At 37.3% G+C, this 118950-nt stretch overlaps 7 protein-coding genes across 17 annotated transcripts in view; 3 read left to right on the top strand and 4 right to left on the bottom strand.

Annotated features, from left to right (window-relative positions):
* Positions 1-16669: 16669 nt before the first annotated feature.
* Positions 16670-40607, bottom strand: trpv4 (transient receptor potential cation channel, subfamily V, member 4). Of its 2 annotated transcripts, XM_079873153.1 has the most exons (17): positions 40412-40607; positions 36927-37032; positions 34822-35261; positions 33399-33574; positions 31212-31364; positions 29232-29372; positions 24247-24545; positions 23968-24147; positions 23506-23664; positions 22458-22550; positions 22155-22228; positions 21493-21658; positions 20342-20408; positions 19946-20250; positions 19393-19520; positions 19183-19295; positions 16670-18910 (listed from the first exon to the last, which is right to left on the bottom strand). In XM_079873153.1, the coding sequence occupies exons 2-17, from the start codon at positions 36933-36935 to the stop codon at positions 18810-18812; spliced, it is 2604 nt and encodes an 867-aa protein (XP_079729279.1). In that variant the 5' UTR covers positions 36936-37032; positions 40412-40607; the 3' UTR covers positions 16670-18809. The 2 variants fall into 2 exon arrangements, with proteins under 2 accessions (XP_079729279.1, XP_079729280.1); XM_079873154.1 differs by lacking the exons at positions 21493-21658; positions 22155-22228; positions 22458-22550.
* A 2160-nt stretch (positions 40608-42767) lies between these two features.
* On the bottom strand, positions 42768-49362 carry gltpa (glycolipid transfer protein a). Its single transcript, XM_079873179.1, has 5 exons — positions 49071-49362; positions 45491-45549; positions 45263-45396; positions 44223-44373; positions 42768-44064 (listed from the first exon to the last, which is right to left on the bottom strand). The coding sequence occupies exons 1-5, from the start codon at positions 49171-49173 to the stop codon at positions 43882-43884; spliced, it is 630 nt and encodes a 209-aa protein (XP_079729305.1). The 5' UTR covers positions 49174-49362; the 3' UTR covers positions 42768-43881.
* Positions 49363-51414: 2052 nt separating this feature from the next.
* tchp (trichoplein, keratin filament binding) lies at positions 51415-61815 on the top strand. The gene is made up of 12 exons (XM_079873176.1): positions 51415-51846; positions 53761-53971; positions 54063-54119; positions 56579-56647; positions 56831-57004; positions 58093-58205; positions 59412-59478; positions 59579-59751; positions 59843-59924; positions 60958-61143; positions 61220-61363; positions 61452-61815. The coding sequence occupies exons 1-12, from the start codon at positions 51656-51658 to the stop codon at positions 61482-61484; spliced, it is 1500 nt and encodes a 499-aa protein (XP_079729302.1). The 5' UTR covers positions 51415-51655; the 3' UTR covers positions 61485-61815.
* A 490-nt stretch (positions 61816-62305) lies between these two features.
* Positions 62306-86713, bottom strand: git2a (G protein-coupled receptor kinase interacting ArfGAP 2a). Of its 7 annotated transcripts, XM_079873155.1 has the most exons (21): positions 86181-86581; positions 82832-82965; positions 81131-81243; positions 80405-80510; positions 79935-80021; positions 79719-79849; positions 78647-78741; positions 78347-78392; positions 77916-77967; positions 77030-77102; positions 76830-76927; positions 75234-75345; positions 75002-75144; positions 74407-74556; positions 71903-72175; positions 70180-70269; positions 67236-67318; positions 66820-67011; positions 65903-66058; positions 65105-65168; positions 62306-63731 (listed from the first exon to the last, which is right to left on the bottom strand). In XM_079873155.1, the coding sequence occupies exons 1-21, from the start codon at positions 86260-86262 to the stop codon at positions 63519-63521; spliced, it is 2493 nt and encodes an 830-aa protein (XP_079729281.1). In that variant the 5' UTR covers positions 86263-86581; the 3' UTR covers positions 62306-63518. The 7 variants fall into 7 exon arrangements, with proteins under 7 accessions (XP_079729281.1, XP_079729282.1, XP_079729283.1 ...); XM_079873156.1 differs by lacking the exon at positions 70180-70269 and having other exon boundaries at positions 78344-78392; XM_079873157.1 differs by lacking the exon at positions 70180-70269.
* Positions 86714-87361: 648 nt separating this feature from the next.
* On the top strand, positions 87362-99607 carry ankrd13a (ankyrin repeat domain 13A). 3 transcript variants are annotated; one of them, XM_079873168.1, is made up of 16 exons: positions 87362-87682; positions 89023-89158; positions 89517-89641; positions 91436-91481; positions 91585-91728; positions 91937-92126; positions 92636-92702; positions 92893-92974; positions 93632-93693; positions 94497-94627; positions 95528-95685; positions 96064-96204; positions 96676-96851; positions 96937-96998; positions 98113-98312; positions 98395-99607. In XM_079873168.1, exons 1-15 carry the CDS (start codon positions 87575-87577, stop codon positions 98306-98308), a joined length of 1824 nt encoding a protein of 607 aa, XP_079729294.1. In that variant the 5' UTR covers positions 87362-87574; the 3' UTR covers positions 98309-98312; positions 98395-99607. The 3 variants fall into 3 exon arrangements, with proteins under 3 accessions (XP_079729294.1, XP_079729292.1, XP_079729293.1); XM_079873166.1 differs by having other exon boundaries at positions 96664-96851; XM_079873167.1 differs by having other exon boundaries at positions 98113-99607.
* A 4386-nt stretch (positions 99608-103993) lies between these two features.
* On the top strand, positions 103994-104563 carry LOC307159146 (calcium-responsive transcription factor-like; the record flags this gene model as incomplete). The annotated part of the gene is made up of 3 exons (XM_079872357.1): positions 103994-104151; positions 104203-104266; positions 104436-104563. The coding sequence occupies exons 1-3, from the start codon at positions 104014-104016 to the stop codon at positions 104561-104563; spliced, it is 330 nt and encodes a 109-aa protein (XP_079728483.1). The 5' UTR covers positions 103994-104013.
* A 12731-nt stretch (positions 104564-117294) lies between these two features.
* Positions 117295-118950, bottom strand: part of slc6a4b (solute carrier family 6 member 4b) — a 13013-nt gene continuing 11357 nt past the window's right edge. Inside the window, exons 12-13 of one of the 2 annotated variants that reach the window (XM_079873108.1) lie at positions 118365-118532; positions 117295-118272 (exon numbers count right to left, since the gene is read on the bottom strand). In XM_079873108.1, the coding sequence (XP_079729234.1) occupies positions 118192-118272; positions 118365-118532 (249 nt within the window). In that variant the 3' untranslated portion in view covers positions 117295-118191. The remainder of the gene's footprint in view (positions 118273-118364; positions 118533-118950) is intronic. The other variant, XM_079873109.1, reaches the window with a different exon arrangement.

Below are 118950 nucleotides of genomic sequence, written 5' to 3'. Positions count from 1 at the left end.
TAGTGAAAAGTTTTAAAATGGTTAAGAGTGGTGCTAACCACATGTGAGAAACATTGCAAAGAGAGAGTTCAACCCAAACTGGTTACTGTCAGCATGTCGTTCCAAACATGTATGACTTTCTTTGTTGTTTGGACCCCGACGTTCTTTAAAATATCTACTTTTGTGTTCCACAGAAGAAAGAAAGAATTGGAGAGTGAGTACGTAGGTGTTTGTCAAATGCATAAATATACAATCTTTCACCTCGTCTGTCGCTCATCTTGACTTTAGTTACATTCCAAAACATAGTCCTCAATAATATTCTTACTGCTTCGTCAAATATGTATCTTCCTATGTTTCTCAGTTTGAAAGACTAATGCAGAAACATGATGTCGCAGAGCAGCTGAAATCCTTCTTCTCAGAAATCGGCAAATACGCTACTGTGAATGTCCTCGGAGATCCATTGTGTCTCTGCAGAGAACCCATGTAAGAAGTGATTGTGTTAGTCAGGCTGAGCATGCTTGTAGTGTGCCGTATTGATCTGCTGTAGATTAGCTCATAATAACGCACCGCTTGCTTTGAAGACAAACAAGGGGACCTGCAGGGAATACAGGCAGTACACCTGAAGTCAGCCCATGCCTACATTCTGTTTCCCAAATACTAAAGTCTTCAAGCAGATTTTTTTTTTTTAGTCAATCAATGCTGTGTTTGTGCTAGATAAGGGGTGATATCCTAGATAAATATGCTCTGAAGTATGTGAGCTCATGTTGGTTAAGAGAAACCAGAGTTGTAACAGTCTATAAACATCTCAGAGTGCACGCTGTCTTTTTTCCGTGTGTAGTTTTTGTCAGCTTGAAAGATGTGCATCTGATGACATCCCTGGGGGTTTTCCTCTCTGCCTCCCTGCTGCTGTCATCCTTTATGTTCTATCTCTGCTGTGTTAATGGATTTGAGGAGTCCGCTGCAGCAAAGGACTCTCTTTCAATCTCTTTTCTCGTGTTCTGCCCTCTACAATTCAGAGTGCAGCCTTTACCGGTAATATTTATAGACGTACAATTGCTTTATTCATGTGGATGCTGATGGTGCTGTTGTACTGTACATTGTTCAACTTCTAACAGTCATTCTCTCTTTAATAGCGTACAGACTTGATCTGAAAAAAGTCTAATTTAATATATTGATAAGAAGCTTTGTAGCCATTCAACAAACCTTTTTAAACAATTTAAAACTCAAGGCAGTTTTTTAAAAATGTATTCTATTTTATCACAAAGCTCTCTAGAATTATTGCTTCTGGTTGGTTATTCGCTGCATTCAGGTTGCATCCAAAACTGCATACTCTCTTAGGTACTTCTTTTAAATAAGTAGTTTCTTTACAACCTCTTAAAAATTGTTTAGTATGAAAGTAACATGGACATACTACATTTGTCATGTGATCTACCAGCATCAGTCTCACATGGCCTCATAGGATAGTAAAGTGTCTATCCAGGAAAAGTGGGTACTTTTCTCATACTGTTTTATGAATACTGTGAATTCGGATATACATACTATTGACATGATAGCATCTCACAGTTGCTGTAGTTTTGTTGGCTGTACATCCATGATGCGAATCTCCAGACTGCAGTTGGTTTTCTCTGTATAATAGTCAAACGAGGACGGAAAGAGCCACACAGAAGAGCTTCAACATCAGATCTGATTCAACATCACTTTTATAAAGGTGAAATAGGCTTTCTTTCTTCACACTTTTACCTTTATCAAGCTCTCTGTATGTCATGTTCGACTCATTTTCATGTTCAAGAAACCAGTTTGAGATGATTTGAGCTTTGCGACATGGCGTGCTATCCTGCTGGAAGTAGCCATCAAAAGACTGGTACACTGTAAAGGGATGGACATGGTGAGCAACAATACTCAGACCAGGCAACATTTTTACAATCTTCTATTGTCCAATTTTGGTGTGCGAATTATAGCCTCAGTTTCCTGTTCTTAGCTGACAGGAGTGACACTCGGTGTGTTTTCTGCTGCTGTAGACCATCTGCATTCAGAGATGATCTTCTGCTGACCTCGGTTGTGGTTATTTGAGTTATTGTTGCCTTTCTATCAGCTCGAACCAGTCTGGCCATTCTCCTCTGATCTCTGGCATCAACAAGGCATTTTCTCCCACAGAGCTGCCGCTCTCTGGATATTTTCACTTTGGCATTTTCCAGTAAATCCCAGTTGATCAGCAGTTTCTGAAATACTCATACCAGCCCGTCTGGCATCAACAACCCTATTTATTAAAATAACGCCCTATTTGAGGGTATAAAGATCTGAGCAACTTTGACAAGGAACAAATTGTTATGGCAAGGCGACTGGGTCAGAGTATCTCTGAAACAGCAGGGTTTGTGGGTTGCTCCCGGTCACCAGTGGTGAGAATTTACCAACAGTGGTCCGAGGAAGGATAAACCACAAACCAGCGACAGGGTGTTATGAGCCCAAGGGCAAGGAAGGCTATCCTGTCTGGTTTGAGTCAACAGTAAGTCTACTGTGGCACAAGTCATGCAAACATTTAATGATGGTTATGGGAGGAATGTGTCAGAACACACAGTGCATCACACTCTGTTGTGTATGAGGGCTGCATAGCAGCAGAACAATCAGAGTGCCTATGATGACCCCTGTCCACTGTCGAAAGCACCTGCAATGGGCACATGCGTGTCAGAACTGGACCTGGAGCAGTGGAAAAAGGTCGCCTGGTCCGAAGAATCCGGTTTTGTTTTACATCGTGTGGACTGCCGTGTACTTGTGCACCGTTTACCTGGGGAAATGATGGCACCAGGATTTGTGATGACGAAAAGCCGGTGGATGCTCTGGGCAATGTCCTGCTGGGAAACCCTGGGTCTGGCCTTTCATGTGGACGTCAATTTGACACGTGCCACTTACTTAAACATTTTTGTAGACCAGATACACCCCTTCATGACAATGGTGTTCCCTGATGGAAGTGGCCTCTTTCAGCAGGATAATGCACCCTGCCACACTGCACATATATTTCAGAAATTGTTTAAGTAAGATGCTGAGTTTTATATATGAAAAGCTTCTTGTAACGAACCCTTATATGTGGCTTTCTCTTTACCACCTGTGTTTTCAAGGCTGAAGTATATTATAAAGGTAACAAAGAGATTTTATTAATTTGTTATTTAACATTATTTCAGTTCCTTCAATATATTTTTTATACTGTTAATTTAATTTCAATCCATAAAACATATGGTGCCATACCATATTTTTTTACGGTAAAGGTATTAAAATAATTTCACTTATAGTTTTGTATTATTATTTATTTTAATAAAAAAAGTTGACGTAGTCTACATTAAATAGTTTGAAATATCATGAAACAGATTACTGTCAAACATTTAGGAGCACTCAATGTAATCGCAAAAATGATTTTCTTTTCCAAACAGGTTTTTTTTTTTTTTGAACCACTCTATTGTTTGGACAAATACTTTGTCCCGCCTCAAACTCATGCCATAGGTTGACCTGTCGGACCACTCAAGCAGAACAATGTTTTGAAAGCACCACAGAGAGACATATTGCTGATCTGGCCCAAGCCCTAATGCAAACAGAGAGACAGATTGGTGTCAGGAACAATATACCTCTTAGCGTCCATACGAATAATAGCATTAGAGCCAATATAGGATTTCTGAGAGGCGACTCCTCTCATCTTCTTTGGCTTTAAGAAGACATATGGACCATCACCAGCTGCACCTGTCCTTTGAAGCACCATCTCTTTGAGTGATCACTTGTTTTCAGAAGGATTATACTTTGCGCTGACTAGCGCTCAGATGTGCTGTTGCGGTGTTACAGGAAGGTAGACTTTGGAGAAAGAAAGAGACCGAACAGGCGGGGGGGGGTTCAGAGCAGCCCTGGAGCGTGAAGTCGTCCTGGTTGGTAATCAGGATAATTGCAGCGTTGCTAGTGCTCTAGTCTCCAGTCTCTGAGTGTGTGCCTCTGTGGCCCCGTGTGCAGATTGGCCCCTCAGGCACCGTGAACCGGGCCACTGCAATTCCCTTCTGCAGAGACACCTCAGGCCTGTCTTTTTAGACATACTTATCAGATTCATTTAATGAGGTTTGTAAAACAGATTAAAAAAAATACACCATTGTGACATTCAAAATTAGGCCCTATTCACATTCGTAATGCATATTTCTAGTCTTATTGTGCACAGTTCTTAAGTGGGCACTATTCAGAAGAAAAAAGTGTTATTGTTCATAAATGTAATAACTTCTGTAACAACTTTCCTTTTTAAAGGACATCACTGTTTTGTAAAAAATAATGTAGCATTTTAGGCTTCTGTTGTAATGTAGCCTTTTTCAAATCTTGCAGTTGACAGTCATTTAACGTAATAAAGATAAAGATAATAATGATGTTTTGAAAAGGCAACATGCATAATGCAACACCAACTTCATGAGTTCCATTCCCAGGGAATGCGTAAACTGATTAAACATTGTAAGGTGCTTTGGATAAAAAATGCACGAATGTGCTGTACATGCAAATGTGGCACTACCATTTGGATATATTGAGTTGCTCTGGTGGAGGGTGACCTTAAACTTTAACCTTCGCGTCTCTTCTTCATATTTTCATGATCCAGTCAATTCCACACGAAAAAAAATCAAGCCCTGGCCTACTTTTATCTTGCTAAATATTCAGAAATAGACTATGAAATGCATGGCATACGAAAGTAGAATGGGCTGTGAAGGCCGTTTCATGTTGACTTTGAGGTGGCTTTGCTGGAGAGGCAGATTTTGCATTCTGTCTTCATTTGAATTCACTGTAGAAGTTTTTGTCTTTCAGCCTCACTGCTTCACTTTCCTTCTTATGCTCACATACCTTGACATGCTCTGCCACTTTGAGCGGATTTTGTTGTCACTTAACCATTGAAGTAGCTGAGGGGGTCAGAGCATCCCATTAACAGATCCATATGTGGGCTTTCATTCAATACCCGGTCTCTCTTGAGGGGTCTTTATTCTCTCTCTGTCTGTCGCAATCTCTTTCTGTCTCTCTCACCCTCTCATTGTAATTTAAATGGCTAAAGCAGCGCTCCTGTTCTTCTCTGCTGGTTCAGTGCTACAGTCATTAATTAGTTCATCTTTGGTTCTGTTCAGCTGTCAGCCACAAAAGCTTGAGGTTTAGCTCACTGACTTTACTATATGAAACATTTCTTCTCACCCATTATAAGATAAACATGATTTTAGAGGACTTACAGCCTGTATGTATCCATCCTATTTACCAGAAGTCACCAATTAGTGTACTATGCTCCACATCTGAACCCAGTATTGGTTCCACTTAGGCCGTGAATCATTTTTCATATTGATATAAACAGCCACTCCACTACTATTAACACTGTTTTGTTTTGTTTTACACTGCAGAAGTGAAGCTGCATCTCTACACAGTGTACGGGATGGCTGATGCAGCATTTCTAATGCTCTGTTTGAGGTTTAACCTTTAAAGCACACATTTATTTTCCATGGAAAAAACTATATCACATCTAATTTCATATCGATATCTTTAGGAATTATTTTGTTGCCTCAAGGCTACTTTGAGCAATTAGGGTACCAAAACTCATAGGAAAATATTATTAATTGGTGATGTTTAATAGAGTAAAGCAACTGTGCGTAAAAACATTCATTAAGAGAACTGCATTTTATAATTTTTGCCTTATTAGCAAATCTGTCATACGTCTAATTCCACACTCTGCAAAATATTTAAAATCAATTACTGGCAACAAAAAAAAAAAAGTTTGTTGCCTTAGTATTTCCTGAACATGATGATTGGCGTGCCCTTGCATCCTGGTCATGGACAGCCTCATCTTTTTCCACAGCCTTGCCCTCTGAGGACAGTTGATTTAAGACGATTTGACACAATTCAAGAGATTATTAACCCTCAAACAACATTCAGAGACCCAGTGCATGCGTCGTGGTGCTTTCGTGATCGTGTGTTGGAGATTAGTTATAATAAATAATGTTTTTTTACACAAACAAAGCACTCAAACCCTTTTTGGATCTTTTAAAGTGGTAGTTGTGTAAGTTGTCAATGGAGGGACAGAAGATTTCATCAAAAAGATCTTCATTTGTGTTCGTAAATAAGTCATTTATTTCTGTTATGGTAAAGCTGAATTTTCAGCAGTCATTACTCCAGTCTTCAGTGTCACATGATCCTTCAGAAATCCTTCTAATATGCTGATCTGGTGCTTGAGAAATATTTCGTATTATTATCAATGTTGAAACAGTTGTGCTGCTTAATATTTTCGAAGGTAACCGTGATACATTTTTACATTTTTTGTTCCAGGATTCTTTGATGAATGGGAAGTTATAATGGTTTACACTGCTTGTTTTTTTTTCATAGCCATACTATATATTGGCTCCTTTTACAGTGTAAGCTGTGATTGTTTGGACCGTCCCTGCTGGGAATAAGAATGTAGAGATTGAGCCTCTTGGAACTTTAATTGAATACCTCTGCTTTATATTATCTGTGAATGTGACTCGGTTGAAATCATATGTGCACACCAAACAACTATGCGTCAAAATAATTCTTTTTTTCCCCCCCAGTGGAATGAATTGAGTGGCATTTCTGCCCCGCCTGTCTATATCAGCGTTATCTAGATCTAGATTCATGTCTACGTCTAGGCAACACTGGTGGCGTTGTGCACAGCAGGCCATTGTTACACAGCCAAGTATTTGAAGGGCACAGGCCCTGTGGGAGAGAGACAGGAGCCAGTAACAGGGGGAGAGATATGGCAACACAGTGAGCTTGATAGAGAGCTAAAGCCCATAATCCCACTGGTTCAAAACACAGTGCGCTCTTTCCCCAGTGTGCAGGGTCTAAACCTTCTGTGTGCGTGTGCATGGAAGGCCAAAAAACAAGGCGTGCTGATAAAAGCATCCCTCTGCCTTCCTCCTTATCCATCTCGCTCAGAAAACAGAAATAAAAATAAGGGCAGCTGCTCTCACCGCAGATCTCTGGCACTGCGTTTCCAGCATGGCACGCACACAAACAAACACATAAACACACAAACTGTAGGTCTTGCCCCCATTGTGGCTCAAACTCAGTGAGGTGCATGTAAACCAAAACATTGCTTTTAAAAGAGCATTGCCTCTAGTGCAGAATGTATGTACTCTGATGGAGAGCTTTGCTTGTGATCTGGCTGCACTCCAGCACACATACTACGCATATAAACAAGAGATACAGGCCCGACGTTCATCCAACCGATCGATGCCGGGGGCTCAATGCATCCTGGGTAACTCGGCCAATCCGAACGTAACGCTCCTTTGATGGTATAACATTTTTAGATGTTTTAATGTTCTGTCAGGAGTTCACTGGGCTGCATCCCAATACGCCTACTAATAGTATGCACTGTAAGTATGCACTTCACTGGTGAGGGGGGAAGTATGGACTGCAAAAGAGTTTGCCAGTATTTGTTTACCTGCCCTCATGTTGTTCCAAATCTGTATGACTTTCTTTTTTATGTGGAACACAAAAGGATATATTTTAAAGAACAAAACAATACTGGACCCAACTGAATTTCATTGTATGAAAAAAAAGAAAAAGAAATCAAGACAAATCAATAGCCTAACGAAACTCGTACAGCCCAGCTGACTAAAAAGTTTGCTCAGTTATCTGGCCTTTTATAAATTTCTTAAAATGTTATAGCATAAAAAACTTTATATGTTAATAAAACTGGACATTTTGAAAGTTAAGAGAAAATTCAGAAATAATGTTTTCGTAACTTCATGATAAGGTAGAAAAAGGTCGACAATACAAGCAGTTTTTCAGCTAAAATTGTGAGCAACATTAGCCGAATGTGTACAGATAACTATTATAGTTTGGCTTTGTATTTTCAACATACTTAAAATTGGGATGCACTAATGTTAATCTTGCGTACTATTTAGGATGCAGTGCTAGTGTCACGTGACACATTTTAATGAGAGTCATATCAGTTATTTGTGTCCTCTTTCTGCATCCAAATATGCCTCATTCACTGTCACAAATTATGCGAAATGAGCAGAATGGCATATGAATAAATACATTCTGAAGTGTGCTACTAGAGAACACTTTTTTTACTCATAAGGGATTGAGGAACCAATGCAAAGCGGTGTACTGTGAGCCGAGCAACTCTTTTTAAGTTCTTTAAGTATCAAGAAAGATGTTCTTCAAAAATTGTAAATTTAACAAGTAAATTGTTGAACACACGGATCAAACATGGCAGATATAATAGGTGCAGGAATGTATTTACACCTACTACAGACGTGCTTCATAAATGGACGAGACACAGCAAGCAATCTTGCATTTAAAAGACGTCTAATAGCTGTCTAAACACAGCCCAGACATCTAGGCTAAAACAAGGCGAAATTTGGGCTGAAAATGTAATAGATGTCTAACCATAGCTCAAGAACAGACACACGGGCTATGCATAGGACATGTCAAAGAAATGAAACCAAACACCTTGTCACTGTTGACTTTGCTTACATGATGGAATATCATACATTATTTTGGCAAAAACAACATGTAACCAAATTCAAGGTTATTTTGGCTAGAAGTGGGTTACTCACAGCCAGACTATATCGGGTCTATAGTTAACCTAGATGCTAAAATGATGGCTTTTGCTTGCTGGGGAAGATCGTTGAATTAGGTACATGCTCTGAAAGTCTCTTTTTTCACTTCTTGTACTGGTATCTTTAGCGAAAGGCAAGTGAAAGTCGCAGTCTCTTTTTAATCAGACAGTCAGCAAAACTAGAAGACAAAATGAACAATTGCATTGTTTGCTAAGTTGCAAGCCAGAAGATTTCAGCGTGGACTTCACTGGCCTTTCCTCGGAGGAATTGCAGTGAAACTGAAGATAGCTGAGCCACAGATGAAAGAGACACAGAAAAGAGAGCGAGAGGGAGGGTGAAAGAGCTTTGTATTTGTCACTAAATTGGATTAAAGATTTAGCTGGCATCATTTGTAGTAATGTATGCAGAGTTAAACGCTGCTCAGAAGCCTCTCTCACTCAAAGAGCTTTAATACTGAAACCGAACAAAGTGCATTCAGCCACGCTGAACACAATCTCCATGGGATGAGCAGTTTCCTTTTAATGTTACCATAACTACACTTCACTGCACTTTTGGCAAATTTCCCACCCTTTGAAAAATGTTCAAAACGCCGCTGTTTCTCTCACTGTCTAATATAAGAAGAGCACTAGACAGTCTGGAGATTAGTTCAGCAGTTTTATTTCCCATTAATTGCTGTATTGTTTTGTCAGGCTCACACTGAGAATACATCTGTGATCGAGCAGAAGCAGCTCTGCGATGTTTTTAGCACGCACAAATGAAGAACGGGTGGATAAAAACTAGAGAGAACCGATCAAAAGCTTTAGACAATGAATCCAGACATGCAGAGAATCGGCTTTGCGTGTCATACATGCAGTTTAATGCTTGACAAAGACGCCGTATTTACTTCGAAAGAGATGTACCTTGTTAATCTGACTTTTTGAAAGCTGTAGACAAAGAGGACATGACCGATGTGCTGATAACTTGCTCTCCTCTCTGAGAGCGCCTGACTAATGCATAAATTGTAAATGTCCGTGTTTTTCTGTTATATTTCAGGCTAATTGTTTTCATTTGAATGTCTCAAGTGTTTTATTGTTCTTATGGATGATTCGTTGTAAGCTTTTAGTTGGTTTTTTAGTCAAACGAGGACGGAAAGAGCCACACAGAAGAGCTTCAACATCAGATCTGATTCAACATCACTTTCATAAAGGTGAAATAGGCTTTCTTCACACTTTTACCTTTATCAAGCTCTCTGTATGTCATGTTCGACTCATTTTCATGTTCAAGAAACCAGTTTGAGATGATTTGAGCTTAGCGTGTTATCCTGCTGGAAGTAGCCATCAGAAGACTGGTCATAAAGGGATGGACATGGTCAGCAACAATACTCAGATAGGCTGTGGCGTTTAAATGATACTCAGTTGGTATACTAAGGTCCCAAAGTGCCAAATAATATCCTCCACACCATTACACCCCCAGCAGCCTGAACCGTTAAGGCAGGATGGATCCATGCTTTCATGTTTTTATGCCAAATTCTGACCCTACCATCTGAATGTTGCTGCAGAAATCGAGATTTATCAGACCAGGCAACTTTTTCCAATCTTCTATTGTCCAATTTTGCTGAGCCCGTGCGAATTATAGCCTCAGTTTCCTGTTCTTAGCTGACAGCTAAACTTCAGTTGTAACGAGTGGTTATTTGAGTTACTGTTGCCTTTCTATCAGCTCAAACCAGTTTGGCTATTCTCCTCTGACCTCTGGCATCATCAACATATTTTCTCCCACAGAACTGCCGCTCACTGGATATTTTCTTTTTTGGACCATTTTCTCTAAACCCTAGTTCAAATGCTAAAGAAAAAAAAATCTGATAGCAATGTACTTAAACCGATTCTAATAAAGAGAAGCTACAATTTTAAAGTGGCTTTCCCGATGCTGGTGGGTGAACAAATAAATGGTTTATGATTCCATGTGCGAGAAGACTATTAAAAAAGAGAGAGAGAGAGAAAGCTTTCAGGGGGGATGGAGGAGAGTGTTTGTGGTTTGGAGGGAGAAATGCAAATAACCGTGAACGTGGAAAAATAACAGCGTGAAAATTCAACTGTGCAGAAATTTCTCACAAATCAAACTTCAAGCACCCAAAATTGTGCCATCAGCACTCCGCCCATAAGCCGAGCGGTGTCTGACTTCATTAAGGCTCGCGAGCGAAGGTGCAGCTGCACATGAGTGTGTTTGATTAACTCTGCAATGATTTCTGACTTAATCAGTCAGAAGAACAAATTCAGTGAGCAGGAAGCCTTTTATCAGCCAGACTCACTCACCTGCACATCTTCCTGCCTTTTAGCCAGCAGCAAATTAGCAAACCGACGGCTGTCAAAAATGAATAATTGAACTACATTTACAAGATGAAGTCTAGGCTGGTACACTAAATACATTTTTTTTGTATTTGCTTAGTTTAGACTAGATTTACCACTTGAAGGGATTTATTTAGTAGTTAGCATATTAGTTGTTTTAAAGGCATCACAAGGATTTTTTTTTCCCCCCAATGTACTATTACAGTTTTTGTAATAGTCGCTTTGGTACATTTCTCAAATCAGCCTTAAGATTTGCAAACCAGTAAGTGCATTTCTCAAAAGAATTCATACAAACAGCTCCACAAAATCCCTCTCAAAATTATGTCAATGAACATATCAGTGCCATCATAATGACAAATCCTTGTGTCATTGTTCACAAACAAAATAGACAAAATGCTTAGTCGAGTTGTCGGATAACAGTGTACTCTGTCAGTATTTTCAGATGTAAACTACTGTATGGCTACGATTTTGATGTCAATGAAAATACACAAGACTGCACTTTATGTGTATGGCATATATACATTTCAACAGTAAAAACGTACACATTATGTGGGATATTGATTGCTAGAGACCGGACAAGATTCACAGTAACACTTTTACTGTTGGTATGTCAACAAATTACAGTACTATGTCATTGCGATATAAAGAAAAAGGCAAGACTGTAACAGTTGTGATCTGAGAAATGTACCAAAGCGACTGAGAAAAACTGTAAAGCGTACTTGTAAGTCTTATTACTAAAACTTCCTCCTCAGTAAAAAAAGGTAATGGCTAATTTGGAATAGCATACTAGCATACTTACTACTTCTGACATATAAAGACATTGTATAAAAAGTTTCCAAATTCAGCCCTGAAATCACATCCTTTTAGAGTATGTATTGCATTTGATGAAGAACTTGACCATCAATAAATTGCATATTGTAAACATCAAAACTGTGTAGTATAAATACAATCTGGACATACTAATCCTCCATGTTGATGTTACCAATGACGTCAGCCATGTTGCTGTTGCTTGCCATTTACAAATATCACAATGCCTCCTCCATGTCCTCATGTTACAGTAAATTGTCCATCAGATGGCAGTAGGTCATCCAGCTATTTATTTACTAATTTTTACTATACTGACACATGACTTCACTATGATTGCCACATGGCACCCAGTTGTCATCTTGGATCTGAAGGTTAAAAAAGGTAGAGAATTGTAATATATATATTATATATAGTTACATTTCGGTGGGCCTCAGCACTAAACTAATCGATGATAACAGTAATAAATTTGTGAACTTCAGTGTTAAATTTGTATCAATAAATATAAAGGTTTTTTTTTCCACATTAAGCAGATTAAGGCTTCAAGCATCACAGTTTTCAGTGAGGTGATGTAAGAACACAAAAATCTGTTTCCAAACAAGGAAACTCCCACCTCTCCCCCATCTCTGTTGTCTCATATTGCAAATCTCATTCATTCAGAAATGTCTCACTTTGGCGACAAATCTCACTGCTGTGTCTGAAATCTATGCCGTCCTCCTTCTTCAAAGAAAGGACACATTTACTTGGAGGAAGGGGAATGTCTGAACCAATAAAGAACAGAGAGGGGTTAAACGGTGTCAATACCAGAGCCTTCTTTATCTGCCGCCTTTAGGTCAGCAGGGCGAACGCCAGCCGATGTTAGCCATTAGCCCCGCCATTCGCCCATATGTTGGAGCAAATGAGAGCTCAGATAAGTCATGGATCCAATAATACACCCAGTTAGATCTGACGTTTCAATAGGACTGACACTGGATGGTTCATTCTGATGGAAAAATATCTCATTGTGCAATGTTTTATAATGCATTACACACATTCACTGCAAAAGATTATTCTGTTCTTAATCAGTATCTTTGTGTCTCCAGTAAAACACATTACATTGGTTTGGAGCTATAAAACATGATTAAATGCAATGGATTTCCAGATCCTTTCATTCTCTGCAAAATTACACACTGGGGCAAGTTTTGATTTATTTTATTGCATTGTTCTACAGTGTTCTAGGGTGCAAAAAAAGCTTATGGTAAAACGTTAAAGCTTCAATAATATGTCTATACTGGGACTTAAATTAGTCAAAGGAACTTGAATAAGAATAAGAATTTGAAATGACTATTAATATATATGATTTTCACTTATATAATTGGGGTTTCTGAGCATGGGGCCCCTAAGGGGACATGGTGATGGAAAAATGATAATATGAGAGAAAAAATTATACTTAAATGCTTTAGCATTCACTTACAAAAGTATTGTGTTCCCCCAAGAAAATTTGCATTCTTTTGCAAAACTATTGCATTCCCCAGAGTTTTTTTTTTTTTTTTTTTTTTCACAAAAGCACTGAAATATAGTTTTTCCTCCCACCTTAACTTATTTCTATCTCAAGAGTTTTGCAAACAAAGTTTCTTCCCATTTAAAAAATGTTTTACCAGCACCATGTCCCTTTAGGGGGCGCCGTATCAGAGACCCAAAACTGTCAAACTCAGCAGGACATGATGGTTTAGAAATTTTCAGAGAATTTGTTGAATATAAATGCTTTTTATGTATGTATTTTTCAGTCAGATCAAAGAAGTTTACTGTTCACAGAAGTCGAGTCCAAGCTGTAATTCAGTGCGGCGCTTTTTAACGCTAATGCGAGGTAAGATGTAAAGAGTTGAACATGACAAGGCTGTTCAAAATAAAAATGCTAAATAGGGTGGTCTACCGGCCTTGAGCCGGACGCTCATTTGTCCTCATTTAAGATGATATAGGCTATAATTAATAAATTAAAGCATTGGCTAAGTTTAAGCTAATAGTAGGCCTACTGTATGTGACATACATTTTTTTTTATTGCTTTGCTCTAAAATAGTTCCAAACAGGGTCACAGCAGAATGTTTGAGTCTCTGAGTCAATGATTCAATGGCCCATTCATAAAGATAGTGGCTCCGTCAGTTTGTGTGTAAATGTATATTTCTGATCAACGTTTTCCACTTATGATGTCATTTCTAGTGATAAATTAGTGAATGTAGTCATTCACTTAGTTTTCACCAAAGCTCGCTCTATTTGCTGTAGATCATTAAACTGTTACGGTGCCTCAGAAGTCTGTCCGAAATCAGTTTCGCAAGGAAAGTTCGTGCATAGACGCATCCTGCAAAGTCATTGCCTGATACGTCTCCAGTCACTTGCTCCTTCCTGGATGAATCAGCCGTTTTGAACCTATCGGTTGAATCAATTAATGAATTAATCTATGGTTGCGTCCGAAATCACATACTCTTTTAAGTAGGTACTAATTTTGAAGTAATTACTTCACAACTGCTAAAAAGTATGTTGTATATAGGCTAGTATGAGTGTGTGTAGTATGAATGTAATCTGGATGGTCTACATTCACCATGCTGTCACGAATCACGTGACCTAACAGCGTCAGTTGCGGCGATTCACTGCCATTCGCGAATCCTCTCCTATGGCCTCATGGGATAGCAAAGTGTCAATCATATGCACACTTCAGTATCTCACCGGAAGAAGTAGGTCATCCGGGTACTTTTTGTTTACTCTTTTATGAGTGTAATACTGAAGTATGTCATACTTCTTTTGTCACATACTGTTTTTTGCCTACTATATAGTAAGTATGCGATTTCGGATGCAGCCAATGACTCATTTATTAAGACAGTGACTTGTTGCCACCTACTGGCAGTTTTAGTTTCATATTGAAAGTATAGTTACTTTTTTTTTTCTCAAAAATTTCATATTTCTGAATTCAATACATTTTTATTTAAAACATTAATCTTTTTACATTATTTATGCATTTATATACAGTCTGTGTAAATACATCTTAGAAATGCCACTTCAGATGCAGCTTCTGTGCCACTTCTCCAGTGCAAATATGGATTTTGTCTGATTTCATTTGATTGGTAAATATTGTCTTATTATTCTAATTGCATTTATTTATTTATTATTCATTGATTAATTTTAATGAGCACAAAACATAATTTCCATTAAAAATTGTAAATATAATTTATATTTCTTCATTGTTATATTTTTAATTTAGTAAGTAGTGTAAATAAGCCGCTGTGTTATGTTTGGTGTTTTGCAGACTGGGTACCGTGGGCCGCTCTGTGCCAGAAAGTCCAGGGCCACTTTTTAGTCCCAGTCAACCCCTGCTGAAAACCAAGACAAAGATATTGGTTAAAAAGAGGATTTATCTTTTTGCAGTTTATTGAAAAAGGTTCTGAGCACAATCTCACACTTATATTCACAGTATCAGTGCACTGGCGAATAAGCCATCTGCTCGGGCCTGGGGGGCAGAGTTAAATCAACGTTAGTCCAGCGCTGGCAAACAACGCAAACAGCTATTGCCTCATAATTCTGAGGCCAAACATTCATCTTTCTCCTTCATTTCATTTATCTCTCTTATTCATTTCCTTCCTGCGTCTTTCTATCGCATTTTCTCTTTCCTGCAGCTCTCACCTGTGGTCTGTCATTCTCGCTATCGGTCGGGTGCTGAGCCGCTTAGGTTCTGCTGTGGTTACAGAGGTGCTGACGGTGACACTTGCCGGCCCAGACCGTGCCCTACTTACAGAGACTGAGAGAGAGAGAGAAGGGAAAGAAGGAGGGTGGGTAGGCTAAAGTGTCAGCAGTGCGAGGTGCTCAGTGCTTAGATAAACTCCTGTGGGATTAATGGCCTAGTTAAAGTTGGAGCTAAAGAGGATTAGCCTCCTCGGAGAGGTGGCAATAGATCCAGCATGTCCTTCAGCGGTGGAGGCAGAGGAGGAGAAGGATGAAGAGGGAGAGGGGGGAATTCGCAGGTTGATACTGAGCATGCAAAAAAAAAAAAAAAAAATATATATATATATATATATTGGTCAAAATGTCGCCTATCACCAAGGTGGTGGAAAATGATGGCAAAGACAGTTGGGAGTGTAGCAGGTGTTCTTGCATATCGTGACTCCAGCAGTGATTTGATTAGCAGCAGACGACTGTGCACTGGACCATCTTCAGCAGTCGTGGCTGTTCATGTATGAGTGGATATCTGTGCATGAAGGTTATAAATTCTGTTGTATTGGTCTGGTCTGAAGATGTGAACAAAAAAGTAACACTTTTGGCACCATCATGTAGCATTAAATGGGGTATCATGTTAATACACATTACAAACTTTGCTTAATTTCCTTAGCCCAAACATGACAGATAATATAAGTCATAACAACTTTTTTAAAATGTTATAGATAACATTGAAAAACAGATCTGTGTGCACAGGTGAAAACTGTTTTTCATTTGATGTGTTAGCACAGCAGCGGTAAACATATGGCACTCTATGGCCATCTAGTGGTCAACAGAAAAACACTACCAAACATCTAGAAGCTAGTCTTGAGTTGAAGACTTTTGTATACTTTGACCATTGAACAAACAAAAATAATTTTTTTTTTAATACAATAGTAGGATTTAAAGTGTTTTTTTGTTGAGCAAATCGTTTTTTGAAAATCTCTTCAATGAAATCGGTTCAAACGGTTCTTGGAATCAACAACTCATTTCTGATTCACTGAACCGAGAACCGTTTCATTTGGACTTGTTAATGGTGAAAAAAGTGTAAAAGCTGAAAGCCAGAAATGTTTATGACTTGATTATATGTGCAGTTTTATGAACACATATACAAAACTGTTAAAATTGCTATTTATTCGAGAAAAACTTTAAGACTTGTAAATGTTAGTACGGTAGTCTAAATGCTTATTATATTTAGATTTTAAATCACTTTTTATGAGCTGAAGCTGAATTGGCACACGTTCAATTTCAAACACAAAAAAGACCAATATATTTCATGAGTTTTATTGAAAACGTTTTAGAGCTAGCATGATGCAAAAGAACTGCTGAAACAAACTTCATTACAAATATAGGCTGAATCAAAAGAACCGATTCAGCGAATTGAATCAGACTTCTCATCACTATTGTTTTCCTAATGTCAAGAGAATATGCTACAGATTCCTCAGATTAAGACAAGGCTGGTGTGCTTATAAAGGGGACTGAAGTAATGAATTTCAGTTCTTTCCATTACATATTTGAGGTCAGTAGATTCATTTGTCTTAAACTGATGATGCAAGTTAAGCTCCATCCACACACACAAATAAAATCAGCATTTTTAAGCCATTACATCAACACCTTTGTTTTTTGCCGTCGGATTCTGTTCCCCCCATATTTCTGACACACTGAGGTTCTAATATTTATCAAATTGATGCTGTTTAAGCTCCATACCCACACAGAATAGAATAAGCATATTTTAAGCCGATACATCAACATCTCTCATCATTGGGGTGGGGATTTCGACAGCGGAAGTATTTGCCGTCAGATTCTGTTCCCCCTATGTTTATTACACAATAAGGTTCTAAGATTTATAAAATTGCAACAAATTACTATCCTCAATAGCCTTGTTCAGAGCCCTGACATTTTTTTTTTAGCTGTGTGTGGGCGACCTGAGTTCAAGTTCGTCAAACTTTCTTGATACTATACTGTCCTATCATAATAAAAGGCAAAAAATATATTCTTTAAAGGAAACCAATTGAAATGATTTAAATATACAATAAGTAGCCTAGAAATGAAAATAATCATCTGAAAGAGCAGCGTTGTCTTATTTGCAGAGAGTAAGAGTGGGCGAATCAAAATCTCTTTATTGCTGATGAACAAAAATCTCTGACTGTTGGAAGTATTAGCACATCCAATTTAGGACATACAATAATGTGTTTATGAACAGCAGCATCAAACATCTAACATATACACAATACCAGCTATCAAGAATATATTAGCATGTATTTCTGTACATTCTTCTGATAACTAATCTATACTTAGTGTCTACTGTATAAATAAAGGATATTTAAAATGACCAGAGTTTGGAAATCAGGCCTTTAAACAAAAACAACACAGAATCCTATTCCAGTTCATGGACTTCAGAAATAATGCAAAAAGACCTAAAAGCATTGAATTGGTCAGTTTCTTACAAAAGAAAAAAAAATTATGTCATGTGAAATAAACTACAGCATATAGACAATGCCTTTTGTTCTCTGTAAAAAACAGTATATACAATATATTAAAAATATGCGCCAACAGAAAAATGAAGTTACCCTACAAAATTTGCCATTTTGTCTCTTGGCATGGGTTTACCAGTGAAATAAGAAACTGAACCAGTCATTACCAGTATCACACCAATGAAGTCACACTATTGCCAGCATACTGAGGTGAAAATAGCATACTGCTGCTGTCTGGCATTGTGCACACTCCTGGTGTGGGTGCCACATCTGTTTTCTGCATGACCTTTATTACAAAACAAAGCCAAAGGCCAAAACAGAGCAGCATTTTTTGTCTTTCCATTATGGTTGGGCAATATAACAAAAGAATAACAATAAGATTTTTCATTAAAAAGACCATACTTTATCACAAGGCACATTTAACACTGTCGTAATCTTATTGATTGAAATATAACCTTTTCCATGTAATCCACACACACACACAAAAAAAATATGTCAGCAAAAATCAACAGAGACATCCAAGACCCTGTGGAGTGTTTTCGTTTTTTCTGGATCAATATATAAACTTTTTGTTTGTAAAATAAAAATGATAAAATCTGTTTAGAGAATCTATTGCACACACCATGAAAAACACTATAATGTTAATAACTATATTTTTTAACATATCTCTCTAGCAACAATATGGATTGACCAACAAATCAAAAGTGTTCCTGAGTGTCTCATGGGTCCACATAAATACATGTAAAATACCATCATCGTCCAAAAAAAAGAGAGGATATTTTCATACCTCATAATATATAGAGCTGTTCTCCCAATAGTGATTAAATACTATAGAACTATTGTCAGCTTTAATAAAATACATAATTGTCTGGCCGGTAAAAAAAAGTTTCAATGGATTGTCGCCCTTTGAAGTCCTTAGCGTTCAGCTTTAGCTTTCAGACTTAATGTCTGTGTCTGCCAGTGAGAGGCTCCATCTCTACGGTGTGATCTCTGGAGCTCCTGTTCAGGTCAACAACTCTCGGGACGACCGTGGACCAGCGATCTGTTGGTGCAGTGGAGAGAAATTGTGTTTGTTAGTTGATTCTTGAAACAATTGTCTCTGTTTTTTTTTTTTCTCTAACAAATTGGGAAAAAATTGTGCCCAGAAGTCACCGTGGACCAGCGATCTGTTGGTGCAGTGGAGAGAAATTTGATTTTTTTTTTTACTAATTTGGGAACAAATTGTGCCCAGAAGTCATAAAATAAAATTCTAAAGAAGCATAACGTGTTGATGTGATTGTGGATGTGAAAAATCCTGCCAGCTCATTTACCGACCTCTTCGAAGGCCCCGTCCACCCTGCGTTTGTTCGTAATAGTCTTTCTGGCCCGGATCCTCATTTATGATCCCTAGATTTTGATTCCAATGGGACCACTTAACCTCGTCCACCCTATAGCATGAAAAATGAAGGCCCATAACTCTGGTAAATGACTTGAAGGGTTATGCTGTAATTTAATGAATGAGTAGTGGATATCTTGTAGTTGTACCTGAAGCACCAGCGTTTGTCCGGCGTTCCATCCAAGCCCTTGCCGACAGTAACCATCTCTCCAACCCGGAAAGACCTCCGCAGACACACTGGGAAGGACCGCTCAATATCTAGGATAGTAGTGGCCCACTGACGCACAGAGAAGGAAAATTACATGTTGGAGATGAAAGGCATTTATACCCACTGAATGCTGAGGTAAAAGTCCTTAGACTGAAGATAACAAAAAAATTGAAGTGACTTCCTGTCTGATGGGCATCAAAATAAACCATGGCAACAACAACTTGAAGGAACAGTTCACCCAAAAACTATCATTATTTACACTATCTCCTATGTCATTCCAACCAAGCATTTTTTTTTCCTTCCAAGAAAAAAACAAAAGGAGATTTGTAATGAAAGTGTATGATGACTCGTATTGACAAAAAGGATACAAAATACAAAAGTCGTTTGGAGCTTTTATGATACTTTTATGTGCTTTGCCATTTAAAATCTCAGACATTTTGATTTCCATTTTGGGTCAAATGACCACAATGCAACAGCCTGCCGCAGTTTCTCACCTGCAGTTTCCAGATCTTCTTGCTCTCTTTGGACACCTGTCCCACTGTCTCCCCCATCAAAGCGATTAACATATTGAGTAACAGGACGAAGGTGAGAATAATGTAGGTGACCAGGAGAATGAGGAAGACAACGGGATACTGTGCGCCTTTCAACATGTTGTCCAGGTCTCCAATGCCTATGGTCAGCTTAAACAGGTCCAATAGGAAGTCGCTGAAGGTGTTTGTATCTCGGCATTCTGGGTATTTGAGGCAGTTATCCTTGCATGTCTCCTCATCAGGGCAGATGGTCAGAAGTGAGACTAATGCTGGTGCGGAATACAAAAAGAAAATGTCAGTCACTAATTACAGCGAATATACCATAAAATACCAATAATTGAAGTGTTATTACTAGAATACCTGATGCATAGCCAATCATGAAAAGCACATAGACCAGCAGGAACCGGAACAAATCTTTGATGAGAATCTGAACAAAATATCAAAATTGAAGACATGATGAGTAAGCATAATTACACTAAAAATATGAGAGGACAGTAGACCGGCAAGCATGCTAATTATTCCAAGGGTTGTATGTGCTTCCCAGCTGTGATGTAGTCATTACTGGAAACAACAGCTTATATGCTTAACTATGGAGACTTGCTGCTGAACTTAACAAGCAGGCCAATGTTGTCTAATTCAAGAGGACAGGATTTACAAATAACATCTTAGCCTAAAAAAAGTGATTGTTGGGGGATAATATAACATTAACTATATACACACATATGAATACGTTTCATCATTATACCACACTATTGGTAACTTGCACTAGTCATTTTGACATTTTCATTGGACCTTACTAAGAATTAACACACAAAAAAAAATCTCTCTCTCTCTCATATATATATATATATATATATATATATATATATATAAAATAAAAAATATATATAAAAAAAACTTAATGAAATTAAATCTAAATCTGTCCCTTTTTTCAGCAAACATGCATTAAATTGATCAAAAGTGATAGTAAAGACATTTATATTCATACAAAAATAAATCAAATAAATTCTGTTCTTTTAATCTTTCTGCTCATTAAAGAATAATGTATAATAGTTTCCTCTAAAATATTAAGCAGCACAACTGTTTTCAACATTGATAATAATAAGAAATGTTTCTTGAGCTCCAAATCAGAATATTAGAATGATTTCTGAAGGATCATGTGACTGAAGACTGGACAGCTTTGTTATCACAGGATTAATTACATTTTAAGGTATATTAAAATAGAAAACAGTTATTTTAAACGGTAATAATATTTCACAATGTTACTGTTTTTACTGTATGTTTGATTAAATAAATGCAGCCTTGGTGAGTACAAGAGATTTCTCTTTTTTACTAACTTTGAACAGTAGTATATTAAATATAAATACAATTTTTTTTGTGGGGGGGGGGGGGGGGGTGGCTAAAAAAACTGATTTGTTTCAAGACTTGACAATTCACAAAGATATTTGAAGAGAAACTGATTTCACAATTTACAATCATTGAATTGAATGTATACGGTGCTTAATTCATACCTTCTGAATCATGATACTGTAAGTTCCAGTGAGTTTAAGACCTCTGGTAAAATAGAGGGTGTTCATCCAACCTAGAACTAGAGCAAACACCATCACAGACACGTAGGCTTCAATCCCTGACAGGTACAGCGCTGCGCTCACCAGCACCAACACAGAGTAGATGAAGCTGGCACAAGGAAACACAAAGGATTGGTCAGCAAGGAATGTACAGTACTTGTCATCAACATACTTCAACTAATAAGGTTACCATTTGCTTTGAGTTTACTGGCGACAAATCAGCAGCTCAAAACTGATAACTAAACATGTTCTGGCCTCTGGCTACTTTCATATTTTGTTACTTTGAAGGTTACAGAATGTCTTTGAATCCTTATTTGCCTCTGTTGCTGAGTTTCATTATGTAAGATTTGCTTTTCAAATGTAAAATGCCTCACTGGTTTAGCAATGCCACATATTAATTATAATTAACATAAACATATCGTTGAACTGCACTCATCTTTGCTGAGATTGTGCTGTTTTTATGCAAGAAGATTAACTATTAAAACATGCCAAGAAAGGGCTTTTGGAATTAATTAGACAGCTCAATTAAAAAGAGGGAGAAAATCGCCTTAGGGAAAGACATTGAGAGTAAAGGAAGACACAAAGAACGGGACCGAGTGTCTTACTAGAGAAGTTGAAAGGATCCATCAATAAATAAAGAATTCACCCCCGGGCATTTCTTCAGGAAAAGGTCCTTAATCTAAATCAGGAGAGAAAACCAAGAAATGCTGCTCAAGATATTTAATGCTAGCTAAAGAGGAAAGATACGGCAACCAAAAGAAAACAGAAAGAACGTTAAGAGTGAATTTGGGTAGCACAACACACTGTAAGAAACATACACACCGGTGTTCTTTCAGCAAGCTGAGATGGATCTTAAAAATGAAAAAACTGTATTACAAATAGTATGTTATTGCATATGTAAAGCTTACATTTGTTACGAAGAAAAAGACTCCAGATGCCACTGTTATGATCTCCCCTGCCAAACGCACCTTGTCTTTAGTGGTGTTGTAGGCGTAAGGGGGCTGTGGAGAAATAAGATTTAGGAATCAACTACAGACCTGTTCATTCCCAGAATGCATCTCCACCACATGGACTCTCTTTCACACAGGAGGACCCATGTGGTAAAAAAAAGCAATCCGTCTCTATTCAAACAAAAACATGAACATCCACACGTACACTATCGTTAAAAAAAAAATTCTCTGTTTTTGAAAGAAGTCTCTTATGGTCACCAAGGCTGCATTTATTTGATCAAATATAATTTCTATAATTCTATAATCTCTATAACTATAAATATAATTTCATGCAACTAACCTTAACCACACCCCAATTCTTACCCTATAATAAGTACATGTAGGTATTAATTATTACTCAGTACTTAAATATATAATTACACTGTAACACGGACACCTTAAAATAAAGTGAAACCAATAAAAGTGTTACATAAGCCTTACCCTTCAGAAATCATTTTAATATGCTGATTTGGTACTCAAACACATTTATTATTATTATTGCGCTGCTTAATATTTTTTGTGGAAACCATGTTTTTTTCCCAGGATTCTTTGATCGATAGAAAGTACAAAATAACAGCATTTATTTGAAATAGAATTATTTTGTAAAGTTATAAATGTCTTTACTGAATCAAAGTATAATTTTTAAAATATTTTTTAAAGAAAAAAAAAAGAAAATCTAACTAACACCCAACTTTTGAACAGTGGTGTACATCCTGTACAGATAAAATATGGAGAAGATGGACTACTAATAGAAAAATAAATGGAAGAAAGATTAATATAGCCACTGGGTTTTAGCTTGATTTGAGCTAACGAAGCTGAATTTATAATCCCATTGTTTTTGTGATTTGACTGGTGAATTGAGCAAACGGAAGAACTACTAATATGACTGGAGATTAGGGGGCAAAGGCCATGATGGCCGCTGACTGAGTGAACGGACTTGTCTTAAAGGGACTTCGACCGTACTCACTTTTCCCACTGATGGGCGATAATAGGCCACAAGAGTGAAGATGATCATGGTGACAAGGTAGGAAACCACACTGATGTAGAAGGTCACAGCAGCAAACTTCTGCCACTTGGTCCTCAGCAGCTCATTTATCGGTTCCACCGCCAACATCTCATGGCGATTCTGAGGGTCCAACCAATAAAGCATGTCAGAAAGGTAAACACAGAAATAGCCACCAACATCATGAGGAGGAGGACAGTTTCTTGATGGTTGTTATTTGTCTGTATTTTTATACAATTTCCATAAATGCTATACATGTATGCTATTCTATACATTTATTATGACTTGCACAAGTTTATCATCCAACTTCGGCTGTTTACCTGCAAGGCCTCTAAATCTCACACCTGATAACATCACAAAATATGGAGCACCATACAGTGCACACACAGTCTATCTTCCACATCTTTTGTCTATCCACACATTCACCTCAATCTTGCTGTTATAGACGAGTATCTCCAGAACAGAGACTTCCTCTCCGCAGGTATCCAGGGAAGACAGATCATACAGGTTGGAGTAAACGGGTCCATAAGCCCAGTCCTTAAATTTCCGGGAGAAATGCCGAGCCTCCTCATCTTTTATCTCTCTCCGGATGATGTGCTGGAACACCTGTGGAGAAAAAACTTTTGGTTTGCTTTGACATTTCCTACCATGCTTTCCCAATGCAAGTCCCTAGCGCTGAATTGCTGGTATAAAGCAGTCTCCTACCCCAATTTTGCCCAGCTTGGCGGCCATCATGAGAGGCGACATGCCGTCATTGTTGAGCACATTCTCCAGGTTGCAGTCTGGGTAGAGTTTGGCACAATTAATGAGCAAAAGGTCGTACATCTTTGTGACAAACCGTGTGTTGTCCCGAGTGTTGTCAGCAATATGGACCAGGGCGTGCAGGACTGTGTTTCCCCTCGAGTCCTGTCTCCGCATATCTGCCTTCTTGTGGCTATTCTCGGTCAGGTAACGCACCATGTCTGGTTGGTTGGTACAAGCTGCGAGTGAGAGAGGCAGCTCACCTGTACAATGAGAAAGAGACAACATAAACACTTTCAGTTGTCAATTTTTCTATATCCAAATACATTTTTACATAATACTACCTTTCAAAAATTGGGGTCAGTAAGATTATAATACTGTCTTTCAGCAAGGACACATTACATTTATCAACAGTGACAGTAAAGACATTTATAATGTTATATTTTAAATAAATGCTGTTTTATAATCATAATTCATTTTCTTCAACAAGGACGCATTAAATTGATTAAAGGACTTTTACTGTATATTTTAAATAATTTCTGTTCCTTTGAACTTTCTATTCATCAAGAATCCTGAAAAAAGGCTTCATGATTTCCAGAATAATGTTAAAGGTATAACGGAGGATTTTCTTTTTCCGGGTGGATCATCAAGACTATTGGTCCTCCTAAGTGTCAATCATTCTGGTGATATGTTTACGTAAGGCCGTCGTACGTGCTCGTGCACACGATTCACACGATGGCGTGCGCTTAAAACACAGGTTGGGCTTCCCACTGATGCCTCAGTCGCGAAGTTACTTGACAGGTAAAGTTTGGCATGCTATTTGGAGAAATTCATTTAAAATCACTGCTAGTAAAAGTTAATGTAAGCTATGATTAGCTCGTGCATACGTTTAATAGGCGTTCCCTCTCGGGAGCAGGTAGAGTGTTGCGCATGTGCATTTTTTCAAAAAGTAGAGAGGGCGGTTCTTTTCTAAAATTCGGGAAAATCCTCCGCTATACCTTTAAGCAGCATAACTGCTTTCAACATTGATAATAATAATAAGAAATGTTTTTTGAGCACCAAATCCGCATATAAGAGTAATTTCTAAAGGATCATGTGACACTGAACATTAATTAATTCAGCTTTGCCATCACAGAATAAATTACATTTTTAAATATATTCATACAGAAAACATCTTATCTTTAATTGTAATAATATTTCACAATATTGCTTTATCAAATAAATGCAGCCTTGGTGAGCATTACAGACTTTGACGTTTTTAAAAAACATTTTTAATGTTTTAAAGTTTTGAATGCTACTGTATTTAGCAGACACTTTTATTGAATGCATAATTTTAGTATTTTCCCTGAAAAACTAAAAAGATCAGTTTAGACTAGAATTATGGGTTATCCTGGTCGTTGACCGTTATGATCTGATAAATCTGGTTGTAAAAGGAAGTCTTGCTGGTTAAGCTAGTTAAAAGCCTGATGGGGACCGGAATACCAGCATCCCCAACACAAAAAACACTGTCGACCAAGGTCCTATGGAGCCAGGGATATTTCCCGCCTGCCCAGCTATTAGACTACAACTTCCAGATGTTCCATTTATCATTTTCCTTTATTAAACACCCCGATGAAGAAATACAATTAGCCTCTAAAGTCAATCAGCCCTTTGCAGGGCTCACATAACAAATGTGCTTTGATCTAAATGTCACCATTGATATCCAGTGCTCAATTAGTGCTCGTCTCATGAGAACCCATCTCAAATAGGAAAACCAAACCGAGAGACTTGAGAGTGAGCTGTTGCCAGGGGTGACAGATTATTTTCATGTCACTTCTTATAGAAACGCTTCCCTCTCATTGATTTGCACGCGCTCAGAGAGCGGTTAGTGTGACTGCTAAATCACATTAGCTGTCAGTGCTCTCAGGTTGGCGCTCACGTCACCGGGAAGCTCCGCGGCGAATGACTCCCTTCGTGCTCAGATCAGGGGGGATTAAACACTGACAGCCGTGTCTAATACAAATGAAAATAATTTACAGGTGAATAAAAGAGAGATGGAGACTCCTGGCAGGGCACCAGAAAAGATAATCCTATTCTGTCATCCTTGGATTATTTTAAAATAGTTTTGCACCTTTCAATCAGTTCCAAAGCAGACGTCTTGTTTTGTGGTTTGAAAATTGCGAGATGTAAATGAGGTTCATGAAAAGGGAATTCAAATTCTCAGCCTGATTTTATTACAAAATCCCAGTTTTGTAACCACCTGACGTCCTGGGAGGATAAACTAGAATAGTTTAGATTTGAATATTTATCATGACAAAAGAAACGGCGGGACATCGGATTTTATACCTCAGGAAGTCATTACAAAGTTTACAAAGACGAGCACAATAAGATCAGGAACATGAATTAAAGTAAATAGGGTCAATTTTGACAGACCTGTAGTAACACACTCTGGTCAACAGGAGGCAGAATGTGTTCAGGCTATTTTTTTATATACTTCAGAACATCATCAGGCCTCCTAAATATAAGACCTTTTTACTGTATTTTCCATTGCAAACACAGAGGCTCCTTTCACTCTCTTACATCCTTAGTACATCCAGGACTTGTTTTATTTGTGACATAATGTCTTGTTGGTTTTCTTCTAAGCTCTAGAAACCGTTTTACTCACAGCTAAACATTTAATCAAAGTTCAAATCAAAGTGTATTTATAAAGCACCTTAAAAACACTGTAAAATACAAGGAAAGAAATAATATAATATAAAAATGAAAAAATAATACTAACAATACTAATATAAACATCAAATCAAAGCCTAACGGTCCTTACAAAGTAGCAAAGGCCTCATCAAACAAATATGTCTTAAGATATAATAATGAATGCATAAACTGTGTAATACTTCTCACATTTGCCAAACATAGCACAAAAGGGAGGATTTTAGGAAAAAGGAAAGAAAATCACCTGATGTTACTATGGGAACCATTGGGTTTATAAATGTGTTGTTTATTTATCAGCAAAGTCATGAAGGCTAGGCTGCTGATGCTAACTGTCTCACAGAGAAGAATTACAGGTCAAGACCTCTAGGAAATCGCTTTAATCTCCCTTCAATTTCTTTAAAAATGTGGACATACTGTACCTTTTACTCAACAAAGCTGAATATATTTAATCAAAAATATAGTAAAAACAGTAATATTGTGAAATATTATTACAACAATTACTATTATAATCTAAATTCTAAATTTAAGTATAAGTTCTTTTAAACAGTAGTGTAACTAGTGAGCGAGTGACTGATAAAACAGGAAATGGAGCTTCCCACTCATAACGTTGGGAGTATACGCTCCAGCATGTTGTAATGAGGTTAGTAGTTTATCATTGGACCAAATGTTTCAGAACAGAGCATTAAAAGCATGTAATATACAGTATGATAAAGCAGAGTGGTCTGGATATGCTCTTGATATATCCTGCACAATACTCTGAAAATACACTCAGATTGCAAATATATTTAACAATATTAAACTATATTCCTTACCTCTCACTTTTAAAAGTTTAGTTCACCCAAAAATGAAAAAACTGTGATTCTTCTTCTGTTTATGTTTGATGATCAATGTTTATATGTGAATAAAAGCCTAAATTAAATTTGTGAATAAAAGCCTAAATTAAATCTCTTCATTATATAAAGCGATTGTGTCTCTTCAGAAAATTTGGACTAAACCGCTCGATTCATATGGATTAGTTTTATGATCTCTTTATTAATTTTTTGAAGCATCAAAGTGGTAGTTGCATAGCTGTAGATGTCAACGGAGGGACAGTCAGGAAGCTCTCAGATTTCATCAAAAAGATCTTCATTTGTGTTCTGAAGATGAACAAAAGTCTTACAGGTTTGGAACTACATGAGGGTGAGTAATTAAAGGGGTCATATAATGGTACATGCACTTTTACAAGTTGATTGAACTGAAATGTGTGTTGGCAGTGCCTGTACACAACCATCATATAATGATAAAAATCCATCCAGTGTTCTTTTTTAAATCTCCTTATATGTTTTCCCCTGTCTCAAATCAAGCCGTCTGACCGTGTGACGTCACACGGTCGGACGCCCCTCCCACGATTGTTGATTGACAGCAGCGTTTCAACGCAGACCCGTCCTGAGCGAGCTGTCATCATAGTCCGCCATTGTTGATACGCTGGAGCACTGTCTATGAGCAGAATGGCGTCTAAGCGATTGTGGTGTTCTTCTTGGGTGTAATAAAGAACACAGCAGTCATTTTGATGTTCCTAAATCCGAACCGCTGAAGACGCAGTGGCAGAGTTTTGTTTTCGAAGGGAATATTCCCCGCGATCAACGTCAATGCTTTCATGTTTGCGCGAATCATTTCTCACCAGACTGCTTTATAAACGAGGGTCAGCATAAAGCTGGTTTTGCTAAGAAGCTGCTCCTGAAAAAAGGATCGGTACCAACTATTCGTGTTCCTGCTGCACCTCCAGAAGAAGTGAGTGTAACGTTTTATTAACCTTTATATTAATCTTTGCAAATCGCTTGCACGCTTCACGATGAATGCGGCTAAGGTTTACACATTACGGCATGTTTTCTATGTACAACGTTCTCAATATAATTCATAATCCCAAGTTTATAATGAACAACGCGTTATGGTTATTGTGTTATTACAAACTGTGTACGCACAGAACAGAGGGGTGGGGTGAGCAAAGCTCATTATCATTTAAAGACACATGCACTTAAACGGCATGCTGAAAACAGAGCTGTTTTTGACCAGGTAAAATGAGTGTTTTCTTACAATACTAATAAGAATTTTTAATAAAAGTGTATTACAAACTTTTCATTTAGACCCTAAAGAATCATAATAACTTGTACAAAAATGGCATTATATGACCCCTTTAATGACATAATTTTCATGTTTTTGGGTGAACTAACCCTTGAAGACGGTTTAAAGCTACAGAACAAAATCAGAATCAACAAACTCACCAAAGTAAAAGTATCCACCTTCCTCTCTGGGCTGGAAGAATCGGCCCCTGGCCTGGGCATGAACATCAGCCCCCTTCTCCACCAGAAGCTCCACATACTGTTTGCATCGTCGCTCTATGGCGATATGCAGCGCCATCTGACCTACAGACACGCCACATTTTTATTGTAAATAATCAGAAGTTCATCATATGATAATGAATTGACCATAAAGTCGAAACCAAAGCACTCTGTGACATTACAGGAAAACTGATATCTATGATACATCTTATCAGACAGAGCAACAGGAAGCAGCATGATATTAGATACTGTCAACTTATTTTACACAAGAGGAAGTACTGTAATATGAAAATAAGATAATACAGCCTATGTTATGTGCAGAGCCTGTAGTTTTGTATTGAGTATTTGTGTGAGAGCTCTAAATGACTAAACTCTTATATTTCCAATGGGGACTAGAGTTAACTATATTTATTTTTATTGTACTTAGATTTAATCAACTAATAAAGAATTACTGACTTAAAATCTAAGTTTAAGTAAGTATTTTATCATACACTTGGCTAAACTAAGAAAGGAATAACCTTAAATAACTTGATTTTAGTAGTTCAGTGCATCTCTATGGGTTTTGGCAGTGGGTCTACAAAAGAAAATCTGTTGACATACAGAATTAGGCTATCTGACACTGCCTCGAGGACTGGAATTAAATCTAGCATACAAACTGAACCAATGTGTGAGTGATTGTTTCCTGAGGAAATGAGAGGCAGACTAAACAATGTCTGCTTTAAATACATTATTGTGTATTTTGAGAAGTGCAAATTCCCGGTATTAATAATAATGCTGCCATCACAAACCTGCCATTTACAGCATTTGAAGGATTAAAATTAAATACGAATGAAAATTAAGTTTAAATAGAAGTCTACAGCCAGAACATATACATAAAAATGAAATGATTTTAATATGTACAGTATTTATAAGACACTAGCATTCAAACGGTTGAAAATGTTTTAAAAGAAGTCTCTTCTGCTCACAAAGACTGCATTTATTTGATCAAAATACACTAAAACCAGTAATATTGTGAAATAGTATTACAAATAGTATTTTCTATTTGATATTATTTTCAAATGTAATTTATTCCTGTGATGACAAAGCTGAATTTGTAGCATCATTACATTTTCAGCGTCACATGATCTTTCAGAAATCATTCTAATATGCAAATTTGCTGCCCAAGAAAAATGTATTATTATCAATGTTGAAAACAGTTGTGCACCTTAATTTTTAGTGGAAACCATGATACATTTTTTAAAGGATTCTTTGATGAACAGAAAGTTTAAAAGAACAGCACTTGAAATAGAAATATATTTGTAACAATGCAAAAGTCATTAAATCCATTTGAATAAAATAATTAATTTCTATAAATGTATAATATATAAATATTTTTAATATTATGGCCTTTTGTCACTTTAATTGATATAGAAGGGAAAAAAAGACATGAACTGGACAGTCACCTGCATGAACACAAGTTCAATGCATCTCAGCTGCTAGATCACAGTGCTGGAAATGTAAACATTAATTTTTTTTGTATCAGAGGGAAAGGAAAGTTTATGTACTGTATCGGGTGTGGCACTGGCAAATTCAAATGCCCTAAACCTAGAGAGGTAACAGAGGAACAACGTTAAATTCAGTAGTTTGTGAGGACTCTTTGTACTGAACAGGGTGGAGACTGCAGGAAACCCATCGTCAACTCTAGGGTAACTTCTCTAACATTGAGCTCAGTCAGAAGCGCATGTGAAACTCCACCGTTGTGCTCATATTTCATTAACCTGCTCAGGGTGGTGCTGGAAGCTGCTCAGAGTAAATGTTAGCTCATGCCACACTAAAGACTTTGGAAACCTGTAAGACAAATTATGCTTGAAACTGTTCCTAACGGCTGATTTTTATTTGTATGAGTGTTGAATCTGGTCAGTTTTTAGTGGTTGGAGGACTCACCCCTATAATACACATCTCTAAAGGGTGTGTTGATGAACTCTCGGAGGCTTCCTGTCTGTTCAGCAATGTCCAACAACACAGGAATTGTGTCATTGTGACCATTGTGCAAGTTCAGAAGTGCTTTTGGAAGACACGTCTTCCCTGTAGAAGGTTCTAGAGAAAGTAGAGAGAAGAACACCAGAGTTTTACATTTTATTTAGAAAATCTGAGTTTGCACCAAGTCTGTATGATATTCTGGCTCAGTGTCCCTAAAGTATCATCCAGAAAGTGCAAATTTTAGGACTGGTCCCTTAGAAAAGTACGTAGTAGGGGACCATTTACACGTCAGGGTTTAATAATTAACATTAGGGGTTTGTTCTAATTGCTAATCCAAGACATGAAAAAGTAATGTCAATGTTTTCCTTTCTTTCATCAAGGCATCAAATTTTCCTCTAGTTTCCAAAACCTGATTTGCTTTACTCATGGGTCAGTTTAAATTTAGGCAGAGTTGTCTTTTTGATCCCCTCAAACAGAATCCTTCATTCCATTTGTGACAGTTTGCTGTGATTTCTCACTACTCTCTGTTGAGTTTGCTTGCCACTTTGAGGCAGAAAGTAAACAGAGGACCCCACCTTGCAGGATTCACCTCAGCTTATATAATAGAATTTCCTTTACTACATTAAAACGGTCCAAGAACAAAAGCCTAACAATTGAACCATGAGGGAAAAGGGTTGCGACAACATTCGATATCTAGAGACACAACCCTGTTGATTTCTCATGTCTTTTTAATAAAAAAGTGAGATCATTATTAAAGCAAGTCCTAATAATAGATTATTACTCACATAAAACAGTCAAGAACAGTGTTTAATAATTTTTCAGTTTGTATTCTAGACAGCAAACCTAAACATACACCCATTGCTAGAGATTTCGGAAAATAAACTGATAATGTGACCCGGGATCGTGTGATTTTGGTTCATTCACACTGCCAGTGTGAATCAGGATGTGACATGTTTGCAGAAATTTTTTTTGTCCTTGCTTTGTTCCTTGATGAACAAACTTTCATCTTTGTTAACGTGCAACGTGAATGTTGATCTGCATTTAAAAACCCCGGTCAAATAGTCGCATGATAACTACGTCATTGCGACGACACATGCGTCATCTATGACACAACCCTTATGGCATTGGTCCTGCCTTTTGTTCACACAGGGCTGGTCCAGGCAATGTTACTAGGTCCCCATAATAAATATATATAATTTGTGCACACCCAATAGCTTCACAAATCCAATGATGGGGGCACAGAGATTCTTTGAAGCCTTACTATCTCCCATAGGTGTATTAGACGTAATGGAGGAAGTAGAAGTAACAAGGTATGAACTACTTAATTTCATGAATTCAACAAGCCAAACTTTTGTAGGAATCAAGGAAGAACATTGAGGACTTAAGTTGACTAATTTGCAGAAAAGACTTGCATTAGACCAACTGACTGCAGCACAGGGTGGAGTCTGAACAATAGTTGGAACCACCTTCACCTACAATATCATGAGAATAATGAAGAGATTAGAAAGTAGGGAAGTAGGTGAAGAAGGCTGGTGGGAAGGGATGACCGGAATGTTTGCGAAGGTAGAACATTACGTGATCATGGCAATAGTGATTGTTTTGTTTGCATTCATTTTGCTTTGCCTTTGGCCATGTGTCATGTCAGCAGTCCAACAGGCTGTGAAGACCACCGTTGGAGCAACAAGACGATACACAGCAGTAAATTAGAATGAAATTTTTTACATTAAATTTGCTTGCATTATATGTCCAGGTCCTACACCTGTAAAAAAGAGCCTTAGCATTAAAATGTAAATGTGATGAAAACACCTGGTAAGTCATAAATGACTTGAAGTGGCCATTGTTAAAAGAAGTGTTTGCACTTATTGTACTCTGTGTTTTTCCACTGTGCGTGAATGCATCGCATGATATACCAAATATGGAGTCTCTTCAGTATAATTGTTTTTGACACACTTCATCTATATCAAGGTTATGGTTCATTTACAATAAAGATTTGTCTTGAGTGAACTACACTTCTGTGTCTGCGTCATTCTTGGTCCCTGATCAGTATCACTCTCTGTGTCTTTGATTCAATAAAGAAGATTCATAATTATTTTTCTGTGATCAATGCTCTGTGTGAAAGGGGCTATAGACTAATCCATTCCCAGAATGCACCTTTGAACTCCTCATCTGTCAGCCTCTTTTCACTTGACTGAAGATACTGCAGGAGACCATCCAGAGCTCTTGGATCTGCTCGAGATACAGCTTCAAACAACAGCCAGCGGTTGAAGACTTTAAAAACAGGGGGCTCTGGGGATCCCTCGTCACATGACATCTCAATCTCGGCCTTCCTGCAGGGGGAAATATGCGCTTTTAAAATTATGACTCCAGTTAAACGTGCTCCAGTCAAAAGTATGTTAAGTCTCTTATTTGTATCCTAAACCGTCAATCTGACATTTATTGAATTGCAAGACATGGCTGATCATGATGTAATATGGCTTCCTTTATGAGGGGGTGACTTGTTTTTTTAGGCAACTGACTAGTCTTTATCTGTGAAGCGATCTGTCAAAAGCATTATTACCATTTTTTAGCAGAAACATTACTTGGTGCACTTTTAAACATGCAATGTATATTACAAATATAACATTGCACATGTGCATTCACAAAAACTTGCAGTACCACCCGGCTTAAACTTCACACTACATCTTAAGTCACAGTGGACTAAGAAAAAACTTCCATTAATAAGTCTCTGTACTCAGGAAAAACTGACTGCCTAACCGACCTCAACATAAACATTACTCCATAAGCATTGATGGAAACACCAACAGACATTCAGTTGCCCCACTGTGCATGATCAAGAGTGTAAAACCATGAGTAGACTGTCCAAAAGTGACACTACACAATCCGTAAACCATTCAGATCTGATCATAGTCTCACCTCAATTACAAAGCAAGAAGATGATCCCTCTCTGGCTTTTCTTAATTTAAGATTTAACACATTGCAAAGAGTTGTTATTTCATATTAAGGACTACTCAATCCTCAGTCTGCACTCTGTCACCCAGTAAACAATGTGTCCACTCTGTTTATGGCAGTGGCATTCCTGCTCACTGCTCAGGAACATGTAGAAAGAATAAACACTTTACTTCACAGTTTAGTTATTTATATAAATGTAAAATGTTATTGTATTATTATATTATATTATATTACTGTATATATTATATAGTCATATGGTTTTAATTTGTTTTTTAAAACACTAAACTGAACTCACCATGCATTTATTGTGAGGGAAACAGCAACTTTTAATGAGTAGAATGCAAATGATCTGCAGAAGCTGCAACTTAATCGGACAGACGACTGAAGTTTACACATGTGAATGACTGATTTAAAATGTAAAAAGATAAAAAGAGATTGTATATTATCCAAGAAGCATTTTCGCTGTGGTTCGGTTAGTGCATGTGCTTGGTTAATAAGATTGATTCCAACATCTTTCTCATCTCTTTTCCCCTATCTTCCAATAATTTCCTGTACCCTTTGCATTATTGTATCAATAAAAGTGGCAAAAATAAAACAAAAATAGGTAAAAGCTACTGTCTCTCACCCCCGTGGAAGCTTCTTCCTGCGTTTTTTGTGGTTGTTGATCTCCCTATATGTGCCGTAGTCAAACAGGGAGTCCATAGGTGCTTTCTTAGGCCCCGGTGCCCCTGGATATTCAGACATGGTGGACTCAAGAAGGTCCATGGGGTTAGGAACTCCCTTTTTAAAGGCCCCTGGGAACCTAATCCGCGTGTTCTGCTTGTTGTCATTCTGTTGTCCAGGTCGAGTTGAATCCTGGGGCGAGTCTTGGGTTGGCTGTGATCCATCATCATTGTCCAGTAGTTCTGCCAGTGAAGACATAGGGAAGTTGGGATCCCCATCTGCCAAAATGTCCTTACCCTCTGACGAGTCCTGAGCAGCAGTCCCGGACGGTGAGGAAACAGAGTTTGACTCGGTCATGGCCAGACGATAGCGCTTTAGTAGAGTGGAAGCGGAGAAACCCTGCTGTAAAGTCAAAAATGGAGTGGACTTTAAACACAAGACAAAGCAATTACTCTGGAACGTGTGCTAGTGCATGATCTCTACATCAGAACCTCTGTAAGTTGATCATTTAAATGGAAAATAATTAAAATAGCTGTTAGGCAACTATCTCAACCAGTATGCCATAATTTAATAATTGAGCTTTGGAAACAATCTAAAATTATACTATTACTTATAGTGGTCAAAGTTCATTTCACCAACTGCAGGTCAATTAGTATAGCCTACTTGAAACTTGATCATTTGTTGTCCTGATTTAATCATATAAATTTGTATTATTCAGCATGTATGGTAGGAAAAGGCATTGCTGCTTCCATTAAATGTTGGTTATAACCAGTGTTAGAGAACTCTGAATGTAAGGAGATAGGATACAGCTTAGGTCTCTCAGTTCACCTTAGACAAATCCACTTCAGCACGAACAAAACCCAATACTGAAAACATTACAGAAGAGATGCATTGAAGAAAGAAAGAAAAACATTCCTGGAATAAATCTGCACTGGACTGTGAAATCAAGGAAATATTTTATTCCTGAATGCACAAGAAATATGAACATGCATTCCAGAAATAAGGCTCCTGGAATCATTTGACCCTGTGAGCCTTTACCTTCCTCTCTCCTAACAGTGTGGGATGTTAGCAGAGAAAGTCATTATTTAATTAGTTCAACAAGGTGTGCTTCTTTTGTTTCTGAAGAGATCTCTCCCAGGTAGGTTCAGCTCTCGAGCTGAGTCATGGCTGCTCACTTTTCCACTTTGTGTGCCCTTCAAAAGGATGAGGACTCCGTCTCAGGCACAAACTGAGATGGAATAAATGACACCATCGTTACTGTTCGTATCACTCTGTGTTCAAGTGGTGAGGAAGCCTCCGCAGCTGAAATTCAGATATGGTAATAGGTGTTTTGTTTCAGGCATGCTGTAAGTGGTAGACCAATCCCAAAAGAATGGGCCATCTGACCAATCAGAGCAGAGTAGGCTTGTAGAAAGGAGGGGTTTAGAGAGACTGAATCTTCGAATGAACCGTTTTCAGACTCTTTGAGAAATGAGTGATATAAAATGTATATTATGAGAAAATTAAAGTACTTTTTGACCTTGGATGCATGTAAACCTATTGTAGGAGAGCTCCAAAACTAAATTATGAACCTTTAAAATAGCATAATAGGGGCACTTTAATATATTTTCTTGTATATGACGCCCCTTTAAATTGCAGCGAAGAACTAGCTGGATGTATCAGCTCAAGGATGTTTTCATGACATTGATTGCAAACAGTCCAAATAGCTTTTTCTTTTTTCTTACGGTTTTTGTACGCAAGAGTTGGCATCTGTGTTGAGATCTCTTACCAAACTTCTGCTGTAACTTTGGGCTGTTAATCAAAAGCATTTCTTATGAAAGCCTTAAATAATTTAGCAAGAAACTTTTGCAGAGTAAAGATGGCTTAAATAAAGCTTTAAGTCAGACTTGTTTTATAAACCATTTATTTATACATTCTATTCTTTGTTTCTTTAACAATGACATATCAATCATACCATTCTTTTGAGAAGAAAAACAACATGATATACTACAGAATACCTCACAGGTACTGGAAGTGTCCAGTAGCTTCAATACTTCATAACTACATAGAAATACATATGCTACTTACTTCAGTCATTGCTTGTATACTATGTGCACTTCCCAAATGTCAATGTCTTCCGTACTCCAAGGGGGAGCTGGAAAGTGTCCGGGGGTCTGCAGGGGCCCAAACAAAGCTGAAAAAAAAAAAAAAAGTCAAACTGAAGCTCGACAAGAAACATGCTGCTGTCTACTGTCCCACATCCCCACAATATTCCCAAGGCTTCTGAAACCACTCAATCATTTACACCTGGCTCATATTTCCTGTTTATGTATAAATACTCAGTTAGCACATATACACATTATGAAATCTTGCCAAGCCCACATGCAGTTCTGGGAGTTAATTTGTCTACTGTGGTTTTGTCCATCTTGGTTTTCTGCCCCACCCTCTTGTAGTTTGGGATTTTGCTTTAGATTTGTTGCATGTGTTCTGAAGTGCCTTTGGCCTCTGGGATTTTGATCGTCTGGTCTTATTGGTTTGAACTTACATTGTACTTTGAATTGTGTTTGGTTTTATTCTCTATCCTACTTCAGTACCTGAATCAACATACGTGATGTAATTTGATATCATATGATGAAAATGTTTTATCATCTGTACATACTGATGCCAATGCCAGCTATATATATATATATAGAGAGAGAGAGAGAGAGAGAGAGAGAGAGAGAGAGAGAGAGAGAGGGGGGATAAATACAGAAAAATATTGTGGAATATTATTACAATTTAAAATAATAAAATATATTTTAAAATGTAATATATTCCTTTGGTGGCAAAAACGAATTAATATTTTAAATAAATAATATGACGTTGATTTGGTGCTCACGAAACATTTTTTATTATCATCAATGTTGAAAACTATTGTGCTGAAAAGCAACAGCATTTATTTAAAATAGAATTTGCAGTAAAAGTCTTTGTTGTCATGACAAATTTAATGTATCCTTGATGAATAAAAGTACTAATTTCTTTAAAAAAACGAATCTGACTGACTTGCTTTTTGAACAGTAGTTAACATTTCATATTAACATTTAGGCACAAATGTGATATATTTTGGTGCCGATGTCATGTAATGTTTTGATCCAAGACACTTTCTCACAGCTGGGGGAAATGATGCCCCTATTCATCTTTTTTCCTCCATACACACATATACACTCCACTCCCACTCCAAAACCTTTGTCCGCATGTCACAATCTATTGTGGGATTCATCTCAGTCCTAAACTGATTCTCTCATTTCCCAGAACAGGCATGACTCACACTCCCTCTGTCCTATTCTCTTCCCAGTTCAAGAGGGAAGTCTACTATTGCATCAAATTAAGTCAATGAACGATGACTTCATCAAAGAACCACCATTGCTGACGTTGCATTTAATTCCAGTACTGTTTAAAAGAACAGTTCATCCAAAAGTCAGTCATCGTTTTCTTAGTCATAGTTTTTCAAAACTGAGTTTCTTGCTTTCTTGGAATACAAAAGAAGAAATTTTACAGAACATTTAAACTGCTCTTTTCCATTCAACTAAAGTATAAATTAACAAGGGGCTGCCATGCACCAACATTTGTTGTGGACCATGACAAAAAGACAACCGTCGTGGTTAAACCAAGAAGAAGAAAAAAACCTGGTGGTGTTGCAATACTGATAGATAAAGGTAATCACTCAAAAATATTTTTAAATTATTAAAATCATTTAAAATAATTTTAAGAAAATAAAAAATGGTCAAGCAATCAATTTTTCACTCATGAAGACACATTGTTCCAGGTTTAATGGCCATGACTAAACGCCGTGACCAAGTGTGACTGCTAAGTTTAAACATGCAGAAGAATTAATACGTTTTAAGAGCTATGGCAGAGACGACGATTTTTTATTTATAATATTTTATACACAAGCCCACAGCTCATATTTTGGCAATCTGAGACAGTGTCAGCTTCCAGGTTTCTGTTTTTCTGCTTGTCTGTGAGCTCATCACCACAAGAACAACCACTGGTCCTGTTCAGGCATGTCTGAGACGCTCCACAACTGCTCTGAGAGGGCAGTCTGAGGACGTTTAAGACGTGCCTTGATGCCTTCCAACCTTGAAATGTGTCCTCCGAAGGCAGCATTTATCAATTTTCGGACGCAGCCATTGACTGTCTGAAACTTCCCTACTATATTGAAGGCGAAAAACAGTAAGTGACAAAATAACTATGTCTAAATTCACAGTACTCATAAAAGAGTAGGCATAAAGTACCTTGATGACCTACTATTTCTGGAGAGATTCTGAAGTGTGCATACAATGGACACTTTACTATCCCATGAGGCCACGGAAGACGATTTGTGAATTGCAGTGAAGCAACACACCTGCCACTGTTAGGTCACAAGATAATGACAATATGGCTAATGTAGTACGTCCAGATAATAGTCATACTACACACATTCATACTATATAAAATGCACTTTTTTAGCGTTTGTGAAGTAATAACTTATTTAAAATAAGTACCTACTCAAGAGAGTATGCGATTTCGGACGCAGCCATGGTTTTCATTTGTCATGAGTCTCTTCGCAACAAGCTGCATGTTCCTGAGTGATGATATTGTTGTGTTTGGAATTAATTTAAAGTCTGGTAGAGTGTGATCCTCAGTCGCCAAGTGTTTTACAATCTGTTCAGATTTTAAGTCGTGTAGTGTAGTACACCACCGAGCTGTTCCCCAAGCTAAGTTTTCATCTGCCCCTCATGTTTGCTTAAGCAGATGATGGAAAATCTAACACAAACCCCCACAGTTACTGCCTCTGGCCTGGCAAGCGCTATCCAAATACTGTCTACAGCAGTACCTCTACTCTGACCCGAGTCCAATACAGTCCATTATCACCACAAAGAGTGAAAGCAGAACAGTGGAAAGGTTTTGATAAGCTCTGATAACATGGGAGCATAATGGCCTATGTCATTTTACTGTGTTTTGGGAATTGGAGGAAGCACTGGTGGTGCATCAAACCACGTAACTGGGAGACCTAATAAGAAATGCAACAGATGGAGAAAAAGTCAAGCCTATCAACATAGCATTAGATAACAGCTGGAAATGACAGAATCCATCTCCATGGCCTCAGAGGAAGATCTAGACTTCCTTTTCCATGTCACAAGGTCTCCAAAGAGCCAAACAGCTGTGATCTAACTAGAAATGAGGTTGTGGGGGAAAATTAACGTGATTCAAAGAGCGTCCAGGGCTGGTTTTGCTGACAGTCCAACCATAGTTGAGCGCATGAAATGACTGTAAAACTTTTAACTTTTAAAAGCAAAATAATAACCTTGATCAACAGATATGTGCATGTCAAACACACCTATGCGTCTATGTTGATATAAAAAACACTGTGATTTGGAGATAATCAGGCAGTGGGGAGAGGAAGTTCTGGACATTTTTAAGTGTTACTTTTTCATCTGAATGGTTATAAATTGCTTTAACTTGTTCTAAATTGATCTGAAATCTCTCACCCCTTCGTACAACACTTTTAGAACACTGGACCAGAAGTCATTGAAGAAAAAAAAGTTGCTCACCCGTACAGAAGTAGCCTACTGCTAGACGTTTCTTCTTACAGGTACAATCAGTAGGCTAGTTATTCCGTTTATGAGGTCAGATTCGTACATTCATTCCTCAGGTGGAATCCGTATCCCTTTGGCGACACAAGTGTTTCAAACGGGCTGGAGAAGTAGCCTAGTGTTTTGATTCCCCACCGCCCACTGAATAGAAACCTGTAATGAGCGTCAGGGGTGTGGACGAACCCTTATTCAGACGTAGAAACTGGGATCTCTTTTTACTAAGTTCTGAAGCTAAAACAAAACATTCACCGTCTAACTTATGAGCTCGAGCTATTTTCTCGTAGGTAGAGGAAATATTAACAGTCTAACTTCACTAAGAAGTTATTTCTGGCGTCTAAAACCGTAAACAGATCCTATTCACAAATTTCACATTCTAAACCTCAATATTAGCAGAACGTTTTTTTTTATTATTATTTTAAAGCATTGAAAGTGTACTAAATAGGTCATTCCTCTTATAACAAAAGATTAGTCTAATTTGCATATTTTGCTATTCAGTACGCGCCTTAAGGTTGTCTAATTGTGTTTTTTAGCTGTTTGTTTTAGCTGTTTGTGTGCATGATTGTAAAGTGGAGGAATAATTGAAATGTTGTGCTCTCATACAGTTTATTCTGTTAAAACTATTTAAATATACTCCGGCAAAAAACACATACTGTGAAGAATAAGGTCTTTCATAAACTGGTATGACCGGTTGGTTGGCACCGCTAAGCTTTTTGTTGTCGGGCGTCTACAAAAATGTTGGGAACGGCGCTCTCTGGTGTTCTCCTAAAGCAACAGCCTACAGGAGACTGTAATATATATTACACTATGTATTATTTTACACAAAATAAATAAATAAATGGGCCATACCTAAAATGGCTAAACACTTTTTAATTTTCTTAACCACGAATTATTAGTCAGGAAATTAGCTAAATTTAAGCAAATGTAGCTAGGCCTACTTAAAAAGCCATGTGTCAGAAAAACATCAAACACAGAATGAAGTTTTTGGCAGAATATGGGAAGTTGTGTGTGGAGTGATGAATCACAATGAAACACGAGTTGCTTGGTGATGCTCTCGAGCGGTGTCTTCCAAAGAAATTTCATCTGAGAAATATAATAATAAATGCATCTCGATTGTGAAGTATGGAGGAAGAGTGTCACCCCTTTCACACAGCGCGATGATCACGGCAAATTGCCAGAACGCCCTCTGTGTGAAGGTGTGAACGCAAACACGACCCGGGATGGTCCTCACTGCAGAACACGACATCCAGGGGGAGGAGTTGGATCCACCTAAACCCACCCCTTAGATCTGGATCCAACTCCGCCCCCTGGATCTCATGTACTGCAGTGAGGTGCTACTGGATTGATGCAATGCCAGGTTGGGGACCTAGTAACATTGCCGTGTTCAGTCCCGGTGTTGTGCCGAATTTCGACCCCCTGCCAAATTATTACCCCCCTCGTTGAAGTCAGTACCTGATTGCCTAATCCTAACCCCACCCATAATCCTAACCCTTCCCCCACAACTAAACCTACCAATAGCCTACTAGGGGGGTAATAATTTGGCGGGGGTCGAAATTCGGCACAAAACCTGTTAAAATCACTGGCAGTGTGAATGAACCAAAATCAAATGAACCCAGGTCAAATCCTGGGTCACTTTATCCGTGTATTTTCCGGAATCTCTGTGTGAAAAGGGGTATTGTGTTGGAAGCCTTTTTAGCTGCTGGTATTGATGATGCTTCACTGTGAAAAGTCATTTAATGCTTTGGAGTTCAGGAGAATATTGCAGAATGGCTTGCTTCCAAAGTTGTTATCTAAAGAGGAATGATCAGATGTTATTTTTCAACAAGACAATGCTCCTGCCCAAACATATATCATGATTTAACATGATTTTACCAGAGGTGGACAAAGTACACAACTTCCTTACTTGAGTGAAAGTAGCCTACAGATACTACTGGTCAAATATACTCCATGCCAAGTTGTAAAGACCGATTTTTACTTAAGTAAAAGTACAGAATTACTCGTTTTTAAAAGTAGGGCTACTTAAGCATCAAACGTCAATGCATTAATTGTTTTATTATTGTTGCATTGTTGTGTGTAATACTTACAGTACCTTATGCCTCTGAATCTATGCCTGCCTACCCTCATATCAAAATCAAATTTATTTCTAACACAGTTCCAGAAGTGTGGGATTGAATGTGAGATTGAATAAGTGCACTCAATAATGTCCACCTAAATGGCTGTAGTATGATTATACTAGAATAAATCAAAATAAAACAAAATCTAAAGCAAGGTCCATTTTTTAGTGCAGCCAAAAGTAAAATACACCACAATACAACTTATGCAAGGTCTTGGTTTTAATGAGATTTTAAAGAGACTATACATAACTATGATCAATGTAAGACACTAAGATAATAAATTACAGTAGAAGAGTAAAACAGCACCAGAATGCATCAATCACATTGGGGTCATCATGATGTACCGCTTCAGTTTTGTCTGTCCTCTATGCCAGTGAGATATTTATTTCAAAAATAATTTGCTTTTATTGACGTCAAGTCAGCTGACGACAACAAGAACAGAAAAAGTCCATTGGTTAAAATAACATCAGTTTGCTTGACCAAGTCAAAGTGGAAAGAAAGTCTGTAATGTCAGAAAATAAATCACAAGGCAACTGGCATAAAAAGCAAATCATTTAAATAAATTAACATTTACATCTAAAAAGCAACCTGATTGAATTTAACCTTTGATAGTTGGGAATGACAAGTTGAAAACTACAAACCAACAATACTTATCCATTATATTACATAAATAAAACAGCAGACCAATTGAGACTATGAAGATCAGTCATCCATATCATAATAGAATGTCATAATAGAATTTAAGAATCTAAGAAATGAATATAGACGTTTTAAAATGTACTGAATACGTTTAACCGCTCAATAGAGTGGCTTTTCAGTCACTTGTGAAGAAGTCGTTTCTTTATATTTTATGTCATATTCAAGTATTTTTTTAAGCAAACAGAATCCAAGGTCAAAAAAAATCTGAAGAGTCTGAAGACTCTCGTTTTGGTATAATTAAGTATATTTAAAACCCTCATTTGCCATCTATTGTTGTTTGCTTAAGAAACCATTCCATACTTAAAGTGTATGAAGAAATAATTAGTAAAGTTATAAAACACGTTTTTTTTTAATGCTACTTTTCTAAAGAAAAGCCAAAGCATTTAAACCGTCAACATGAGCAGAACAAACAATAGCAGACATCCTCCCTTCTGAAGCCGCCAGAGTCTTCAGCAGCTTGGACCCTAATTGTCCCTCAAGAGAAAACAAAACCGTACACTGCAGAGATGCGGGATCCGGCAGGAAAGAGGAACGGTCCAATGAGGAGACGTCTAATGGGAGGCAACAGTCAGCCACTGGGAGGGAGGAAGTTGAGGTCTGAAGCTTGTGAACGAGAGATCACACAGTGTAGTCCAGCTCTGCATTCATCCTTGTGTACATTTCATAGATGGCATCAATAGTAACTGTGAAGTTGACTAGAAACTGCCGCACTTTGTCCAAGCATTCTTCGTCCTTGACCTCTCGCCCTTTAGAAAGAGCTTTGAGAAAATCGGATCGGTATGGAGCGGCATATAGTGCTGCCTGAAAGAATGAAGACGGTGGAATCTCAAAAGGCTTGTCTAAGCATTTACAGGTATCACAACAGAAATGTCTACACTTAACTCTTCAGAAAATGAAAAGCAATTTTTACTATAATATAAATATATTTATTTATTTACATAAATTCAACTTCAGCTTACTCTGAAGAGCTTCTGGACAAACCAGCCATGATACTTCTTCAGGGCCATCTCATAAGCTTTGGTGATGTTGACTTTGATGAGATTAGGGTTGTTTTCATCCTTATCCCCATCCACTAGACTCTGGAGAAGAACCTGGATAAAGCGTAGCCCCCTTTGTGGAACAAATAAAGTGCAAGTTTAACTAAACGTTCTGGGTGCTCTTTTTTTAACAGAATGAAACTGAATGGTAACAAACGTTGTTAAGAACCAGAAATGTCATGAATCATAAAAGTAGCTTGTAACAACATTATAGGGCGAGTAAATGATGACAATTAAAATGTTTGGATTTACTATTCCCTTAATGTCACAAATAAATAAAATTGATTTAAAAAAAACAAACAAAAAAAAATTTTTTTTTATCACACACACACTCTCTCTCTCACTCACTCACTCACTCACTCACTCTCTATCTCTCTCTCTCTCTCTCTCTCTCTCACACACACACACACTCTCTCTCTCTCTCTCTCTCTCTCTGTCTCTCTCTCTTTCTCTCTCCTCAAATCAGAGCTGATAGCCAATCATTAAAGTCAGGTGGAAGTAAAGAGAGAGAAACAGGGAGAAAAAAGGGGGTAAAAAAAAGCAAATATATCCCTGGAAGTAACATTTTAAATGAATTTAATCATTTAATCTTTCATCAAAATTACTTCCACTCCCTCTTACGTCTCCTCTTCTCAGATGACGTGTTTACTGGCACGAGAGCGAGACAACCTGTCACTCACATTAGATAGCATCAATAGCAAACCACAACCATCCAATCAATTCAACATGGACAAAATCAAGTCCCACCCTACATTTTTTCCTGTTTAAAAAGATCTATCTATAGAAAAGCCATTTTCTTCGTTCAACTATCACAACTTCTGTTTGATGCCAACTTTATAATAGAAGAAATAGGAAGTTTAAAAGTCCATGGAGAAATAGGAAGTTTAAAAGTCAATAACTGTTTTTCAGATTCACTTCTCTAAAATCAAAAAACGAAAGAAGCGTTTCAGGCCCAGCCTTGCCTTTTCAGCCACATGAGGGCAAGTGTTGCTCCTACTTTTGGCCACTCGGACCCATGCATCTCTTTCTCTGCTTCCAAAATGTGCTGCAGGGTTTTAAACTTGGTGGGGTTGCTGTCATACACAGCCTTGATTTTCTGTGAGAAAAAGCAGAGGGGTGAGTGGAGTTCAGGTTGTGAAAGTTACATTGTTCAATGCTTATCAACCGTGTGTGTCACGTGATAAACTTACAGTAATATTACCCGCAATATCAGCCTTGATGGGGGAAAAAACAGCAGAGCCGAGGCAATCTAATAGAAGATAAAGGGAACAGGCAAATAATATTTGCATACATACAGTACAAACTTTATTAACACTTAGGCAATTTTCATGTATTTGAAATGTCTCCTGAAAGGATTGCCATGCAACCTACATGAATTGTTATATGTATATGAGAACGCAACATTCTTTCACAGAGCTGTGAGATTTTTTTTTACATACTAGAGTTTTTACAGGAAAGTGGCAGATGCACAGTAAAAGTATTGCCGCTTCTGATCCCAAGAACTCAGAGTGAACTCTGACATTACCACCTTAAAAAAAGAGCACTGAATAATTAACTGTGCTTAGAGAGCATGACAGATTTCTGAAAGCACCCATGCGGTTCATTAAAGTTTCAGTACCACCCATTATCACATCGAGACCAAATGCTTTGCGAGACTGGTATTGAAATAAATACCTGTGGAAATGGAAACACACTGAATCACTGATGTTTCCATTACTGCAACCAATGAATACTGTATATGATTAGATCAATTTTGTACTGTTTAAAATAAATGTTTGATTATGATTTCCTGGGTTGTTTGAATACATCCGCTGCTCAATTCTGCAAAACACCCTCAAATTTACAGCTCTTCAGCTGGGCTACACAAACCAACAAAAGTGTCATGCCTATTCAAAATAAGCAAAGTACATTTTGAATGCAACTTCCGAAAAAAAGCTGTATGCAGTAGTTAGGTCGTATAGTTACTGTATAGTTAGTTTGATAGTTAGGTTAATTGGATTAAAAACCAGATTACTACTAGTCTTCAACTAGGGATGCATCGATATAAAAATGTGGCTGATACTGGATGAGCTGATCATTCTTTTCATGTAATTCATGTTATGGCTGATAACCAATAAATGCACTATATATATAGTCCATTAGTCCACTAATATCAGTGCTGTCAAATAGATTAATTGCGATTAATCGTATACAACATAAAAGTTTTTGTTTACATAATGTATGTGCATATATATCATTATATATCTATCAATATATATGTGCGTGTCTGTGTGTGTGTGTAATGTGTATATATATCAAAATATACATAACACACACAAATATTATTAAAACAAAAACTTTTATGTTAGATGTGATTAATCGCAATTAATTGATTTGACAGTACTAATATATATATATATATATATATATATATATATATATATATATATATTATTTACTATTTTCCCTAAACCAATTAAAAATAAAACAAAAAATAAACTAACTAGTTTAAATGCTAAAAATACATTTAGACAGTGCAACATTACAACTTTGAAAACACTACAGCTAAAGATTACACTTAACAGTGTTATTAAATGATTAGAATTTTTAAAGATGAACTTTTAGTAACAATTAAATGACGACAAAGGTAAACAAAATGTAAAAATAGTGGAAATGAGCATGCACAATTAAATATCTAATATCGGTCAATATATATATATATATATATTACAATATCGACCGATAGCGATAAATGAAAAATGGCATCAAGAAAGCCAGGACTGCCACTGGTGCCCCATCATGAAAACAGATGTATGACAGGCCAACGATCGAAGAACCTTAGAAAGTGATATACAGCATGTGTTCCTGAAGTGAGAGCAAGGCCATCGCTAGCGGGGTGAAAAGGGGGGACGATTCTAGGGCCCCCCGGCCTTAGGATGGCCCCGCAATTTCAACAGAGGGGGACCCACCCCATAAGCCTCTCCCTGGCCCCAGAACACGATTTCAACTGAGGATTTCACAGGGGACAAAGCCACGGCAACAACTTGCACCGGGGCCCCGGATACCCCCACTATGGTCCTGAGTGAGAGTACCACCTGAATAGTATCTCCCAAGATAGTAGTGATATGTTCAACAGTGTAGGGTTCAAATCAACATACTTAGCCCATTGGAAAGTCCGGAGTCAACATCAGCATTTTGTACTGATAGCAAAAGGAGCATCTCTGGTTACAGAGAACTCAACAAACAAGCTCAAACACTGCACTTCAGCTTTTTCACTGTGAATGACTGCCTTCTAATTACAGAGAAAAAACACAAACACATTCACTCACACGTCTAACAATGCCAGCCCTCCCTCCTGTTCTTTCTATGTTTGTACTCCACACAGGGCTTTTTGTGATAAAGTGCGAACTCTAAACAAGAGCTGGGAAGCTTAATTGTCTTTCTGTGGGAATTAGCGACAATCACAACAACCAGTGTCTCATTATGACATCACATGATCATAAATATGATCTCCAATCACAGCCTGCTATACAAAGCCCATCAACTGAGGTTAAGTGTCTTTATTATTCTTTCATTTAGTTCACAGATCAATTTACCTGCGGACTCCACCAGGAGTTTCTTGAAGAACCAGCATAAAACATATAACATGCTTCTATTTATTATTCTCTAATTTAATAAAAATGATCATTATCTTTATCATTTGCATGAAAGACTTTTAAAAAAAATATGGCATTTAGCATAATGGACACCACAAGTTTGTGCAAAACCTTAACTTTTTTTTCATCTTTTTTTGCACATGGTGAATTTGATTAGTGACCTAGAAAAGATGTACGTTCAAATTTTTTTTCTTCAAAATCCTAAAATAGTTTATTTTTAATTTTAAATTAGATTTTAAATCAGACTTTCGGAGTTCTTTGCTGTCACTGGAAATTTTCGTTTATTCTCTTGCTGTCATACCCAGTTTTTTTCACAACTACATCAAGAAAATTACCCTTTTAGTGATGGCTTAAAAAAAATAGAAGAGTACATTGATTGAGCACTGATGTGAACACTTCAGGCTTGGCGTTTCAAGTGGCAAATTCATTTCAAATGCATTTTTCATATTAATACCAAATGAGGCTTTGAACAAAGATGTTCTGCTGTTCAGTTCCACCAATGAATAGAGCAGGGCAACTCAACACCGTTCTAATCAATTTTTTCAACTTCCAAAATCGAGGGCAGCAGATTAAATTATGCATGCAATAGGTTTGTTGCCTACTTTGTGAAAAGAAATTTGAGCCAAAAAAAGATTAGTCCTCAATAGCAAACAATGGCTTCTGCTTGACAGCTATTGTCTGACTTTACTAACAACTTCTGAAGAACACATATCTTGATCAGGAGTGGAAAATCTCACCCCCGATCAAGGACTACTGATTTTTGTAACAACACGTGTATAATTATGTAATACAATATTTTTTAAAACTCTGATTCTGTAAAGACACTATATAGCAAAATGCATGCATTTAATTGTTACTTTGTTTCCACTCTGAAGCGATGACTAAGAAAGGGATGAATGTCGAAACAAACATTAGACATTTTTGTAATAGCTATTTTTTGCGTAACATATTGAAATAGCTACTTTAAAATAACTTTTTGACGACCTGAACAAGTTACATAGAAAACTGAAAACTTTCAAATCTAAAAATATTGTTCTAAATATAATTTGAAAATCCAACTCTTCAGGCCGTTTCATGACAGGACAGAGTTCATGCTCAAATCTGAGCTCAAATGAGAGATGACGGAAGAACCTACCGAAGAAAGGAGGAAGGTGAGACACCGCCTCGAGAAACGGCCGAGTTTCCACTTGTTTGTCGGCTGGAAGTTGCCGGAACTGGTGCTCCATAAGAAGAGCCATGATTGCCTAAAGTGGGCGAAAGTGACTTTTTTTTTTTGCCTACAACATAAGACGAGGACAACACAGTAGAAATGAAGGCAGAACCCGGAACTACCGCCGGACAGACAGACACAGCGTTTTACTATTCCAGTTATTCTGCTAGAGCTGCACTGTGCACAGCTGGCCGGCCCCCCTGCACCGCCCCTTTATGCAAATATATGTAGACACATCGCGGAAACGTTCAACATGTGGGCGGGGACTCAGCACAGGAACCAATCATATCACGGGGGCGGGGCCAAAACTGTCAAAGTGTATTCTCCACAGTCCCCACACTTTACAATGTAGTCATGAAAAATTCATTTTTCTGTTACGGAAATATGTCATATTCAATGTTCACTCTTTTCCTTCTATCTGATGTTATTGTGATATATAACACTTTTTTATTTTTACTCACATTAGTTAACAGATTCATCAGATAAAATATTACAAAAATAATAAGAGTTGTAAAGAGAAGTAAAAAATTCAACACCAAGCTTTTTGTAAATGTTATTTCCCTTATTGAGGCTTAGCTTTAGGCAGATTCCGTTTCGGCTGGCCATTTAATACACAACTGATCAGGCATTAAATCATCTAAAAGTGTTTTTCTCCTCAAAGAAAATGAATATGTAGCCTACCTTAATTTCACTGTTGCTTATTTGTGGATTATTTAAAGGATATAAAATAATTAAAGAGCAGCTCAGGTTAGAATCTTTGCTGAGAGTTTAGGGGCCTCCTATAGTTAATAATTAAAATGTCCTTTACCCTGTTGCTGACATTAGAGGTTTAAGCGGGGAGTCTTTCTGACGACAATTAGACACGATTATCTGGTCACCATTAAACATTCAATGCAATGTTTAATTCATGCACTAGTAGGCCTAACCTACAATGACCCAGAAAGTCATGTCATTGTCTCTTTATTAATACTGGCATCAAATTTGCAGCTTTATCTCACACCTCAGCTGACTGCTCATTTTTAATCAGTATTTAATCTTCTATAGAGTATTAAGACACTGCTGTCACCTTCACTGCAGGTCTTGATCACACTTGAAATATCCCTGGAGATCAAATAAAATAAGACTTCTGAATAGTATTAAAGGGCCTATATAGAGTGCAACAGTCAGGTTCCAAAAGTAAAAAATCCATTCATTTTCTCCATAGGGAAATTGATTATTAACGATAACTTATAAATCAGTTTAAAGACAGCCTTGCTGTGAGCTGCGAAATTGTTAATCTATAGCATTTGCTGCTGTTGAAGTCGTCAGCCTGCATTATTTCAACTTAGTTTTAAAATAATCGTGTTTAACAGCAGAATTGGTGGTGAAAAACTACATTAACCGTGATGCTGTACAGAGAATCCACCAATCAGAGAGTAGAAACAAACAAAACGCACCAAAAGGTCTCTTTAGCCCCACCCACTCCCATGAAGCACTGCGAATGTCCTAATCGAGTCCATATACAAATGTGATACATGCATATTTCGCAATAAATTGTATATATATACACAGTATATATAAAATCTAGATTTTTATATATAGTTTTATATTTCTACATCGTTTTTATGCTGTTATGCCGTTAAGTACACAGTCTTGTCCCTTTGTATTTTTGTCCAATCTTTAAATACTTTTTTTGCTTCAAATCAAAGTTTGTAATGTTATGATTCACCTTAGCTGGATGACTTGGTTCATGGCTTATAACACGTTAACGAAGACCCTATATTGGAGAAATGAATGGAAAAAATACTTCCAGAACCAACGCCGCTGAAAAAGTCGACGGGCACTGTTGCGCTCAATAAGTCTTTTAATCATTTTTTATTCTTTTTGACGCATTTTAACGGCCAATGGGTGATGAAATTGTAAGGATACAAACATTTATCATTCAGTAGCTATTTTGGATTAAACCAGCCTAGCAGAGATAAAATTGTTTCTAAGATTGTAAATGGGCTTTGGCAACTATATTAGCAATTTTACAATTATGTAAATTAATCACACTGACATTCTTTTTCTGCAAAGACCATGTAAAAAGAGTGAACATGCCTGCATTTCCTTTTCAGCTTATTTTTTCAGATTCATCAAGAAAAATATTTAATTTATACTATTTTAGGAAAGAGTTACTGCTACTGTAAACTTGATATCATATTCCCATATCTATCTGCTATAAATTAAAGTACTATAAAAAATCCACAACAAAATCGCTTCGCTCTGTCAACCTGGTTTGTGCCTCGCTACTCGCCGTAGGTAACCAGGAAGTAGCGCAGTAACTATAGAACGCTTCCCCCTGGTTATTTGTTTACGCGTCCGCTGTCGTTAACGGCTTTCCTTTGTACTACGTTACATCTTTGTTTTCATATTAACGTAATTAATTTAAATTAGGAGAGCACTAGAATGATTGTAGGTCAAGGTCTATCATAAAGGTCGGGTTATAAATAAAGCTTGAGAAGGAAACTCGGTTGAGCATCAGATGATCCATGGCTTTACCGACGCTTTCCGCGCACTGGCCGGGTCGAGTGCGGGCTCTGGAGAGGCAGCTGGTGCGGCAGCGGGAGCAGGAGGCTCGCTGGAGGCAGCAGTGGGAGGTGCACTCGCAGTACTTCAGAGAGCAGGAGGTCCGAAGCAGCAAACAGTCGCAATGGAGCTCACGGCAGTCCTTCCAGCGCAGGTACTGATGGTGAATTACTTTCATTATGCCTTCCTTTAGCTTGTGTGCGTAAAGTTTATATTTGAGAAAACACTTCAACACATATCATGGTTCGTTCTGGGATCGTTCAGTTTGGAGTTCCTCCCCAAAGTTTTCAAAAGCATCAAGATATTAAGGCAAAGATTTCGGTAATTACTGAACAGAGGCTTCAACAACAACAACAAAAGCAAAGAAAACGGTTCAACTTTATATTAAGTATCTTTAACTACTATGTACTAACATTTATATTAACCATTTGATGCAGTGCACTCATTGTGTACATATGTTATAATTTAATTTTTGTTCATTTTTGTTTGTAAAGTTGTAAAGCCTTAAACCTACCCATACCACCAAACCTGTCCGCAACCTTACCTGTATCCCACCTCAATAGCAGCACAAGTGTTTTTAAATACATGAACACAATAAGTACAGATTATACCTAACAAATATTTTTTTTAATGTAAGTACATAGTGGTACACCTAATATAATGTGTGACTAAGAATACATAATAATCATATAAGTACTATACAATAACCATATACATTAATATGCAGTAGATATTAGAACAATGTACAAATTCAAAATACTATACAGTGCCTTTTCGTACCCCTTAATTTTTTTAAATATTTTGTTTTGTTGCAGACTTATGCGAAACCGCTTTAACCCTTATGCTGTGTTCGAGTCATTTTGACCTGGAGAGGATTTTCTTTTTCCTGAAAATGTTCATGTTATCGCATTAGACTAAAACTTACTGACTTTGCTCACACAGGGTATAACTACTTTGCAATTTGGTTACACTTTATTTTTGATGGTCCCTTTAACGCATTTTATTGACTATAAGTAACGTTGCACCTACCTACATGTCTACTAACTCTCATAAGAGTGTTAGTAGAGTATTAGTAGACTAATATTCTAGGGAGAAACCTTATTCTAGGGTTAGAATGAGATGACATGTACTTGCAAAGTTACTTATAGTCAGTAGAATGTCTGTTGAAGGAGCATCACAATAAAGAGTTAGCAGACAAACAGTCCACTAATACTCTAATGACAGTTAGTTGACATGTAGTTGCAAAGTAACTTATAGTCAACAGAATGTTCAAAAGGACCCACCAAAATAAAGTTACCCCAAAACATTTTTTGGATATGTTTTGTGCTTTTTTGGGACTTTTTTCCCTACCTTGTTACACCAATCAAAAATGAGTGGCCAACAAAAAATAGCTTATAAATCTCTTGTCATGTTATGTTATCACCAAATATTGGATTCAATCTTTTTGATAACTTGTTTTCTTTATGTTAGGACAGGTTTTGTATTTGTTTTTGGAACTGATTGATCATAGGCCTCACTGATCTGAGCTTATGCACCTCTATTTGTGGATAATTTTGTCAATATTCAATAGAAAAAAATATATTTTATTAGTGTGCTTTAAGAAAATTTCTAAAGTATAAATATTTAGTTTTAATGCACTCAATAACATAATTCATTTAAATTGTTTCAATGTGGCATGTTGGTATATAAAAATGATTTTTTTGCTCTTCACTAATCCCCCCCCCCCCCCCCCCCCCCCCGAAAGAAGTAAGAACTTTGTAACACCTAATAAGTTCTTCATGTAAATATATGGGTCATTCAGGTGACAATATAATTGAATGAGCATGATAATTCATTAATTCATTAATTAATTGTGAAACTGCCTTTTAAAACTTTTATAATTACTTTTAATTTGTTATTTTATGATGAACATTTCTCATATTACTGTGTTTGGCTGGTTTCACTTATACAGTGAATGATAGAACAATATGAAAAATCCAGTATGTATTAACTGGCCTTTGCATCCAGGGTAGGCTAATGATTTATGTTTCTATAGCAAAGTTACAAACTTCTTTTCCTGGCCTTTTAGTATGTCAGCATTTCAGCGGGATCGCATGAAGGAGGAGAAGCAGCGGAAGCTAGAGGAACGCAGGGAGCGTCTGAGGACGATGCTCCAGCAGGAGAGAGACCAGTTGGAGGCAGAGCTCAGAAATGTTGTGCCAGACAGAGCCACACTGACTAGACAGCTAGTGGAAAAAACAGATGGTCTCCGGTCCGCCAGGGAAGAGAGGAGGAAAAATGTATGGACGCTAATTGTTTTGTCACAAAATGATGTTATGTTACACGTTTGAAAAGTGTCTGATCTGATTTGGTGATTTTTATTTTCTTCAGCTCGCACAGGAGCTGCTGAGGGAACACTGGAAGCAAAACAACTCAGATCTGAGGAAGGTCAGTCATATGTCAGTAATGTATATGAAGAAAGTTAGTTATGAGTATTACTATGAGGTTATTTGTAAGGAAACACTTTTTAAAGTAAGAACTGATATACACTACTGTAAGTTTGGGGTCAGTGTCACGGGGTGACAAACAGCTCCAGATCTGTATGAGTGTTTGTCGTCATGACAACTAAACGGCAGATTGGCGACAGGTGTAGGGACTTCACTCTGAGCGTCTGATTGAGGCCACTCCCGCTTTTTGAGAGGATAAAACACACAAGGAGGGGGAGAGGTGAGGCGCGCAGCACGTGAGCGGCCGTGGCCGCGGTCGCGGCGGGAGGCCGCGGGAGAGAGAGGACGAGAGAGAGACAGACGAGAGAGACAGATGAGAGAGAGAGATAAGAGGGCCAGAGAGAACTTCGGCTGGAATGCGGGCGGAGGCCTTGGTACACTGAGGGTCTTTTGAGTTGCAGTTTTATTGTGGAAATGAGCACGAGTGAAACCTTACAGTGTGTGGTGGAAATGTGAGTGTGGGAATTGTTTTTGCTGTTCACTCGCAATCACAGCTGTCTGTTCCTCCCTCTGTCTGAGTCCAGTGAAGAGCCTGCTAATGCTTGAAGAGCCTGCTAATGCTTGAAGAGCCTGCTAATGCTGTGAGTTACACGTGCTTATTCCTCCCTCTGTCTGAGTCCAGTGAAGAGCCTGCTAATGCTTGAAGAGCCTGCTAATGCTTGAAGAGCCTGCTAATGCTGTGAGTTACACGTGTCTATTCCTCTCTCTGTCTGAGTCCAGTGAAGAGCCGGCTAATGCTGTGCTGAGAAACGCGAAGAGAACGCTGAAGAGAATGCGGAAGCTGTGGATTATGTCCATTCCTCTCTCTGTCTGAAGGTGCTGAGAAACGCGAAGAGAACGCTGAAGAGAATGCGGAAGCTGTGGATTATGTCCATTCCTCTCTCTGTCTGAAGGTGCTGAGAAACGCGAAGAGAACGCTGAAGAAGAGAATGCGGAAGCTGTGGATTATGTCCATTCCTCTCTCTGTCTGAAGGTGCTGAGAAACGCGAAGAGAACGCTGAAGAAGAGAATGCGGAAGCTGTGGATTATGTCCATTCCTCTCTCTGTCTGAAGGTGCTGAGAAACGCGAAGAGAACGCTGAAGAAGAGAATGCGGAAGCTGTGGATTATGTCCATTCCTCTCTCTGTCTGAAGGTGCTGAGAAACGCGAAGAGAACGCTGAAGAAGAGAATGCGGAAGCTGTGGATTATGTCCATTCCTCTCTCTGTCTGAAGGTGCTGAGAAACGCGAAGAGAACGCTGAAGAGAATGCGGAAGCTGTGGATTATGTCCATTCCTCTCTCTGTCCGAAGGTGCTGAGAAACGCGAAGAGAACGTTGAAGAGAACACGGAAGCTGTGGATTATGTCCATTCCTCTCTCTGTGCGAAGGAGCTGAGAAATGCGAAGAGATACATGAAGAGATAACCTGAACTGAAGAGACTTTTAACATTGTTTTTATTATTTAATAAAGAGTATATTTATTTTGAATGCTGTGTCTGCCATTTCCTTCGTGTCCACGGCCGGCTCCTCAGGGGCGGCACGCAAGCGAAGGGGTGGGCGGCCCGCTGGCGCTCCACCCCGACCTGTGACATCAGTAAAAGAAATTAAACAATTTGAATCAGCAAGGATGCATTAAATTGAAGTGACAGTAAAGACATTTATAATGCTATAGATTTGTATTTCTGATAAATACTGTTCTTTTGAACTTTATATTCATCAAAGGTTACCACAAAATATTAAGCAGCACAACTGTTTTCAACATTGATAATAATAAGAAATGCTTCTTGAGCAGCAAATCAGCATATTCAAATGATTTCTAAAGGATCATGTGACACTGAAGACTGGAGTAATGATGCTGAAAATTCAGCCTTGCCATACAGGAGTAAATTACATTTTGAAATATATTCAAATATAAAACAGTTATTTTTAATTGTAATGATATTTCAAAGAATAAGCATTTGAATTTATTTTTGATCAAATAAATGCAGCCCTGCTGAGCATTAGAGTCTTCTTTCAAAACCATTAAAGAATCTTACAGACCCCAAACTTTCGAAAAGTGCTGAAATAAATTTTTTTTCTGCTTTTAAACGCTCAAAGTACATTATCTGGCTATTTACATCCACTGAAAGTTCCTTACTGTTAATAAAATTCTTCCTTTTTTAAAAAGCTGAGAGATGAGTCAAATAATTTTTCTGTGGAATCAAAGTTATGCCATCAGTAGAGCCGATGAACATTTCTGCCAGGAATTAAACTCATCAAGAACCAGACATGACTGTAAGTTAATAGGGCATGTGATATGTTTCTTGCATGACTGATCTGTAACTCTGAGCTCGGGATTTGGTTCCGAATCCAAACACACGCAACCACTTTTGGAGCATTATTTAATCAGACATCTCCGTGTCTCAAATGTTTGTGCGTACAGGTGGAGTCAGGATTGCACAAAGATCACGTTGTGAGCCAGTGGCAGTTTCAACAGCAGGAGAAAAAACAGGTAAGACGTTCACAGGAAGTGTTAAATGCCAGTGCTGCCATGTCGGCACATGCATGAGTGCTGATCAGTTGAGCATCACGTAACATTAACCATCTTGAGTATGTGTACAAGTAATTTTAGTTGTGTCCTAGCTGATGGCTCTTGGTTTAACATTAAAATGTAACTCTGTTCTGTAACACTCAGGCTGATGAGAGAACTCAGGTGGAGAAACAGCGTTTTGAGAACGAGTATGAGAGAACCAGACGGGAGGCTCTGGAAAGAATGAAGGAAGAAGAGGAGAAGAGAAGACGGGAGGAAAAGAAGCGAGCTGAAGACCTCCGCAAACAGATGGAGGAGCTCAAACTACGAGACCAGGAAGTACGGAATTACTGTAGAATAGACTGATGCGTGCAATGCATTGAGTTTTGCCTGTCACAACAACAACAACCATGTGACATAAAACAAAGGCCATAAAGATCAAGTAAACTCAAGTAAATTCATTATATACATTTTTTTAAATTATTTGTTTGTTTACAATAAGTTAAATTGCTAAATTACAATAAGTTTGAATTACTAAAAGTTATTTAATACATTAACTAGCATTAACTAACAATGAGCAATACATTTGTTACAGAGTTTATTAATCTTTGTTAATGTTAAAAACTGTTCATATTATCACAAATCCATTAGAAGACAACTTTTGATTTAAAAAATGTATTGGCAAATTTCTAAATGAACATTAACTGAGATTAAAAATGCTTTAAGGCCTGTTCACACCAAGGACAATAACTATAACGATAAAGATATTGTTCTAAATATAAAGGAGTCCACACCACAACTATAACAATAACAGCACAGAGAAACGATATCATTGGAATCACTTTTTGCAGTTTTTTTCCAGCTGATGATTGATACCAACATTGACAGCCAATCAGAATCCATCCTGCTTTAAAGAGCTTGAGCAGTTAAAGCGGCAGACTAAACGCTTAGAATAAACAGAACAATATTGTCTGCTGGTGTGAACGCTAATATAGTTATCGTGGTTGCACTTTATTTTACAGTATGTGTACTTATAGTGTTCTTACAGTGTACTTATGCAAGAAACTACTGGTAATATAAGGTAACTACATGGGTTAAAGTTACATTTAGGGGTAGGCTCAGGGTTAGTAGTTATAACCCAGTTATTGTACATAGTATGTAGATGTGAAAGGGACTGTAAAATAAAGTGTTACCATTATCGTTATTGCTCTAGCTGTAAACAGGATTTTAGAAGTATTTTTCATTGTTAGTTCATGTTAACAAATGTAGTTAATTAATGTTAAGAAATTTGACTTTTTTTCATTTTCAATAAAAAAAAACATTTCCTAAATGAATAAAAGCCGATAGATGCCATGTATTTAAGGTTTAGTTAGTGGCGCTAAGTGTATTTGAGTTTTTATACATTCCATTTCTTTTATTTGTTCCAGGCTGAGCGTCTTAAGCAGGAACAGGAAGCTCTGATGTCTCAACGCTGGGAGCTTGAGAAGCTAGATGATGAGAGGAAGAGGATGGAGGAAAGCAGGAGGAAAACTGAATTCGGGTAAAATATTTAAATATGTTGAGGGATTTCTTCTGCAACTGCTGTTATTGTAAACTAAATATAAAACTATTAAAACCATTTTTTGTTAAATGAAGCACTAAAATTACTAACTGAAATAAAACCAAAACCAATTTATATATATATATATATATAAATACAAAAATACAAAGGTAGCTTTTAGCTCAAAACTAAAATTAAAATGAAAAATGAATATATAAAAGCTAATTCACCAGCGATTTCAAACCTTGTTTTTGAGAAAATACTCAGCAATGGTGTTGACTCTGCGCCCAAGTAGCAGTGCTTCGCCTGTGCTTCACCCCAATATAGTCCCAAGTCAATATCTGCCTAGGAAATCACCTAGTCTTAATCTGCATTGCTATTTGTACTCGTTGTGAATACTCAGGCCACAAGAAATAATTCGTTTTTTTTATTTTTTATTTTTTATCACTTTTACTCATGACATGCTAGCTGGCAACAAAGGATTCCATTCATTATGCTAAGCTAAGCTAGCGGTGGCGCTTCCAAACTAAAACAATGCATGCACTCAGACAAAAATGCGTTTGCCCACCTATCTAAATGTAGGAAAGACGGTGAATAAGCCCTATTTCAAAAAACGGTGGAGTGTTCCTATAAAGCATATTAAAAACACCACATAGACATATATACAACATTAAAAGCTTGATTTACACCACAGGGGGACTTTAAAAAAGTATTTTTTAGAGAATTACTGTATAAGCCATAAACCAAGCCAATCAGTTATGAGGTAAATCACAACATTATATAATTTGAAGTTAATTACAAAAAAATGCATGTACATACAAACATTTAAGTATTTTGAGAGCGTAGAGGGATCGATAGGAGTGGGCGGAGCTAAAGAGCTATTATGGCATGTGTTGCTTTTTTCGACTCTCTCATTGGTGTAATTGTCTGTACAGCATCATGGGAAATGTAGTTTTTCACCAGGAATTCCGCTGTTAAACACAATTATTTAAAAAAATAAGCTGAAATAATGTGGGCTGATGGCTTCTGCAGAAGCAAGTAGCATTCATTAACAACTTCGTAGCTCACAGTTAGTCTGCCTTTAAAGCTATATAAGTTGTTCCCTATGAAGAAAATTAATGGAGTTTTTACTTCTGGAACACGACTGTTGCACTCTATAGTATATACTGTAGATAATACTAAATTAGTAGTTCTCTGCTTCCACAGGCATTTCCTGACTCGTCAGTATCGTGCTCAGCTGAAAAGGAGAGCACAGCAGGTGCAGGAGGAACTGGTATGTTACAGCAGAAACTGATGATTTTACCACTTTTTACCTCAGAACTCAACATAGTTTGTCCTGACTGGGTAACTGCAATAACTTTCCTGTCCACCAGGAGGCAGACCGCAAGATCCTGGCAGCACTGCTGGAGGGAGAGGTGGAGGACCAGAGACTGGAGAAAGCCAGGAAGGAGAGAGCTGTCGCTGACGCCGCCTGGATGAAGAGAGTCATAGAGGAGCAGCTCCAGCTGGAGAGGGAGAGGGAGGCAGAGTTTGATATTTTATATCGGTAAGCACAGTCAAGATGGTTTTTAAGAACTTAAAGATGCGTTTGTACCTGTAAGTCAGACTCATGCTCTGTTTTTGTTTGCTGCCTGCAGGGAGGAAGCTCAGCGTGTTTGGGAGAAGAGAGAGGCAGAGTGGGAGAAAGAGAGGAGAGCCAGAGAGAGACTGATGCGGGAGGTGAGACGAGGCTGACGGCCAATAGATTAGCAGTCACATGCTCGAACGTTGGTTTTCTTTTATGAAACCCCCTTAAACAGTGCTCTTTGCTCACATACTTCATGTGAATAATTTTAAGTCATATAATGAGGAATTAAACAGTCTTCAATCTTTTTAGATGTAAAAGAAGTATAGAAATAGTAACTTTGAGAAACATCTTCTCCAGACTCATTCTGAATTTGCCAACATCATATCGATTAATGCATTAATATATGACTTTTTAAACCCTAAGTAAGTAAGTGTTGGATCTCATTTCATATGCAAAGAGGATGTTTATATAGATATCTTAAAGGAACAGCAGCAAAAAAACAGCCTATTTAATTTTAAAAGTTGGAGAGGGTGGAACATAGTCATGGAACATCAAATTTGGTGAAAAACTTAATAATAAACATATTACTTTCAAAAGTCAGTAAGATTTTAATGTTTTATGATTTTAATGTCTCATGCTCACCAAGGCTGCATTAATTTGATCCAAAATATAGTAAAAACTCTAATATTGTGAAATATTATTACAATTTAAAATAACTGTTTTCTATTTTAATATTTTTAAAATGCATTTTTTTTCATGTGATGACCATTATTCCGGTCTTCAGTGTCACATGATCCTTCAGAAATCATTCTAGTATTACAAGTTAGTATTACTAATTATTACTATTATAAGTGTACCTTAGGGGGAAAAATAAAATCATGTTTGATATTCTAATAAATTTAAATGTTATGAAATGTATGATTGCCACTTTTAAGGTGAATGGTCTGTTTATTTATTTATTTTCTTGAAATCACAACTTACTTTATGGGCCACTGTCTGTTCGAATGAATACAATAATTATTTTTGCAGTGGCACTAAAATGACTCACTTGACCTTTAAATTGTATTTTGAAGTAGAATTATACACTTTTATAATGATAATGTAGTTCATTTTTAAGAACTGTAGTTAAATAGCTGACAGTTAGTGTGTGTTGGATGTTATATATCTTTAAACTATGTTTGGTAGGTCCTGATAGGACGTCAGCAGCAGTTGGATGAACGAATGCAGGAGAACAGGCTGGCCAGGGAGGAGTCTCTGAAGAGGAGAGAGGAGCTCATCCAACAGCTGGAGCAAGAGAGATTCACTCTACGCCAGGAGAGGGAGCAGAAGGAGGGATCCCGCACATCTCGCATGCAGGAGATCAATGCACAGGTGTGTGTATAGTAGCACTACACTTACTCAAGTATATGAGTTATAGATGTCTTCAATAGATGTGTTCGTCCAACAGGTGGCGCAGAGGCGCAAGGAACAGTGGGAGGAGCAGCAAAGACAAGAACAGGAAGAAGTACAAGAGAGGGAGGAGCTTAGGCTGCAGGAGGAGGAGCTTCGTCTTGAGACGGAGAGAATGAATAGACAGGGCTACCAGCAGAGAGTGAGTGAAGATTCAAGTATTTCACCCAGTGTTTATATGAAAAGTGCTTTGAAATGTACTAACTGATTACATTTTTTCATCATGGCAGATTCACGGCAGACCCCGGTCAGCATGGACATGAGGGCGATTTTACTGGAAGAATTTTTGTGCCACATCCCCTATGCTAGGATGCATTTTCGGGGATATCTATGTCCATGCTGATCTCGGCCACTTTGTGCATTAATGAGAGCCAGTTTTCCCCTCAGAGATTATTTTAATATATGGCCCATACATTTTTCATAATTTAGATTATGGCTTCCATCAATAGTTATTTAGGTAAGTTCTCAATTCAGAATTTCAATTGCACTAGTCCTGAGGTTTGCATGTAGGGCTGTTTTTATATGTAGATTGTTTTTTATAGATGAATTTCAATGCTGACAAGGTTTTCAATAAAGAAAATGTTATCCATTGTCTACCGCATTCATATATTTTGAAGACTTTTAACTGGATAGCAATGTGTGCAAGAAGTCATTTTAAAAATATGCAAAAAGTAACACCCAGTCATCACTGAAAAAAATAGTTATGATGAGTAGATTGCTTCTATTATAATCAGTGTTGGGGATCAGTGTTTAAAAGAAATGTTACAATATTGCGTCATTCCTTTAAAAAGGAACTAATTGCATTACTTTTTATGAAAAGTAATAGACTTTTCTATTCTAAATAGAAATGGGGGGGGTCTAACCGTCTCCATTGACTTTGTATTGCGTGAAGCTGCCTCCTTGTCATTTCTGACTTGGCAAAAAACAAAACAAGATGTATTTATTTTTCTGACAAGCAGATGTAATGAGACCTGTTTTCCTGTTTGTTCATGTGAGGTTCGGCATATAGCCTATAAGCGAGGACTGCCCCCTTGATTCATATGGCTCACTTTCAGATATGAACAAATACTCTGGAGCAACAATTAAAGCTCAAAATTATAAATTAAGTTTATTTAAAAAATAAAGAACTCATTTTTCTTTTTAACCACAGGCATAACAATAATATTAATTAATGAGTGGAAGACCAGTTCATCCGAATAACTACAAACACTCAAACAAGGGGACTTTAACACTGAGCTGTAAGTCACTGACTCTTAGCTCTAATAACACTGAGCATCCAGTCCACTGTACAACGGTTTGCTAAGTCTAACCTGATCAGTTTAGATCAAAATACTTAGTAGAGAGGAAATAAAAAAGATCTGCAAAGATGAGAGCTGCCTAAACACCGAAATGAATGTACGATAGGGAGAACTATCTAAAAAACTGAAACGCATCTAAAGTATCACAAAAACAGCATCAATCTGCTGGAGATTATTTTATCCTCATATACTCATCTGCTGTGAATGTATTGAAAACAATAAGTTGTAATTAAACACTGTACCGTAACCTCCAAATCGTTGATTAAACTAGGATTAAATGACTTTTTATAATATATTTTTCTTCAATACACCCTATCAATCTGAGTTATAGCTATCTGGCGTATATCGGAGTTTGGAGGGTGAGAAATAAAGCTAACCACAGGGCAATAGGTGGATAGAGCTTTAAAGATGGACATTTATACTGTCATGGAAAATATGTTTTAATTATAGCCACCTGGCATATCCAAAAAGATTGATTGTATGATTGTATCTGTACCTAAACTTGGCCTACCTGACCACACTACCTGAATGTTTTGTACAGATAGATTACAATATATTTTTTTTATATATATTATAGATTTCACTGAGATTATCATTGAAAAAAAAAAAAGCTTAATTTGAACGCAATTCAAAAACAACAAAGACATCCACAAATTATGGACCAAATGTTTGATTATAAAAAGGTAAAAGAAACGTACGTTTTCAGTATAGTGCAAAGAGTCAGGCGTTTACTGAATATTTAGTGACTGGCTTCTCATTTCTGCTCACAACATCTAGTCAAATACAATTTCACGGTTTAACACATGTCCGTACACAACCCTTGAGAGCATTTCAGGCTTTATCTTATGGCTTCAAGCCAAACAGACACTTTAAATTAGAAAATAAAAACATGCAAATACAGTTTAGATTACAAAACAAATCTCAACTGACATACCTAAAAATGACTAATAAAATAACACTGAGAAAACCATCAGGGTTGCATTACAGGCGGAAGCAGGATCAGTTGTTGTTCTCTTTGGTGGTGATGGTAACAAGTTGCTTAGCGGCCTTGGCGATGTCATAAGCGCACTGGATGACCTGCTGGGTGACCAACTGCATGTCCACTGCGGCGCTGCTGTCCAGAGGAGACGCTTTCTTACACTCGTTCTGCAGGCGGTTTGCGCTGGACGTTAATAAGCGCAAAGAGCTCCTTGCTGTCTCAGAGCGTGGTCTCTGTGGACAAAGGCCAAAATACAGAAATAAATACGCATAAAATACATACAGACTATTTTTTTAGTTGTTCAAGACTTGGCTAACTACTAAATATATGTCCAGATGTCCTCAAGAAAGCATTTGGACACTTAAGACATTTAAATGTATACAAATATTTTAATGAATAATATATAACTGGGGGGGGGGGGGGGGGGGGGGGGGGGGGAACTGCAAAATATAAAATAAAAAAGTAATTAGTTATCAAGCAAGTCTGAGCGGTGTGTGGGATTTCTACTATTTTTCTAGTTGAACTGAACGTCTATCCGACGCACACACATTAAGATTTGGGTGTGCGAGGCATTATATTTTAGAGTGAATAATATGTAAAATTAAAATAGACATATTTATATAATATTTATAATACTGGAAACACTTTACAATAAGTTTCCATTTGTTAACATTATTTTACTGCAATAGTTAACATGAACTAACAATGAAAAATTCTAGCATTTATTAATCGTAATTTCAACATTTTCTAATATATTATTAAAATCAGATCTGTTCATATTATTTTATGAACTTGAGCTCACTGTTAATGTTAGTTAATGCCTTAAATAACAATAACGAATGGGACCTTCCTGTAAAGTGTTACTATAATATACATTTTTAAATAAATAAATAACATTATCAAAACTGTGACCTACAGTAAGTGTCCAAATACTTTGTGGCCACTGTACATCCAAATACAAATCTAACATCCTAAATGTACGATATATTAAAAGCTAGATATAAAGCATAGCCTACTTTAACAGCATACATACGTACAGTATATTCACATAAATTAATATGTACAATAGCAAATCTCGGCTGCATGATTTTTATTTTGTCACAAAATGTAACTACAGTATATTATTGCCCAGCTCTTTATCTAAAAGTTCAATATATGTATGTACACATATATTCCTAAGTATGTAAAAGTATGTCCAACTTTATTCACATACATACAGTATACTAACGTAGGGCGATATATACTATATAGCAAATCTCAACTTCTTGATTGCTTGTATTGTCACAAAATTATATCAACTATATTATCACCCAGCTCTAATTTGCTGAATGCAACTACAAAGCATGAAGATACTTAAACATATACAAATATTTTAGTGAATAATATATATATAATTAAAATAAACATATTATTTAAATAATTATTTATATTGAAATATTATAAACAATGAATACTATAATCACGTTATAAACATTAGCATCATGATTTTCTGTAAAGCTCCTTTGAAGCAATATGTATTGTGAAAAGCACTGTACATATACATTTTACTTGACTGTCTATAGCTTTTTTTTATTGCATTTATGAAGTGTGGGGAGAAACTGCACACCTTGGGGAAGAGGGCGGCCATCTCATTCACAGCCACATGTATTCTTTCTGCGCAGGGTATAAAGCTATTGGAGGAGAAAATGATAGATACTGTATTAAAATCTCAAAATAAAAACCTTCAGAGGATGGAGCGCGAAAAAAATAAAAAATAAATCAAGCTAACCACAGAGCAATCGGTGGATAAAGCTTGACATTTATACTGACATGTAAAATACAAATATATTGTGTGGTTTACAGATTTTTTTTTTGTCTTAATACCTTTTGTTGAATAATATAACTGACATATTTCAGTTATTTAGAGATATATTTAGAAAATATATGGAATATATTTGGCTTTAATTTATTTATAAGTGCGTTTATAAGTCAACATTTCTGTGCATTAATCCACCAAAAAGAAAAACATGCATTTTTTTTAGTTGTGCAGCAGACAAGATGCAGACATTTTCAATGTAATGTAGTTACATTACAACATTTTTTTAACTACTTTTTCTTTTCTTTCTTCAGCAACTTGAGAAAAATCACACAGCTTATTTTGCAATAAAATTCAAACCAGTGCAAACCAGAAAGATCAAAAGTTAGATGGATGTCAGTACAAAGAGAACCAAGTGCACTGACATGAGTTCCTGCAAATAAAGGGGAAGTTTAGAAGACAATGCAAACTGATACAGGCCTTTGGCATTACCGTAGACATACTAGTAATCATGCGTATTGCATTCATGTTCAGATTAGTGGGTGAGTTCTGAAGAGAGAGATAGAGGTAGACACTGTGCCTGTGAGGCAGGGACAGAGGCCAGAGTACCAGGAGGCAGGGTTGTTGGGGTTGGCTGGGTGGGGAGCTCTGAGGCCGAGGGACTGCATGGGAGACGGGGGCTTGTCTGCCCAAGGCACCAATGTGCTGAAACAACCCAGACTGTGTCTAAGTCTGCGGACACTCTCCCTCTGCTCACATGGTCCACTGGTTGGGAAAGAGACAGATCGGGACCCAAACAGAGCGTGGCCCCCGATGGGACAGACCCCGAATGATGAACACAGACAATTGAGAACAGATGGAAAATGGAAAAGGTATGAATGGAGAAAATGATTCATTGGTTGGGAAACAAGTGAATTACGAAAACAGGCACTTTCCATGAATGGGGTACAATATGCATTCTTTTATTTTTTAAAAGGTCTATATAAAAAAAGGGTAGCGCTTAACCTTCAGAAAGTGCTCAATGTCAACCTCTGGAGGTCAAACTAAATTCATTTTCTATTAGTTGTATATGCGTTATATGTAGTTACTTTACTTTGACTTTACTTTGATTTTATTTTCCATAAATAAATAATCCACTTTTCATGCTTGTGTATTAATTTAGGTGATATTTCATCTGAAATATCTAAAAGTTCTCACAACTAAAAACACTGATTTGTGTCTAATGCTTTAAAGAGAAAACTTTTTGGTCACTAATAATCGTCAAAATATCTTCTTTTATGTTCCGCGTAAGAAAAAGTCACACAGTTTCGTAACGACGTGAGGGTGAGTAAATAATGACACTTTTCATTACTTAGGTGAACTACCCCTTAAACTAAGTCATGGGGAAACAATTTGTACCCAAGCCCCAAAAATGTACATGTGAAATTCTTTAATATGTGGCAGAAGTTACCAAAAGGATGTGACCTCAGATTTTTTTGATGAAGGAAGAAATCGGAGAAGAGAGATGTTGACATTGGATGTCTCACCTCTCATGCTTGTTCTCCTGTGCAGCCCTCAGCAGCTCCTGGATGTTCTTGGTGATCTGCTCAGTTTTACGGATGACGTCTTCTGTGCTGGGCAGACTGGGGTCAGGCTCAGATTCGTGATCATCCAGCTCGGGTATCGACCCGCTCTCTCCCATCCAGCCACTGCTGCGCAGACGACATCTACGGCCGAAGCTGCAGGGACGGAGGAAGTCATGTACAGTAAATGGAACCAAGGAGTCAGGGATGAGTAATGCTTGATGCATGGTTACAGAATCATTCGTTTGTTTTCTCGCTTTGCTTGGCTAAAAGTCGAGGACAGGCCGTTCTTATTTTCAGAGAAAAAGGGCTGGTTTTGTTTGCCAATAGGAGTGAGACCGGAGTTATTTCAGGTCATATGAAAGAAAGCGCACACATACCCAGAGTCGTCCAGATCAGACTCGTTGACCGTGTTATCATAGTCACCATCAGACACACTGCTCTGCTTGTCAAATTTGGAGGCCTAAAGAGACAGGAAAGGACACGGCAAGAAAAACATGTGACGTCACTAAATGCCAAAGGTGGCAAGCAATGAAACTGCAGTGATGGAATTGGCCATTTCAGCATGTTTGCTAGTTTTTGCTATTAAATTCAACTATCTGCATTAATGGAATGGTCAATAGGGTAGAAGCAAGTGTTTAGCATTAGATTCATTAGATCTTTCAAGCACTAAACTCTGACAAGTACGGAGCCCCTAAAGGGACATGGTGAAGAAAAAAAGGAGATGGACGGAAAAATTATTTGGCAATGCTCAACTGTTTTGCGTTCCCCTGAAAAACTTTGCGTTCACTCGCAAAGAACACAAAAGTTTTGCAAGCGAACGCAAAGTTTCTCGGGGGAACGAAAAACATTTGAAGGAGAACGCAAAAGCATTGACTTTTATTATTTTTTTCCACCACCATGTCCCATTTAGGGGCTCCGTACTAAAGGGACATGCTGGTGGAAAAAAGAAAAACATAAAAAAAATAAAAAAATTGTTCCTTCATTCATTTTTTTTTCCACAAGCATGTTCCTTCCGTGTGAGGTGAGCAAACGGGTTAGTGGAGTCCTTAAAGGTCCCATATTGTCAAAACTGAAATTTCCTGGCATTTTTCATGATAACTGAGGTCTATGGTGCTATGTAACTTCCATATAAGTTTCAAAACAGTCAATCCACAGACAAACGCACACAGCCTGCATAAAGTAGCTGTGCCTTTTCACGAGCCGTTGTGACTTCCGTATAAATGTGATGTCAGAACTACTCAGTCACCGCCTACACCAATGGTGGGTCACTCAGAAAACAACAGGCCAATCAGAAGAAAGGCTCATGAATATTAAGTAGACAGGCCAAAATCGACCTGTTCTTGGCAGAGCTCCTGAGAAAGGAGTTGTAAAAAATATATGGTTTTTGATACTTATACTGCAAATATATATTCTTAAGGACATCAAAACCTAAAATAAAACTTCAGAAAGGTGTACAATATGGGACCTTTAAATGTGGTTACGAGAGCAGTCTAAGATCAATAATGTTAATCAATAATGCACTTCTAGCCAAGCTCAAATCTACCACATTTAACTGAGTGCCAGTCTCCATACGTTTTGTTTAGCAAGAATGCATTAAATTGATCTTACGTGACAGACAGCAAAGACTATTACATTGTTAAAAAACATTTCCATTTCAAACAAATGCTGTTCTTTTGAAGTTTCCATTCATCAAAGAATTGTGTATCACGGTTTCCACAAAAATATTAAGCTATTATTCAACATTGATAATAATAAGAAAAAATCTGTATCTGAAGACTGGAGTAATGATGCTGAAAATTCAGCCTTGCCATCACATGAATAAATAGAAATTTTATATTAAATTGTAATAATAATGAACAATAATAAAACATTTTACTGTTAATATTACTGAGACTTCTTTTACATTTTTTTTTTTTTTTTTTTTTTTTAAATCTTACCGACCCCAAACATTTAAATGGTAAAGTATCTTGAATGCACTTATAAGTCCAAGTGCAGACCAGCGGATGCGAAAGCTAGCTATGAAACAACTAGTGTGTCCTCGAGGGTAAAACTCAGAGTTACAATTGAATCTAGTTCATGATTAGAGTATTCCTTCACAGAGCCATAAAGCATTTACAGTAAAGCTGTTTGACAGTCTCACTGGAGCATGATTTACTGTGCTCAAGGAGATGAGGTAATGGGGTCAGACGCCAGCAGCACTCCGAGTTGGGACATTACTAAATTAGTGTAACAGAATATTATAACAATTCCGTATCAGGGCAACATGACGCTTGGAGAACAGCCACATGATGTCTGAATAATCAAGCTAATGTTCCGTTGAACAAACAATCACTCTTCTTCTCTACACACATCTCCTCGTACTGTACATAGGGGTGTAAAATGCATCAATGCATTGTGATACATTGAACTGACAATTAAAAAAAAATTAAATACTGTATTAAATACTGGATTTTTCAGAAAAATATGAAACTCTTGAGCACTAAATCAGAATATTAGAATGATTTCTGAAGGATCATGTGACACTGAAGACTGGAGTAATGATGCTGAAAATTCAGCTCTCATCACAGGAATAAGTTAAATTAATAATATTATTATTATTTTAAAATATATTAAAATATAAAACAGTTTTTTACTGTATTACTGTTTTTACTAATTTTATTTATTTTATCAAATAAATGCAGTCTTGGTGAGCATAACATTTTTACAAGCTAGTGTATTTAAAAGTTTTTTTGGGGTAAAATATATATATATTTTTTTTTTGTTAATTTAATTCTATTGTCAGATCGATACTTTTAAAATTAAAATTGTCAGACCAAATATTTACAGCCAAAAGTGCTAAACAGCCATGAACAAGACCCACAATACAGTCTCTGTGACATTAGAAACATGGATCTAAATATGGCTGTAATCTGCACACACAAAAATAAACAAGCTAATCCAGCTCATCTTCATATTGCAGCCCAGAGCATGAGCAGAAGAGCATTCCAAGGCATCCTGAACAGATGCGTGAGCAGCAGTGGACAAGCCCTGAGCAGTGCGCCCTGGGAATGAAGACACAAGCCATGAAATATATGTGCTATTTATGGGGATGATGAAGGCAGAAATACGTATCAGTTGAAAACAGCAGCCCCTGGAGGGTTGTCGGAGGGACCGCTCATGCATGCTGATGCGTGGAGCACAACAGGAGTAGGAGGAAAAGGGATGGATGGGAGTAGAGGCGGCAGAAGATGAGTTTGTGAAGGATGGTGGAGAGGAGGTAAGGGGTTCTGGGAGCTTTCGGCCGGTCCCACGAGGAATGGAGCTTGTCAGGATGTACTTAACCCTTTGTGCACTCTCATACAGCAAACAGGACGGGGAGGATGAGGAGGAGGGGAGAGATGAGGAGGAGGCCACAAACACACCCTTTCCGGTCTAAAAAAGGGGTGCAAATAAGACTTAAGACAGAATGAAAGATATACCCACCCTCCCCCCACGATAAAGAGCTTGGAATAAAGAACAAGTTGATATAGTAACTTTGACTTTTGTAAAACTGCATGATGTTGTCAATAGAAACTTTTGACAAAATACTACCGTTTAAAAGTTTGGGACTCAAAATCAAAAATACAGAAAAATGGCAATATTGTGAAATATTACTTCTTTTTTTTTTTTTCAATTGTATTATATATATTTTTTAATGTAATTTTTTATCATCAAGAATCTTCAGTGTCACATGATCCTTGAGAAATCATTCTAATATGCCGATTTGATGCTCAAGAAATATTTCTTATGATCAATGTTGAAAACAGTAATATATTGTGGAAACCATGATACGTTTGTTTCCAGGATTCTTAGATAAATATAACATTCAAAATAACAGTTTGTTTGAAATATATATCTATAACATTAATTAATCAATTTAATGCACTTTTTCTAAAAGTATTCATTTCTTTCAAAGAAAAAAAAAAATTTGTACTTACCCCAAACTTTTGAATGGTAGTGCATACATTCCTAACATTTCAAGTTGTTAGTTATATAAATGAATATTAGTTAATGTATTACGAACAAACAAATTCACAATGAACAGTATTAGATTTTGAAATGAACATTAACTTAGATTAATAAATGCTGTTAACACTTGCAGCAAACATAACCTTGTGAAAAATGATAGAACCCGGCACAAGTGTTAAATAACGACTGATGAATGGTTTGAACGAAGTTTGAACAGCTCTAACATTTGCATGCTTTTGAAAATAATCAGTGGCATTAATATGCAGTAAAAGCGATGGAAAACCATAGAGTTAAAACATTTTTTTAATACAGACACTCGAAAGGTCAGTAAATAATGAAAAAAGGAAATGGAACAGGAACTTACATTGTATAAAAGACAACTGAAAATAAAATACTGGGCATTTTACATCAAGATGATATTGATGATACTGAAACTTGTGAGCCAGAGTAACTGACATGTACAAAAAATATTTGTTTTTTAAAACAATGTCAACATTTAAAAATGTTTCCACTGTGAAAAAGTAGTACCCCTAAATAATTGCTTAATACTTTTGAGAAAAAGAAAAGGTTTAAAATGATGTACACTGACTTGAGTATGTCAGTCATGTTGAGATTTACACATTTAAAGCCAAATACTACTCATTTATCTCAGAAAACTCTAATTATTAAACACTGGTACAACATCGTATTAGCCAGCGAAACAAAAATTGCTTGGTGCACCTAAACCTGTGATCTGAAATTCTATGTACAGTTACATAAAGCAATGACTGTGTGACTTGTGCATTGAGTTGGCAATAAAGACATGCTTTGTGAGTCCCGAATGGCACATGAAATTAAAACAGGAAACAGAAATATGATGAAATAGCTGCTACAGTATGTGAGCCAACAGGACACAAAGTGAAGCAATACGTTGAGTGAACCAAAAATGTTCACAAATGTTTATTTTGGAAACTCTCATGAAGCGCTGAGAATTGGAAACATACCATACTAGCATGCCACAACATTAGAGAAGGAAGGTGAAGAAGGAAAAGAAGGCGAGAGGCAGGTCTTTACTTACATAGGTTGGGAAGGGTTGCAGGGTGGGGAAGGTCTCCTCGGGGTAAGGGGTCTCTCCCTTGGGGAGAAAGGGCTTCAGAGCAGAGCCGGTTTCATACATAGACATGGGGCGGCTCGCCCGTGCAGACAGCTGGCGTTTCAGGGCAGAGGAGGAGGAAGAAGAGGAGGAGGGACTGGAGGGATTGGGGTGGTCAGGGCCGCCGGGGGCCTGATAGGGTTGTTGAGCGGAGACCTGCCGCCTGAGAGAGCTGTTCTCGCTTTGCAGAGACTGCAGCTGAAGAGAAACACGAGTAAGCGAGAGAAACGCATAGAAAAGCAGAAACTGTAGCAAAGCTGAGCGTACAGGAAAAGCTGTCCATCAATAGATGAATAACAATGATCAGTGTTGCCCGTTTCAGGCCTGCTGAATTTTTACATTACCTTCCATCTCAAAAATTAGTAATTTACAAAAATTACAAATAAAAAAAATAAAAATCCTTTTTTCTACAATTAAGTTGGTTGAAATGGCTTTAAAAGTTGGCATTTGAAATTGCCAATATTATGAATATTAAATAGAATTATATCCAACTTTTTAGAGGATTTCTAAGCTAATGATAAATTAAAATAATTATCAAATTTAAATTATATATATTTTTTTTTTTATATATTTTATATTTTATATATATATATATATATATATATATATATATATATATATATATATATATATATATATATATATATATATATATATATATATATATATATATATATATATATATAAAAAAAAATGTATTTTTTTTTTTTTTATTATTATTATTTTTTTTTTACTTTGAAACAAAATGAAGCCATTCTATAAAATTTAAGGACATTTATTTAGATCTTATAAAAAACCAACAGTAGTAATTATTTGAGATAAATTATGAGGAAAATTTATTTTAAATGAAGTTAAAATCTTAGGGGAACTTTGAATGAATAAGGAAAAAAGGGATAGAAAAGAGTTAAATGGAGTTGCTCAAATCCAAGTTAGCATGCGGGCACGGGTATGCAATGTCTAGACATGTTCACAGAACAAGCGTGTTTAAGAATCTACAGATTCACTCTGCAGCTCAGAGAGAAGCCAAATAGCTCGAGCCAGACGCATTGGCCAGGATCAGAAAGGAAATGCAGAGCGCAATAAAAGAGCCGAAGGACTTCACTCATGATAACATGATTTGGGCCATCTCGATTTTCAGATTTCCATCCAATGCAAAGCCACACAGTTTTATCACACAAATGTCACAATGGTATAATTATTCTAATCATTACAGTTATAAAAGTATCTGAAAAACATAATACACAACTTTTGTGTGGGAAATACATAATTCACAACCACTTTCAAATCATCATACATTTTAAGCAAGACCTTTAGCAACACAACAAAACTAGTTACACGTTCTTTTACGAGAGGACAGAGTAGTTTTGGTCATAAACAGTGAAGACCTTCTGTTAGGCCTACATTTTAAGTACACTAATCACCATATTCTATTTTAATCATTGAGAAGTGTAACAGGAAACAGGCTGAAACGGTAACTTCCTTAAAGGGATAGTTCACCCAAAAATGAAAGTTATGTTATAATTTTCTCACCCTCAAGGCATTCCAAACATGTATGAACTTTTTTTCTTCTGCTGAACACAGAAGAAGATATTTTGAAGAATGTGGGTAACCAAACAGTGGACGATCGTTGTTTTCCATATTTTTAGGTGAACTATCCCTTTAAACGTTGGGCCGTTGAGGGACTGCTCTTATTTTATCACTGAGAAAATATCACTAAAAATACTGTTTGATTTATTCAAGACTATATTAAACACACTTCAGTGAGTGTGAGCAAATTCGCTTCTCTCCTCTCTGTAACTACTTTATAATTTATTGTCTTTAGAGAATATTCCTTGAATGGGGTTCAATGTCTATGTGAAAGAGCTATATTTCTAACTATGTTCACATAGAAATGACAGTAAAGGCTTGAAAGGCTCCAAATTCAATTCAGAATTATTATTTTATATTCAATCCATAATTGTATCTCATTTAAATTCTGGAAACGCTTGTCTAATGTACACACATATAGAAACAGACAATTAAAACGAGTCATGCTGATGCAAGAGCCAACTGCTGAATCAGGTTTGCAGTTAGGGAGGTTAGCAATAGCATGCCAACTTATCTCATCTGCAATCAAATGCCAAAAAAGTCAGTATGTTTTGGGTTTATGTCATTGATAGAGCATCTTTTCGAGTGATTTAGAAGTTAAGGTCATGCTGGTTATTTGAACACTACGGCAGATATTACAGGATTATTTTGACATCAGCATTCCAGAGGATTTTAAGAATCGTAATCGTTCAGTCAGACGGGACTTTTAGGTCACCTGCAATTTTGCCCCCTCACGTGCGAGAAGAGGTGCAGGTGTAGGGGTTAGACAGTCTTGCTTTGTTTAGGAGCAGAAACGCTGCTCTGACCAGGGCGTTCAGCGCTCACTGCTGAATCTCTGGTACCTTTTTCTGCATCAATCTCAGCTCTTCACTCAGATTACTGTTGGCTTTCATCAGTTCCTGAATTTTGGCCTCGGAAGCGGAAAGTGCGTTTTTCACCTCCAGGAACTCCTGCACTGAAATCGGTCCATCGGACAGATCAGAGTCCAGGCTCTGAGGGGAAAAAGAAGAAAGATGGAAAGATGGCCAACATGTACACATGTACGCTGGGATGGCAAGAACGGCTCAAAACAAAATTCCTAAAGCTCCACCGGCTTACCTTAGCTCTGTCTGCTTTGCCTATTCGTAAATCAGTATCTGTTTTATCACACAAATGTCACAGTGGTCTAATTATTCTAATCATGAACATTTATAAAAGTATCTGAAAAACATAATACACAACTTTTGTGTGGGAATTTAAATACAAATAATTCACCACTTTCAAATCATCATACATTTTAAGCAAGAACTTAAACACAACAAAACTAGTTACACATTCTTTTATGAGGGGACAAAGTAGGTTTGGATCATAAACAGTAATTCCATTATGTTTAAAGTACACTAATCACCATCTTCTATTATAACCTGAAACGGTCACTTCTTAAAAGGGATAGTTCACCTTCGCTCTGTCTGCTTTGCCTATTCGTAAATCAGTGTCTGTGTCCTCGTCGGACGCCACGCTGTCATAGTCTGGCTGGTCGATTTCCTGACTTTCACTTCCATGACGACTACCCACACTTTTGAAGAACACGTCAACATTGTCTATGAAGAAGTAGACAACAACCATGAAACATCAACAAAATCTATAAAAGAAAATCAAAGACTGGTGTGTGTCTGAATGCAGGCTGTACCTTTAGGACTTGAGACTGAATTCCCCAGCTGGCGTCGCTTTGCATCACTTAGAATATCAATCACAAGTGTGGCAAATTCATGAGCGTTGAACCTTGCCAGCTTTTGTCTTCCCTGGAAAAGAAGTTAAATCATGATTTTATTGCATATTCACCATCTGAACAAACATCTGGTCTTACGGAAGCCCTGTATAATTAGAGCCCAATTAGGCGTGCTTCTTTTCAGGACACATTCTTGTATTTAAAAACAGCTCAACCAGGGGGCCAGGGCCAACTAGGGGGACTCAGGATGACACAAAAGTATTTAAATTAATAAATGATTATTAATATATTAACATAATCTAACTTTAAATCAAAATGCTTCATATTAAAATTATATTTATTTTCATTTTCCCCTCAAAAACTGTTTTATTGAAGAACATACCACTCTGCAATACAGAACATAATTTATAGAATCACAAAATGAATTGTTAATTTTAAACTAGTCACTGGAGTGAATGCGAACATGATTTATTGAAAATATATAAGTGGTTCTTAAGTCAATACTTTTTTAATGGCTTGTCAACTTTCCATTCCTCCGCTGCATGATTCTATTCAGCGCTGGATTCTAGTTGTCAGCGCGAAACACATTTTTGTGCACGTGAATGCTGATTTTAGCCACCACTGGATTTTAGTCCGCGCTTGGGCGCTGGTCTATGACTGGAAAAATAATAGATTCGTTGCAAAAAGAAACGATACATAGCTTACGTGTCGCATTAAACTGGCAGATTTCAGAATGTTGTAGGCAGTTCTATTGCAGGTTTTACATGTTTAATCTTGTCTTGCCTGGATCTTTGGTGTAAACTCGTGAACGCCCCCAAGAACACTGGAGCGAGATTTTTGAAAGGGGGGCGATCAAATGTTCAGTTGTTCTCTAAACGCCCCCGTTGAGAAACACTACTCTATATGGAGCAAATGAGCTGTTCCGGTGGGTCCTAAAGTCAGTTCTCGAATTTTCTCTTCAGAATGCATTCAGATTCAGATACACACACATGTAGACATTATGAAATCATTTTTTTGGTAAAGTTAGTGTTCATTTCGAGTATTTTTTAGGTTTTTCTATGTATACTGAAACATTATTGATATTCCATTCATTCCTAAGGGAGTCAAATTGACCCCTGATGGACGGATTTGTTACTTTTTTTTTTTATTTCAACCACATAAACTCCTCAAATCCAGTCAATTCTTTCTCCTTCTGAAGTCTTGGACTACTCTGATGAACACTCAATTTAAAAAAAAATAATAATAATTAAAAATAATTTTCAGGTCAAAATGACCAGAGGGAAGGATGAGCACAACTTCTCATAAAATGCATCTTTGTGGTTTGGGTTGTCTAAGCAAACTGTTGGTGCATAGCAGTTTTGATGCCATTTCCTTTTTCATTAATTTTGTGGCATCTCTGTTTGCATGTTCGTCTGGCACATTTCTGTATGGTGCACTTTTAGCTGCAAACACTGCATAAAAGGTGCTATAACAAGTTCACTTGTCAAAGTGCAATATCTTTATTTCCTGCTAAGATGACTTTAGTGAAAGCGGCAAAACCTTCGGTGCAGTACTTGCCTGGTTTCGTGTTGAAGAGTACTCTGGGTTTACAGGAAGGAAAGGCACAACTGTTGTCTCTGTTACCAAAGTGCTGTGGTTCTGAGTGGCCAGCCAAACTACACAAATACAAAGACAGCGCGTCTCACGCTTTGCACTTGTATGATGTACATTTCATGAGCCTTTTCTTTCCATTGTTCATCACTTGCTGATTATCTCACCTGCATCTGTCTCTCTTCGATCCACTTCATCGTACACATCCATTGCTAATTCCTCAAACAAATGATCGCTGAGCTGCAATTATATTAGTTACATAAGTCATCCGTGCTTGTCATAAAAGCATGTTTAGAGACAGGTTAAATAGCAAATAAAGATGCTGTCTTATAGATCAATGACTGGCAGATAGAGGGGGGGGGGGGGGGGGGACTTAACGGCCATCTGCTTTAGAAAAGCCCAATGATTTACTCTGTGCTCGTAGTGTTGGGGAAGCTACTTTAAAATGAGCTATCCAAGTAACAAGCTACAGTAGATAAACTTCAGTTAAGCTACCACAGCCTACTAGCAAAATGTAAAGGGTGCAGCTACAAATGGTATAATTTATCTCTGCAATCAAAGTAGCATTTATCTATTACAAAACAATGAGGAAATGGATTTGCATTTGCTAGTAGATTGTATTCAATTATGGTTGACATCATTTGAACAGATAAACTGATACTAAATAAAACTAGTCAAAAACAAAGTGATGACCCTTTAATTGAATATTTCGCTTAATATACCAACTTAAATTCATAAAGCAGAGTTTAGCTCAGTATTTTGCTATAAAACATGATTAAAAAAGAATTTGGAGGGACTTCTGTTAATGTTTGAATAAAACAAACCATTAAATTGTTTTGTTGATTTACACTAACTGTCCAAACGTTCTGCTTCACTATTGAACTACTGTAATCCTACTGAAATATGTACTGTAGTTAGATTAGCAGCATTTTACTTTTAGTTAGTTACTCCCCAACATTAGTGCTTAGTCTTGTTCTGTTTGGAGGCTATGCTGATACATTGCTTAAAGTAAAAAAAAAAAAAAAAATTTAAAAAGTAAAATAGAGGACTCACAGACTGCAGTTTTCTTTTTGCAGCTTTTGCAAACTCTGATAACTCCAGACTGCTATAAAAAGAATTAAATAGTACAAATATTAGTTTTTTTTAATTATTAAAATAGCTTTATCATCAAATCTGTGATGGTAAAAGCTAAGGTGGTATTTACATAACTGCCATGTAAAATACTTACACATTTCTTTTTCATCAAAGACAGCAAAAAAAAAAGAAAGAAATGGCAAGATATTAACATAAAATAGAGTCAACTTTAAAACCTTGCTCGGATCACTATCTCAGCTTTTCAGAGATGTATTCTGGGATGCAATCAAAAGATTCAAAGCATGACCAAGCACATCCCCGAATACTCCTCTACTATAGAACAAACTTCTATAAGGGTGGCACCAGTATCATTAACAGGGGAACATCAGAATATATCAGATTATTACTACCTGTCCGCCATCTGTGGTATAATGAAATGCTGTCCACTCTTGTGATCTGAAACACAGAATGATGACAGTACTCATTTACAACAAACTGACAATCCACTGACAAAGATGCACACTAAAGCATAAACACATCAAGCTCACTGTAACATCACTGTGGTATTTTATTGAGGCATCTGGCACTTTGAAGACTATAACCCATCACCCGATCTGACTAAAGTAAAAGCATGCTGTAAAATGGCTTCATTAGCATAAACAGCTGGATATGAAAACATCAGTTCTCATCATGATAACACACTGACTCACCAGGCTTACGCCCACAGAGATAGAAGGCCAGCCTGTCTGTGAGCTCATACTGTACTTCCACCAGTCTGTCTGCCAAGTCCTGATGGCCAGCCTGCCTGAATACAAACAACACAATGACGTTATGACACATGGCTTTTTATTTTTGAACTTTTAGGTCCTGTGCCAAATGCTGCCCTAAGACCTTCTATGAAATCTGCACCAGTAATAGGGCGCACAGCAGGCCCTCTGAATCATAAAATAACAAATGGGACAGCATACACACCCATGGACCAGTGTTGTAATTAATTCAACAGAAATAGAAATATAATTGATTTGCTTTATTAGTTACAAAGGGATCATTTCTAATTTTTAAGTTTTTCATCATGCTTTATTTCAGCTTTATTTCAATTACCAAAAAAGCTGAGATAAAGCATGATGAAAAACTTAAAAATTAGAAATGTTCCCTTGGTAACTAATTGTAATAATATATTTCTGTTTTAATGTGTTAGACCGATTTTACGATTTCAAAAAGCAACGTGTGAAAAAAATCTATATCTCTAGTGCTGTGTCAGTTTGGTTGCATTTTTAAGACCTTTGAAAGTGGATTTAAAGGGATAGTTCACCCTAAAATGAAAATTTTATGTTTTTTAACTCTCAAAGTGACGGTAACTATTGACTTGCATTATATGAATCACCAAGAACCACGGTTTCCGCTAAAAATCTTTACTGTTCTACTGAAGAAAAAAAAAAAAGACACCTCATCACATTAAAAATGACAAAAGCACATAACATATTTTTTAACCTATAATAGCTTTCCTGTAGCTCGAACAGTAGAACGCTGGCGTTCAGTAGAAATCATGGGTTTGATTCCCAGGGAAAGCAAGAACTGATAAGAATGTTAATGTGTACCTTGAAATGCAACGTAAGTAACTTTGGATAAAAGCATCTGTAAATAATAGTGTCTAAACAATACTTAAATAACACTACCATGGACAAGTGAAGGCAACTGATAAATAAAATATAGTGTGTAATCTATAAATGCAGAGTTATATGCCCAGTGGCATGGGCCATCAATGCAGTAGCTATTGATTACCTTGCATAGTTGATGGGCGTTTTGCCATTGGAGTCTGGAGCCCCAGGGTCTGCCCCATAAACACAGAGAAGCTCAGCCTGACACACTTGCCCCGCTTTAGCTGCTATGTGCAGCGGGGTGTTCCCTTTCTCCTGTTTAAACCAGAGCAGAAAAGTTAAAAATGCATTTTGTATGTAACTGAATATGATAAATTAAGGCGAGAACAGAGGTTTTTACCGGGTGGAAGTAGTTGGCTTGAGCTCCAAGTGACAGTAACCGCAAACAAGTCTCAAGATTGCCGGTTCTAACGCTGGAGTGAAGTTGCTAAAGAATCAAAAACAGTGTGCATCAATAGAGACAGTTCAACAAACCTGATAGCACGCAGACAAAAACCTGATGCACCTTAGATGTGCTAGGCAGGGTTCCTCAAACTCGGTCCTGGAGGGCCCCTGTCCTGCAGAGTTTAGCTCCAATACTGATCAAACACACCTGAGCAAGCTAATCAATGTCTTCAGGATCACTAGAAACTCACAACTAGGTGTGTTTGATCAGGGTTGGAGCTAAACTGTGCAGGACCGAGTTTGAGGAACCCTGTGCTAGAGGAACCATTTCAATTTATAATTCAACAATAATAATTTAAGTCAAACCTGTAAAGATGTCTCATAATGGATGCATCACATATTTGGATTTCGAAACTTTTTCCTTACCTTGCTTAGATCAGCGGCTGCTGTACTGTCGTCATCTCGACAGGGTAAACGATGGACGTAAGCCAGCATTTGATACTTTGCTTTTATAAACTCTGTCTTGTTGGGGCTTTTTGGGTGAGAGAAACAATGGAGGTATTAGAGCCAGTCAACAGTTGGGGGAATTGCTTTATCTCAGTTACTATCTTTTTTTATATAAAACAGTTCAAACTTTTGGGGTTGGTAAGGTTTTAATGTTTTTGAAAGAAGTCTCATGCTCACCAAGGCTGCATTTATTTGATCCAAAATACAGTAACATTGTCAAATATTATTAAATGTTTAAATTAACTGTTTTCTATTTTAACATATTTAAAAAATGATATTATTATTCATTTAATTTATTCCTGTGATTCTTCACAATCTTCAGTGTCACATGTTCCTTCATAAATCATTCGAATATGCTGATTTGGTGCTCAAAAAACATTATCATTATTAACATTGAAAACAGCTTAATATTTTGGTGCAATTTTGTCCCCAGGATTCTTTAATGAATAGAAAGTTCAATTTTAGTTTGAAATGGAAATCGTTTGTAACATTATACATGGCTTTACTGTCACTTTTAATCAATTTAATGCATCATTGTTGAATAAAAAATATGTATCTCACTGATCCAAAACTTTTGAATGATAGTGTATAGCAAACATACATCATTCTGCTATGTTAGAAAATGTTTCAAAACAAAATACTCACTGGATTTTATCCTGAGGATTGGCTTTGCGTTTCCCGCTCATGATGGATGACGGGTCCAGCAGAGTGTGCTCCCATATTGCATTAGCACCATTGTTGTATAATGTCTGAACCATCTGTGAATGAGAAAGAAATTGAGGGCATACATCACAAGACAAAAATCCATTATGACAACATGCTTCTTTAAATATGCTCTGTGAGTCACAGTCTCTGTTGGATGGGCCTCCAGTGAGGGCGCACGCCAATAAACTGTTTTCTTAGAACCATTCAAAAGACTCTTTTGATGGATTAAAAAACACAGATCTGTAAATAAGAATGTGGAAAAATGTACTACACAACAAGGACACATTAAATGAAAAGAAACATTATGGGATCAAAGCAATCAGTCGAAGAGAACAGGAACTTGAGAGAGAAGATGCTGCAGGCTGTACAAGAAGAGCACATTAATGAGTCTGTGACTGTTCCTCGTGTTCAAATTAAAAGAAGACAGGTCGTTTTAGAACAACAGACTAAAACAATGGCTATTGTTATCTCTTTCTATGGAATTTACATTGAGATTGACGTTAAAAATTACAAGAGAAAGTAATTAACTGAGAATTTTAAAAAATTATTACAATTGCATTAGCATTACAAATATATTCGTATATGAATTTTTTCTTGTCAATGTCTTGCCTTGTGATAATGAAAAATGTCAAATCATTGCACAAACTGTATTTTTGAAAATTATATTATAGCTGACTAACGAGTTCATGGTCACTGGATATGGTTTTTCTGAGGTAAATGTGATGTTACATGACATTGTTTACAAGCTGTTTTACTGACGTCTTTCCACGGTTGAAACACTGATTGAGCGATTCCATGTGACATGATACGGATTTCGATAAGTTGTACTCTATCTTTTAACACACTTTCAGATGCTCATTCATTTTTAATTCGGATTGTAACTGGTATAATTAAGGCAGAAGAGAAGATCATGTGCGTTCCGTGCTGATGCTTCTCTTGAGCTGAGCTGCGCCAGAGCGATAACGGCCAAAACGGTATTTATGTTTTTGAATTTGTAAGAAAATGGACGTAATTTAAAATTTGAGACTTTGTTTCATATCAATAGTAACCACAAAGATTATTGCGATTTATTGGATGGGATGCGCGCAAGAATGTTCCATTCATTCATCAACTGAAAACAGGATGACTAATCGATTCTTGGGATTTAAATGAGAATCTATTAAAATCGAGAAATCAATATTTTTTACCCAGCCCTACTAAATAATACCTGTCTGTATCCTTAATTTTGACCGTATGGAGCCTTTCAGCAGCAACTAAGTATTCAACCATTTATAGGACAAGTTGATATATAAAATAAATGTGACAAGTTGATCAATCAGCATTTATTTTTTATTTTAAGATAATCTGTATTAGCCGATTAACCAAAGTTAGTGCTTATCTAGAATCTATCAACAACTTTGTGAGTGGATTATTCACATTTCCTTCTTTCAAATATTTTACCATAAACTCAGAACTCTATATATCAACATCGACTAGGCCTATTAAACAAAAACCCATCTCAGTAAACCACTACTTTTAAATATGCCTCAGACTAAAGATGATTACTATAATGTCAAAAAGATGAAGCAGGTTGATCAGTTAAAAACAAGAAGTATCAAAAGGAACCCTATAGGGTGGCTATTTGTATATGAGTGGGCTCACCTGTAGTTGGGTGGGCGGCCAGGAGGTGTTTGACAAATGGCGCACTTGCGAGTTGTGGCGGCCCAGGCTGCGGTGAACGCCGCAGCACTCGTCACATATCAGAACTCCTCTGTTCACAGACGCCCAGCGAGGATCTAAGGGACCCCAGGAAAATCAACAGATTCACAGGATGTAAACAACAGCGTGTCTCAGAGTCAGCAGTGTGTTGATCATTGATCAATACACGACAACGCTAATGGAGCTTTTTGGTTGGTGCGTGAGAATGGAAACAGAAACACAACACTTTTAAAAGGCTGATGTATGAGAGATGCTTCTTAGTAGAATGCACTTAAGAAAATGAACTTAGTATGCACAAAGGAATCATATCATCACAAATGAGAATTAAGAAAGCAAACTTTTTCATTTCATTTTGACTTTAAAATGTATTTTTACACTACAAACAAACATTTTACTTTAAAAATGCATTTGGTGTATACATAGCATGTGTATTAATTTGCTATTAATTTGATAAATCATTACTAGTAGCACATATGTCTAAAATGTAGCTTTGATAATATGCATGTGATGTAATATATGACGACAACTAAATGTGGTGCTCAGTTCTTCCTTATAAGGCCACAGTAGCAAAGGGTAAATGTCATCCTTTCATGTATGGCTGTAAACGCGCTAACTTCCTCTTACATACACATGCCTCAAACCACAACAAATGCTGAGCAGCTGAGCTTTACTTCCAGGGTATGAGCAGGTGAACTGGGAAACACTGTGGCTTCTCAAAAGCGCCGTCTACTGCAGCGTGATTCTAAACTGGTTTCACTTCAGATTCAGACACTGAGCATAAAGTGGCAACCGAATACACAAACAAATTTGTTTATCCAACAAAAAAAAAAAGTAAACAGAGATGTCTCAAAATCATATAGTATTAAAAAAAATAGCAAATGAACTATATAAATACAACACTTTTTACATAAAATATAGTAGGCTGAACAGGATTTTTTGTAGTATTTGTTAAAGCATAACCAACAGCAGAAGAGTGATTTAGCAACAGAAGATATGGAAAGTATTATACCTCCCTTTAAACCATTTTTGGGTCACTCACGACCCACCAGCTGAGACCTAGATCACTCAGAGTCACCACAACACTAGACAAACTCTACGACCTAGACTGAGACAGAATCAACACTTGTCACTCAACACTTGTCACATACCAAGAAAGTTTTTAATAGAATGTCATACATAGTCTCCCTCCTTCACTGAGTCATGATGCCAAATAAGTGAAAGTGGGGTCAATCACACTGGACCCATGACTAATGTGTCTGAGCAGTCCCTCCACCCCCCTCAACTTTTCCCAATGACAGATTCAGGCCAACTTGTGATTTCACTTCCTTCAGAAACAACGATTTGAGTCAACGCTTGAGAGTGTCAGAATTCCCCAAGAACAGAGTTTTGAGGATTTTATTTTCAGCCTGATAACAGGCAAACATTTATTTTCATTTCTGCAAATATTAATGAATTATTATTATTTTTCATTCTTATACGCAAGATTCAAATTTGAACGGATATATAAATCACCAGCCATTTTTTTTAACCCTGTTGGGGTCTTTAATCATTTTAGACCGAAACAAATATACGTTAAAAACTTTTGCAATTTTTGTACTTTATTAAAATGAAGGTACTACAAAGGTGCAAAACTAGGTAACTTTTGTAACACCTGCTATATGAACACAAAAGGCTAAATGGTCTTAAATAATAGTTACACTAGAACTTTGTGGTCAAAAACGACAGGCACAAGAAAATGAATGGGAAATACGAAATGTGAAAATACAGAGCAATTTTTTAAGCCTGATAATACACTTATAAGGAACTAGGGAATAAACATTCTTATATATACAGTATTATTTTCAATTATTTGTATTATTTTATATAGAAATAAATGGTGCATCATTCATTTAGAGGTGAATATTGTCTAGTACCATGAAATACCCACAAAATGTTAAGGAAAAAATATTATTGAAACGAAATATAGTACATTCATTTTTTAATAATAATAAATTTAAAAAATATGCTTATTGTCTTAGGTCTATTTTGACCGCAGAGGATTACAAGTGTTAGGGTCTAAATCTGGACTAAAATGCATGCTTTTACTTCGTCAAGGGAGCAGGTCATTAAAGTCTCTGACACTTATGAAGTTAGTGACCAATTTGGGTTTCACAGCCATGGGATATATGATACCCCAATTGCATCAGTCTACTAGAAACATGAGTTATCTAAATTAAAAACCGATCCACTGATAAGCAGAGAGCAAAAGTCACTTCCCTTCATGCACAGGAAATATCAAACAACAGCTGCAAAGAGGCCAAGGGCCAGAATCAAGCATCATTCCTCTCTCACCCTCATTCTCCCTCCCTCTCCGAGCCAAGGGCTGATCTCTTCCCCATCAAGTGCTGCAGCGGCTAAAATAAAACCCAGTGCTGAATGACTAAAAATATGCACCCTAATAACAACTGCCCAATGATCCCTCCTGACATGCTGGGGCAGCCCAGGCCAGCTGGTGTCTGAGGCGTAACAAATCAATATGGGGAATGAGGAGAAAACAGAACCACAGAACAGAACCAAACAAATCACAGGACAGAAAGTTCATATTTTATAGTTTTAACACTAAAATGGGTCTATCCTAAATACAATACACTACATAAATGAAGGCCAATGAAACTGTTCTCTACACATTTATCAAATAAATGTTGTTCATGTCATTTATAGTCTTAGGAGGTCAGATCTCTCATGAATTGTAGTTATTCGTGGTCAATGCATTTATCACAAAGACAAATTATTACACATGAACACGGTGTAGTTGGATGTTGGATGTTGTAGATGTTTTCACTTGGAATTCCCCTTGAGGGTCAAGCATGTTTACCCATTTCTCCACAGACAGTGAAGCGAAGTGAAGTGAAATACAATGATTGATCACAAGCCTTCACAGCATCATAGGATGCTGAAGAAAAACCAGCAAAATTTAGTCAACACTGCATGCGGTGTCTCGGTCACAAAACTCACTAGCTGGAAAAGAGCAGAATCTTTGGGCTCGCGCAAATGAAGCCTAAAATGCTGTCTAGGTAGACACCACACTAGGTTTTGAGCCACGGCCAATGGCAATACATCATCATGCTCCAAAAAGCACACATTTACCATCCATTTATTTCCAAATTTGTATAGAAGGTTGATTTATGGTCTAAATCATATATTTGTATAGCTAAATGTTATCATTTGGTCACTTAATTCGGTAATATCACCTGGTTGTCCAGTGCAAGTTGAGTCTTTTACTAAAAATTCTATAGTAGCAGAATATACTCACCCGAACTGCTGCAGTCCGCACAAACTTCGCTATTTCGCAGCCGTTTCGACATCCTTGTCTCCGGTAACGCGGGTATTACCATCTATTATCGACTTAGAATCGTCTACGGATAAATTTAAAGCATGCACCGCTTTGACATAATGACGGGATCCGTTTAAAAGTATTGTATCACTGAAAGAGGATCTCATACCCGAAGAAGAGGACGCGCATACGGAGGAGATAGATGTGTGCGAATCGGTGCGAACGCTGTAATAATATGTCGGACTGTCTGTCTAGCTTGAAATTAGGACAGACGAGTCAGGCAGTGGAGCCTCTGTCATGATACATTAAAAACTACACTACGGAAATGCTTGCCAGTAACGCATCAGATCGCAGTAGAGTGCCATCTGCCCTCCCAGACCACACATTAGAGTTTATAGTGACGATAAATCAGCTTTCTAGCGCTGCCTGGCCTGACACACAGTGGACAGACGCGTCACTGCAACGCGTGAGATGTTTTATTCATTTATCCATTTATTTACAGGCCGTGAGACGATTATATTGAATAAGTAAGTCTGAAAACAAATAAATCCTCTTTATGTTATATCTACAAACTCAAATGAGCCAAACAGTGTCGGAAAATGAAATGCAAGGCATCTAGGCATAGCATCTAGGACGCGATCTTCATAACATACTGCCTTCGTACCCGCGCATGCGCAGGAGCGGTTCCAGTCGCGAGCCGCTCCTGATGAGCTAAAGATCATTTAAAACACAGAGGCGGCGTCGCGCTTACCCTCACAGGCGAACGAATTTCATACAGTACCAGTGAAATTAAATATTACGATTATTTACTGATGTTTAATTTGAAAACATTTTTGTTTACCTTATTTAATCGAACTAAGATCACGCAAAATTCACTCGCTGACAGAATTTAGCCATATTTTATAACACGACCACCCCTCCTTCATATGGAATGGTTTAGTCTGGCGTTGGGCTTGTCAATTTTATTTAGAAAAAAAATTAAAAAAAATATCCTTTACGATTTTGTGATAGAGCATATATAGCTAATTAGGCCGTTATCGACCATTTTATTTTGAGAACATTATTTCTAAATACAACTAAATGCAAAAAGGTTTGGGGGAACAGTTTTTCAAATGACTGGATACACCCCTACCCAAATAGTTTCAACCTGCCACTTCCTTGTTTTTCAAAAGTTTATTTTGAAAAAAGTTGGTTGCGTTTTCGGCGTCTCCTTTGCTTAGGCGTCTTCATCTGTTTAATAGCCAGAGTCTCTGTATATTTATCATAAATGGATTAAACGCATGAAGAGATTTGATGGTTCATGACAGTTAGCTAGCTCGAAGGCTGGCTCTTGATTTCGGAGGCTGAGACACGGAGAGTTTGTTCGAGCCAGAATGTTATCCGCCACCGCTGCCAGCGTCGAGGATTTCAGCCTCAGGTTTCCACTGCATATCCTAGTGTGGGAGAATGATTACAGGAAGCTGGAAAAAGAGCTACAGACGGTATGTGTGTGATATCCGTAAATGCTGCTGATGTCTGTAACGTTACACTCTATGAAGCTAATGGTAAAATGAATCAATGATTTGACCGCTGAGAGATTTCTTCCTCCTGTGGATGTCATGACATACTTGTCATGTATTTAATAATCTAATGAAATTGGACTTGGTGCATTATTGGATCTTACTGCAAAATGCTTCATCAGCTTGCAATCCACTTGTTAGCCACAGCCCTGCTGTTTTGCATTGCACTGGAGAGCTGGTGAGCTCATCTGAATAACAGTAGAGATTCATTGTACTGCACCATGCTATAGTTGTGCTCTTTAAATTGAGTTCCGTGGAAAACTTTAGAGAAATTCAATGTAAAAATAAGATTAAACATTTGATAATAAATAATAACTCTAACAGTACTGCAGTTGGTAGAAAAAAGACGTAAACGAAACTGAATAATATTTTTCACATATTTATAACATTAATTTTTCACAGTATAAATGGGGTCTTTATACATTATAATACATAGATGCCTTTTAAATTTTAGTATGGGTGATCCCTCACATGAGGATGATCATATTTGTGGGTACAGTGGGGAAAATAATGATTTGATCCCCTGCTGATTTTGTAAGTTTGCCCACTTACAAAGAAATGAAGGGTCTATAATTTTTATTGTAGGTTTATTTTAATGGATAGAGACAGAATATCAACCAAAAAATCCAGAAAGGTTGTAATTAAATTGATTAGCATTTGATCGAGTGAAATAAGTATTTTGTCCCCTACCAACCAGCAAGAATTCTGCCTCCCACAGATGGTTATGTGCCCATGTGGAACACAGATTGGCCCTGTCACAGTGTCACTTTAAGAAAGTACCCCTAATGTCCTAATGTCAGTGGACACCTGTCCATAGAATCTGTATCTTCAATTCCAACCTCTCCTCCACCACCATGGGCAAGACCAAAGAGCTGTCAAACGTCAGGGACCAGATTGTAGACCTTTATATAATGTGATTTTTCTGTTTGATATTCTGTCTCTATCCGTTAAAATAAACCTACCATAAAAATTATAGACCCTTCATTTCTTTGTAAGTGGGCAAACGCACAAAATCAGCAGGGGATCAAATAATTATTTTCCCCACTGTATGTATGTGGCATCTGAAAGATTGAAAACCCCATGCTGTATGTGATAGATAAATCCGACATCATGACATCGTTTCACAGGAAGAGGGTTTAATATTCTGGTTAATTACAGTTGCGTTCTCCCCACCCACAAGCCATGCAGCAATGCTTATGATTTTTGCCCCTTTTCAGTTTCCTCCATAAGATATGAACCGTCTGTGTTTACACTCCTTTCAGAGTTACATTGAAGAGGTGGATCCCCGGGGCCGGACCCCTCTGCACCTGGCCGTCTCACTTGGGCACTTGGAGTCCGTGAGAGTGCTGCTCAGACACGGCGCGGATGTTTCCAAAGAAAACGCCAAACATTGGACAGGTGAGAATGAAGCCATAGCCGTTTGAAGACATAGCAGTCTTCAATGTAGACCGCATTGGCTCTCACAAGAATGCCATTAGAACTATTACCACCACCACTTCCTCAGCTTGTGTCATCAGTGGTTTTTCCAGCCAGTGAAAGTGTTTAGTACCTCTGTTTCAGCTTTTCCGAGATGCAGCGTCGGAAAAGCTTTATATATACTCTAATAATCACCTCCTTACTGGTCATTAGTCATTTTTGTCATATGTGATTTATAGTGCACTGTATAGTAGTGCTAGACTAGTATGTTTACCTTTCCATTACAAGTCTATATCCTTGGGTAAGCATAAATAGGTCATATATGTTGTTGTCTGTACAGTGCTGCAGGAAGCGGTTAGCACAGGAGATCCTGAGATGGTGCAGCTGGTGCTCCAGCGGCGAGATTTTGTCAAAGCCTCCACTGCGCTAGGTGGCGTTCCAGAGCTACTGTGCAAGATCCGAGAGGTGCGTCTGTCATTTGATCCTGTTTATTATTTTTGTGAATTAAGCGTAAGGATGTAGTGTAACAACGAATTATTATTTTTTCCGAAGTGTTAACAACTTAGTGTTAACTAATAATTGTTGCAAACTGGTACTACCAACTAAATATTAGTGCATTCCTGGAACTGGGCGTCGTTACACTACATCCTTATGCATCGCTTTCTGCCAGGACTTTTACGTGCTTTTCTCAAATCACTGAAGTGACTTCGACGTCCGGGTTAGCGGTAGCATGAGCCGTCAGGCAAGTGTTATTTAAATAAACTCCTGTTGTACTTACAAACTTTCCAATGCCTCGTTTTATGAGTACAGAACCTATTTGTACTACTGTAGAAGTTTGGTACCATTCTGGGCATTATTAGTGGGGTAATTTACGAGATACATCAAGGATCCATTAGCGCCTGCACTAAGCCATCCGGTTGATATCTCTAAATAAGCTCTAACTTTAATAATGTTCGAACAAGGGAAAAAAGGCTTCTGGGGGGGGGGGTTGGCTCGAGGTCATGGTGCAAAGGACCCTAGGTTGATTTTACTCCGAACCATCCCTTTAATATAAGCAGGAAGTTTTATCAATGTAATGCAATTTCCTAAAACAAATCTTACTGACTCTGACCCTAAGTTTTTGAATGGTAGTGGGTCAATTATATTATTCTTTTGCCATTGATTTAGCTACATGGCCATTACAAAACCCTTTCTCTTTCTCTTTTTTCATTTGGCACAGGCATTTTCTATTTTAATATTTCTCAAATATTGTAACTTTTGCTTTCACTTTTCACTGTGCACTGCATATGCTTTCATGCTACCGAACAACCTCATAAAATTCCCCTTCTGTGGTGCTATTTGCAACACTTTTTATATGGCAGTCAAAGTGGCACATGACGCTTGTGTTGAAGCCAGCCGTGGCTCGTCTGTAAGGACATAGAAACTGACTCAATAATAAATTGTAAATGTGTTTAGCATTCTGCATTATCTGCAACAAATATTTTGGGGATTTTCTAGACTATTTTTAGTCATAAAGTGAGCAGGATGTATTAAATTTGAACGTATAACTTCAGCAGTAATGTATGATACTTATAGATATCTGACCTCTGCCCAGCTCTACAGCGCCCCACAATTTTCCACTGTAAATCTGTGCTGAAAAATGGAACTGTGGCGCGCTCTAATAGAGAGCCATTGGGGGCCCGTTACGTAACCTCCCTCCAGACTAAGACGATATCAGTCAGCTTTAGCTATATGTATATTAGTCTGCATCAGGTCAGTAACTAGTTGGCTTTTCTGTTCGTCTTATGTGGAGTAGCATGTCAAATTAATGAAAGTATAAATCCTTTAGTTTAAACATGCTCATATAAATAGCCTTTATATAGTTCTGCTGTGTTTGTTTAAGGTTTGTTCTGAGAATAGACATGACTTTGCTTTCCTCACCTCACCTCCACTTGTAATATTCTAAAACAACATTCTGAGGCAATAAATAATACGTTAAGTCAATACTAAGATAGCATTCTATATGTGTGTCATGTGTACTTAAAGCTTGTCAATCAACATTAGAACTCCAACCTAAGGCTGAATAACGCCTCTGCCAAGAGTGTTATGCATGTGTTCAGCAATTAGAATGTAAATCTTACAAAATGTCTATCATAAACTAGAGCTAAGACCCAGAATCCGCCTTACCTAAATTTAGTCCTAAATTTAGTAAATTTAAAAAAGCCCTGATGCGAGTCATGTGAAAGCGCCTGAAGTGTAATGAACCTCTTTTTATCCCAGTCTCCAGATTTCTACATGGAGATGAAGTGGGAGTTTACTAGCTGGAGTAAGTGCTCTTTTCTATTTTTTTTTTCTCCTCTCATGAATCCTTATGACTTTTTTTCTAGGACGTTGAATGATCCTCATCTTGTGCTTCTTTCTCACTCCAGTTCCTCTGGTATCCCGCGTGTGTCCCAGCGACGTGTGCAGAATCTGGAAGAGTGGGGCCTGTCTGAGAGTGGACACCACCCTGCTGGGCTTTGACAACATGACCTGGATCAGAGGAAGAAGAAGCTATATCTTCAGAGAAGAGAGTTAGTTATTCTCTCTGACTGTCTAGACTAGTTCACCCATCTGTAGTTTACACATTCATTTGGTGGTGGGGCTCTAGCAAATGTGCTGTGAATTCTTCTGAAGCCTACACGAAGTTCACATTTGTATGTTCACCAGTGCACTTTGCATGAGGATGAATAATATGCCTGAAGTTTATTTGTGATTGATCAGTAACGTGTGTTCTCACAGACAACTGCACTGAGCTGATGGAAGTAAATCACGAGGACGAGGTGGTGGACACCGAGCGCTTTGATCTCTCCCGCGAGATCGAGGATGTCACTCTGGACTCCATGCAGCCCGCTGAACAGGAAGTTGCCAAGAGGCTGACAACACCTATTGTTAACACATATCTGGACACAAGGGACATTGCATTTGAGAGGTATGGCCACGTATATACTATTTACTTTTAATAAATATACTACTGTTCAAAAGATCAGGGCTAGTTAGACTTTTTAATGTTTTTGGAAGAAGTCTCTTCTGCTCACCAAGGCTGCATTTATTTGAAATGCAGTAAAAAACGTATTAATATCTTATTAATATCTATGTTGAAAACAGTTGTGCTGCTTAATATTTTTGTGGAACCCCTGGTTCATGTTTTTCAAGATTATTTGATGAATCAGATGTTCAGAAGAACATCTTATATTTGAAATATAATTTTCTTGTAACATTGTTAGTGTCTTTACTGTCATTATTTATCAATTTAATGCATCCTTGCTGGAAAAAAGTTAATTCAATAAAAATCTTATCGACCCCAAACTTTTGAACAATAGTGTATATGAAAATACATGGGCTGAATAGTTTTGAACATTGACTCAAACTGACTTAATTGAAATTGAACTCTTAACACCATTTTTCAAGATGCTATTAAAACAATAATTCTCTGCTCAGGTCTAAATCCGGTATCTGGGGTTGGAGGTCAGACAGAACAGAAGTAGTAAATGGATTTGAAGCCAAGGTGAGCCATCAACCAGCTGTTTTTGAACTATAATACCATTAAGAATCATTGGAAGGAGAAAATTTGCTCTTTTAGAATTACAGATACTCCAAAGTGTTAATCTTCAGAAACATCAGACTCTCTTTTTAGAGTAGTGAGTTTAAGAATAAGGCAGTCTTTGTCCTGTGGGTGATGATGCTGCTTTTGGCAGGTTTTTTCAGTGAACAATGTGAACGTTGTGATTCGCACCAGGACGGAGCACCTCACAGACGAGGAGAAGGCCAGGATAAAAAGTAATTAACCCACTTTAAGATTTACACTATTTATATCACACCCCTTTTCCACCAAAATGGTGTTGATGCTCAACCGGGAAACTGCTAATCTCTCTCAAAACCGACCTATGTTTCCACTTACTTGAGGGATGAACTGTGACTTAATTGATGTTATTACAGTACATAACCAGCACACAAACAATCTAGCACACCACAGTCTTTGTTTAACCAGTGTAACATAAGTATTTTGATTCAGCGTGTTTATGCAATCACAAGCTGCTTTTGATGGAATGGGCTGAAGTTTTAACAATCAATTTACACATATTGAATAGATGGACAGAGAAAATTAAGTGGAGCAGCTGTGTGGGGTGACAAACATATTAACAAAATGTCTGTCATTTGAACATGCGACTATCACTGCATTTGTGTTTCCGCTGTAAACAGATTTGAGGAGCAGTCTAATGTGATCTAGTCCCCTGGCCTCTGACATGATCAGTTTCAGGTTGTAGGGATCAGTTTGAAGCCCGTAATTGCTTTTCCGCCAATGAAAGCACATGGAATTGTTCCACATTGGGCTCCAGCACCCTGTCGGTGGTAAAGAGTCAATAGGCTGTTCCCTGCAGTTCTCTGTTATGTTAACTGGTTAATATCAATTTCTGATGCTTTTGATCTCCACAGGTGAAAGGAATGTTCTGGAATCTTTACTCGGCACCGTAGAACAACAGATCGGTGCTCAAGGGGTAAGACGAGCACACGAAACAGACACTGAATTTATTTTCTTCTTAACTGTTTGGACTCTTCAGCCACACTTAAAAATGTATGTCTGTCATTAAATTGGATGCAGAATATCAAACCAAGCGGCATTTTCTCAGAAATAACTTAATCATTCTAAGACATTTTAGAAATGAGTTTTAACCAACAGGTCTAAAGGTGTTCCAAATACTTTGTGTATATTTTGAATTGTATCTATTGATTTTTAATTTGAAACCTAACAAACTTCCTTTTGTGGATTGTTATGCTTAATGTGTGCTTGTGCCATCTTTCTTTTAAAACATATATCTTGATTTAATACTTTATCTAATTCAGTGACATTCATACTTCCATGTGGCTTAAAGTCAACACGAAACAGAAGTTCCGATAGTCTTTTCTTCCCTATTTTGATTTATGTCCAAGTAAACAACATGGTTACGACGAAATGTAGAGCGAGACTTGATTTTGTCAATCGGAAATTGATTGGATGGTTGTGGTTTGCTATTGCTAAGATCTCATGTGAGTGACAGGTTATCCCACCCTTGCGACATTAAACGCATCATCAGAGAAGAGATATTGCTGCAAGAGAGGAGTTATTTTGATTAAAGATGATGGGGACACAGGATGTGCATTTGAAATATTGATAATAAATACTGCAATATTTCATTAAGGAATAAGAATTGTCAGTTTTGATTTCATGGTGACTTTAAGTCTCTCCCAGTGTTTTTTGCAACCACTGTATTTTACAAAGCTGGAAGTATTCTGAATTTTATGTTTCTTTGTATGATTACAGGACATGACTATGGAGTTTGCCACTGCCACAAACCCCACAGCTATTACTCCAGAGGAGTACTTTAACCCCAACTTCGACCTGCAGGGTAGAGATATTGGTCGACCCTTTGAGCTCACCATCAGAACACAGAAGTAAGACAGGACATTCACTCAACCTCACAAAAACAAAACAAAAATTCAAATAAATAAAATGTTTGTGTATGCAAATGTATATGCATACATATACACTGCCCAGCCAAATATAAGGTTGCGGCTTGGGATTTAAATAGGCAAATGCTTAAGAATCAATGATTGGATTGTTATTTCAGTGATTGTTATGATTCTAGCATATTTTATGTTTGGCAACAGTTCTTCTGACCCTAATTGATGGAGTGTGTAGCTTTTCATTTCTTAAACAAGACATTTCACACATGAATTGGCACCAATCCAGACCTTAATTTCATTGAAAGTCTTTGGGATGTTCTGGAGGAGTCTTTACAGAGTGCTGGACAATTGTCAATACTAGATCTTGACCAAAATTCGATGTACCTCTTTAAGAAATGAAAAGCTACACACACCATCAATTAGGGTTAGAAGAACTGTTGCCAAACATAAAACATGCTAGAATCATAATAATCACTGAAATAACGATCCAGGTGCATCTATTTTTGGTCAAGATCTTGTAATGACAATGCAAGAGTCCAGCACTCTGTACACTCCATCAATCAGGGTTAGAAAAACTGTTACCAAACATACCGTATAACTTGCTAGAAACATGGTAATCACTGCAATTATGATCCAATTATTGACTCTTAAGCATATTTATTTATTAGCACATATGCTGACACACACACACACAAAAAAAAAAATAATATGCGCACTCTGCTGTATAATTTATTTTAGAAAAGGTCTCTAATGCTCACCAAGGCTGCATTTATTTGATGAAAAAGTTACATTGTGAAATTACAATCTTGCTGACCTCAATCTTTTGAGTTTGTGTGTGTGTGTTGAAGAATTGAAGCAATGGTTTGAGTTTTTGTGACCCCTTCTCAGGTTTAAAGGCACCCTGTGGATGAGCGAGGAGCATCCTCTGTCTCTGGTGGAGCAGGTCACTCCCATCATTGACCTGATGGCTCGCACCAGCACTCACTTTGCCCGACTCAAGGACTTCATCAACCTCAGGTTTCCCCCTGGCTTTCCTGTGAAGATCGGTGAGTGGAAGAATGAAAAAGAGGAACAAAGCCCTACTCCTCAGTTCTGAAATTAAACCCTGTCCAGCATAAAATTTGCATTTGTAATGTTATGCTTCAGCTTGAATATTAACTCATCTAACCTGCAACAAAACTGCAAGTACATTTAAAGTCAACTAAATGTTTGCAAATTATGTATGGAAGATGGTTTAGTATTAACTAATCAAACTGTTTTTCAAGACTGCTTTAACGTTTCAAGCCTGAACGTACTTTGTAAAACATTTCTGCCTAAATTTTGGTAGTCAGACAGAGAATACAGATATCAATTTTGTATATTGCTTGTGTGAATGGCTTCAATATAACTAGATCATGGGTTCTATTTCTGTTGTGTTCCTACAGAAATCCCACTGTTCCATGTGTTGAATGCCCGCATCACATTTGGAAACGTCAACAAGTGCAGTACAGATGAGCCTCTGGACACCAACCAATCAGCTTCTACACCCTCACCTACAGAAGAGAAGTGTGACAACCAGGCTTCAGGTTTGGAATTAGATAGATTTATTCCTCGTCTGTTTGAATAACTTTTTTCAACCAAACATTCTGTCATCATTTACTCACCCTCAAGTTGGTCCAAACCTATATGAATTTCTTTCTTCTGCTGAACACAAAAGGAGATATTTTGAAGAATATGTTTAACCTAACAGTTGATGGGCCCCATTGACTATGAAAAAATGACTATGGAAGTCAGTGGGGTACATCAACTGTTTGGTCACTGACATTCTTATCATCTTTTGTGTTCAACAAAAGAACGAAATTCATTTAGGTTTGAAAGAACTTGAGGGTGAAAAATGTTTTAAATTTTTTGGGTGAACTATCCCTTAAACTGTACCAATCACAAACCATCTCAAGCACTTTACCTCATATTAAGAATGAGTTATCTGGATTGATCCAGCAGGGAAATGTTCTAACATGTTGTATTTTTCACTAAATGTTGTTTAGTTGCTCTTGCAGAACCTGCTCAATTTGAGGTGTGTCCGTCTGTGTTCATGGCACCTTCACACTATCACCACCGAGGAGGCTACCGCCACACCAACACACGCCATTACAACCCAGTGCACCATGATGAAGAGCTGCTCCAGTACGCCATTCACCAGAGCCTGCTGGAGTCCAGTGCACTTAATTCACAGGTCAGAAAGCTTCCTGTGACTGTATTTTGTGCAATTCTTGATGTTGTCTGTCTCTAATATGCAGTCTGGTGGGTCTTTTTTGTAGGAAACTTTGAGTGATTCTGATGGACAGGCGACACAATCCATGATGAACCGGTTGAGTGATGGGTAATTTCTACATTATACGTCCAGTCTTTTGTTCTGGGGCAAATACAGTTACACATACTGGGGTGCATTTCCCAAAACCATCGTTAGCCAACTATGGTCGCAAGTTCTGTCGTTATCGGCATAGTTCAACAAGTCTGTGTTTCTTGAAACCATAGTTCCAATGAACATTCGCAAACAGCATCGCAAAGTTGTGTGGTTGGAACGACAGCTCTCGGCCTGAGGTTAGAAGCATAGTTTCTTGTTTGCATGACGTGAACTCAATAAATCCTTATCTTGAGCAAAATAAACAAGCTAACATTCAGTACAATCTATTATTATTTAATTTAGAATACATACAAATGTAATTTAGCTTTCTTTTAGTTTGTCAAGAGATTTAAAGCACCGTTTTTGAAGAGTGCGGATGTGCACTAGGACTTAAGAACGAGCCTATGATTGAATCTGGAAATAAAGCAAAATAACTGAGAAAAATCAAACAGATTCATTAAAAGTAGTTCAACTCCAACACTCGCGTGACATCATTGAACAACCAATTTGCGACAATACGGTTTCGGGAAACAGTCGTGAGTCGTGACTACTTAGTTGATTTCTTCAAAAATGCTTTGCACTATGGTAGTCAAGCAGCGAGTCACGTCGTTGTACGGGAAATGCACCCCTGATCAAGAGTTTTGAGGTTGGTGGGTTTTTTTTAAGAAATACATAAATCAATACTTTTATGATGTTACAAATATTTTCTATCATCCTGAAACATGTCACACTTTCCACAAAAACATTAAGCGGCACAACTGTTTTCAACATTGATAATAAGTAATGTTTCTTGAGCACCAAATCATCATATTAGAATGATTTCTAAATGATCATGTGACTGTGATCATTAATGATTGAATGAATTGCCATTGCATTTTAAAATATATTAAAGTAGAAAACAGTTATTTTAAATTGTAATAATATTTCCCAATATAGCTGTTTAACTGTAAAGAATCTCTTTGACCCCTGCCTTTTGATCAGTAGTCTAGTTAGCAGAAGAAAAGTATAGGTAGGGTGATTTTTCTAAGTGCTCTGTTCATTCCTGTGTACATTTTCTGAAATTGTGTTATGTTCTGTTACATAACCACAGGTCTGAGTCTGAGGGAGTTTTAGTGGACCTCAGTGACACCACAACCTCCAGCTCTGTCTCCACCTCAAGCCCCGACACTGACCTGCGATTGGCCATGGAGCTTTCGGCCCAGGCACAGGAGGAGGAAGAAAGGAGAAGGAAAGAAGAAGAAGAGGAATTAGAGAGGATTTTACAACTCTCCTTAATGGAAAAGTGACAGAGTAAGATGAGGGAAGGAAAGACAAAGGGAGTTCCTGTTATTGCCATAACCATTAAAACCTTTTTATTTATACCTTTCTTCAGATTCACGCAGCTCTCTGTTGCCACTGACATACGACTACACTTAGTTATTCAGTTTGGAGCCGACATCTGTAAGGTTCTGCTTCCTTATCCAAAAAATAAGCAATTTTTTTTCATGCTTTCCGCTTTCTTTCCCTCGTTTAAAGAGGTGATCACGCATGTATTTTATAAGAAATCAGTGCTGCTTTTTTAATATTATGTGGTAGAAAGGTTGTGATGTCCTTGACAGTCCGAACATGAACCTATGTGAGTTTGTACATCTTGAGAGTAATGACTAGATACATTTTTTGTTTGTTTTGATAGAAAGGAAGGTTTTTTTGCATTAACATTAGCTTTAGGTTTATATTAATACTATATCTCAGGGTTAAACTGATCACCAGTCATTGGTTCCTTTAAAACCATTTTATACACAGCCAAGGAAAGTGAAAGAAATGAATGTTTTACACAAAGCAGTAGGACAGTGCATTCTTAACCCCCCGTGTGCTTTTGTCATTAGACCACTTCTGACTGAAGCATCTGTACTGTAAAGGCAATAAATCCACACCACTGTGCCTCGCTGGAGTAAGAGGCACTCATACAGACCGGAATATTCCCGAAAGGGGCTGTCCGATGTAAGCCAATACGCCTCAAGCTTTTAGTCTGCCTAATTTGTAAAATGATACAATAAAACCGCTTGGATCGCCAAAAGTATGTTGTAATGCAAAGCATGAATGTGGCGGTCCTGGGTCACTTTTTCTGGCACCAACCAAACCTCATGCTACACTAAAGGACTAGGGGAATGTGTGACGTGAAAACCAGCTGTTTTTGTTTCGGGAGGTGACGTGGAAATGTGTGCGGTTGGACAGCATTGTTTGCTGACTGAGGTTCTGAGAAATGTGATAATTGATAAATGTGGAAGAACCTGCCCTGCTCTGTTTGGGAATCTTTAGGGAATCTCATGCTGTTCCTTCCTCTTGTAGCTGACAGTGCTATTTATTTTGTTGCAAATATTTTTTTTTTTTTTTTTTTTGATGTCTTTATTGTTCTTTTGTTGACTCCTTCCTGTAAGTGTTTTTAAAGCCTTGTGAGGCTCGAAAGAAGTTGACTTACAGCTTGCAGTATCTCTCTCACTACTTTTTGTATGAGCCAGTGTGCTTGAACTGATTTTAACTATATCTGTCACCTCATCATTTTTTTTTTTACATTTATATTGCTTTATTCTTCCTGTAGCAAACAAGGATCTGAGGCCACAATCTTGCATTTATAATAGGGATGTTGTAATAACAAGACATTGATTTTAGTTTCCTGATTATATTCTGAATTAACAACAGCCTAGAATAAATCAAATGTTCTGGCTGCGATTATCCACACATCGTTATTCCTCGACAGAATTTATTTGCATTCTTTATTCAAAACCTAATTTAACTTTTGGTATTTGGGTATAAGTCTTAACTAACTAATTGCCAAAATGTTTAATGGTATTTACCGGATCAGGGTTAGTGTTGGTTTGATTCTCGGTTAATTGTCATTGCAGCAAAATGCAAATTTAAAGTATCCTGTTTGAGCATGTTGAAGAAATCCTGAAGGCATTTGTAAACTGTGATGTATGTTTGACACACACACAAAAAAATTTGTTTTTACTTTAATAAAAGCACTTTATTGACTTTATGGCGCTTCATTAACAATGACAGCTGCATGGACATGGAAAATCAAATAATAAAGGCATAAAAGCTATTAAGTTGATCAGATCCATTTTAAGAATTTTTTTTTACTTACAAATTTTTTACCAAGTAATTTTTACTTTGGTTATTAGTGAAAAATGTCTGAATCTTTGAACGTATAGTTTTGATGGCAACATATATTAATGAAATGGTCCTTTTTTATACTTTATTTTTAGTTATTGACACGTTTGTCTTAAGATTCATGCTGCTCTGTTTTTTAATATGATCATTTCAAATCTATCAATTTATTTAACTTTTATTTCAGGAAAATCTATCTCCTGTGCCTCATGAATTTTATTAAACAAACCAACAGCTGGCACTGTTCTGATGTGTAACAAACTCTTTTTTTTTTTTTTTTGTCTTGAATGCTTTTTAATATCTTTTTTGAAAAATGTGAAAAATACAAGTTGAAGTTGGCCATCCAGTGCAGGTATAGGTCACAGTGAATGAAGAAACTACATAGGCCTACTGACTTTTCATTCCTAACCACATCTCTGCCCTTTCTTTCTTTCTTTCTGGCAATTACAAATAAATTTATGCAAAATAGCAGATTTTTATATACTTATTTCTGGTTACAATGTAGTCTATTACTTGTGGTGAACAGTATGTAAAAGTGGGAACCTTTTCTGCTATAGATTTTGAAAATACAAAAATACTACAAAAAAAAACAAGCCGGTTTTATTGGAGTGCGGCCTGTGAAGAAGCATTTGGTTGGTTGTGAATCTACTAAATAAATCTGTTTGGAGTCTGATTAAATCCTGTTGGAGAATGAATATTCAGATGCACATACATAGATTTTTTTTGTACTTTTTTTTTTTTTTTTCATCCTTTTCTTGTTCTTTTCCTAGCCTGGTAAATGTCCAGTAGCTGACCAAATAAAACTAAATATCTGCTCAAATTATAAAATTAATTCTGTTTTTAACCTGTGTCTTGATTTTGTAATTGCAGACACCAAGGGTGAAAAGAAACTTAAAGTTTGTTTCTAGAAACATTGAGCAGCTGAAAAGAAGAAAGCAAAGACACATTGTAGGTTACGCTAAGATTTATAGTGATCGTCAATCTTTACTGCCATTTGACTTCTCCTATAACAAAAGAAAATGAACGAATAATTTTGATTTTAAAGCGTGCAAGTATATGCTTTGTTTACTGTGTTATGTTTGCTAACTTGCAAATCAATACATATTTATTGTCTGCATCCACTAATATCATTGTTGGCTAGTTAAATAGGGCTGCATCTAACGATAATCCATTAATCTGTTGATTATTACTTCACATAATCTGATAAAAAGGCTGATTTTATTCTATATTTTTTTATAGAAAAAAATTGGATTCCACATCTAGCTATAAGCACTGAAAGCTTTTAAAGCAAATAGAATATGTATGTATGTAAGTACAGTATGTGTTTGTATATGTGGAGCTGCATGAAGACAATTGTCATCATTATCATCTGCCACTCAATCATGAGGTTAAGTTAAATTATTATTATTTTTCTTTCAAATTCTTTATAAAGTTTTCTATTTTTACTATGTCTATTACCTCATGAAGACTAATCTGGATTTTGATGTTTGCCCATTGTCTTTCAATAACAGATATTTTGGGTCTTGTCTTTTTAATCCACTAGCTGTTGTGTAACTCAAGGTCTGTGCTGTGATCTTTCACACCAATATACTTTTATTCTACTATAGTGTCAATTGCCAAATTGAACTACATATAAAATATGAGAATACACCTGAACAAATCTCTCATCTTGTTAAAAAGACAAACAGTAGAGGGCGCTGCTCACTCAATGCCAGTGGCTCTCTCAACTTCTACAACTACTTCCTTCTATGACTGATTTCACCAAGTGCAACATGTTCCTGGATCAACATCTTTGTTGATCCTGGAACAACATTCCCATCAACCAATCAGGTTTGAGGGACAAGTTTATTTTATGTGAAGTGTAAGCTTACAACCAGGGTTAGGTGCTACATGTTATTCACCTAACGTTGTCAATTCCCTCTGATTTTAGGGATAATTATGGGCAGGGTTAGGTTTAGGGGTATGCATAGGGCTAGGACTACATTTTCAGACAGAAATTAAGAAAAATCCAGTTTGAGCAGGCGCAATTCAAAAGTGCTGATATAAGTCATATGACATCTGAAATGATGAGAGCAATCCAGCAGATTTCCACATGTGGCAGATTGTTCACCTATTAGAGAAAACTGCACATAACTGAAATACTAGCTGTAAGCGCTGGTGTGGTGAGGGTATTGCATGAACCTAAAAGAGGGAATCACAGCACATCTTTGAGCGTGTCCTCCTCAGCCAAGCAGCTTTAACAGGGTGAAAGGAGAAAAGCCAGGGACGGGAAATATCCTGCGTCTGCTCCAGCCCTTCTGCCTCCACAAAAACTTGAACTGCTGCTCCAGCGCTGCCCTCTGCCTGTCGTAGAGAGAAATACACTTTACTTCACATAAAGCTCCTGCAGTTTGAAAAATAGCAATATTATACTGCAATATTATATAGAAAAATGTAAGGAGGTTTTTAACCAATGCAATGAATGTTGACCATTTTAAAGGCACACTATGCAGTTTCCGTTTTTCTCAAACAGCGACCCCTAGCGTCGTGCAGAGCCGTCTCTGCACTCTTCCGACTGCTTTCTTGTCGACTCTGCCATGATTCACGTCTGAAATGCGTGCTAGTGTCTTCCATAGAGGCAGCTTCATATGTTGTTGATGTATGTGACATCATGCCATAATGCAAGTCGTGATTCTCGCGAGATTTGTTGGGGCGCCACCTCCTCAAACTTGCATCGCTGGTTTTGTCAGCATAATTCGCCCTACTACGAGTTTGTTTACCATCAAAATGATTTCGAAGCTGTTATATTAAGGTACAGATATTGCATAGTGTGTCTTTAATGCATGCTAATAGAGCTAATCTGTATCAAAAATCGGGGGGAAAAAAACATTATGATCCTTCATGTGAGAACTACATAATGTAAAAATGAATCAAATGTCAATAATGAGTGAGTAGGCCTACATCATAAAGCCATTTTCCAAACCGTGTTTTACCTTACCCTAAACCACCATGGTGAGCATATAATAGTTATTTATATTTTAGAGCTTTCCCAGGAGACTGCATACTTTCATCATTCATCCCTAGGCCTACGCCATAGCCGTAAATAAAGGAAAGAAGGTCTGGGGGGTGCTATTCCAGAAAGCAAGTTTATCTTACGTATATCACACAGTTCTGAGAAAAAAAGTCCGAATTGCGAGATGTAAACTCACAATTGCATGAAAAAAAGTCAGAATTGTGAGATAATTACCCTAGTCACAATCACCATTTTTTATTTTTTATTCTATGGCGTAAACAAGCTGTTCAATCAAATTGTTTCTAGAATGAGAATGCTTGCAATAGCAAGTTGCATGTCGAGGCGGGACATGCCTTGTTCTTAAGCCTTGATTGAATGCTGTTGTTGCAGATAATGTAATGGTTTTACAATATGCACACAAAGTCATTTTATCTTGATCTTTAATATGGTTTTAATGGAGCAGAGCCATTGTAATGGAATGCCAGTTTGGTCCACGGAGGAAGGGCGTTCAACCTAAAAAAGGGTCAGAGCAAGAAACGAATCAAAACATACTCTACAAAGCCAAGACAGGTATTACACCCAGAGAAAGCCCACCTGTACCATGACGTGGACACTGCAAACCTGCCGCCACTTACAGAGCAGATCTGCTTTGCAGAGGAAGAACAAAATGAAGATGAAGAGACAGAGGAGCTGGACAGTGAAGCCATGCAGGATGTCACGATGGAGGATGCAAGCACCTCAGCTCAGGTATGACGGTGGACAGATGGTTTCAAATCTCCTTTGTTTTATTTGCTGGACAAATATTTACCATTGCTTTGTGAACGCCCTGGCAGGAGGTTTGTGGAACATGAGATGTTCAAGTCAGAGGAAGTGCCTGAGAGACACAGTCTGTGTTACTTTCCCACTGTCAATGACATCAAGAACCATATCCATGAGGCTCAGAAAGCTCCTCAGCTGACGGCGGGACCACTGGCTACCTCAGATACAGAGGTGTGAACAGAAAACTAAGCATTTCTTTTTATGTTTTTGTTGTTGTTGCAGTGGAAAGCAGAGGCTAATAACCTGCTTCCAGAGACTTTGACCCTGACTCCTGCTACTGTGGATGGTAAAATACTGTTGAAATATTGTTTGAAATCCGACATACATTATTAAAACAATAATCTTGGAATCATTCAATACAATTTAGAGAGTAGAGGAAAGCACATACCTGTAGTCCAAGTATAAGCATTGTTTACCCTGCCACAGAATCTAGTGTACTGCTGTTATATTGACAGTGTCCTCTCAGAAGGAAGGACTCTTGCAAGAGAGTGACACTCTTTCTCCAGAGGCTGTGCAGCTCTTCAGCTCTCTCACCTCACTGCAGCCCAAGATCTCTGTACATCTCCAGGTGACCCTGTCCTGAAATGATCATTTTTTATATGGATCTATTCATTTATTAAAGCTACACTGTGTCATACACTGTGTCAAGATTCTTAGCAAAAAATACTTTGTTCTTTCAAAATGATATGTGCTCATTAATGTGTAATTACTTCTACCAACTAATCAAGTATTCTCCTAAGCGTAGAATCTGCCATTTAGAATACATACGAGCGAGTCGCTCGAATGGCGGCAGCCATGTTGCGCCTCCATCTTGAAAATACATTAGCCAAAGAGGGACATACCTGGAAATTCAAGCTTCACCTTTCGCGTTTTGACACTCAGTGGCACCGTGACGAATGCGAGGGGGAGATTACTCACGACTGCCGGCAGATTTGAAATAATACGGAGGGGCTAGAAAGTAATGTTCAGTTGGTAGTCATAAACAATTTCACCGCTAGATGGGAGAAAATCCTACACAGTGTAGCTTTAAATGAATTTTTTTAAGTTTTCAATTTCTGAATAAATGTAAAAAGTTTCAGGGTGATCATTTGATCAATTGTTCTGATAATATATGATAGTATAATTCAAGAAACAAAAAACCCATTAAAATTAAATGCTTGAAAACCTGATTATGTAATAATTTTTTATACATTTTTATTTTGAACTTTTTGTTAATGTTCCCATTAACTTATGAAAACATTATTTCATGGCTTTCAAAACCTCTAGTTTTAAACATTTTAAAAACTTTTGTTGGTTAATGCGAACGTTAAGGGAACATTCAATTTTGTAATTTTGCAAACATTATGTGAAGGTTACTTTTGAATGTTCTCTGAACATTCTGAAACAAGTTGTAACATTAAAAAAAATGTTAGATAAACATCCAACTAAAATATTTCAGAAAAAGCTGTTCTAAAGTTTTGAGAACATTATTTAAAACCATAACTTTGAACAAATGTTCTATTAACGTTAATGGAAGAATGTTTGTTCATAAAAACGTGCCTGGCTTCATTTGTGAGAATGTTCCCTGTCACCTGGGACAAAGCTGGTTGGCAAACTAACCAACCATTAAGAGTGCTCTCCTCTTGTCTGACAGGCCATCTAGATCCAGGCCTTGTGTCCAGTTGAAGACACTGCCCAACCTACACCCCCACCACCACCTGAAGCCCCAGAGCTGTCCAGCCCTGCACCTCCACAGCCTGTTCTGCTGAGTCCGTCCCGGTTCCTCCAGTCAAGTGGCAGTGCTGGTGAATGCATATCTCTGTGTGACCCCCCCGACCCTGCTCGGCATGAGCCAGCTGGTGAGTGTGACCTCGGTGACTAATGCCGGAGCTGAAGGTGGCATCACACAGATATTGTTGGAGGACGGACAGGCCATTCCAGTCCAGATTGTGGACCCTGCAAGCATAAGTAAGTACATGGCACTACAGAAATAAAAAAAATCTAAATTTAATCATGAAAATAACATATAAACCTGTTGTTTGTTCTTATTGTTCAGCTTTGACTCCCTCAGTAGACGACACTTCAGTTAAATCGGAGAGTGGGAAATCTATGGATGTGTCAGCAGTCAGAAATACAACAACGAGAAAAGAAAACAAATGTGATGTCCATTTCTGTGACAACAGCGATTGACGATTGAGCTCTTTGACCAAAGGAGGACTGATTCATTGTTTCAAGTACAGTATTATGATAAAATGAACTCATGCAATATTGATTTGTATTATTATTTGTTTCCATTTCCCATTATTGCTATTTTAATGTGTTACAGTGGTGACTGGAGAAAAAAAACAATTTCTCAAAAGTATGAATGAGATCAAAATTAAATATTTAAAGCTAAATGTTTTCTGTTGCATTCTACCGGTATTCACACAAAAAACTATTTCACAACTTTTTATAAGAATATCTTATGAGTATTTCTGCAGGTATTTCTACCCTTTGAATCGAAGCCTAATGGATCCTTGCGGTGGACTTTTTAAAGTCCCCCTGTGGTGAAATTCAAGTTTTTAATGTTGTTTATATGTCTATGTGGTGTTTTTAATATGCTTTAAGACAAACCATGTGCAAATTCATAAGTCAGCAACACTGCTGAGTATTTTCTCCTTAAAACTGCAGTGAACCAAAGACGCGGTTTGAAATCGCTGGTGTTTATGATGTCACAAACTACCTGGTAACCAATCAGATCAACACATGTGATTGTCAATGAGTGGATCTCTGAGCTGGTTAATTTGCATATTCATAGAACTGGTATACTAAATGAAGCAAGGGTGTAGAGTTACATTCAAGCTATTTTAAAGTCCGAGTGAACCGGAAGTTGCAAACGACTTTTCTCCAGTGTTGTGACGTATTTCCCAGTGAAAAGGAATATTGAACAGAGGGCAGAGTTTTACTCTAGCGCTCCTCCTCTCCATCTCTCACTCATAATAACAGACTAACGGTTTGAGGGGAGTGGTTACGCGTTTCCCAACCCAAGCCGTCAAACCTACGTCATCAGAGAAGGAACGCCATTCCAGACCGGAAGTAACTTTTCAGACTTTGATTAAAGATTACGACGGCAAACTATTTTTTTCTGTGTATTAACTTGCACAGATTAATTTTTCACCACAAGACTAGTAGGCCTAATATGCGCTAACAAAGTAAGTAGGGTCAATTTTGATTTCAGTTGGACTTTAAGGCATGACAAAAAAAAATTTCAAGGACAAAACAGAAGAACAGTAGAAGAAGAACAGTGTCTGTTTATGAAGTTCAGATTACGATAGTGTTTACCTGTGAATTGTTGTATTTTAATCATTTTCTCTGCTTGCCTCTATTTACACGATCGTGTGCCTGAATTTAGAAGATAATTATTTCATATTTATCATACATATACAAGAATGTAAGAAATTATAATATTAGCATTCCTCTGATTTAATTGGCCGAATGCTTTTACAAAAATGCTGAAGAAAGAATGCAACCTTTGCTAATATTAAACTGTTTTACCTTGTTCTGTTCGATCGGTTGCTTCCATTGTTCCATTGATGACTTCCACAAATAATCTGTTTTTCTTGAATCATGAATTTTCTTCCATTCAGGTGATGTTGTTGTCTTTGTAACAAGACAGTGATCTTCTGCCAGGAACATCAGGTCAATCTTCTGCCGTCCGTTTGTCTTCGTCTGGCATCTCAGCTGAGACCTGTCCACTATGGGTGACCCTAGCAGTAGTTGTGAAGTACCAGTGGCGTAGCTCTCAGCATCACTGATGCACACAAGGCCTCACAGCACGTCAAGCTGCAAACCGTGTGAGGGACCCTATCCTGCAATAACTGCTTAAAAGCAACCACATATCAACCAACTAGGCTACTCTAAACATCCTGACAACCACATAGCCAATGCATGAAAAAGCACTCAGAAGAGTCCAGCAACCGCAAAGCAACACGCTAACAACCGCGCAAAAAACCTTGGCAAACGCATGTCAACACACAGGAAACCATCCAAAACATCCCAACAACCGTGTAGCAAAACGCTAAAAACCACTTAGAACAACCTATGAACAGCATATCAATGCTTTGACAATCACCAAAAACATCCTGACAACCTCACAACAATGTGCAAAACTTAACGTTACTCATAAAACTCTAAACTTACGCTACAAAATAAAACTTACTCATAAAACTATAAACTTACTCTGTAACTATATACAGTATTTACATACAGGTCCCGCTGTGTGATGCTCCGGGCTCCATGTGACACTGTGATGATTCAGTGTCTGGGCTTCTTTCTTCGGGGTTCCTCAGACAGGGGCTCTTCACTGATGTTCACGTGGATTCGAGGAGCGATGCCTCTGCTGGTTGTGGAGAAGCTCTCAGTGATCCGGACACGTCCATCAGGATGCTCCATCTCCACCAGTGAAGGGCGGTTGAGAGCCTCCCACAGTTACTGCTTGATCTTCAGTCCTAGTTTAAGGCTGTAGGGACGCTGCCGACCACTGGGCGTCTTCATCATGGGCTCCACCACAGAGCGGTAGATGTCCTGGTAGGCCTCTACGCTGTAGCCGTGGATGGAGTCAGGCTCATCCTGCTGACGCACGTCTACTGAAGAGACTGAGACCGCTGGACGGATGTCAGGAAGGACAGCAGCGTTCTTCAAGTAGCGTTCTTCCAAACCTGTGGGTCTTCGAGCTTTGGCAGAGATGCAGCTGTAAGTGTGATCTGACCTGACCAACGTTACAGCTGCCAGCTGTGGAAGCTCACTGGGGTCCGGACTGGAAGAGAGGTCCTCCACCAAGAGTCCCCTCAGGCGTGTGGGAAGAGCCCTGGTTCTTCGTGACCGACGCTGCTCCATGATAATGAATCAAGAAGAACTACAAAGACTGGACAAATCACTAAGACTTACCAAATTGTAGAGTTGTGAAGAGCTTGCAGCAAGTGCGTTCAGGTTTCAAGGCTTCAGAAACAGTTGTGTTGATATCAAAAATCAACTCAATCTACTGGACTGACATTACGGTGGCCGAGAGAGCTCAACGCGCTGCAACTGAAGAAAACACATGCAAATAGAAAAACACCTGCAAATTAAGAAAACATCTTCATCAGTTTCACAACACATGTGTCAAGTCAAGTCAAGTCAACTTTATTTATATAGCGCTTTTCACAATGCAGATTGTATCAAAGCAGCTTCACAGTATTAAATAAAATAGTACATCAGTGTTTGTTTCTAGTGTAAAACGTCCACGTTTGGTAATGCTGATCAATAGTATTGTTGATTGATTGATTAAATTAAGTATCCCCAACTGAGCAAGCCAAGGCAACAGTGGCAAGGAACCGAAAAACTCCATCAGGTGACCTAATGGAGAAAAAAAAACCTTGGGAGAACCCAGGCTCAGTCGGGGGCCAGTTCTCCTCTGGCGTTTATGAACTAGAGACCGGATTTGCTCCAAATACTCACAACACAACCAAATACAGAAACGCGCTGCAAAAGTTCACAACACAAACAAATACAGAAACGCGCTGCAAAAGTTCACAACACAAACAAATACAGAAACGCACTGCAAATAGGACAGAACACAACGGAAATGTTTCCGGGGAACCCAATAAGTGACGGACGGACGGCTGGGACGTGCTTACCTTTCTTTTACTGTCTATGGTGCTTACAGCCATGATGTCTATGCTTACAGCTGTCTACTTTTATTATTATTTAATTTTTTTGAAAAACATACAGAGATGACACGTTTATGACATAGGCTACAACTTTGTATACAATATACAAAATGTATTTAATATGTTCAATGTCATAAGAATACTAAAAAGAACAATGAGCTGAAGACTAAAATGAATAAATAAATAAAGATAGAGAAAAAGAACATGAGGAAAAGACATTAATCATCAGTACATTGTACACATTTTGTCATGTTATGTTAAAAAAAGTTTCATAAGAAATGTTAGAATGCAGCTAGGGTCCAAATATGAGACGGCAAGTTTTAAAGTTGAGACACTCACACACAGATATAACGCATATTTTAAAAACTTTGTTGTATAAAATGTACATTTATTTGCAACAGGTAGGCTATGTTAACAGCAATAATACTATATTTCTGGTAAGAACAGCTATTCAGCTGATGGACACGCGCTGCGTTGTCATGGGAACATCCCAGGTGAAAATAATGTGGAAATTACGTTGTCTTTCGTTGCTCCCTTCATCAACATAATGGCACACAAGTGCCCCGCTCCCTCCAAAGTGCCCAATTCAAGGGCTCTGCCGTCTGCCCTCTTAAGAGAGTAGGGCATAGGTAAAGCTCACTACTAATAAGCACGTCCCAGCCGTCCGTCCGTCACTTATTGGGTTCCCCGGAAACATTTCCGTTGTGTTCTGTCCTATTTGCAGTGCGTTTCTGTATTTGTTTGTGTTGTGAACTTTTGCAGCGCGTTTTTGTATTTGTTTGTGTTGTGAACTTTTGCAGCGTGTTTCTGTATTTGGTTGTGTTGTGAGTATTTGGAGCACACATGTGTTGTGAAACTGATGAAGATGTTTTCTTAATTTGTGGGTGTTTTTTCTATTTGCATGTGTTTTCTTCAGTTGCAGCGCGTTGAGCTCTCTCGGCCACCGTATTACGTAGATGTTTAGGATCATTTAAATGTAAACAACACTTGATATCAGTAAGTCAATTAGAGCAGCATGAGCTCTATGTTACATGTATTATATGCAATACAAAATACTGTGTGAAAAAATGTATTTAAATACAAATACAAAATACTGTGTGAAATTATTTTTTTTAAAATATAAATACAGTATTTTGTATTTTGCAAATACACAAAATACATGTGAAATTGGCCATCCAGTGCAGCCAGGTATAGGTCACAGTGAATGAAGAAACTACATAGGCCTACTGACTTTTCATAACCACATCTCTGCCCTTTCTTTTTCTTTCTTTCTTTCTATCTTTCTTTCTTTCTTTCTTTCTTTCTTTCTTTCTTTCTTTCTTTCTTTCTTTCTTTCTTTCTTTCTTTCTTTCTTTCTTGCTTTCTGGCAATTACAAATACATTTATGCAAAATAGCAGCCATTTATATACTTATTTCTGGTTACAATGTAGTCTTGTGGTGAACACTATTAAAAAATACTGTATGTAAAACTGTGGGAACCTTTTCTGCTATACAGCGGGGGAAATAAGTATTGAACACGTCACCATTTTTCTCAGTAAATATATTTCCAAAGGTGCTATTGACATGAAATTTTCACCAGATGTTGATAACAACCCAAGGTTCTGTATCAGTACATACAAAGAAACCAAAACAAATAAGCTTAGAAATTAAGTTATGTGTAATAATGTGAAATGACACAGGGAAAAAGTATTGAACACATGAAGAAAGGGAGGTGCAAAAAGGCATGGAAAGCCAAGACAACAGCTTAAAACTAATGCTTTTTAAGTAATTTTGTTTATTTTATGTAAAGTTTATTTGTTTCCATAAGTTTATTAAAATTAGAAAGTGTATCTAAAATTTTAAATTAAAATTAATTTAGATTCATTTGACACTATTTACCCCTTTTTGATTATTATTTTTTTATGTACAATAAAATTAAAAGCTGAAGATTTTTGTGGAGTATCATTCATCAGTGCTTCTTTTTCCACTCCAACGTTCCAATAATTCCTGCCCACTAAAAGCTGCACGGATATTTGCTTACCCCACAAATAGGCCCATATGCAAATGATTTAGAAAAAGTTCCATCAATTCAAACTTTATATCATTGCTATGATATGTAGTTTCATATCACCCAGCCCTAACATGCAGTAATGCTTTAAAACATTTGACAAGCTAGTTGATAAAAATCAACTATTCTTTCTTTTATTCTTTCATGCTAACTGAAGTGAATAATGCACTATTTTAACTTTAATCAACAAGTAGAATTGATCATGACATTCTCACCTTATAAAAAAAAAGAAAAGATAAAATCGCTGATCCAATGTTGAGCTAGTGAATGTTTGAACTAGTTGAAGCACAAAATCAGTACCCTGATAAAGAGGTTGACTGGCAAAAAGTATTTTATGTATTTTGAAAATACAAAAATACTCCTCTTAAATGTATTTAAATACAAATTACATTTGATTTTTTCCAAAGGCTTTAAAATACAAAATAGTATTTTGTATTTCAAATACGTATTTTAAATACATGTATCTGAAATAAATACATGTATTGCCCATCCCTGGTTGCATAGCTGTTTTCCGGTATGTTCGTTTTCAAACTAAAAAATGATTTCATTTTTAATTATTAAAAAATGCCATTATTTTATATGAAAAAGTTAATAATTGTATTTTATTGAGAAAATATTTTAGTTTGTCTTGTGTATATATATATATATATATATATATATATATATATATTATTAGATCAGATAGCATTTTAAGCTGTCATATGGTCATGTTACAATGTGCCCCTCACATATTCAGTGTACCCCACCTATGGGGCATGTTGTCACGTTTCACTTCCATTCTTTCGGGTAATGTCAAGAAAAAATTATACACTGTATTAAAAAAACAAAACCACATAATTGTAGACGTGTGAAATTAATGTGGGAAAAAAATAAGCAGATTTACACAAACTGAGAAAGTCAAAAAGCGTTAGGTTGTGCCCCCGTACATCACTCAGGTTTTGTGAGAAATTGTGTAATATGACATTTTCTGAATAGGTCTCTGCGTTAGATGTGAACGGTTGTCTTGGCACCTCATCTCAGCAGAGCTTCGAGTGCCATGTGTTGGCAGAGGAAAGCTGTATGTCAGCAGTGGTTTGAGGCAGTGTGCAGTCTCTGGGAATGAAATCATGATTTCATTGAGATCACATGTGAAAGTGAAGGAAACCGTTTTAAAGAAGCTCCCTTGGAGGAATTTTATGGATTGTCAAATGCATCCAACTTTACATTAAGGCTGATTACTGATAGATGATAGGGTTCTACATAAACGTTTTTTTGTACAGTTATTATGGACACAGCAAATATTTTCTTAAAGGACTGACAATATCTTCTTTTGTGTTCAGCAGAAGAAAGAAACTCAGACAGGTTTGGAACAACTTGAGGGTGAGTAAATGATGACAGAATTAAAAATTTTGGGTGAACTATCCCTTTAAATATGGAAAGTGGGATTGATTTAGTACATAGTGAATGTAGACCAGCAGCTTGGTTGGCATTCATGTAATTTTATATAAATTATAGGCTAATTGTCCTCCAGTGTAGGTGCAAGTTGATCGACTTGTTTACTTCCCAAACCTATTGTAACAATTTCAGTCTAACTGCCAAAATATATTTTTATGCATGAAGTCAGAATTCATATCAGTCCTGTTTACTATATAGATAAATATTGTGCTACATGATGCAAAAGAAGGATCCTGAATGCTACAGCTTGTATTCATTTTTGACTTTAAAAGCCTTTAATTATTTTCACAGGAAATTGTTTTCTTCACTCATTTGGATTGTTTGACTTAATCATCTCAAGTGTCTTGTGCTATGTTGGCAAATTACCCGAAGCAACTTTCTTCGTGACTTCAGCTCAGCAGGTGTTTGGCTTGTGGACCACCTGCTAAAAACGTGATGAAAAACCATTATGCAAATATACACATAAGAATCCATCTGTCATTTAACCTGTGTGAGGGAGAGATAACCTGCTCAGCAGATGATCTTGATGCATGCGACGGGATTAGGAGGATGAGCTCTCTATTCCCTAATAAGAAGAAATTCACACAGTGGCTGGTGGGATTGAGGAGACTACACTTAAGCGGACAAGATAGAGAGAGAAATATTGATGTTTAGAGCAAATGTGATGTAAATATGCAAATTATTCAGTATCATGGTATTACGATCTGATACCAAAAACAACCATAGTACTTTTAAATGCTAATTAACTTTACAGAAGTGTAGTTAAACATAATTTAAACTATAACATTTAACAAGTTGATTAGGCATTGTTGCATTCGGTTCTTTATTTTGAACACATTCATACATATTCAGGTTATGAAATGTATTTCAGAAGGCCTATTCAAGAGGTCTGACATGCCAAAGCTGTCAAATGAACATCTTACAATAAATACACCAAAATAAATATTAAATAAAAAAATAAATACGTATAAATCCAGACAAGCTTACAAACTGTGCACATTGAGGAAAACATATGTGGTTGTCAATTTTAACAACTTACATTTTTTTTCTTATACAATCCACATGGAGATTTAACCTCGATTACACTGACAAAGTTTTTAGGGAAGACGCTAAAGGTTTCATCCAAATTAATTTGGTCATACTAAGTTCGTTCGTGCTGACGTTGCGGTGTTCTGTCCAATGGCGAAGAATTGGCTAATTAATATTCAGAAGCAAGCCTTCGTCATAGTAGTGTCCAGTTCATGGCGTCTTTCTCTTTCATCCTTAGGGATTGTCACCTGCGTCGCAGAGGTTTGTAGACACAAACTGCCATTCCAATCATGATCACCAACAGTGTGGACAGAACACTTAAAAGAAGAACTGCAGCAGAAGATAAAATAAACAAACAAATCAAATAAATCTGCTGATATCTAGTGCAAAATATTATGGTGAAATTTTAAGCTTTTAACCGAGTTTACAATTTAGCAATGTACAAACGTCAGCATTTTAAAACTGAATCAGTGATAAACTGGGATGTCATGATGTATAATGACACTGACAGGCTCACTCATTATGAATGTGAAAGGCCTGACACAGGTTCGGTTCAGTCGCGTGTGTATTCATGTCTTACCCAAATTTTGCCTCAGCAGGACTTCGTAAGGTCTGTCATTTACTTTAGACTCTCCCAGTTGAGCATTTCCAGATTGGAAAAACGTTACGCAGCAAGCGATGAGAGAGACCAGGCGTGCTGACATTATCGCGAAACAGTGTGAAGGATGCAACCGAACCCAATCCACTCAGCTCGACGCTGCTGTAAGGTCCTAACGCCGTCGGGTTTGAAGTTTAAACCAACATCAACATCCCAGTGGAGGCCCTTTGGTTTCAACTGATATTATGCATTTAAAAATCTTGTCCATAATATATATTTTTGAGGCAGACTTTTTACATTTTTACTATAAATCCGAATGATGATGCTCAGGAGAATAATTTTTGCACCCATTGCAGGTCACTCTGCAATGCTCGATTCTGTTTAGTCCGTATTTTTATATAATTGCAAGATATTTGACCTTTCCTTGTTGCAACATGCTGGTGCTACTATGTCTGTCATATTACTCTGCATTCTATATTCATACAGTATATTTTCGTAGAGTGTGGCCTTGGAGGACATAAGCATTCATTTTTATTTTGTCTTGTTGGTAGATTCATAGTTTTCTATGTTGTAATTTAGTTGTTTTTTGTACTAATATGTTAGAACTTTTACACTAATCTGCAAGTTGGATAATAATTTCATCTAAAATCTATATTTCATGTTCATGTGTCCAGGTCATTATCACAAAATTAATCCCTTAACCAAGTCCAAACTTTTTTTTTTTTTTTTTTTTTTGCTGTAAGTGTGCAAAGATTGTTTTGCATGAGGCATTGTATACATGGTTATGTTTTACCATATAAATAGTTTACTTTTAGAATTACATTAATGTTAAATCTGTATATTTGTTAAATAATAAAATAATTCTGAATGATAGACCCATAGTGAAATGCTCCATGCTTTAGAACAGAGATTCCCCAATTTTGTTTGTCAGCAAAAACCTTCTGACCTAAATTATTTATTTGAAGTACACCTTTAGAAATGTAAGTAAATATTGAAATCATTTAATAACGTATTTGCATTTTCATGGTTAGCTGATGTCGGTTAATAATCACAAACATGCTGGGGAAAAAAACAAATAAAATATTTCCATTATATACTGTGCACACACTCACTGGCCACTTTATTAGGTACACCTTGCTAGTACTAGATTGGACCCCCTTTTGCCTTCAGAACTGCCTTAATTCTTCATGGCATAGATTCAACAAGGTGCTGCAAACATTCCTCAGAGATTTTGGTCCATATTGACATGATAGCATCTCGCAGTTGCTGTAGATTTGTCGGCTGCACATCCATGATGCAGATCTCCCATTCATTCCACCACATCCCAAACTCTATTGGATTGAGACCTGGTGACTGTGGAAGCAATCTGAGTATAGTCAACTCATTGTCATGTTCAAGAAACCATGATTTGCACTTTGTAACATGGCATATTATCCTGCTGGAAGTAGCCATCAGAAGACGGGTCATGAAGGGATGGACATGGTCAGCAACAATACTCAGGTAGGCTGTATTGTTTAAATGATGCTCAATTGGTACTAATGTCCCAAAGTGTGCCAAGAAAATACTGGAGGATGGATCCATGCACCAGGCACCAACAAGATATTTTCTCCCACAGAACTGCCCTCACTGGATATTTTCTCTTTTTTGGGCCATTCTCAGTGAACAGAGGGTTGTGTGTGAAAATCCCAGTACATCAGCAGTTTCTGAAATACTCAGACCAGCCCGTTTAGTTAAGTGATTTAAGTCACTTAAATCAGCTTTCTTCCCCATTCTGATGCTCAGTTTAAACTTCAGCATATGCCTTGAGCATGTCTACATGCATAAATGCATTGGCTGATTAGATATTTGCAAAGAGCTGTATGTCAAAGAGCAACTGAACAGGCATACCTAATAAAGTGGCCGGTGAGTGTAGGCCTATATAAATCTCTTCTTTTTTTTTTCTTCTTTTTTTTCCTTTTTAGCAACTGTTCATGAACTTTAGTTGGATAAATCCTGCTTTAGATTTCACCTCAACTTCACCTCATGAAACACTGTTATTGCAGGTCACATACAGTTTGTCACTCACTAGCCTTTTCCATGCAACTCTTGGTCTTTCATTTGGGTAATTAACAGAAGAGCACAGAGCCTGCAGGCCTTTTGTTAGGTTCCTCTGTAGTTGAATCTGAGGTCCACCTCTACTCCAGTCGCCTGCACTGAAGCCTTTGATCCATTCTGCGGCCTCTGCTAGAAGTGGCTGAATGTGGAATAGCATTATCTTTTCTCTATTCTCTCACCCCATACCTGAAACTGGCACAACTGAGCCGCGTTTCCCAGAGCTGCGATTGGTGGCGATTGAAGATCTAGTCTTTAATAAAACATCTCATTTAAATGCCTGACACAATGCTGTTCTCTTACCCCTTGTGTGTTTGCAGATGCTGGATACTGCAGCTCAATGCAAATCAACATGTTAATTAAGGCGCAACAGCCCAAGGCTGTTCACACTAAGAGAACGAAGGTGGGAATCACATACAAATCCATAGCACTGGATGGATGAATGGATAGATACGAATATTCAGTACAGCTTTATTAATTTTCCAGACATATAAGCAAAAACTCTCTGCCACGACCTACAGTGCAGACATAGTATATGAACCACATTTTCAACTATCCATAATAAGACATTCATAGCAATTTAGTATTTGGTCACATCCAGAGTTCAGTAACATCCTCAGTTCTTTATTTGGAAAAAAAACGTGGGAAGAAAATGAACACGTTACACATAGCTAGGATTTGGGCTCAAGTTCTGTGAATGAAAATTTCAAACAGTCATGTAGTCTTAGTTCCAAATGAGGAACAGAAGAAACCCTTATTTTTGTCATTTTTCCTTTTCTTGGTGAGGCACAATATCAATACAGGTTTAACAAAGTTTTGACATAAAGTAGCTACAATATTTAGGCAGAGTTAAGGCAGAAAACACCATAATGATTAAATCTTGACAACAGTTATTTCTGGGAAAAAAAAAAAAATGAGAGAGAAATGTGTATGAAGTTCTCTGTTCTCATTTTCTCATTGGCTGAATTTCTCACAATGAGGTAATCTCACTTGCATGTATCTCAGAAAACGTACGTGTATGACTTACAATGTAAAAAAAAAAAAATCTGAACTCTTCATTTTATAGGTAATCCTTAAATTAAAAACAAAACATCAACCTTTGTAAATTGCACAGCATGTTAAAATGAGCGACTATAACTTAAATTGAACGTTTTCATTTTCCGTATTAGATCGAATTGTACATCACTTTCAAATAGATCATCTTTGATGGTAATTTCAAATGGACAGATCCCTGAAACTATGCAAAAGTTGCTCTTTACCCTTATAATAAATTCTTAGTTTGCTGTGGACACGTCACCCAATATATGTGGCCTTTTAATGCGAGTTGTGTTTTTCTCTCAGTGGTCTAACGTACCGGACTCAACCCCATACTGTCAGCGTGGATATCTGGCAGGGTTCTCTCCGGTCGCAGACATACAGCAAGGCGCTGAAATCGGATTGAAAACAACACGTGAACAACTTTTACCCATTTTATCAATTAAATAGACTAAAGTGGAGTGGCTGTAATGCATGTCTCACCTGTTTAAGAGAGCCCGGGGTCCACACGAGCTTGTACACCATGTATATGGGGATCCATATGAAGGAGGAAGCTCCGATGACAAAACCAACCGTGATGCTCCAGTCTGGGAACTTGTAGTCGAATAGCGTGAGGGGTTGAGGGTTCAGCAGTGAGCTGATAATAATGTACTGAAGAAATGAACAGGAAAAAGTCACCATGAAATCAAAATGGACAATTCTTATTTTTATGGAATATTGCAGTATTTGTTGTAAATTATTTATCCATGCACATCATTATGTTTTTGCCCTCATAATTCATTTCCCCTTCCTCTTGCAGCAACATCTCACATGACATCACATCAATACCAAACCACAACGATCCAATCAATTCCTGACGGAAAAAAATCAAGTCCCTACATTTTTTCTTGTCCGTGAAGCTGTTTCCCTCGGATATACAGTCAAACCAAAAATTATTCAGGCACCATATATAATTTTTTATATTTTTTACTAGTGGGTGCAGGACACTATAGTTCATTTATGTAAGTGAGGATAGCAAAATAAAGTAAACTGTGACATATTATACCCAAAAAATCTTCATACAGTGGAC

Source organism: Squalius cephalus (assembly GCF_949319135.1).
Source record: "Squalius cephalus genome assembly, chromosome: 5".
Taxonomy (NCBI): domain Eukaryota; kingdom Metazoa; phylum Chordata; class Actinopteri; order Cypriniformes; family Leuciscidae; genus Squalius; species Squalius cephalus.
Note: the sequence above shows the minus strand (reverse complement) of the source record. Positions and strands in the feature narration are given on the sequence as shown.

Coding starts and splice junctions, on each gene's coding strand:
- trpv4 (XM_079873153.1), bottom strand. Junction 21,659..22,154: donor GGATCCTTTCAACTTCTCTA/GTAAGACACTCG, acceptor TCCTTGTGCCAG/CTTCATCTACTCTGTGTTGG. Junction 20,409..21,492: donor ACAGTATCATGATTCAGAAG/GTATGAATTAAG, acceptor TATTTTGTTCAG/ATTCTCATCAAAGATTTGTT.
- gltpa (XM_079873179.1), bottom strand. CDS start 49,173: ATGGCTCTTCTTATGGAGCACCAGTTCCGGCAACTTCCAGCCGACAAA. Junction 45,550..49,070: donor TCACCTTCCTCCTTTCTTCG/GTAGGTTCTTCC, acceptor ATCTTCTATTAG/ATTGCCTCGGCTCTGCTGTT. Junction 44,374..45,262: donor GCCCTCATGTGGCTGAAAAG/GCAAGGCTGGGC, acceptor TGTTCCACAAAG/GGGGCTACGCTTTATCCAGG.
- tchp (XM_079873176.1), top strand. CDS start 51,656: ATGGCTTTACCGACGCTTTCCGCGCACTGGCCGGGTCGAGTGCGGGCT. Junction 53,972..54,062: donor GGGAAGAGAGGAGGAAAAAT/GTATGGACGCTA, acceptor TATTTTCTTCAG/CTCGCACAGGAGCTGCTGAG. Junction 59,925..60,957: donor GAGAGAGACTGATGCGGGAG/GTGAGACGAGGC, acceptor TATGTTTGGTAG/GTCCTGATAGGACGTCAGCA.
- git2a (XM_079873155.1), bottom strand. CDS start 86,262: ATGGTAATACCCGCGTTACCGGAGACAAGGATGTCGAAACGGCTGCGA. Junction 80,022..80,404: donor CAGCCGCTGATCTAAGCAAG/GTAAGGAAAAAG, acceptor TTGATTCTTTAG/CAACTTCACTCCAGCGTTAG. Junction 70,270..71,902: donor TGCAACCCTTCCCAACCTAT/GTAAGTAAAGAC, acceptor CCCCTTTTTTAG/ACCGGAAAGGGTGTGTTTGT.
- ankrd13a (XM_079873166.1), top strand. CDS start 87,575: ATGTTATCCGCCACCGCTGCCAGCGTCGAGGATTTCAGCCTCAGGTTT. Junction 91,482..91,584: donor GTGGGAGTTTACTAGCTGGA/GTAAGTGCTCTT, acceptor TTCTCACTCCAG/TTCCTCTGGTATCCCGCGTG. Junction 92,127..92,635: donor AGGGACATTGCATTTGAGAG/GTATGGCCACGT, acceptor TTCTCTGCTCAG/GTCTAAATCCGGTATCTGGG.